Source organism: Hibiscus syriacus, unplaced genomic scaffold (assembly GCF_006381635.1).
Source record: "Hibiscus syriacus cultivar Baekdansim isolate YM2019G1 unplaced genomic scaffold, ASM638163v2 tig00111238_pilon, whole genome shotgun sequence".
NCBI classification, from domain to species: Eukaryota; Viridiplantae; Streptophyta; class Magnoliopsida; order Malvales; family Malvaceae; genus Hibiscus; species Hibiscus syriacus.
Genome location: NW_024063030.1, coordinates 169,225 through 299,088, shown reverse-complemented (window position 1 = coordinate 299,088; position 129,864 = coordinate 169,225). Strand labels below are relative to the sequence as shown.

Below are 129,864 nucleotides of genomic sequence, written 5' to 3'. Positions count from 1 at the left end.
GTCATGCAGGTTGCCTATTTTTTTTCATTTTATTTTGTTTTATTGAATGGAACAATTTCTATGTCTACTAAAAAAAGATATCGGTGATTGGAATATTATAAAGAATTTTCAAAATAAAAATTAAGTATGATTAATAATTATTTATACGCCTATATCACGCGGGTTAGAAAGTACACACACTTCCAATATATTTAAAGAGAATAAAAGGGTTTTATGATTACGGTGTTGAGGTGAATTTTGTTTTCTTAAAAAGAATGTTTGATTGAGTAAATCATACTCTTCACTCTGCTCGAAAATGAATGCGATTCCACACCAACCAATGGTATATTCCAAGAAACAAAGGAATTTTCTCAGTAAAAAAATATATGCATATTTTACTGTCAACATGGGGCACTTACACACTCATGTGCTTTCTGAATAACATGAATCTTTTTAACCCATTTCCCCACAAAAAATACTGAACTTTATGTAAAATATATATAATCAGAGATTAATTGAGGTTTAATAAAGTAATCAAATCACAACTATACTTTTGAATTGATTTGTATGTACGTATAATTTCGAATATTTCATTACATTTAAGATATTCTTATTAATATAATTATATTATATTTAAAATTATTAAATCATTCAATAAAAATATATCACGTTGTTATCATGATAATATTAAGGGTAAAGTATACGTATTACCATTTAATTATTCCTCTTTTTATTTTGAGCATCAATCTTTTGATTTTGTCTATAAGACTACTTAATCATTTAAATGATATCAATCAAGTCATATGCTGATGATATCTAACGGAATTGTTAACATGGTAGTTAATAAAATTAGTATAATTACATGTTTGATACTCAATACTTATACATTATATCAATTTGATCCTAATTTTAATTTAATTCAATAAATTAACCCTTCATTCAAGAGATAATACATGTCAATGTTAACTATCACATCACGTGGCTTGATTAACATCAACTGAATAGTTAAGTGACATGATTAATAAAATTAAACGATCGATAATCAAAATAAAAATATAATAGTTCAATGGTCATACATATAATTTATCCTATTTTTTTTATATTTTTTTTATATATTGGGAGACATTAACTGGGAAAAGTATTTCATATACCATTAAACTTTGTTCGTTGAGTTGTTTATACCATTGGACTTTTACTTTTGTCAATTAGAGCATCGAACTTTAATTTTACATTCAATTATGCTACTCAGCCGTTAAGTCACTAGCGAGACGATGAAATGACTTATGTTTATTGACGTGGCATGTCACACCAAAGCAACGTCATTTTCGTATGGCTATTTTGATGCCTAAAACGACTTTATTTTTGACATTGGACTTTACGAGTGTATTAATTTTGTCAATGAATTTTTATACAATTTACTTTTTTGGTATTGCACTTTTTGACCGCCATTGACAACCAATCCTCGCGCGTCATTGATCATAATTCAAAACAAAATTTGTACTAAAATCTTCGCATTTCACTTATCATTCTTCTCATATGAATAGTTGTCCACGAAATCTACTCAAAATCAATGAAATTAAACAAAAAAAACCATCATTTTTTATTTGTTTATAGACTTTCTCAGATTTACAGGATTTTGGAGTGTTTATTCGAAAATATAAATAGTGAAAAAACATTATTTCTTGAAGACAAACAACAAACCTCAAAATTAGTCTCATATTATGTTCATTGAAATATATCAGAGTATTAATACGTCAATCTTTTCAATGATTTTTCGTCATTTGAGTGAATTTTGTGAAAAACCAATCCTACGAGAAGAAGATGAGTGAAAATGAATGTTTTGGTTGCAATTTTGCCACGGAATATGTCCGATGACGGGCGACGCATGGCTGTCGGCAGCAACAAAAAAAATACAGTGCTAGAAAAGAAACTATTTGAAAGTTTAGTGGAAAATTTGATACACTCCTAAAGTTCAGTTATGAAACGATATCGTTTTAGGCATCAGAATAATCACACTAAAATGACGTTGTTTTTACATGACATGTCACGTCAGCAAACATTAACTATATCATCGTCAGTAAACATTGACGTGGCATGTCACACCAAAGCAACGCCATTTCCGTGTGGCTATTTTGATGCCTAAAACGACGTCATTTTTTACATTGAACTTTACGGATGTATCAATTTTGCCACTGAAATTTTATACAATTTACTTTTTTGGCATTGCACTTTTCGACAACCACTAACAACTAATCCTCACGCGTCATTGATCATGATTGCCAACAAAATCGGTACCAGAATGTTTACATTTCACTCATCATTCTTCTCATATGATTAGTTGTCCACTAAATCTATTCAAAATCAACGAAATTAAACAAAAAAAAATCCATCATTTTTTATATATATTTGGAGTATTTCTCAGATTTATAGGATTTGAAGTGTTTGTTTGAAAATTTGAATGGTGAAAAAATTATTTCGAGAAGACAAACAACACACCTTAAAATTATTCTCATCATATGTTCATTGAAAGAGATTAGAGTATTAATATGTCAATCTTTTCAATGATTTTTCGTCAATTTTGAGTGAATTTTGTGGAAAATCAATCATACGACGGGCGGTGCATGGCTATTGGCAACAACAAAAAAATACAGTTCTAAAAAAGAAACTATTTAAAAGTTAAGTGAAAAAATTGATACACCCCTAAAGTTGTCTGAAATGATGTCGTTTTAGGCATCAGAATAATCACACCAAAATGACGCTTTGACATGATATGTCACGTCAGCAAACATTAACTATATCATCGTCTTGTTAGTGACTTAACGATGAAGTGATATAATTGAATATAGAACTAAAATTAAGTGCTATGATTGACATAACTAACCGTTTGATGATATAAAAAAGTCAACGAGCAAAATTAAGTGGTACCTAACATAGTTTTCCCTTATTAATTTACGGGGGGAGTATAATGAACTCTTACTCTTATCCTATTTTTTCGAAATTGATTAAATTAAAGGGCTAGAATGGTAGGGTTTAGAGGTATATTTGCACGAGGAACCCACCTTGATTGTGGCATGAAAGGGTAATAATAATCATGTGTTATATTTCCAAGAGAATGTGAGGGCCATTGAATCCAATGGAGCCAAGGGTTTGGGTAAAGATTTTTGGTTTCCCGAGTAAATTTTTAGGGTAAATAAATAAATCAAATGCCTACTTTTGTTGGGGGAGTGGATGGTTATTAGCTCAACACAATGTTTGATTATAGCTTAGAATCATTTACCCCAGTTAATTACATTTACTATTTTTTTTACTCCAACTTCCGACCATGGTGATATTATAAGATTTTTATATTCTTCAATAAATTATTTTAAAAAAACTGACAACATTATACATTAACAAAATTAATAATGGCATTATACATTAATATTATCAATTTATTATATTATAATAATCCATACATTAACTCATGCTAAAAGAGTTAAAAAACCGACAACATTATACATTAACAAAATTATTAATATTTAATTTTACTCTTGATAGTATTTTATATTTTGCATCATTCAACTCGGCTTTAATTTTTATATATATTATAAATTTTTTCAACTTAATCAAATTATATCATTTAATTATTAATAAAATTTAATGTGTCATATAATTTCTTTACTCTCTTACCAATAACTAACCGATGAGTGATCGTAATATGATAAATTAATAAATGATTTAATAACTAATTAATTATAATATAATAAATTAATAATATTAGTGATTATAATATTTTTTTTTAACATTAATGGTGATAACAGAATCTACTTACATATAAATAAGGGATTATGTATGTAATTTTTTCTTTATTTTTTTATTTTAATAAGTTAATTAAAAGGTCAGAACCGACCAGGAGAAAAGAAAATCATTTTGGTATCTACAGTAATTTCAATTAAACTCCGTGCCAATTTCTAAAAATCAGCTGTTTCTGTACTTTATCAGAAGAGAAAGGAAAAAAAAATAAAACCTGAACACAGCGACATTAATTCACTAAAGAAGAAAAAGAGAAATCCCAGACTCTCTCTAAACAAATTATAGGTTTCTGTCAAATATTCTGTTGTTTTTTTTTCTTTTGACAGATGGGGAAGATTTTGGCCATCGTCAAGCTTGAAGCTTGTGGAATCATCTATGAACCAAAGCTATAAAGAAGCTTTATTCATTCTTTGCTTCGTTGTTTTCTAGTTTTTGTTAAAGATAAAATAAAATAAAAAACTGTTGATGGGGAGGGGTTTGAGGAGGATGATAGCAGGGAATTTGGATCCGGAAAGAAAAAGAAGCGGTGGTTTGAGAACGAAGCAGGCTGGTCGAGGCTCTTGCAGAGGAAGTTAGCTTTATTTCTTATGAATGTGGGAGTATTATTATTATAAAGATCGCTTTTTCAGTCGTTTTTGTTGGCTGCGTTGCCTATAATATCCGCATATTTTGAGAAGAAGGAAAAGGGATAAGAGCTAATGGGTGGTTTGTTGAAAGAAGCTTTGAAGTCAGTTTTTGGGGTGACTCACTGGTCTTATGCTGTTTTTTGGAAGATCGGCTGCCATAATACTAAGTAAGTTTTTCTTCTTTATTATCTTTGTTTCTACCTTTGCTTTATTTTTCATTTTTTCCCCCATGGATTGTAGAGAAAAATGAAGTTAAAAGGAAGAGAACGTTGGTGTTTTTCTATAAAGTTCCTGAAGTTTTACTAAATCTGATATATGCTTGGTATCATCATTTTAAGCTCTTTAAAGTTTAAACCGACTGAACTTTTTTAATGATTTTCTCAGCAACCAAACCGCTGAAAATCAACAAAGGCGAAAGTCTTGTCTTGGTTAGTAGTACTGCTTTGGTCTTGAGGTGCCGGACTTGTTTTTAGACATGTTGAAGTTTGATTGGTTCCTGTCATCTTGTAATCCATATAATCTGATGCTGTTTTTCTTTTCTGTTTTTGGAACTTCATGTTTTGTTTTTTTTTGTTTTGTCTTAAAGAATCTGAATGAAAAGTAGATTTGTATTTAAGTTTGACAAGGAACCCTTTCTGTCTTGGACCTGTCTACTGCTGAAAATTCCACTGATGAAAATTCCACTGATTCAGAATATTGCTTTCGTTTTTTTGATTCTATGGCTTTATTTTTACCTGTTTCAAATATAGCAAAAAATTCTATTTCTTTCAGTGCTTGTGTAGGATCTTCATCACTTTCCTTTTTTGTCACTGTCTGTTTGGCTGCGGAGAAAATCTAGAGAGAAAAGAACAATGCTAGAAACTTGGACAATTTGGTCCCCAATAGGATGAGATGTATCGGCATTTAATGAACTATAGGTGCATTTATTCTCATTTGTCGTCTCCTTTGATTATACCAAAACCACCGTGTGGGGTTCATGACTAAACTTTTGGCATCATTCCCCTATGGGTGTTGGCTTTTAGAGTACTAAAATGATGTATTTTACGCTTTGAAGGTTGCTGATCTGGGAGGAATGTTACTATGAATCTGCACTGTCTGGACTTCAGAACCCGGAACCGCCGTTTGTAGAGCCGGACAGAGGCTGTGGTTCGGGCAATCCCTCGCAGCCTGGTAGCCAACCATGGGACAAAGTTGGTTTGCTGATTAACAAAATGATGAATAATCGCATTGTGATCGTCGGCCAAGGGTATACTTCCTCCATTTTCCAATTTTCAATTTCCGGATTAATATCTGAGATACTTGTTACCGTTGTTTTTCAGGTTAGTTGGCCGAGCTGCGTTTACCGGAAATCATCAGTGGATTAATGCAAACAATTATGTCATAGATGCTCAACCTCCACAGGTATATTACAAATTTAGCATCTAGAACCACAATGGAGAGTTCTATCTTGTGATGAGTGCATGATTCTGCATGTACTAATATAAAGAATATCTAAGTTATATTGTATGCACCAAATGTTAAACTTGACATAACTTCTAGTTTTGTGGATGCTTTTCAGGTTCTAAATGAGGTGCATCTCCAATTTTCGGCAGGGATGCAGGTTCGATAACTCGTACTCTTGCTCATTATTTGGTTATTATCACTTTGCTTCTTCATTGGACTTTTATCAGCTGCAGACCGTTGCGGTTATTCCGGTTTTTCCTCATGGTGTTCTTCAGCTTGGATCTTCCACAACTGTAAGTAATCTATGTTTGATTTATTAAACTAAAATTCGTGTTAGTCGCGTTCGAGTTTAAGTATTTACCTGTTCCTCGTCCAGATTATGGAGAATATGGGATTTGTGAACGTTGTGAAGAGCTTAATTCTGTGTTTGGGGTCCATCCCTGGAGCTCTTCTCTCCAACAGTGGAACAAATGATTGTGTTGAGCATACTGGGATTCCCATTTCTTTAGAAAACTCTGTTTCAATGGATTCAGCAGGAATTTACAGGTCTACGAATTCCGTAATTTCGGTTGCTGAAGGCTGCAACCAACAAAGAAATTCATCTCAAGCTTCAGGGGCTACCGGTCAATCATCGTCCCTGACGAAACAGATTCAAGAAAACCCGACTTTGTGGACGAACCCTCAAGTTGCTTTTTGCAACTCACAGTCCGAGTTCAATTGTCTGCCTAGAATTGGTCAATCAGTTGTCAGTCATAGTGGCATAAAATCAATGGAGCAACTGGTTGTGCCAGATGCTGGTCTGCAAAATCATGTTATCAACAGCGATCGTACCGATAATGATTCGTTTCGAGCACCTATTGTTCCTTTGCTCCATGCCAATGGTGTCTTTCCTTTTGGTGAGAAACTCCCAGGTTCCATACGTGATTGCCTGAAGCATGAAAGTAAAAGTTTTAGTTCTAGATCATTGAATTCTACATACGAAGATGCACTAATCGAGCCACCCTCGGGGGATGACTTGTTTGATGTGTTGGGGGCAGATTTAAAGAGTAAACTACTCAATGCAAAGTGGAACGGTGTGGTTTCTGAGGAATCGGATTCGAAGATGCAAAATGTAGATAAGGATACTTCGGTGTTTAGGGATATGCAAAATCATTTTTCTGATACTTTTCCGGTGAATGAAGGAGTAACGGATCATCTTTTGGATGCTGTGGTCTCTAGTGCACAATCTTCTGCAAAGCAGATATCAGATGATGAATTGTCATGCAGAACAACATTGAGTATGTTTGGTAACTCCTCTGTTCCGAGTAGTTCCACCACCGTTGGCCGAGTTAATTTTTCGAATATAATACATGGGGAGTTACTCGGCAGCCTTCATAAGCCTTTGTCGAAAGAAGGAACTCTTCCACCTGGTTCTTTTATATCCGGCTGTAGCAAGGATGATGCCGGGATTTGTTCTCAAACTACTTCTGCTTATGGGTCTCAAATCAGTTCATTGGTTGAGTCGGGCCATACTTCAAAGCACGATAGCAGTCTCTCGACTGCATATTCAAAGAGGAACGATGAAATGACCAAACCGAATCGTAAAAGGCTAAAACCTGGAGAGAACCCTAGACCGAGGCCAAAAGATCGGCAGATGATCCAAGATCGAGTGAAGGAGTTGAGGGAAATTGTACCGAATGGAGCGAAAGTAATTCAGCTTTGAACTCTTTGAAGCACCTACATCATTCTTTGATATGCTTTCCTATATTGAATATTGTCATTAATGTCCACCCTTTAATGTGATTTAACAGTGTAGCATAGATGCTCTGCTAGAAAAAACCATCAAGCATATGCTTTTCCTGCAAAGTGTAACAAAGCATGCAGACAAGCTAAAACCAACAGGCGAGTCTAAGGTATGAATTTAATCTTTGCTCGTAATCGAGTTCCTCTATTATCTGACCCTCGAAGTAGTGAACGGATCAAGTTTCGATCGCTTATGAAAAAAATCGAAATATTGGCAAAACTTGTTCGAGAAGTTATCCAAAGCAGTATTTGAACCGACGTTGCTTTTGATGTTTTCTCGTGTTTGAGTTTGCAGATAAAGGAAAACCTCGATGGAGGGACGACATGGGCATTTGAGGTTGGGTCACAATCTATGATATGTCCTATTATAGTCGATGATCTGAATCCGCCTCGGCAGATGCTCGTGGAGGTAGGGAGTCTTGTACTTGTACAAGATGTACCTTTTCTTTCTCCACTGTGTGACCGTGTTTGCGTCCCATGGCAGATGCTTTGTGAAGAACGGGGTTTCTTTCTCGAAATAGCTGACATAATCCGAGGAATGGGATTGAGCATCTTGAAGGGAGTTATGGAAACTAGGAATGACAAGATATGGGCGCGTTTTGCAGTGGAGGTAAGATAAGGTCCTTGAACATTCTAATAGACTTTTGATGTGTAAGCTGTGTATTTAATATCGATAGTGCCAAGTACAGGCAAACAGGGATGTTACGAGGGTGGAGATATTCATGTCGCTTGTTCATCGTTTGGAGCAAACCATGAAGGGCAGCGCGTCGTCGGCCAACACTTTCGATACCAACAATGTGATGGTGAAGCAAACTTTTCACTAAGCTGCCTCTATGCCTGCAACTGGAAGTGCGGGTAGCTTACGGTGAACCGGCTCGCTACCCGGATTTTCGGGTTTAGATATGTTAAGAGCGAGCCCCTAGCTTTGCTTGCCATGACTAACATACATTTTGCGGAGTTTGGTGGTTCGGATCTGACCCTTTTAAAACATTTGGGATTCCTAATATGTGACGGTGCTGGAATGTTCACCTTATTCTAATCTTTTGTATTTGCTGAATAATCTGTTTTGTTTTATTTCTTTTTTGAGAAAAAATATTTTTAAAAGGATAAAAATCATCTAAAAGCCTAGCATGAATAAATGAGCATGTGAGTCAGTCCATCTACTTGCAAATTGCAATATTTTGCAAGGCAAATTGGACCACCCAACCCACGTTTACAGTATCATACAAAATCTTAACAACATGGCTCCCTGTGGGTTTTAGCCTTTCAGGGCTGTCATCACGTTCTCTTCAGTGGGATTCACTCGCTTTCTTTAGTTTGAACCTTAATCCCATCTTCTTACTATATTATATTCAATTAGGTATACGAGATTTTATGTTAGTAAATGAATTTACAAAAATTTAAAAGAGTCGAACCTATAAACTTTTAAAGAGCGAAAACATATTATCAATAGAAAATATAAATTAAATACTAAAATTATATAAAAATTTAAATTTTTTAAGAATGATTGTCCTCGACCGATCTCTCAATCCATCCATTATTATATAACCATTTCTAAAGAATCTTTTCAAATATACTTCAGAGGTTATAAGTATACTTATAAATATAAGTACATATAACCTATTTAAATAATTATATCCAAAACTAATCAATATAATATGTAATTAAATTGATAACTATATAATATACCCAAACCTTAATTATAAGAAATTTAAATAAGTAAATAAGCACGAATCCCCGTGATCTCAGTGGTAAAGAAATTGTTGATATTCCTTCGGGTCCCGGTTTGAGCACCGTTAATGTCAAGAGTACGAGTGATCAATGTCAAATGATTGAGAGTTATCTTTGAACAGGTATTACCTTGTAGTTACCTCAAATTTATTAAAATAAATAAAATAAATTCATAAACCCTAATAATTGTGACGTCTTTTCCCAGATAACCAATGATTAGTTTAGGGCAATAAATTTATTATCAAATTTAAAGTTTGGTACGTTGATTTTCTTGCTGATAAGTAGATTATATTTGTTTACACTTTAACAGCAAAGTTTTCCCCCAGTGGCAATGGTATCCAAGAGATTACTTCCCCACTTAGATCCTTTGCTTTTTGCCTTTTTCTCTTTTACTGTTATATTACCACCAATAATTCCATTTTTTTAAAATTAATTTTGATGTCTGTGACATATTCCACTGCCATATGATCTGTGGGACAAGGAAAAAGATTAGACCTAAACTGAAACTGATGCATTGAATTAACCAATTTTTTTACGGAATTAACCTCTTTTTTTTGGTGCATCGCTTTCGAATCTGTAATACATAACAAAATCTTACATGTTCGGAAAAGTGTTGCAAGTTACAATAGATTTACTTCAAGATAAGCCCTCAAACTTTGCCTAACAGTGTGATAAAAATGATTACATGGATCAAATCATAGTATTTGATTTACAAATTAAATATTGCGATTTAAACCAATAATTAGTTAGTATAATGAGATGAAATATTATATCTCTTAAACAAGGTTAGACGTTTAAATTTTGATGTTCGCAGACGAAGTAAATTGAATACGAAAGATCATCTATTTAAAATAATTAATCAATGTATAGAATATTAATAACTATTGAAATGACAATTACTTAATTAAGTTACCATCTTAAAATAAAGTTTAATTCAAGAAAAAATTTATGTTACGTATTGATTTTGTTTATATCAATGTGGATATCATTTATTTTTATCGTCGGTAATAATTTTATTTACATTGTTTTTAAAAATTATTTGATTAAACTTTTTTAATCTTTTTTATACAGATTTATTTTCATCATTTAATGATTAATTTGTTTAAATTTATTTTTATTTATCAGTAAAACTGACTATTATTATTGATTAAAAAATTTACGTATATAATTAGATTATTGTTTTCTTCATAAATATTGATGTTTATGCAATATACTGAAATAATATCCGTGGAACCATAAATAAGAACATGACAAACAATTCAGTTTCCATTAGTTCATATTTATATATTAAATAAATTAAATGATTATAAATATAAATTTTAATCTCAAATTTAAGAAATTTGAATTAAAAATATATTTTGATTTATTTATGCTCAGAGAACACTTGTCCAATGAGTTATTTAAACTGATATTAGTTCCGATTTTATTATAAATTTATAATTGATAGCAATACTTTTTGTGTTTTTGTTTTATTTATTAGTGAGCCCCAAATGAATGTTAATGAATTTCCATTTTTGGGATTAAAAAAAGGAAAGGAAGGGTGGTGGGGTCGGGACTCAAGATGTTTGCCTCGTTTTCCGTACCAGCATGTGCGCATGTTAGCGCTGGGCGGAGGGGGAATAATCCAGAGCAGCTGGACCATGGCACCAACACATCCTTCAACACAAATGAGGGATGGGAAAGCTGCATGGCGCTGAAACATTGCTCCTCCTCCTCCATCCATCCTTTTTATAAACAGAAGAGCTCACATTTTTTTTCTTATTTTATTTTTCATTTTAAAAGAATATGGTTTTACAACTCACTCTTATATGCTGCTGCTGAGGCATATAATTCAATAATCATTGCTTTGGATTGCTAAACTTGCTGGAGTCAACCTATTTTTCTCTCTTATTAAATACATCATTTATATATTGCGTTCAAAATGAATAATCTAAATACTGATTAACAATTATTAAATTATTAATTTTTTTTTGTTTAAATGGTGATATGTATAAAGTGGATGCAGGTAAATACTCTTATCATTTAGTTAATTTTTTTAGTAGTATAAGGTAATTATAAGATAATATTTATTTAATTTTTTTAATAATTAACAACGTACACATTCTATACGAACAGTTGGTCGAGTCAAGACCTTTAACTCTATAAAGATAACAACATTTTTCTTAATCACTGAAGTTACTTAATAAGTTTAATATCGTTCAATTAATTAATAGATCATTCATTATGAGATGACTATTCAGCTCAATTGGTAGAGCACAATGTTCTTAGCCTTGAAGTCGTGAGATCGAGTCCCACGGAGGACATTTCATAATTCGGATGTCTTCTACGGAAGCTACTCTCAATTTGATGTTGGGGACAACCTATTATCTTACCTCCCCTTACCCCATTACATATGATAACAAGGGACAATCATTTTTTTTTCATTATTCAATTATTATATATATATTTTAATATGATTGACAAAATGAAATTGATGGTCACACTTTGTTTGTCAATCTTATAAGGATGGGAATTAAGAAACAATGAGATATAAATCAAATAGCAATAATGGAATCAATGAAATTTAAGCACCGTTTTTTTAATAAATTCAATTCTGTATGTTTTTTTAATGCAAATAAGTGGTGTTTAATTCAGGAAATATAATTTTATTTTTAAATACAAAATGTTTGAAATTTAAAATTATATCACACGTTATATGAGAATATTACATTACTTATTTAATTTATTTAATATAAATATAAAATTATAATATTTGATTAAAAGAATATAAATTTTACTTAAAAATAAAATTTATTAAATTATGATAAAGATATAAAATTTAATGTTAAATTAATAATATTTACATATAAAGTTATAAAATTATTTTGGTCAAATCGTTTAAATTTTACAAAAAAATATATATTGACTAAACACGAATAATGTTGTTTACTTAATTAACCACCTCTCTCTCACTCTACAAAACTCGTAACTGGAAAAATAAAAATTGTTATCATCTGTTTCCTGCTATAGAGGTCAAGTGAAATAGCAAGCTTCAGAGAACTCGATTGCAATGAATAGTTGAGGAGCAGATCGTAGAAGAAGGTTTTGACGAAGGATGATTTTGGTTTCTTCACCTCGTTTCGATTGCTCTTTTTATTCGTTATTTTGATTAGAAAAAGGATAAAGTGAAGAGTTAAAAGCAGTGGAGTCCCGGATGGAGCATTACGAGATCATGGAACAGATCGGCCGTGGCGCTTTCGGCGCTGCCATTCTCGTTCGCCACAAAACCGAGAATAAGAAGTAATTTTATAATTCATCTTTTTTTTTTAATAATGCGTGCGTGTGTATGTTTGAATTTTTGGTATTTGTTTCTACATTTTCCAGGTATGTATTGAAGAAGATCAGATTGGCGCGGCAAACGGAGCGTTGCAGGACATCGGCACATCAAGAAGTTAGTTTAATTTGTTTATCTAATTTAATATGTAGTACTAGACAGATTAAGTTTTCCGATTTATATTTTTTCTTGAATCTTTCGGAATGTAGATGGCACTTATAGCGCGAGTTCATCATCCTTACATTGTTGAGTTTAAGGAAGCTTGGGTTGAGAAAGTACGATACGATCATACGATACTACTTTTTGTTGTTTTGTGTTGGTTTCTCGAATCAAAACCCACTTTTACTAATAGCTTGTTGAGTACTTGACTGCTTTTTTTTATTCAGGGTTGCTATGTTTGCATTGTTACTAGATACTGTGAAAGTGGAGATATGTGAGTTTTTAAACTTGTATGTTGAACTTTGGTTCAGACTTCAGAGCCTTTTGTTCTTTAATTTCTGCAATTTTTGAAATGTGTCAATATTCTTTTGTTTTTACTAACAGGGCTGAATTGATGAAAAAGTCAAATGGGATCTATTTCACCGAGGAGGTAATCTAATTGCCTTTGCTGATTTTACAAGTTAGTTTGTTCTTGAGTTATGCCTTGCAAGTTGACACCCATATTTGTAAACGTTGTGCAGAAACTCTGCAAGTGGTTTGCACAGCTTCTTCTGGCTGTTGAATATCTGCATTCCAATTTTGTTCTGCACCGTGACATAAAGGTTTTTTTTTTTAAATAAAATAAAATTGGAGTAGTCTTTATTGTATCTTAATGATTTATGGACTGAATTTGGCACTATCTCGTCAGTGTTCCAATATTTTTCTTACCAAAGATCAAGATGTCCGCCTTGGTAAGTTCGTCTTTTACCTTTTCTTATTGTTTTCTTACAAGTTCTCTCCCTCACATTTCATCCTCAACCTATATATTAAATATTCTACCTGATTGCATATTGATATCCTAAATTTCTGGTCTGAACTGGTTTAGGGGATTTCGGACTTGCCAAAACTCTGAAGGCAGATGATTTGGCTTCCTCGGTATGTAACCATGTAATGAAATACCTTTTTGATATGCTTTTTGTCTTTAATCTTTTTCAACCATCTCCAAAAACAGAAAAAGATTCTTGGGTTCTTTTTTTTTTTCTACGTTAAGCTTATGCTTCTAAACTCAAAATAAAGCTTTTGTTAATCTTTGTGTTCTGTTTGCTGATACCTCAAATTCCCTGTACACCTTATGGTAAAAGTCTTGCAATGAAGCACGGTACTTTATGAATCATAAAATGCTCCACTTGTTGAGGGATCTGACACAGAAGAAAATTAATATAAATTGTTAATATGATATTGTGTGCCACAGCTTGCAGTTAAGCTTGGTAATAATTTTAAATTTAGCTGCCGAGAACAAATTGTTATTAATAGTCAAGTAAAAAATTATAAACAGATCAGCCATGTTAACATAGATAATCACCTTTTTCTTCAAGGAAAGAATTGGGAGAGAATAAGAATTATTTGTTTGTTCTGGTATTGACGTCTCAGTTGCTAAGAAATTGAGAAAATAGACATGTATGCAACTTCCGTTACTAGTCAAAATAAGCATATATTAACGGTAGGGGAGACGTATTTTTGAAGGCATTGCATTATTAGTTAAACATACAAGAAGCTAAAAGTTTCAAAAGGATATGCCATACCGGTCATAAATGTCCAAAGAAAAAAGGGAGCAGGTAGTTGAAATTTGAATCATGAACCTCCAACGATGGGGATAATGTCAACAATCACTAGCCTACAACTATGTGTTCCCAAACCCTTTTATTGACGACCTACTATATTTGGACCATTTTCAGTGAAGACAATTTATATACCTTTGATATCTTTTTTTGTTTGTTTGTTTGTGTATTTATTCTTCCTTACATAAGAACGTGCTAATTATTTGTAGATTCATTGCAAGTTAATAGTTGTTTTATACGTGGCTCAGGTGGTTGGAACTCCCTATTACATGTGTCCTGAACTGTTTGCTGATATTCCATATGGTTTCAAGTCTGATATCTGGTCTCTGGGTATGTCTTTTCCTATATACATATTTGACATGGATAAGTCTTTTTCCCCCTGATAAACCGCTTCTTGTTGAACAGGGTGCTGTATGTATGAGATGGCTGCTCATCGCCCTGCTTTTAAAGCTTTTGTAAGAGTTCTCACATTTCTTTTGGTCGAATTTGTTTCTTGTATTCTGGAATGAACTTACAATAATCCGTCATTAGACCCAATCTTGACAAGTAGCGTGTATTTCATTTGATATTATATTAAAAACAAGTAAATTGTAAGATTTCTATGTTTCCCCCCCTTTTTTTATCTTCTTGTCACCATTACCAAATGTAGCAAGTCTGTTGTTTCAAAATGCTTATGTTTGTCTACTTGACTGGTTAAATTTAATGCCCTTTGAGAGGTTTCCTGCAACTGCTAATTTTATGCTTTCCACTAATCATGTATATTATACAATTTTGATTCAACTAACTTCTATCAAACTTCCTGTTCTAGGACATGGCGGGGTTGATAAGCAAGATAAATCGTTCCTCTATAGGCCCTTTGCCTTCTTGTTACTCTCCATCCTTGTAAGTATTATGTGCATTTTAGAGCTCACTGTTATTTATCCTTGTTTCCGTTCTTGGTTTTTCTTCTTCTTTTGCTTCTAACTATTTATTCATCTACTATGTATGGAAAAAATCAAGATATTTTAATGAAATTCTTACACATCTCGGAAAGTCATATTTTTTTACCCTTATAAAGCTCAAAGTAGTAACACTAAACATGATTAATGCTTTATCCTCTGGCAAGCAATCAACTTCAAAGTACATGATAGTTAATTTGTTTAACGTTACACATACAGGAAAACACTTATCAAGGGCATGCTAAGAAAGAATCCAGAGCATCGACCAAGTGTAAGAGTTTCTTTTGTCATATTTCTAAGAATTCTACACCTGCAAAACATAACGATTTGAGTTGTAATCTTGATTAGGCATCAGAACTTTTGAAGCACCCTTATTTGCAGCCATATGTTGATCAGTATCGTCCGTGCTTCAACAACACTTCAACAAATTGCTCCTTGAATACACATATTTCCCCTGGCCGAGAATCTCGAGGTAATAGGAAAAATATGGCTGAAAGTCAGAATAGTGACACAGATTCAATTTCTAATGACGAAGGAAGCACGGAGCAGGACCTGCCAAGTGAAGAAGAGAATGACCCCATTGTTTGCTCAAGCAAAGTTGATGAAAACGGAATAATGAAACCTCCTTTTGTGGAACACGGATCAAACGTTCTAACAAAACAGCCAAAAATCATCAAAAGTATAATGACGGCTTTGAAAGAAGGGAAACTAAGAGAAAATGGTTCCCCAATGAGAGGCAGCCGTACAAAAGCTGCTCGTGGATTGACTCAAAGAAGTAACGTAGAAGCATCGCCCAAAGTTCTCAAACCCCCTGCTCCCACTCTGGGTTCAAAGTCTAAGCCAGATACACCAACTTTGGCTTCAGCCAAATCACCATCTGATTCTGCAAAAAGGAAACCGGGATCACACCATTTGAACCACCAGGTATGACTGCCACTATGTGATTCTATTTTAATCTTATTCATTACCAATATCCTCTCTTATTTGCAAGATTCTTCTATCCAGTTACCTTTAATTGAATCCTCCCCAAAGGCCAAACCTCAACATGAGGGGATTCCTCATCCTTCACCTGGCAAACATGTTGCTGAAGATGTACTACCTTCCAAGCAAATACAAAGAACTCCTTCCAATGTTGCAAGACGATCATCTATTACTGGAAGAATGAAGCATGCTGAAAGTGACGTTTCAAATGTAGCAAGTAACGTACCAGAGTTAGGATCTCCCGAGATAAACCAGGAGCGTGAGATTGTTACTCGTGAACTGCCCAATGATTGCCTTAGAAATGCGTCTAGGATGGTAAAACCTGAGATAGCTCTAACGACAGGTACCAAGGAGGTGCAAACAGATAGCAGCAATTCTGCTTCATCTTCAGTCTCAATTAAACCATTTGAGATGTGTGATGATGCAACAACCGCTTTCATCGACATGACAGAACAGAAGCATGATCGTGAGAAAACCACCCACTCAAAGAGCTTGGAATCACATCTACCATACAGCTTACCTGCTCTGAAATCAGACACATCTGAGGTTCTTTTGAGAGAAAATCACGGGTATGGTCATAAATCAATCACGTGTTCAATTGAAGAGTCTGATCCAGCCAAGGATCTTCATTTTACTTCGGTTGATGCAAAAAGGAGTCTGAGTGCCTGTATGGACCTTCCAGGACTGGTTTCTGAAGAAACATTTGTTGATAAAGATGATTCCGCTGTAAGCTGGACATTTAGTAGGGAGGATGCTCCATTAGTCCATACAAGTAGCATAGATGATGCTCCTTCAAGCGAAATTAACTATATGGATGATATCCATACAAGTGATCCTAGTTGTAGGGATAACTTCCCAATAAGGAGGTCGAGTAGCAGTGGTGACGTCCCTATTAGAATGTTAAGCAGCTCGGATGGTGCCCCCATAAGAAGCTCTAGTGGCAGGGACGATGCCGTTATTAGCAGGACAAGTAGCAGGGATACCCCTATAAGTGAACCAACAACCGGTGAAGATTGCCCTGTACTCAGGCCTAGTATTAAGGATGAAGCATTGGCAAAAAGACCGAGTAGCAGAGTTGATATGATGCTCCATTCAAAGCTTTCTTCTGCATCTGGCAGTGATGATAAGTTCACTGTAACGGAACTTTGCTCGTCAGTTGCAGGAAATATGCCTTGCCTTGCCACACCAATTTTTTCTGGTCAGAACAATTCATTGCCAGACAAAAAAACAAATGACCCTAGTCGTACAATTGAAAAACCTGCAGTGACCTCTTATCCTCCTGTTTCTGATGACGTTATACATGTTATAAGGCATAGTAGCTTCCGTGTTGGCAGTGAGCAACCGGTGTTGGAAAACATGGAAATGGGTGTGGATGTTGGGAATTTCATAAATGTTGTGAGGGATGAATTGGACATGAGAAACATGACTAGTCCAATAAACCTTATGCCATCAAGTTGCTCTGAAGCTTTAAGTTCAAAATCAAACGCTTCGGATTATGGTGGTTCTAAGGAAACAGATGTTAGAAACTCCATTTCCTCATGTCCAAGATCTGATTCAGCACCGGAAAAAGAAACACTGGATGTGAAGTCTGATAGGCAAAGGGCAGAGGCACTTGAAGGACTTTTAGAATTGTCTGCAGAGTTATTGCAACAGAAGAGATTGGAAGAGCTTTCAGTTGTTTTGAAGCCTTTTGGGAAAGACTTGGTGTCCCCTAGGGAGACAGCTATTTGGTTAGCCAAGAGTATGAAAGGAATGATGCTTGAGGAAATGTCCACGGAATTCATGAATCCATTATTTCTGGGGTAAGCTTCTCCTTTTTTTGCCTTGTTTATTCACGTTGCTGTTCTAAGTGTTGGCTTCTTAATTAACCCATTCTTATGCCCTTTCACTCCCTTATGAATTTTCAAGAGAAGAACAAAGCAGATATTGTCTTTTCACTTCAGTTCTGTAATTCTTTCGGTGCATCTAGTTAATGTACATAGTGGACAAACGTTTTATGTATGGTTATGCTGTAGAAGGTGCAATTGTCATGATTTTTAGTGGTTGGTTGAATCCATATTGTTAGTAATTTGTAAATACGCTACCTCACATATAAAACAAAGGCAATGTATCAAGTGTTATCGCTACAAATTACACAAATCCAAAACTGCAAACACATCATTGATTGAAACCCCGTCCTAATATAATACACAATCGTTTCTTTTCAAATCACTTCATTGGTCGTGTAAACCATTCTTTCCCAGCTTCCGTTTTATAGGCAGCTCTAAAATCATGGTTCCAAGCTATGAGGCTAATGAAAGAAATAAGTGCCCAAACTATACCGTTATTAACATTAGGTTCCTAAATAATTTTCCCTTGAAGTCGGTGTCTAACGTTTTATCCGTTACAATTTTAAGTGCTTACGCTATAACGGCCGTTAAAAAACGGTTAATTGATATTTGTTGTCCTCATATTCTTTTAAAGATTTTTTTTAACTAGAAATATTATTCATTTAAAGAAGATTCATTTTTTCTAAATTACGCAAAAACCCAAAAAATCCCCATTCCAACCTCCATGTCAGCTGCCGTCGGTCATTACCAGCCACCTTCACCATTTTCAAACGGCCATCCACTCATAACTATGAAATATAAATCAATCTAGTCATTTAAAATAAAAAATGCAAATAATGGTAAAGGAGATAATAATAAAATTAAACATAAGTATTCCATTTATTTATTTGATCAATGGAAGTATATTATCTTATTTCTACAAGAAGAGAAGTTTGAAATTCAAACATCGAGGACTTCAACATTAACTTTTAATTTAATGCAAATCACTTTCTTAGTAGTTCCCTTCACATTTATTTTCCAAATCTTTCTATAAATATACAGAAGGAAGATGGCAAGCTTAAGTATTGCAGTTAGAAAAATATATATGTGCATAATAAATATAAAAGCTGTTAATTCAAAAATCACTTCATTAATTGAAACCCTGTGCTAATATATACGGGTAAATATGACTTTTGCCCATTAGTTTTGGCATTTATTTGTAATGTGACACCTAACTTTTTAGTATGATTAAGTATCTATTTTTTTATATTTCGATATTCGGTTTTTATTTTCTTACCCAATCAAGTATTTAGTATATATTTTTTTAAATATTACACGTGTTCGTATTTAAAAGTTCAATATTTTTCTTCTAAATTTGTAACACATACTTATTCCAAAAAAATTGTAACACATAATGTTTTGTTAATTAAATAATATTAAAATTATAAGTATGAACTAATTAGAATTGATACATGTAATAAAAATATTTGATACCTAATTGCAAAAAAAAAAAAAGAAGAACCTTAGATACTTAATTGCATAAAAATTACACCATTAAAAAAATAAATATCATATTACACATAAATACTATAATTAAAGAGTTAATTACACCAAACATCCTCAAACTATAAGTCTCATTCTAAGTTGGTCCCTAAATTTTGAACATTCAAACTATGAGTCTCATTCTAAATTAGTCTTCAAACTTTTGAACATTTCAAAATCATCCTCAAACTTTGACCCTCATTCTAAATTGGTCCCTAAACTTTTGAACAACCCCACAAATCATTCAAAAGTTTTGGGACCAATATAAAATGAAGCTCACGGTTTGGAGATGATTTTGAAATGTTTAAAAGTTTGGGGATTAATTTAGAATGAGAGCCATAATTTAGAGATGAAATTGAAATATTCAAAAGTTTAAGGACCAATTTAAAATAAAAGTTATAATTTGAGGATATATAATGTATTTAACTAAAAATTAAATACAAAAAAATATATTATATTTACCAAGACAAGTGCCCCCTTTTCCATAGCTTTAGTGGATCATAATTATCATAGGCAAATACGTTTACCATTTACAATGCTACACTTGGGACTTGGCCCCGGCCTTGGCTTTGGACCGCTACCTCTTTCTGCACAAACCAAACACCACTATATATAATACCTTTCATTAGTAATATTTTAAAATTAAATTAAATATAACCCTTTAGATAAATATATATATATATATATATAACTTTAAATCTTTTATTAAATGCATAATAATGGTAGTAAGAAATAAATGGAATTCTTATTCTTTTGGGTTATCAAAAAAAGTAATTTTTTTCTTGAAATTAAAAAAATAAAATATTTCAGTTTATAAATTATAATATTTAAACTATATATGACCTTCGATCGTACAATAATAGACAATCATACATACACTCGAACCAATGATTTCTTAAATATCATAATAACGACAATATCAATCAAACGAATATTATATCAACTAAAAAGTAAAATACTTGAATTATAGTAATAATAATAAATTATAATATATAATTCAAAAATAATATTATAAATAATATATTAAGCATTATTTAAGATATATTTTTAATCGGGACATGATCTAATTATATAGTGTGAAACTTTTAGGTTTTACATCTTTTTAGGATTGTTGGATGAGGGAAAATCAAATGTCGAGATTAACAGTAGAAAATGTGAAGATATACACTGGAAAAAAAATAAAGAATTAATATAAGCTTTTGATTTCCCCTCATTCAGCGATACTAAAAATGGTAAAACTAAAAGTTTTTCGCTAATTGTAAGTGGCATCTAACCCCTTTTTAAACATAGTTTTATTTTGTCTGATATTAAATCCTAAACAATCTATTTTTATAAATAAATAAAAATCGTTAACAAGACCAACAAAATACTAAAGAAATTGATCTTACTTAGGGCAACCAGTGGTCGAGCGGAGGCTGGAGTAGTGAAAATATGAAGACTGGAAAGCAAGAGAATGCTAACTATAAAAAACGCCATCGTTTTGGACAACATTTGTGTGATTGGAATTTTGTTTCCTTCACTCCCTTTGTGTAAACCATTCTCCCCCCCCCCCTTCCATTTTATAGGCACATTCCAAGCTCTCATAATATTATAATCTTGACCTTATCACCTTAATTTATTTCTTAATTAAAAGTGACTCAACTAACACCTTTTATTATTAATAATGTGAGATTAAAAAATTAGTGAAAGAGAAATCATATCATACGCTATTGACCAAAAAAGATATTGGAAGCAATCCTATCATCTTAAAATTTTAAATTATTATATAATTTAAATATTTTTTATTGATAATTTAATTCCGTATTCTTCAGCTTTAGTATAATTTCATGTAAATTTAAATTTTGATATAAAATTATGAATTCGTTATTAGATACAATCGCTTGTAAAATTATCACATGTATTAGTTTATTTTTTATCAGTCACCTTCTACTTTCTTCATAAAATACAATTTTGAAATAGAAATTCAACCTAACTTATCACCTTCTCGGTAGTTTCCTTCACAATTGATTTCCAAATTTTATTATTTATTAAATACTATCTCTTAAAAAAAAATAATGAACACACAAAAGGAAGAAGACCCACCGGTTTCCCTAACATCTACCATCAGTTTTCTTATTCACAAATCACAACTACCAAATAAAGAGAAAGAAGTTAAATATGGGTTTCTTAAAAACTTTGAGCTAAGGCCGAAGCTTTTGACAGAAAGCAAAACCCACCAAGACTCGATACAAATTGAGCAACCAAACACTGAGCTTGTAAGATTTTGTTAGGAAATTCTCATCATTCAGAACTGTAAACACATCAGCTAAGATGACGGCATTGCAGTGTGATTGTTCATCGTTCAAAATGGATTATATTTCATAATTAACCCTTCATTTCTTCAGAAAACAGACCGTGATAGAAGAGAGAAAAGGGGGGAAATTTTAATTTGGTCCAGCAATTTTTAATTTTTGAGGGAAGCCGGCACAGGATTAGTCCATGTATGTTTTATGAGAGTGTTCACTGCACCTAATGCAACGGCGCAATTACAGGGTCTCTTAGTATTGGGTTGTGTGATATGAGCATTTGACGCCACCGCCATTTTGGTATTAAACGATCCAATTCCGGTCCTGTGTAAAAACCCCTTAATTGTTTTTTACTTTTCTTCTTTATCATCATCGTGACATCATTTCAAATCCCACACAAGCCTGCCTTCTAGACGCTGTAAAGTACACCATAATTTTTGTTCTATGGGTCATAATTTCTATGCAGGCCGTTGCAATCTTTTAATAAGGAGAGAGTTGTATCCTGATAGTTATGCGGTGCGGTGTCTAAAAATCGGTTAATATACGGTGTAATCGGTTAAATAAGTGATCGGTTAAAATTTAGATTGGTTATGTTATATTATTTAACCGAAAATATTATAAAGTACAATAACATACTAGGTAACGCTTATATAATGTAATAGGTAGCGCTTATATTTACATATTTTATAAGTAAACCGGTATATTTATACCGATAGCATTAAAAATTTACCTATTACATTATATTATATTGAAAGTGTCCATACTTTTTATAAAAAGGATCGATACTTCTTTTAAAGTTATGTAATTTATGTTTCAATTTTTTTAATAGTGTTTCATGTTTTCCACCTACAATATTAATTTAATAATTTCATTTGCACAAAAAATTATTTGATTGTTTTGATATTTTATAAAATATTATTTAGAATTTTTAATTTAATAATAATATATATCGTAACGTAAAAAATAAATCATTAGACGCCTATAATTATTAAATTAATATATTAAAACTCACTCAAAAGATAACCTTAAATTAATGTTTTCCACAGTGAAAAAAGTATGGACACTTTTATAAAAAGGATAGATACTTTACAATATAACCACTACCTATTACATTATATAAACGATACATATTACATCATATTTTTACCTATTATATTGAAAGTGTCCATACTTTTTATAAAAATGATCGATACTTTTTTTAAAAGTTATATAATTTATGTTTCAATTTTTTTAATAGTGTTTCATGTTTTCCACCTACAATATTAATTTAATAATTTTATTTACACAAAAAATTATTTGATTGTTTTGATATTTTATAAAATAATATTTAGAATTTAAATTTAACAACATTAACCAAAGATAATAATAAATATGTAATATATATGTTTATTGTTTTTAATTTAATAATATGTAAGTTATGTAATAGGTAGCGCTTATATTTACCTATTTTATAAGTAAACCGGTATATTTATACCGGTTATATTACAAAATTGTCTATTACATTTTTCAGTCGACACTTTTTTAAATCGACACTTTGTTGTAGATATCATCGAAAATAATGCTATAGTCATGTGTTTCGATACATTTGCAAGCAGATGTAAAATACATTAGTATTGATATTTCAACAATCCTCAAATGTATATGTACACATAGAAGCAAATATGGAATAATTAATTAAAAAATATACACACAATATAATCACACCAAAATATAAATACACAAGAATGTTCAAATAATGTACCGACAAACAAAATTATTCCGATGAAAAAGGGTTATTTCTAACGAAATCCGGAACATTAGAGGCCTTCAACAAATTTTTCAAATATTCTCGTATGTTTCCGCCTTTTTCTGAGGACATACATAAATAATTTCAATTATCAAACTAATGAGGTGCAATTTTACTAACAATCAACTTCCTTCTTCTTCAACAGATGGGTGATGACACATCCATATGGTAGTGTAGTTGAAATTGTTGCTCCCTTTGTGACCATATATACAATTGTATTAAATATGAGTTTTGCAATGTTTGGAGCCGTTTTGGATTTATACTTTGCTATCGACCAATAATCGCTGTCTCGAAGCGTTGAATGTTTTCCCCCACTAGGCCGGATATACCATGTGAGCATTTTGTGAAACACTCTCGACTCTACATCGAGGTGAATTGGGCTATTTCTAGCAACTCGTTTAATTGTAGACCAATCTACACCATTTTCATCTGAATCCCCTGTATTCGCTACACCTAAACCATCCGCAATAGTTTCTGGAGATATATATATATCCTTCCCCATGACATGTGTATTAATTCCTATTATATTAGTCTTATTAGGCTCGTGCTGTAAGGAAGCATTGTTGTAGAAGACTCTAACTAGGTTGGGATAATATCTTGGTTCTACACCAAGGAATTCAAGCCAACCTCAAGATGTAAATATGGATTTAAAACTAAATGCATATTTATCATCAAACAAGAAACACAGGTCAATGACACGTTCTGGACGAATATTCCTTACTTTAAAACTCGTCTTCCATCTTTGTTTCTCCATATCGGATCTAAAGTTCAGAGTTTCGAAGGACCTGATTTCCTCAGAAGAATCGTTTGTTACAGAATGAGGTTGTGGTTGAGAAGAACTGGGTTGAGAAGAGCTTTGAGAAAGACCTCGCTTCTGACGCTGACGTTTTGGAGCCATTTTGGTTGGATGCTATTACAATGGAACACAAACACATTCAGGAAAAAAACTCCAATATAGAAATCAATCAAACCCATAAAATATCGATAAATTTACCTGAATATCTGATCGTCACTTATGATAACGGTAGAAGAAAGAGGAAGAGTTATCTTCTGCCTGCTTGCTTTTATGTTTAGGGTTTCTCGATTAAGAGTACTATATATAGTGAACGGTGGAAAAACACTTAATATTTAAATTAGTATCGACACAAACTAAAAAGTGTCGACACATTATTTAGACATATTCTCTCATAAAACCGGTATACTTGTACCGGTTAGATTGAAAAATTACATATTACATTATACTTTTGGGTTCGATGTTTTTGGGATCGACACTTTTTATATATGGATCGACACTTTATGGGTGCACACTGTTTTCCATTCATTCTTGACCAAAAATATCGACACCAACTAAAAAGTGTCGACACATTATTTAGACATATTCTCTCATAAAACAGGTATACTTGTACCGGTTAGATTGAAAAATTACATATTACACTATACTTTTGGGTTCGATGTTTTTGGGATCGACACTTTTTTATATATGGATCGACACTTTATGGTTGCACCCTGTTTTCCATTCATTCTGGACCAAAAATATCGACACAAACTAAAAAGTGTCGACACATTATTTAGACATATTCTCTCATAAAACCGGTATACTTGTACCGGTTAGATTGAAAAATTACATATTACATTATACTTTTGGGTTCGATGTTTTTGGGATCGACACTTTTTATATATGGATCGACACTTTATGGTTGCACCCTGTTTTCCATTCATTCTGGACCAAAAATATCGACACAAACTAAAAAGTGTCGACACATTATTTAGACATATTCTCTCATAAAACCGGTATACTTGTACCTGTTAGATTGAAAAATTACATATTACATTATACTTTTGGGTTCTATATTTTTGGGATCGACACTTTTTATATATGGATCGACACTTTATGGTTGCACCCTGTTTTCCATTCATTCTAGAACAAAAATATCGACACAAACTAAAATAGTGTCGACACATTATTTAGACATATTCTCTCATAAAACCGGTATACTTGTACCGGTTAGATTGAAAAATTACATATTACATTATACTTTTGGGTTCGATGTTTTTGGGATCGACACTTTTTATATATGGATCGACACTTTATGGTTGCACCCTGTTTTCCATTCATTCTGGAACAAAAATATCGACACAAACTAAAATAGTGTCGACACATTATTTAGACATATTCTCTCATAAAACCGGTATACTTGTACCGGTTAGATTGAAAAATTACATATTACATTATACTTTTGGGTTCGATGTTTTTGGGATCGACACTTTTTATATATGGATCGACACTTTATGGTTGCACCCTGTTTTCCATTCATTCTGGAACAAAAATATCGACACAAACTAAAATAGTGTCGACACATTATTTAGACATATTCTCTCATAAAACCGGTATAATTGTACCGGTTAGATTGAAAAATTACATATTACATTATACTTTTGGTTTTCGATGTTTTTAGGATCGACACTTTTTATATATGGATCGACACTTTATGGTTGCACCCTGTTGGCCATATTGTAAATTTGCATTTTACTTCAAAGTATCAACACGACCCTTAATGTGTATAAGAAACATATACAACAACATACTGCTAACTTTTCTCATCTCATTCATAATTATATTCACATACAAAAATATAAATCGTATACAAAATTATAAATCTTATACAAAATTAACCCTACATTTACATCATTGCATCCTTTTGTTATTCTTATGTAATATGGCAGCTTTTGTTATCTCCTGTCTTCGTTCATTTTGATTGTGGCTTACGAGATCGTTTAATATTCGCGATCGATCCCAGTCTCCAACAACCTATATTCAAATTGTCAGAACGTTAAGTATTGTCAACTACAGCATTCAATCTACGACTTTTAACAATTTTACCACAAACGAATTTTTCTATCCACTTACAAAATCACCAGTTGCCCCTGTAGAACCGATCGATTCCATCCACATCATCACATACATGCCGCAATCATGTCTGTTACAAAATTTGAAAACCACACATGTCAATTATGATGAATACTGCATAAATTAAGCTTTCTATTTGTGATAACATCTCATACCCATTCAATTGCTTATTCTTCTTATGCTCCACAAATTTGAAATTTTTCAAGGGATACTTTCCTAGAGATCCACAGGATTCAACCCAAATGCGTTTCTTATTATAAGAATCTAATATTTTAATCTGCATTAAAATAGAAGAAGTTATGCACCAAAAAAATTATGCATTATAATTTACATAATGTCCTTTCATACATACATACATACATACCAATCTCTTAGCATCCTTCACTCTCTGTTTAGCTGCTTCAGTTGTAAACATACTATCATATATTGTTGCAACACGATCTACCATATCCAACACCAACAGATACCAATGTGAATTATGGTAGTTTATTGTGATCATGATCTGCAACAAATTTCACACCCAATTTGACAAAATTCAACATTCTATATCCGAAAACATCATTTGCAATTGGTATGGTGTCTTACCTTCTCACAGTCGGTGAATTTCACATAGTTATCCAATATGAGACCCCAGAAGGTAGAAATACTCTCAACACTTTCTTTGTTGTTGGCATCAAACGCCTGTTACTGTAATTACGCAACAAACATTATTAATTTACCGTCTATAACACTACTTTTCAAGATTTATTAATTTAACTCACTGCTAAGAGGTATGGAAGGTAGCCAATCCTCCGGAGTGACTTTTGAGAATAGTAGCATATTGTCCAGGCGAGCAAATCGATAACCTAACAAAATTAATTACACAATCAGAACATATTCAATAAGTTTTAACATTTTCTACTTTCTACTTACCACACCGTCAACCCATTTCGTAGGCTTCAACGTTGTAACGACGTATACAGTAGCGAATTGATTTCCCATTGAGATTACAGAATATCTGTATGAATCATTAGGATTAATATGTTGTCATGAAATATTTAAATATCACTCACAAAACAATATATTTCACTTACTCCGATTCTAACTCGCTATTCCATAAATAATCACAAATTGCAGCTTCGATGTCATCAATTCCGCTTGGAATATCCGCTTTTTCAACCTACAATTTTGCATACAAATTTTTGTCACAACAACATAATAAAAATCAAATAAAGTTTTCTTTTATTCAACTTACCTTCTGCTTCTTCTTCTGGGGTGCAGGACATTCCGAATCCAAATCTGCTGCTATAACACTCTCCGGTGTATAAATGACATTGACTTCCTTCCTCCTCATTTCTTCCATCTCTTCTTCTTCCTCCTCCTTCTTTTCTTCTTCATATTTTTTCAGTTCATCGTATTTTTTTTCTACATAGCTCTTCATCTATTTTATTTCACCCTTCAATTGATCTCCTTCATCCAAGTATTTATCAACCACCTCCTTCACCCCCGTAAGTTCACTCCTCAATTCCACAACCTCCTTCACCACTCCCTCAAATTTTTCACCCGTCACCATCTTAATATCATCCCTTAACACCCCAACTTCTTTCACCACTTCACCCCTCAACACCTCTACTTCTTTCACCACTCCATCTATTTTTCCTTCCACTACCCCCTTATGCCTCTCAAGTGTATCTTCGACTCTCTCAAGTTTCTCTTCGACTCTTGATTGTCTTTGCATGATTTCAAATTGGATTTTTTTGATATCAGCTAATTCAGACATCAAAATGTCGAAGTTACTACGTTTTCCCTCACCATCGTCCCACTCACCGTCATCCCCCAATACAACCATCCCTCCTTTCTTCTCCTCTGCCTCCTCTACATCCTTGCCAATAACCTTCAAAGTTAAATTACAATATTAAGACATTGATTATATTCTTAATATTATTTAATTACATTTATTACCCTTTCTTGCTTCTTCGCTCTATCCAACTTCAACTTTACCATCACTCTAACCACCTCTTCCTTCCCCCATGCACGGATGCGTGCCACTCCGGTTCTTTCATAAGCCGGCACTGCCTCACAGCCCGACCAAAAATCGAACAGTGCAACATGCATTTATAATAAAATTTATATTTTTATATAAAAACACAAAAAAGTTCTTCAACTCATTTACCTCTAAGATTGCTATGCACCCTTTGAGGTATATCTGGCTGCCCTTTTTAAAGGTGATTATTGATTCAATCAATCTCGAATGGATATATTCAGCCCAATTGAATTCACCCTTCAAGCATTCATCACAAATGAGCTTCATATGTTCTTTGTTCGTTGACGTATTACCCGTTGGACAAAGAAAGATACCGACAAGGTATAATAGAACTCTGGCCTTCAGCTCATCCCCAACGTAAGATCCACTTTTTATTTCCTCTTCAATTTCAGCATATGTCACCTTATGCTTCAAACCATATTTGGAGGCAAGTGCTTTCCAGTCCTTACTCTTACAGACTTCTACAACACTTTTGCCTTCATTTTCTACCCCAAATACGGCTGCAGCACATGGGATCCCGAGAGGAAATGAAAAATCACCATATTTAGCAATACATTGCCTGACATCAAATTGCGCCATCAAGGATCGACACAATTCCCTCCGAATAGGTCGATCCCTTACTCCTACCAACGATCCAAAACCTATTTCTCCCAGCACATTCAACTGACCATTCTCCTTAAGGTGTTTAATTAATAAATTCACACTTTTAATGCTGCATCTTGTCGACACTTCCTACATTTTTTAACAATATATAATGTTATAGTTCTTATATATTTTGTATCAACGTATTTACAAGTTTAATGAATACCTTATTTTCATGTGCTTTCCTCCATTCTTTGTATTCTTTACTATCATTCCTTAACTGTGTGATGTAAGGTTCCTTTTCAGCATCACTCATTGAATTCCATTTGGACCTCACATCTTTTGTCACCTAATATAAAACATAAACGTTTCTTAATCAATACATTAACACTAAATACTACTCAATGTCAATTTCATTTTACATACCGAATCGCTCTGTGTGCCATCTTCCTTCATCCTTTTGCATTCGGCCAACTGTCAACATTTAAAATTTGTAATCAATTTAAAATTTATCGATACTTTAATCCAATTACCATTTCAACAATAATAACAAAAAGACATTGATACTTACTAGAAGTACATATATCCACCCTTGGGTTGCTTTCGAGTCTCGGCCTCAATTTCAAAGTCATCTGCTCCACCAACAATTTTCCAACCCATTGACTCCATTTTTCCTTCATATATCAGTTTACGCAAATCAAATTATTTTGTTACATACACTTTATTCAATATACAAATATAGATAACTACTCTTGTGGTAAAACGGTTTTCTTCAAAAGAATTTGAATGGCCACACCAAAATGTGTCGGCACATTTATACAACCTATAATATCATTTTCTACCTATAATATTTAATAAAAGTATCGACATTTATATTTTTCCTTGAATATCACTTTCTACCTGCAATCGTTCCCAAATGCTTCTTTACTCCAAAACCCCAAACAACACATAAAAACCCTATTACGATTACTGTAATAATAAAAAATTAGGGTTTAGACAACATACTTTTCGATTCGACTGCAGCAACAAACAAACAAACTTCGCTTTAGAAACGCCTTCTGAAATGCAGCAACAATTACGCTTCGATTTCAAAAACTCGTCCGTTCTATCTATTTTCAGAGGAGATTTAACTTATATTTTGATCGGATATGTTATTTATATTTAATCAATACAAATACAAAAGTGTCGATACTTTTATGTCAGGTGTCGATACTTTCGAAAGGATAATTACCTATTTCTTTGAAAGTGTCGATAATTTATTACACGTACTTACGAAAGTATCGACACTTTCAATATATCCGGTATCATTTTACCGGTTTTATCATTTTGATACCGGTTTTATCATATTTTTACATGTTATATCGTTGTGGATCGATATATTTTTTGAAAGTATCGACACATTATAAGCGCTAAAACTGATTCTCTTTTAAATTCACAAAGTGTCGATCCTTATATAAAGTATCGACACTTTCAATATATCCGGTAACGTTTTACCGGTTTTATCATTTTGTAACCGGTTTTATCATATTTTTACCTGGTATATCGTTTTGGATCGATACATTTTTTAAAAGTATCGACACTTTATAGGATTTAAAACTACTTCTCTTTTAAATTCACGAAGTGTCGATCCTTATATTAAAGTACCGACACTTTAATGTATCCGGTAGCGCTTTACCGGTTTTATCATTTCTATACCAGTTTTGTCATAGTTTTACCTGTTATATCGTTTTGGATCGACACATTTTTTATTTGGATCGACACGAACCGGTAGCACAATTTTTTAATATTTCTTCATGACTTAGACCTACTTTTATACGTATGGACACTTTTATAAAAATGATATATACTTTTTTTAAAGTTATGTAATTTATGTTTCAATTTTTTTTAATAGTGTTTCATGTTTTCCACCTACAATATTAATTTAATAATTTCATTTACACAAAAAATTATTTTATTTTTTGATATTTTATAAAATATTATTTAGAATTTAAATTTAACAATATTAACCAAATATAATAATAAATATGTTTTCCACAGTGAAATAAGTACGGACAGTTTTATAAAAATAATATATATATATATATATATATATATATATATATATTTTTAAAAGTTATGTAATTTATGTTTCAATTTTTTTTAATAGTGTTTCATGTTTTCCACTTACAATATTAATTTAATAATTTCATTTACACACAAAATTATTTGATTGTTTTGATATTTTATAAAATATTATTTAGAATTTAAATTTAACAATATTAACCAAAGATAATAATAAATATATTTTCACAGTGAAATAAGTATGGACACTTTTATAAAAAAGATAGATACTTTACAATATAACAGGTAAAAATATGACAAAACCATATTCATTATGACAAAACCGGTAAAATTTACTTGATATGTTAAAAGTATGGACACTTTTATAAAAAAGATAGATACTTACCGATAACCAAAATTTACCGGTTACCAAATTTTTTAATAGTTTTTCATATTTTCTACCTAAAACATTATTAGTTATCAACATAATAGGTATCGCTAAACCGAATTTATTAAATACATTTTAATGTATCCGATACTATTGTATATTAACCGTATATTAACCCGCCTTTCCTGAGACAATCCCGTTGTATCCCTACCAAATTATGAGCAACCTTTCTATCATTTAATAATTAATATATTAAATAAATGGGAATCAGGAATATTAAAAATAATGAATCCAACCCAACCCGGATTATGACCAACCTTTCTATCATTTAATGATTTCAACATCAAAGAGCCTTTATTTAAAAAAGAGAACAACATACACTAATTAGCTATCATGTATCCTACACTCTCAGCGGTATTAAGATAAATAAAGAAGTCAAAACTATAAAAATTTTACCCACCCCTAATTTTCTTCCCCAATTTTCCCAAGAAACAAACATTTCTTCTTTCACCGGCTGAATTCCAAGAAGGCCAAAAATTGAAGGAGAAAAAAGAACACGTTTAACGATGAATATGGAACATTTACTATATACATAACTGTGGCTTCAACCCTATTCTCTCATTCCTCAGATCATATTCCACGTAATAATTCTGCATCTGAAAACTCCCCAACACTACAGCTGGTCCACTATGCCCCACTTCGGCCTTTCCTCCACCGACACCGCCGTCTGTCACCACTGTCAAACACGCCACCCCATCTCCAACCACTGCGAAATAATTCTCCAGTGGCAGCGCCATCTCGGCGCCGCCTTTAAAATGGAACCTCAGTTCAGGAAATTCCACTTGTTTCTCCCCGGAGCTAACATTAAAACAAGGTCTCAACCCCGTGAAGACCTCAACATCACGAGCTCGACTGTAATTCTTAACCTGTTTCACGAATTCTGTGGCTACGGGCACGAATATCTCACGAGCCATGAAAGTGAAAGTCGAGCCGGAATCCACGATGGTGCCGCCATCACCACCTTTTCCAGGCGAAAGAAGCTTGTAAGGAACCTTAACGCGGCGGCCACCTACTGTTTTCTTCCTTAAACCAACGTAGTAATAAACTCGGAAAGCTTCTTTGCCTTTGACAACGGGGTTTTTGAGAAACGGCGTGTAGATTAAACCATTCGTTTTCCGATCAAAATCGGAGGTACTATCAAGTATCAAAGTGCTGCTACTAGGAGAGTCATCGAAACGGCGAGAGATGAGACAGTAAGAGAATTTATTTAGCTTAAGTTGAGAAGGTAAAGAAGGCAGGCCCCGGCCGAACCCGGCAATGCCGGCGGGTTGTCGGGAAGAGAAAACGGAGCATCCGACTAGGAAATTGGAGACACTTCTGTCACCAATATTTAGGGTTTCCGATAATGCAATCCCCGCCGTGGTTCCTGAGCCGTAGATGATGAAGTAAGGGGGACAAACTTGAGTGCATTTTTGGGGTTGTTTTGGCATTCATCGCATTGGGTCTTGTTGGTGTGGTGGACCCATGAACATTTTGGGTTCCGGCAGCCGACAAGCCCGGAAGATGAAGATAATTTAGGGATAAAAGATGGGATGGTAGTGTTTCTGAAGGAAGACGACGAAAAGGAACACTTTTTGCACACATAGCGATGGGTACAGGGGAACCAAACGAAGTCACTGCCGGTGTCCATGACGAAAGGGAGGATTTGAGGTGGAGTGCCGAAGCTGAGAGAAATGGAGTAGGCTCCATAGCTGTGGGAAAAGAGTGGGGTTGTGCAGCTATTGCCGGAGGCGGTGGATTTGGGGTTTTTAAGGCGATGAGCTCTTGCTAAAGAGGATGAGACAAGGTGGCTGAGGATCTGGTACGGATCTCCAGATGGGTCATTGGCATCAAACTGTGCCACTTTGAGTGGTAAATTCAGAGCAGAGGCGAAGATAAGGGAAATACAGAGCAAGAGAGATAAGAAACGGAGAACGCGAGGATGAGAAGGCATGGATTGCACCTTTCTTCTTGGGGAACCAAAAAAAGAGATTCTTTTATTGGAGGGAGAGATGAGATCTCTTTAATAAATACACAATATATATATATTATATACAAGTGAACAAAGTTTTGATGGCTGGCGTTAGGTTTGGGTGTTAAATTTGGCTCAACTGTGTGCGTGAGTTTGATGAGAGAAAACTGTGGAAGAACAGTGAATTGAATATCATGGGTGCATGTGCTGCGGCAAGTGAAGGGATATTGAAAGTTCAGAATAATCTTGTGACTTCCGAGAGAGAGGAATGTGACGCTGGCTTTAATCACTCCCTGTCTCTGTATAATACTACTATATTTTATATGCAACAAAAGCACGTGGTTATAGAACAAAATCCAGACTGGGGAAAGTGATATTTGTCACTTGATTAAACATGAGACGAGCTGATTATACGGATTATGCCTAAAATACATGTTCTTTTCAATTTTATATTAATACCAAATATTAAAATATAAAATACTTTATTACAATGGTAAAATATATAAACACTATGCAAACTAATTATATTTGTTATCCACATTCACCCAACAAGGCAATCTAAAAGCTTAAACTACTCGAAAATTAAAACAAAATCATTTTTAACTAAAAATTTAAGATCGCACCAACCCGATAATGCCCATCAAGTCAAATTTTGAGTTTCAGAACTCGCAGTTTTCTTGAATTTGTTTTCAAATATGTAATATACAACAACAAAAGAAAGAAGTCTTCTGATTTTAGTCCCCCCAATGTAATTGTAAATCCACCTTTAGGGAGAGAGAACTTACCCAGTCATTGTTGTTTAGTCTTCTTGTGCGCCAGAAAACGTTCTCTCGCTGCAGCAACTGCATCTTCACCTCTTTTATCTCTTTTATGATGGTCATACTTGGGTTGATCAACTGATATTTGTTTCTCTGAGACGCTCTCTTGCACTGCAGTATCTAGAAGTGTATCGTTGGTGATATTTGACCAAGAATCGGGATTCATGGTTTTCTAGACAACTTGTTTTTTCCTGACTATGGTCAGTTGTCTCAAGAGCGTTTGAGTTGGGAAATGATTGAAGGTTGTTGGATACATTTATCTCTTTCTCATCTTTCTTCTCAGGCTTCCTTGGCCTGACTTCATTCGCCCCAAATGCAACATTTTTTTACCAAGGTATTAAGTTAAAATCAAAGCGATTTCTTGGAAACCTTTAAAACAACAAAATGACCACCAATCAAGTAAGTTAAAGCATCAGAAATCAAAGAGTTATACTAAAGCAAGTAAGCAACCAGTATTAGACACAATTAGAATGAATCTCACAACAATCAATGATGCCAAAAGAACAAACACTTTTATCTATTTATACACAGACATAGGTCAAATGTAAATAATGTAGTCACGGCTTTGATTTCTTGCACATTGAGTCGACTCTGAAAGCTGTGGACCCTTATCATCCCTTAAAAATGTAACTTTCAACCAGTAGATGCACATGACAACATTTTTCCTTGTGAAACTTAAGAAAGACATACCCTTCAAGCTAATGTTGCTTACATTTATGCTTGTTCTATATTAAGAAAGGGAAGAATATGTCTAAGAAAGTATAGCCATTCATTCTTTAATCATAAAATAAGTGTTTTCAACTTTCAGTTCACTGTCATTATAAAATATGACAGAATAAAAAAGAAAATCATAATGGAAAAAGGACCATCTTCTCATGGATTTTTTATCCTAGATTATGGTTGGCTTAAATATACATTTGGTACATGAACTGAACACCTTCTCTCAAGTCGGTGAAGGTGCATTTAAACCATTATGATTCAACTTTGAGATATAATGTATTTTTTAATAGTTTGGAGTGATTACAAGGTAGTATATGTTTAGAATTTTTTTAATCATTGACAACGCATACGCACCCTACAGACGCAACTGCTCGAACCCAAGACCTCTAGGGAGAACAACACTCCCTTTAACCACTAAGGCCACTTGATGGGTTCAACTTTGAGATATGTTTTTAACTCAAAGAAGTGTCTAAACCAATTCAATGGTCCTAGTAAAGGAAGCAATATGAATGAATATGAGGCTTCAAGGTTATAAATGACAGTGAACCTAAACCTCCTCCAATAGATATATTCATAGATAATTCACTTTCAAATCAAAACCTGAACTAGTATTGGCTTATAAGAGGTAAAAAGTGAAGATTGGAACAGTTCAATTGGAGTAGAATCAAGATAAACCAGTTACATTTGCAATATATGAATAAAATTTACACATGCACCAAGGCAAACAGAACAACATCTAAAGCACAGAAAGTACTATAAAAGGTTTCAGATTTTAATATGCACTATTGCACTGAAAGGGAAAAAAGAAATGTGAGGATGGACTGATGTAAAAGCTGGCATGAGAGTTTATCTTATTTTAAGTCAGTCTCATAGATGAATAGTGAAAAGACATGAATAGGAATTCTGTCAGAAATACAATGGATGGAATGCAGGACATGATAGAAAGAAGGGAGAATAGAGCAAATTATTCCCCTTACTCAATTTACTTAAGAAATTAGACAGGAAAGGGGGGAAATGAAAGAGGGACAATAAACACGGTAGGGGAAGTATCACATTGCTATATGTATTAAAAAAATGTAGACCTGTAACAAACCTGCATTCACCTTTGTTGATCATAAAGAAATGAATAAAGAAACTGAACCATGAATTCCAGCAAATATCAAAATGCTCACTCACTTTGCCTGGGATGCTTATAAGAGGAAAATGAGGTTGAAACCATTTTATCATTTCAGCAATTATTTATCTTATCGATTGGTGTAAAAAATTGATTATCTGGTTTAACTCCTTATAGATCACCGGAAACTAAAATGAAAATAAGACCAAAAAAACAGTATTGGAACTTCAGTTATATCGAAACAGACCAAATTTGATGTTTCCCTTTAATTTTGGGTTAGTAACAATAATCATATTGCTTGTAGCGTATAACTCAAACGTAAGGATCCTCAAGGTATTTTTGCATGAGAATAATCCTGTTTCTTTTGGATCTTTGAAATTAAACCAATAAGCCAAAAAAATCATATCATATTGCTTGTACATATGCAAGCATGGATGAGCAGAGAGCAGATGCAATGGGGTATTCACATATCACATAGTTGGAGCACGGGAAAACTAGTTCAAAAAAATATTCCCATTACAAGTAAAAACACCGAAAACAACTTATTAATGCAATATACATTAACCAACATATCTAGAACTACTATATATGTGTGCGTGTAAAATTACTCAAACCAAACTCTGAACAAAGAAGTGACAAGTAACATTAGATGAAGTTGAAGAAAAGGCTCAACTTACATCATAAGCGGTCCTTTTCCATTCATTTTGCCTGCTCAGCAAGTTATTTCTTGTAGGCACTGGTCACAAACATATCCTTGTCTACATGAAGGTGATCCTCTTTACTTCTCTCTTTCACAAGCTTCCTCTCTCCTGCTCCCACCGACTTTGCTCTGCTTTCTTAATTAAATTATGAAAATATTTTGGCTGCAAGAATAACCAGCATTCTCATATGTGATTAATCCTACATTATATTTGAGTAATTATTTGTATCAATTTATGTCTTTTATTTGGTATAAAGATTTATATAAAAATGTCAAATAAATAAACGGAATCATTAAGGTTATTACAATCAAATAATCATATAAACTAGAAGAAAATGTCAAATATGTTAAATTTGCAATTTAACTTTCGTAGATTTTTTTTTATTCAATGATAGAAGAAGGATATTTTTGGAAGAAATTTTTTTTAAGGGCATTTTAGTCCAAAACGTCTGGAATGTAACAATACCTAAGGGAAGGGAGAATCACATTCCCGGTAATAAGCCCCCAAAATACCACTGTTGGGAATAAAAGATTACCAGGGGTTGGGAATAAAGGATTACCAGGGGTTGGGAATGTTGCAATCCAAACGAGGGAATGACATTCCATTCCACCCGATAATCCAAGATTACCTGAACCAAACGCCCCCTTAAGGGTTTAAAATGATTAGATAAAGAATTAACGTTTCTGAATATGTCCAGATAATAGTTTAACCTTTCAAAATGGTCGATTTAAAGTCTAATGTTTCAAATATGCTCAAATAATCACTCGAGTAAATCTACTAATGTGATCTTAATATGCTTTTAGTGAAATATGGCACGACATTAAAATTAATTAATTAAAATGTATATTAAAAAATGAAAATGTTGTTGCTAAGAACGTTACATCATTTTTTGAACAAATTTGATCATATTGTGTTATTTTTTTTTTCATTTTCAATGTTAACTCTTATTTGAATATATATATAAAAATTACACGTAATTATCAAAATACATACATAAACTAATTATTAGAAAATCATACGAGAGAATAAAGTCTAATAAAAAACTCGAAAAAAAATAATTTTAGCTACTAAATTACCTAAACTTATTCAAACAATTAGCAAGCGAAAATAAAAATAAAAGAACAATAGAGAGATCAAAAGCTAACCTTCAAAGCTTATTCTGGAAAGATGAGACAATTTTAGTTTGATGGCCGAGAAGTATATTTGACGGTATATGTGTATTTACTGTATTTATTTTATACTTTACATCGTATCCGTATTTAAACACGTAATGTATTATATTACTTAATATTTTAATTACTTTTATATCCTATATATCTTAAAAAATCATATAATTCATATACGGACTAAAATAAAACTAAGATTCACTTTCAGTAGGATTATAGAAAAGTATAATTAATTCTATCAAAATAAACGTATAAATTTATGTTAGGATTGAAACTTAAAAAAAGTGTATTAAATATTTAAAGAATACGATATTATAATTTTTTAAATGATATAAAATTAGATAATAAATAGAAAATACAAAAGATATTTTGAAATTTCCCATCCCTCTCAATATCTAATATAAGGAGAGAAACAAAGCAAAAGAAAAGGGAAATGCTGATATATTTTTTTCAGTTCCTTAACTTTCTGGCGTTGTGTCGGTTAAAAAATTGAAGCAAGACGGTGGTGTTGCATTTGGGACACTTGGGATCCACTTCCGATACCATAACATACATGAGGCAGCGAGGACATCCCATTACCATCATCGACTTTCCTTCAGGAGTATTTGGGTTTCGCATGGTCGAATCGGAGAGCGATTCTGACGTCACGCACGAGCTTCCCGGCGACATTTCCGATGTGTCAGGCGACACGATAACTTGCGGCCCTGGATTTGGAGGTGATAACTTGAGCTTCAGTTCCACCTTTGGACTTGGACTCATATGTATTTAACACCTGCTTTGATGAAATGATAATATACAAAAACAGAGTATCAATTGGAGAATTAATGGACGAAACAGTCGGCTATAAAACAAGAAATAAATACAAATTCCACATACAACAAATTGGAAAAGAAGAAGTTTCTAAGACTAAGGAACAAAGGTTTATTCCATTATATACGCAATGATTATCGGGGGGGAAAGTATGATGAATACCACTCACAAATATTAATTAATACATAATGAAAACAACATTAATATTTTCAAAATCTATGTAATAATCTATTTCTAAAATAAATAAAAAAGTATTATTATTAAAATTCAATTTCTGACTTAAAATCTATGTAATATACATATATATTTGATTTTTTTCACTAGGTAAAATTAAATTGTTCCGTGAAACATCAAAAATATTGATTTTATTCATAAAAATGCTCCATAAATGTGTAAATCCACTAAATAATATATATATATATATATTTGAAAATTTTAAAATATTATTCATAATATTTAAAAAAAATAAAAAATAAAGTTTATTTATTCGATAACAATTTAATGTGATGAAACTAATTGAACTCAAAGCTTTTGACCGCTTGATCCTCAATATATATCACGTACCACTGTAAAAGAACCCTGCTATTACCCTAAGAAACGTGCTTACCATTTATTCTTTGAAGGTTTTCTCTCTCTTTATTCTTTTAATCTTCAAATGTCTGCCACAGCTTCATATTTTCATGTTAATTATATTTATTTTCTTTAATTTCTGTTTATTTTCAAATTATACACCCTTTCCGATAATTTTTGTTCCATACTAGTCAAACACATAATTTTAGGAGATAAATTTGATCGTATGTTATATTATATAAAATGAGAGAAATACTAAAATTATCTCTAAAAAATAATTAATAGATTTGATAGATTTATTTTAAAATGTATAAAAAAATATAATAAATAAGAATAAAAAATAAATATAAATCTTATATATTTTTAATTTTTCTTAACAAAATAATTTTACAAATTAAAATGGACAAATTTAGTGGCACTAAGTATATGTATATTATTTGTGGGCCTGTGGCAAGTCTTTCTCCCAATCCGAACGTCGAAAAATCAACGTGCTTTTAATTCGTTCTTCCCTAGGGGAGAATATGCACCTATAAAATTTGACCAGCTTCAAACATTCAAGTATTTCAATTAATTATAATTAATATAGATGGGTTATTAATTCTCAATTTATTTAAATAACCCAAAACATTAAATGTTCTATAATTTATTTTTCGTGTGCTTTGACTGCACATTTTCTTAGAAAATAATTAATAGACATGTAAAAGATGATTTGTTTGAGATAAGTTGCTATCTTCATGATACATAGCTATCCATCCACGGGCTATCCAGTCTAACAATGTCTCTGTGTTTCAAAGTCTCCCCATTTGAATAAGAAGCAATATTAAACCCACCAAAAAAGCTTATATATATATATTAAAATTCCATGTGAATGTATTAAATTTTAGCCAACAAAGTCACAACCATTACCATCATGCATCAAGACAAATGAAGCCCTTTCTAAGTTTATCATCAAAAATTTTGACACCGATATCAATCCGGTCATCGTACTTGTTTTTATCAACTTCATTGCCTACAAATCATTAAAATGATAAGTTTATCATTATCTAGTTAAAACAAACAAACTCGACTCGCATGTTCGACTTCAAGAAAAACGATAATCACCGCATAAATGCACAGATAGCCAAGTTTGGTACACTAAGAGAGAAGTGTTCTTGCCTTCATCACTTTCAGCCTAGAAAGAACCTAGAGTAGTAACTTGTTTTACTAGACCTAATTAAATAACCGTAAAATCATATTTCTCTTCCGATTCGTACTCCAGTGAAGAGCCAACAGAGAATTGAGAGAGTAATAAGTTCAGTACTAGACTGTTATATTAAACACATCACATGCATGAATTCAAAATTTCGGCTTAAAGCCCTAAACAGAAGCAACTAAATCATGGCAGGGGTGCAACTCAGATACATGGAGTTTGTGTTCATACCCTGATGCATACAGGACCATAAGACCACACAATAGACAGAAGAGAACTCAAAATTCATTAAACATTGATGGTATATACAACACAAAGATTAGTTAGTGTCACGCCAGCTGAATCAAAGTGCAGCCACGTTGCAATCACAATGGATTTTATGATGGACAATCCATCTTGTGCAAAGCTTAACTACTTCCTTTTGAAAGAGGTGGATACGTAAAGAAGGGTTTTAAAAAAAAGCCATATAACTTATGATGAATAGATATTCAACTTGCAATTACATGGTAAACAAGCATTTACCAACTTCAACATACTCATATGTTATGAGACACCACAGCCTAGTCCTCTAAGATTTGCTGCCTTTCGAGCTCAAAAACATGTTCAGTTAAACGGTTTATAGTGTCATTTGTCTTGTTATTTCCCTTGCATTGCGATAGTTGCTGCTGAAGATTCCGCACAAGTTCCTTAAGTCTCTGAATGTTTATCTCTTGTGATAAGATAATCTGCAATTAGTGAAAGTTCTCAATTAGAAGTTACTCAAAGTTAAATAGCTGGCAGAAGATGTGTCATACCAAAAACACACAACTTCATTATGATTTGCTTCTTTCCCTGTGGCATATCAAAAATGAAATAGCAGTGCACCTTGTAGGATAATGTGAAGATGTGGGACTACAACACCATAATTAGTTTCCAAATGAAATTAAGACTATCCAACAAGAAGCAATAACTTTGTCGTAAACAGAAACGGAATAAGCTCAATAGGCATAATTTTCTCTGAAACGCAAAAGCTCTTTATGAGAACTGTTTGGAGTTTTGAAGATAGGACAAGAGTACACTACCATTAGGTTAATCGCTAATGATAAAAGGTTATCTCGAGGGAAAGATGCAAATATCACTATATCAGCAGGAAATCAAGAACTATCAGCAAAATTTCCAATAACCTATTTATTGTAATAGCTGCAAAAGACCCTTAACATGGAATGAGAGTTATCATTAAGGATATAATAGAACAAATGATCTAGAACATAAACAAAAACAAGTTTTTCAGAGATGAATCAACATCGTGTATACTGATAACCACACCATGTTTTAAACAAAATAAATATTGAATATAAAGATTAAACTCAAACAAAACACAATCGGATATGTTATAGAAAAGCAATTGCTAAATAAGGTTGTAAAAACTTCTAATTTTGCGTGAACTAACTTCCTAGACTAGAATAAACCAACAACAGCAAGCAGATAAGAAAACAAATAAAGAAATAAATGATAGTACTATACTTATAATATACCAACAAAAAGAGGAGTGCGTTCGGATGCAACTTCATTATTCAATTGTTTTATATGAACAACAGATCAAGTTCAAAATTTCACTAACAAATCGGAAAAAATGAAAGAACTTGTTACCTTTTCTTTCACAGCTTCTTCCCTCCTCGAAATTTGTTGCTGCTTTGGAATAACGCTAGAGGGCATGTCAAGATCGGCAAATTGTTGTCTCCACTCAAACTGGGAGGTCATTATGAGTATAAGCAATAGGAAAACAAGTAACATGGGTCTTGAAATCGCCATGTAACTCTCTTATAAAACCTGTAATTTTTTTCAAATATCACATTAGGAATTCATTAAAATCGTATCATAAACATTCCCATTAATATGTCAAACAATCTTACATCTCGGTAATCTTATTCCATGATCTTAAATTCGGTGATGTATGCATGTGATATGCAATTAATTAAGTTCATTAAAGTACAAATAAAAAGAACCGAAATTGAGATGAATATTCATATAGAAAACGCAGTAATTTCATATAAACTAAACCCTAACACCCAAATATACCTCAAAAGTAACTCTTAACGGTCAATTTCAGCTCAAAAACCTTAACTTTCTGCTTGGGTGCCGAGAAATTTAAGGAAAAATGAAGAAAAAGAAGAAATCCCGCTTCTAATTTTTCCATCATCCATATCACCTAAGGGGAGTGAAATTATCATTTATAAGAAGCCTAAATTAGCGCTAAAAAACCTTCTCAGTAAAAGACAATTCGTTTTTCCTGAATTTCCCTAACAACGGGAAGAGAAACCTAATTCTACTATCGACAACGAAAATAGGCGATGAATTGATAAAAAAAAGTCAGAAAAGAACTTACAAATTAAAGTTGATAAGAAACCCCAAAATCCATGGTGGATGGATGAAAACGTACTCGATTTCTGCCGTGGGAGTTTAAAGTGCCTTGTGAAGAAGAGATTCTTTAGTTTGGATTCTTTTTTAGTTTGATTTTCCTTTTCCCTGACAGAATAATAAAAAATCTCTGTTGATGGCACAAAATTAAAGTTTCATTAAGAAAGTTTCCCCTTTTTTTCCGTGTTACACACTATAACATTCTTAAATATTTAAATATAATCAAATATATTTAACATTGGAAAAACATTATTTTTTAACATTTCATAATTGTATTTAAATATAATTAAATTCATAGTTCTTAAATATTATGATATTAATGATGTCGATTGAATTAATGATCAATCAGTCTAAGAAACAAACTATTAAACCAGTTTAAAAATTAGACTGGGATCATATTTTTAAATAATATTACATAAATCATTATAATTTGGTTCGAATCATTTTATTTATTTTAGTACTTTAAAATATGATTTATTTTAAATATATAAAATGCTTTGTGCTGGGTACATAACCAGATTTCTATGGACCCATCATTACATAATTTTATTAACTAATAGTAACATACAATCAGATAAAAAAAATTAGTTGACACTTATTCTTATATGTAATGGAATAAGAAGATGTAAGGTTAAGAACTTTGTATTCTACCAACTGAACTGTACGATCATTTCTAATATACAATCAGATGATCATCAGTATTTCGTTACTTCAATGTACAATTGCACATTAGTATACCGGTCTATGTATAGACGTAACTGTCTGCTGTTTATGGATCTGACTTGACCCGACAAAGTCAATTTGATTTTACTTATTTCAAGAAAAAAAATTACTCCTATCTATTTAGAAAGCTGTTCCTCTGTACTCTAAAAATATGTGCCAAATATAAATATTTTTAAAAAAATAAAATTTCATATAACATAGATTATATAAATGTGTCAAAGTAGCATGCATCTGGAGTTTTTCACAGGCTTGGAGCCACCCAAAAATGTAAGAACTAAAGCTAGCAAAGTGAGGAAAACAAAAGTTGCATAAAAAAGCCGGAGATTGGCGGTCGACCGCGAAAACAAAGATAGCAGCCATTTCGGTGAGTCCCCGGACTTCGGAGAACTTAGTTTCTCGATTGAGATCTCTCCAACATCACGTTCCGACTCCGTTGATGCCTTGGCAACCAGAAACTCATCTGCTTTAGGCCTCCTCAATTTGATTCTCCGGTTTGCTGTGCCCTGGAAATGAGGTTCACGGGGTTCATCCTCTTGCTTCTGCTGCTGACTTCTCCTGTGATAGGCATTGGAAGTGCTCGCAATCGTAGGCAAGACATCCGGTCTAGCTGACAATGGTGTTTCATCAAGCTTGATTATGTCATCTTTCAGTATATCAGCAAAGCAATCTTCTTCGGCGTCGGAATCCTGGAATTTTAAGCAAGAATGCCGGGTTTTTCAGCAAGCAAAAGTATAGATTCAGTTCAATTACACGAATAATATGTGATACCGGGATAGGTTCTCATGTACAAACCTTCTGAGGTGTGGAAGATTCTGTCGGTCCAACCTCGTTGGAATGTTTTTGCTCGGATTCAGATGCAGAATCGAATTGCTCAATAGAATGAGAATCAAAACTACCAGCGCCTTTCTTCAAATAGGCTTTGTCCAGTTCGGAAGTGCCAGTCTGATCAGTAGCACAGTTGCTGTCATGCATAATCGGTGGAGTCCGAGGAGCTCGGTTTGATGTGTTATTCAGACGAAACTCGCTATTCTTCCTAAGGCGGCAAACAACTAGTGAATCCTACAAATTCAGAAAGCAAATGGCACATGAATAATTCCAGTCAAAATATCCTCCCATAAAAAACAGCAGAATAGCAATCGAAATAACCCCAGAGGCCGGAACTAACCGGACGAATAAGCCTACAACTATCCATCAGAAAAAATCAGCAGGAAAACATTTCGGAATCATTTAGACAAATCTTGAGCTCAAATCAGTGAACAACATCTACTGATACGGCTCGACTACAAACGTGAACCTGCAATATATCTCCCCAATACGAGCCAGGGAAACCATAGTCTTCGGATTAATTACCTTTTCTTGTTAGTCGATTACCCAACTAGTCCACTTGCACATAGTTTCCACTTTGAGAAACAACTAGAAAATTTCTCTATATTCTATAGTACTCGTATTCAAATCCCGACACGTTTACACAGGTACAATCTTTTGAATATATGCTACTTTGTAGTCAGATTTTGATATAAATCACCTGGGACATTCCGTCCATGCAGTATTCGTGCATGATCCATTCCGTTCTTTCCCCTTTAGGTGCACGACCGATGTGGAACACTAGAGTCCTCTTTGTACCGATCAAATTAGAACCTGACTTGACATTACGCTCTTTCCCTGTGGCTTTCCAGTAACCCTGTTCAGTTGCACGTCTACTTTGTGAACCATTTGGGTACTTTTTCCCACGAGCGCAGAAGAAGAACCACTCGGTATCCGACTTTATGACAGATTTTTCTGGGAAATCAGTGACAATAACCATAGAAAGAAAACATTTGTGAATCAATAATAGAAGTCTACCGGAACGTAAACAACGATCAGCGGCATCGAAAGGACAATCCAGATGCTAATAGCGAAATTACACAAGACAATTGAATTGTGGATGTTAGCATCTTAGAAATCCAAATAAGTAATCCAATGAAGACATTTTACCTAAGATCAAGTAATCCAGGCAAAAAGTAGAATAGATCCTACACTTAACAGCTGCTAGGCTTCTTTGCAATTAACATACCTCTACTTCCACTTGCAAATTAAGGTTCCATTCTTCCTGCTACATCAATTTTATTTGCAATTAACATCCCCATCATTATCAACATACAAACTCCACCCCATTTTAATAACAAAACAATTGAAAGAGACAAAGAACAGCACATATAGAGAGAGTTAAAGGTTGGAAAGTAAAGAAGAAGCAAACCTGGTAAGTCCCAAGGCTCATATCTACAAATTTCAACATCGGGAATGACCTCTACACATTTCTCAAACCCTTCAAGCTTCTTTTTCAAGTAATAAGAAATCAATTCAACATCAGTTGGGGAAAATCTAAACCCAGGAAACATGGAAGAAGCTTCTATAGACATCTGGGTTTCTCTTGAAACTCCTTCACCTGCCATCACCACCCCAAGTTCTCCTTATTTCCCTTTGTTTTTCTTGTTTTGTTGTTATGTTAAAGACATTAATAAAGTCGTCTTCTTTTTTCTAAGGCTAGAAAGTCCTGTTCAGTACAGTAGGATCCTTTTTGGTTTTGGGGTTTCCTTTTTGCTCTTGGTTAACTTTCGGTTCAGGGGAAATGAAAGGTAAGTTATGCTTTGCCTTTGGGGTTTAGGGTTTAATGAGATGTCTGACTGTATCAATAACTTGGGGGTGAAGTGATTGACAGTTGGTACGGACCGCGGTCATCACATGGCGTCCCACGTGGTTTTTGAATTTCTCTCTATGCATTCATGCAACATAATTTTTATTTTGTATAATTAATTTTATGTAATTTATTTATATGTCAATTTAAATTAAATATTATAAAATTTCGTTATAAAAAGAATCTAATTTGAATTAAACATAAGATAGAAATAGTTGTAAATAAACTAAAAAATATTTTACTCACGTAATAAAATTGTATAAATAATGTTATGTTGAGAACTTAATACTAGCAAATAAAGCACTTTATTGGGCCCAATTAGTTATCAGATTAGGCAACCGAAGAAAGGATCCAGTGTTGTACTTGTTGGACGTAGATTCTTTTTACTATTTGCCCTGTCACACAAACCTTAACAATTAAGTAGTAACTTTATTTATTTCTTATTAATGTAAATTGATTATAAATTAGCATCTATTTTAAAGATCTTTAAACTATTTGACAATAAACGTTTAAATATCTATATAGACGTTGTGCATGAACTCATCTCCTCTAAATATAACAATTATCCCTTAACATCGAGATCGCTTGATTCATGCGTAATAATTTTAGTTAAACGAATTGAGTTATAATCATTTATATTATTTTTTATAAAAATATCATTTAAATATTAGCTCACACAAATATAAACATTTTTTTCGAATTTTATTGATATCTTTTATATTTTTTAAAAGTTTTTCTTTTAAAAAATATTATTTTAAAAATCGTAAAAAATATTAAATTCATGTTTTGGATAAAGTTCATAAATCAAGAAATCAATCTTTTTTTATAACGTATCACGTTGTCGATGCAATAGGAGTTTAAGCTCAAGCGATAGTTTTATGATAGATTCATAATATAAACAATTAAAACATACTTTTTTAAAGTTGAGTAATCAAAATAAAAATAAAAAATAAAATAGATAAATAATATAACTTATCTAAAATCATAATTTGATAATAAAAAATTAAAGATATTCAGATTTTAAATTTAAAATTATTAAAAAAAATTCTTAAGATAGCATTAATCGATTAAAATTAGAAATTGAATTACTTCACAAATTGTGTGCTAGATTATAAACGCAATTCAACGGGTATAAACTCACATGGATGATGCTGAATTACTACGTATTTATATGTAACGCCAAGTAACATGTTGGAAATAATACGACAACATTCTTTCAATTCCCTTTTTAAAAGATTTGTTGGAGTTTTATATAGTGGTTGCTCTTAATCCTGTCTCAGACATCAATTTATTTTTATCTAAATAGATCCACGTAAAGTCTTAATCCAAAACTTTCAGTAAGATTGTTTTAGAAAGGTTCTGAGAAAACGGCAATTGGTGCGAGAGTAAACTAGAACAATATCTGCAAGCAGAAATCCGAGGGCGCCTTGGTCTGAAAAATTTAAAAGAGTGGAACTGAGCATGTATGATCAAACTCATAAAGAATATCCTTACAAATGAGGGGTCTTTATGGGTAGCATGGGTAAATACTTATGTTCTAAAGGGCAAGGACTTTTGGCAAATGGAAGCAGGTTCAACAATGAGCTGGGGCATCAACAAATTACTTAAGTTACGAACTGAAGCCCATCCAATCCTTCAAAATGGAACACCATCGATAAGGTTAATTTGTTAAGAGATTCGAACGAAGGGGGATAAAGTTCCTTGGCAATCTCTAATTTGGTTCCCACAGAACATTCCTAAGCACAATATGATAGCTTGGAAGGCAATGATCGATAGGTTGCCTACTCGAGATCGCCTTCAACGCATAGGCATTGTTTCTAATGGAAGATGCATTTTCTGTAATGAGACTTTGGAAACCCGAAACCACCTGTTCTTCGACTGCAAGACTGCCTCTCATTTACGAGAGCAGATTTTTCACCTTAATGGAATTCACAAGACTATCTTATCTTGGGAGAATATGATTACTTGGGTAAGCAAAACTTGGAAAGGTAAATCACTACTAGTCACTATTCTCAAACTTGCTTGGAACGCCACCATCTACGTTTTGTGGGAGGAACGCAATCGAAGAATCTTCAAAGGATGCTCTCAAAGCATGGAAGAAATACTTAGCACCATCAAAGATCTTGTACGTATTAAACTTAGGGGTAAAAATATTAATAGGCTTGATGATGTAAACTCCAATCTTTGTATTGCATGGGGTATTGACTAAATACCGATCGTTCATTTTGTTTTAGCCTGTATTTTCTTTCTGTTTCCTGAGATCGGTGATTTTTTGTAGCAAACATTGCTCTTGGATAATAAAAATTATACTTATCCAAAAAAAAAGATTGTCCGTAAAATGTTATCCAAAGCATTAAAAAAAAACTGGGCGGCAAAGTGTGAGACATTTTCGCAACTCTGGGCGCTTTTCTCCTCCTATCTTTCGCAATTTGTTTGGTTTTGGAAACAGTCATTGGTGAACCAGTGGTGGTGAAATTCAGCACTCGGGATTGCTAAAGAAGGTGACTTTGTTGAAGCATCAATCCATGCATGTAGTAACGGGTTTGGTCGAGCTTGCTTTTGTTGGCACCAAAATCGCACGCTTGAATCTGTATTTTTGGATCAAAGATATCATGAAGACGATGAACAACCTCGTTTTCTAATCTCAATGACCTATTTAGAAATATCTTTTGAGGATGTATAAACGTAGGTTGATAACATAAAATTTTTGAACGGGATGAACACAAATAAAATTTCAGGATGAAAATCACGAATAAAATATAATTTTTTTAATATTAAGATGAACAAATGTCTACCTAAGTATATGTGAATCCCCCACCGCCTAATTTTGCATGCCCTTTTTACCTTTGCCCTCCCAGCCTACCTCTCCCTCCCCATTTTGTTGTGGTCGCCGTGACATTGTAAGTTCATACGTAAAATTATATTTGTCTGACAAGAATTTCGCTTCAAAGTCCGAAACTTGATGACCCAATGCCCAACTCTTAGAAGTATTTACAAGCAAAATATACTAGGAATAGCGGTAAAGGATGTCTTGGTAATTAATTCATAATGAGTACTATATATGGATAAAAAATTAGTATATATTTACCCATATATTAAATAAAATAATTGATAATTTCTCATCATTGTTAATTTTAATACATTATATAGATGTATAATTTTACTCTATCTTCAAAAGAATATCTGTAAGACGCTTTTTAATATACATTTTTAAAATTGCTTAAGTAAAATTAACTTATTGAACCAACGTGCTCATCTTAATGGGACGACGAATATGAAAAAATCACATAGAAAATGAAATTAAATTGTGCTCTAATCTTTTAATACAATGGAGGATGCAAGTAAAACAAAATTCAACCATAAAAATAGGTTGAAAAGAGACTAATAAGTCGAGATTACCCGTTGAGATAATATTTTACATAACAAAGAGAGGGAAATAAAAACAGAAAATATAATTTAAAAAGAAATTACAATGAAGGACTAGAATTTAAAGTAATCCTCCGTCCTTCCTTTGAACCCATTTTGTCCAAAAGTAAGAGTGATGAACAATCCCAAGTGCCATAATACCAACCACAAACTGCTCATTTTATCCAAAAAAAAATAACAAACAAAATTCAATAAGTTTGAAAATTCATATATTTGATAAATTAACAATGAATATAATATAAATTTATTCATGTATTTATTTGTATTAAAAAATCGCATTGTTTACCAAAACTGAGAAGTAAGAGCAGGAGGTGTGGGGAAGTGAGCGAGCTCAGTTCCAATGCTTTCAAAGAAAAGGCCAGTCAAGCTCTTCCCATCGATTGCCGGTATGCTCGACGGAGCTGGCCACCCGATCAGCCCAAATCCTATTACGTTCAAGTCCCTACGTAGCCAGTCTCTCTCAAAGCTTCCCACAAATTAACACATATATTAATCACACTGTTCACCACTAATATATTTAATACAAACTTAACTTACCAAGTAAACTTGCCCCCTGAAGCACCGGCTAGCCTCAAAGGGTTCCTAGCAGTCACCCCGGATTTCAAAAACCCTAATTTTATACATCCACCAAATGACTATTTACTCTAAAAATTCCTAATTCTATAACAAAATATAGTATTATTTAGCAAGTGGAAAAACATTGTGCGTTTTATTCCCCAAGGGATAGTGGGTACGTACGTACCTGAAGAGAGGGGAGTTCACTTTGGTGGGGATGACAGCGAGGTGGCGGTGCCGCCGAAGCTGACGACGGTTGATGGGCTTGCAAATGTGGCTGCCATTTTTGGTGTATAGTTGATGGCCGGTGACAGATTTGGCAGCTAAGCTTGTGTGCTTGAAATGAGAGGCGCAGATTTTTTTTTATTTATGGAATACCCAAAATTGCGTCGATGAGTTCTTGCTCAATAGTTTGTGACACGTGGAAATTCCGTGAATAAATTGGACCTTACCTTTGCTTTGTTGGCTGACAGTGCTACCAATAAAAGGAGAAATTATTATATAAATTATTTCATCATATCATATGTGGTTTTAATTAATAAAATTCATCCATTTGAAAATAACTATTAATTATTGTGTAAAATAATGTTGAAGATTCACTTTGATAGAAAAAAAAAAATTCATTGATTGCGATCTTGTATGATATTGTAAGTCGAATCCATCCAACAAGTTTTTTAGTAAATGGATTCCGCTACGATATTTCTCTCATTTTCCCTTTTTGCGAATTAGTGTATTTATTAGATTTGAAAATTTTAGTCAGGCTTTTGTCATATATGCTATAAAATTAAAACTATAATTATTTGAATTCAGTCGCTAAATCATTTTTTTTTATAAAATCTAATGAATTTAAATTTCAAATATATATATATCTGGCATAAAAACAACTTCAAATAATTTATATCAACAAATAACTGTATAAATATTTTATAAAATATTTTTTGACAGAAGAGATCTACCTTTATTAGCATAAACCAAGTGAAATGTATATACTTTCATAAGTTTTTTATTAATATTTTAATAATCAAACTATTAAACTTATTAATATAATTACATTTATTTTTTATGTAAAATTTTTAATCATTTTGATATTTATATTATTCGATACATTGACATGTGTAATTTTATCTATCATCGAGTCAAATTATAATATACTATTAAAAATATATATAAATATTAGTTTTAACATTTTATGAAAATAAATCAATATCTAATTTACTATTGCTGTATATATTATTAATTCGTTAAATATTAATTTATATATATTATTTAGTTTCTTTTAATATTTATTTAAACATCACCATGTGGTTAATTACAAGGACTAGATAATAGTATTTATTATCCAAGTGGCAAATTATGGCCTCACCATTTTAAGTAGAGTTAATTGTATTATTCATTCTCAAATTATGCCCTCACCAGCTACGAGAAAAATTTTGCTAAAATCAGCCCAATAAGTAGGGGATCCGCGCGTGACATATATGTTTGGTATTTGATATATCATATTTATGTCAGATTTAGATATATTCAATATATTTTGAAGGTTATATTTTGATACTTTTGTGTGTGCGTGTGTGTGTTGAGTAAATATTTAAGGTGTACTTTTTTTTAACTATATATGTGTTTAAATTCTAATCAACAAACACTGATGGAGTCTAGGTTGGTTGGCGGGATTGAACAAGTTTAAGCATTCAATATACTCCTATTTGTGGCTGGAGAGTGGTTTGGTTATTAGCTCCATTATACTTTGATTTGTTACTTGCAATTTAGCTGTAGGTAAGAAAGTCTCCATCTCTCTGTCACACTTTTATCAGCCATTGTGATCCCCAGCTATCGAGCAATTTTGAAGTTTCCTTCCTTCGACGAGACATTGGAATCCCTGCGACCATAAGCAATTAATATGAGAAGCAACCCATGATGGGTACATTCCCACCCGCCCAACACCTATGATGGGTAAAATTTTTCAAATTTACACCCGCCCACGTGGGTACATTCCCAAATCCATCCCCCATCCACCACCCAATTAGAGATGTACCCGCCTGACAACAACCTTAAGTTATACTTAAGCAGCAAACATAAAACAAACACGTCCATTAAGAAACATAATAAAATAAACCAAGGATTATCTGAGTTAAGTGTTGACATAGATCTTAAAGTACATAAAATATCATAAGAAAAGGCATAATTAAAGTCTAGAAACATAAATGACAAACACATAATATATTTTTTCTTTGGCATACATAAATGACAAACCCTAAAATTATACCTAAATTCATAATGATCCAAAATTTAATGGGTATTTAGTGGGCGGGTGGATGTGGGGCAGGCGGATGCGGGGCGGGTAAGGTCTCAAACCCATCACCCGCCCACTACCCGCGACGGGTACCACTTTCTAAATCCACACTCGCCCACTACCCACTAAAATTATATCTATCCCCACTCCAATTGGAACGGGTATGGTGCAGAATCCACGAAATTGTATCCGTTTGTCATCTCTAGTGATTAAGCAGTAAAGTTGATGATCTAGAGATGGTATTGGATTGAGATTAGGATGGTATATGGATTCAAGTTAAGGTTTACATATAAGTAGCTTTTGTAGTATTTAAAAATTACGTGAATTTTTTATTTGAATTATAGATTAAATGATTTTTTTAATATATATATATATATATAATTAAACAAGTCACTGAAATTACTTTAAATGCTGAAAATTTTCCTTCATAATTTATAGATAAGAGTTCATTTAATATTTGATTTTTCAAATAAGAGTTCTCTTGATCGTGATTTTTATATGATGACTCATTTGATTCATGATTTTTAAAGTGGTTTATTAATTCAGATTGACTCCATCATGTTTCAATTAAAATGATCTATTATATAAAAAAAATTTAAAATTATTTTTAAAAAAATTAGTATATTATTTAAAATTTAATTTTTATTAATTCTTATATCTAGTAAATAATACTACTTAATTCACATTTTAAAAATAATGATACAATAATTTAAAAAAATAAAATAAAATTTCATACACAACTATGAATTCGAATAATTTAAAAAGTTCAAATATATAGGTATCAAAATCAAATATATAAAAATAAAAAAAATTCGGATAACATAGGAAGCTTAGCCTTTACATTTTTTCTAAAAAAGTTCAAAATGGGATGCCCAAAAAATGCTTAAGAAACAGTGAAAAGCCATGAATATATAGTATGCTAGTATTAAACAAGAAACAACTCTTAAACACACATAATACATTACAGCAAAGAACTATATAAACATACTACTAATTAGTCTTTATCCCAAGCACTTAACGTTATTAATCACTCTATTATACAAAGAGTAACCTCCAAGAACCCACCAACATCAAGGGATACCGATGATGGGGAAGAAAGGAACATAATAGCTCGATGGAGCAAGTCCCCACTCCGGCGGTAGTGGCAGATCAATGGTCTTCGACGAACCGAGTCCACATGATTTAGCATCAACGGTAGCCAAAGAGCAGGAAGTTGAGAAAGCAAGTGGAGTGGAAGTGGTGTAAGAGTTCACGCGATGGCTCACCTTCTTCGCAACCTTCGACACCAGATTCTTGTTCTTACCGTACAGCCGGTTCGGTCCACCGATGATCTTGGCGAGGCAGTCGACAGATGGTGGTGGATTGCTCTCTGAGATGTCTAATGGAAGCTCCACTCTGAAAGCACCGTTTTCTTCGGCGGTTGCGGTGGCTAGTTTCTTCACTTTATCACACTTCACTGCAACTTTGATGCCTGCAATTTTTTTTTTAAATATATATTATACATGAATTAATTTAAGCATATATGTTAAAACACAGGGTAAACTACCCATTTATTACTTAGTTTCTGTTTTGGTCATCCAAACATTATTTTTTTAAATCATATTTAACGTTTGTTTTAGTACTATTTTGGTCTATTGATGTGATATTTTTTTAAATTTTGTAATACTTACATGGCATTAACTTATGGTGACACATAAGTATCATCATTGATTTTTTAACAGGAGTGACCAAAACAAAAGCAAAACATGCCATTACGTATGATTTTAAAAAGAAAAATAATAATTATATGATCAAAACAGAAACTAAGTAATAGATAAGTGACCAAAAAAGCAGTTTACTCAACAAAAATTAGAGGGACATAACCTGAGAAGTCATAATAATGTTTGCAGTCGAGGCAAGAGATTTTGGAATCGAGAACATGGGAAGATGAGAGTTGAAGCCTAGCAAGAGCCCATACGCAGACGAGTGCTGCAGTGATTACTACACGAAGTTCCATCAAGAAAGGGAACCAAGTTTGAGGATGAAGAAGAATGATGGAAGAAAGTAGTATAATTTGGTGCCTATAAATGCAAAGGGTTAGGGATCAGCCGAGACCATATTTAATGTAGGAAGAGTGGGTTGTTGGTGTTAATTTACTGCAGTAACGAACCAACACGAGAACCTCCTTATCTTCTTTTCTTTGGGTTACACCATGCTATCTTGTATTTATTTATTTATTTTAAATAAAATTATGTTTTCGTTAAATAAAAATACAAGTTACAATAAATATGATATAATCTCAGTATAGAAATTCAAATGGCATGAAATAAAATAAAATCAAAATCTTTCCTTAAATACATATTTCATCTTCTATAAAAAAACTTAACAATTATTAATAATCTTCACATCTCCATTTAGCCTAGACACAATATTCGAATAGTTCTAAATGTATCTCCATTTTTAAGATGTAATATTATTTTTATGTTTTAAACATATAATGAAACTAAAAACTCCAATTAAAAGATAAAATTTAATTATTAAAATGGGGATGTTAAAATTAACATTAATTGGCATTTTTAGCGATAATGATATGTGTTCAAACACATAACTTTTTTGAAAATAGATATGATTCTGAAACTAAAAATTACTAACCTTTACATGGAAGAAACTTAAGGTGCATTTGGTTCACGGAATGTAAGATTATCAGTGGGAATAAAAGATTATCAGGGAATAGGATTATTGAGAATGTTGTATTTTGTGTTTGGTTGGTTTAGCAGGAATGTAAGATTACCGTGTTCGGTTAAAATAATAAAATATTATTGGAATAAAATTTATATAATTTTTTTACAAAATTGAAAATATAAAAAGGTTTAATGAAAGAGTAAACTTTTATTTTAACCACTTAACTTCATATAAAATTTTAATTATATATATAGTTTTTTTTAAATCTAAAATAATTTAAGAATAAATTTGTAATTTAACATTCATAGAATTTTTATTATTCAATGACAGAATAATGATATTTTTGAAAAAATATATATAAAGGTATTTTAGTCCATAAAGCCGATAATCCAACAATACTTAAGGAAAGAGAGATAATGACATTCTCGGTAATATACTCTAAAAAATCCACTATTGATAATATAAGATTACCGAAAATAACATTCCCGACCAACCAAACGGAGAATGTAAATTTTATTCCAATGAAAATCTCATATTCCCCCAATCATACACACCGGTAATAGGAGAACCCTTTGTGACAAGGTAAAGGTTAGAGTAAATATTGTAGGGTAGGTGTCCCAGAGGTCGATGAAACTCCCTGATTCCAATAAATACTATTTATTTGGATTACAGTTTCTCTTTGTTGAACTGCTGGATTCTGTTGGACCCATTACCCCTTCTCTGTAATTTGCCGCTTCTTTGGTTTTGAAGCGCTAAATAGGGTAAGTTACAACATTAGTCATTAATATATTGTCTCTTTCCTAATTTACTCATTAAACTATTTTTATTGACAAAAGTATCACTAACGTTATTTTTTCCTATTTTAATCATCCAACCATTAAAATAAATAACGATGACATTGATATGATATATTTTTTAAAATTTTCACGTTTCTCTTCCCCTCTTGCATAGAGTTCTAACGCCCAACTATTGAGCTAGGCTAGAAATTTGTTATATTTTTTTTATCAAAATTTATATTTAAGTCAAAATATTATTTATTTAACAAATTAAATATAATTAATGCCATGTTCAATTCTTCTCCCCAACACTCAAACAACGTGAATTTTCTTTGATTTTATTTTTTAATAAGATGTTGTCATATGTCACCAACGTATTAATCAAATAAAATCAAAAAATATTTTAGGCGGTGTCATGTGCCACCATCATTTTAGTCAAATAAAAATACTAAAAGAATAACACATGGGTTGCTGATGAAGAGAGAGAAAATGACACAATTGTTTTTTTTTTAAATTCATAGCAACATTTCCATTAGTTTTTTTTCACGGACAACGATTAAAATAGAATAAAATATAATGTTAATAACGTTTCCATCAAAAAAAATTTGGTGACTTAATAGAAAAGAGATAATAAATTAGTGAGTAATGATGTAATTTACCCTTAAAATATTGGTATATGTTAATATTTTCAATTACCCTATAATTTTAGTTTAGATTAATTCTGGCATACGCATCATTATTTATTCCCCTTAAAGTGTACTTGTATGAAACTTTCAAGTTCTAACTACCAAGTACTGGAGTATTTCAATTTTAGTATTGGTTGAAATTACTGCCAATAAAGCACCATGCAGTTTTCTCAGTAAACCTTATTTCCCATATCTTAATAATAATAAAAAAGTTGACGGGTTTTTAATAATAAAATAATACGTATAATAATAATTTTTTTAAAATTACTATATAATATATAAATTATAATATATAACTTTAACGAAATGCCCAGAAAGTAAAATGGTTGCTGAAGATGAAACGGGACGTTGGGCCAAACATGCACTTGCGAGTGTGGATGAGGATAAACAAGAAGAATATGTGTGTGGCCACTAACTTTTTTGTAAAGGGAAAAACGATGGTTTCTGCTGGAAACAAGTGGCTGATTTATGGAACTTATAAATTTGCAAAGCTACCCTATTCTTTCATTTGCTACAGTTGGAAACCGGCTTCAACATGAGATTCCCACCAACCGTCTTCTTATTCCCGCTCTCCCTTCATCTTCTTCCTCTAAATCCCATGGTTGTAGCAGGTACTGGTTTTTTTAGTTTTCTCATATATGGTTTTTCCTGTTGCTGAATGTTTCACAGGCAAGGCTGCTGTTCTTAGTTACAGGCTTATTAATTTCACCACGGCTTCATTTTTTTTTCTGTAGATCTCAATCACGAAAAACTAAATGATAAAGCAGCCATGGAGGCAAACTCATTCTCAATCTCAATTGAGTCAGGAGGTAAGCACGAGATTCAAGTTGTAAAAAAGCGCGGTGGTGGCGCAGCTGCTGGCGCCCGCGGTGGAGGAGTAGGGGACGCAGCTTCCGGTACCGCCAACGGAGGAGGTGATGGTGGTGGGGATAATGGCAGTGGATCAGGAGGACAGATTCCGGTTTATACAGCCGGTGCCATGAACAATAACCGTGTCCTCCGTCGCAATGGGTCTAACAGTGGCACCCTTAAATGGGTATCAAATTGCGGTCCGAAAATGTGATAGCGATCGGAATATTACGATAGTGCTGCTGTCTGAAACCGATTTTTATGATTTTTACGGTGGGTCACAAATTTACATTAATCTCAAAATTTTACACCCATAATTTAACGGTAAACAATTGATTGCACCGATAACGAAACACAACAACTATTATTCCAACTGTGATTTTAATTTCCAACTGTAACTTTTTTTTATTTCAAAAAAATAAAAGGTCGGAAGAGGACAAGGGAAGTTGAGAGTGAAAACATAATTTTTTTGTTACAGACAATGAAATCAAGGGGAGAAAGAGAAGGGGATGTTTTATTTTTTAAATAATTTTTAAAATATAATTTTAAATAATATATTAATTTCATATCTCTCCCACTTTTAAAATTTAGAAATTAATTTTTAGTTTAAAATGTAAACTTTAATTTTTATTTAATTTAGTCTTAATTTCAGTAATCTAAATTTCAGTAATTTAAATTTTATATTTTATTTTAATTATATTTAATTTAATCATTTTAAAGTAAGTTGTGCGATATTTTAAAAAATTAAGACCATGATACTCATAATGACCGTAATAAATTTGTTATATATGTAACCGTGATAAACGTTACATGATAAAAAAATGACCGCGAATGTTATTTAAAATTCTGTCCTTAACCGTGTTGGCTCAAGTTGCTTGGCTTTAATATTCTTTACTTCTATTCCTCTGTTCATTGTATAAAAATTCGATGATTGCTTGTCTCTGGTATAATATTAAAATTTATTCTTAATATTTTTTGAATGAATGAATTAATATTTATAGTTAATCTCACATATTTATATTTGTTTTTCTAAAACAATATCAACCGCATCAATATCTTTTTACTTAATGAATTATTTAATAAGATAAAGATATATGTTATTATTTTATTAATATAAAATAAAAATATATATGAAAAAATATTTAAATTAGAGATTTCTAAAATAAAATAATTTTTGTTAAATAAGAAAAAAAGATAATATAATCCAATTTAAAACATATTTTGAATCCATGACCTTCATAATTAAAGATAATATTGTTTTCTTTTTGAAATTTTAAATTCAAACAGTTATATCTATCAGATATACATATGATCATTAATTAAAATAATTATAAACAAATATTATTTTATATATTATAAACTATTTAAAAAAATTCATACGAAATAGTAAAAAAGAAAAAAAACCAAATGCTACACAAATCTTGGAATCTTAAAAGCATAGATTAGTGTGGAACTCTCCACAGAATCAAAATTCAAAATCCGTTTGCTCCAATCAAACGGGCCGAAAGCTTCCTTCCGTATGAACCAATCTAAAACGTGGCCCATTTCCTACAAACCCTATGCCTATACAATAACACTCAACCAGCAGGCAGCAACCACGTCTTTCCATTCTCCACAACAATTTCTTTACTCTTTTACTCTGTAACTGCTTCAGCTGCTCGGTAAGAAATTTCTCGACGCATTTTTCATTTCTAGCTGATCCCATTCAATTTATGGGAATTTGCTTTCGATCCAAAGTTATTTGCACATGTTTTCCATTTAATCTCACAAGTTGTTTAACACTTGGTTTTGTTAGTCTTTATTGGTCTACTTTAGGATTCGGTGAAATGAATGGGAAACTGGAGATGAGATATGAAATGGAAAATATATTTCGTTTTTTTTGTTATCATTTTGTGTTTTAGTTTAAGACTGTTGTAGATGATGCATTTTTTGGTTTTTTAGGACATTTTTGACTTTGAACCCTATATGGTTTATCACTTAGGTGCTTTAAGCCCAAGGGTTTTCTTTGTTTTAGAAAATGATATTGACGCTTTCAATTACATAATGCTAATACTTAATACCCTCATTTGAAGCTGGAGAGCTGATGTTGATACTAGATACCATAGTTTGATGCTGGTGTAATTTTCATGTTTTTAGAATTGGGGTTACGTTGTTTTCCTTTGATTATTTCCATCTTTGCTTTTGAGAGAAATTGACCATGTTTGATTGTGGTAACATGTGATTGTTGGTTCTATATGTTGGGTTACCTGATTGATTGTTTCTTGTATGCTGGTTGTAGGTATTATAGTCAACTACACTTAGTATGGCAATGGCAACCAGAATGACCTTTAGATCTATATCTCGTAGGTTCTCGAGTGGGTCTGGGAAGATACTCAGCGAGGAGGAAAAAGCTGCAGAAAATGTTTACATCAAAGTATGCATCCTTTTCAAGTTGTTTTCGTCGATTATCATTTGCATGTTATTTTGGTGGTGTGAGCGTAAGGTTCAGATGTGTTAACATTCTGATTGTCATTTCTGTTTAAAGGTTAAACTAACTTTGTTTCCTGCATATTTGTTTTTCTGCTTAAAGTTTCTAGCATTTTGTTCACTTGGGATTATCAATAAGTTAGTATTTCCCATAATCCTTCTCTAGGAAAAGGGTATACTGTAAAGATCGGTGGGGTGACTGATAGAAACTGGGTCATACATTTTTGTCCGAGCAGTGACAAGGAATATCTAAGGATTTTGACAGTCACTGACACCCTAATATTTTGCCGTATGACTTTTTACATTATTTTTATATGTTGTGACTTGTTAGTGGACTAACAAAAAGATGCATTATTGCAGAAAATTGAGCAAGAGAAATTGGAGAAACTTGCACGCAAGGTATGCTATCATTGATATGTTATATATATCCTGACCTAAATTCATTGCTGTGGATTAGATGCTTAGGAGGGTTCTTACTGTTTTTTTCCTTTTATCTTTCGATGCTTATTCGATAAACTTTTTAAGCCTACAAAATATTTTACAACAACTGATATACATGTACAAACACTTACCACCATGCATTGCTCACGAATTGCATTGTGCATCATTTTATTCCCATGGCGAACTCTGTTTAAAGTAAAATGCTGGTGGCATTTCCTCTTATGTCAAAAAAGTATATTAGTTGCCATTGTGCTAAAGATTGGAGTTCTTTGGTTTTGCTATTTTTGTGCTAGGTTATAATGAGTAATAAGGTCATGTAATAGTTTAAAGCTTGAAGTGTTTATTAGTTGTCATTTTCCTTTTTCAATCGTGATAACATGTCATGTGCAAAAATCAAAATTCAAGTTATTTTTTGTAACAAATAAGTGACCAAGTATTCAACTAATTGTTGAAATATTCAGGGACCCAAACCAGAGGAGAAGCCAGATGCAGGTTCAGGGGGTAGCGTGACTGAAGCTAAGCCTATTAGCTCTACCTCAACAACAGGGGCATCTACCGAGAAAGTATCAACTGATAAGTATCGAAACTATGGGGTTCTCGCAGGTGTTGTGACCTTTGCTGGTGGTCTGGGATGGTATCTCATGTCTAAGGAAAAGAAGCAAGAAGTCCATGACTGAGGTTGAATGCATCAGATTTTGAAAGTGGAACATGCCGTGAACACTTTACCCCATGCGCTGTCATGCGGAGTAGTTGATAAATAAACCAAACTTTTATAAGCATCTTATGTTGTTTTATTAACTACTTACATACTACAGTTCCAGGCTGTGGGTTTTCTAAATGGATTTTTAATGAATTTGAGGAATTAATTGCTCTTTCTGCATCCATTTTCACACTTAGCTTGTTGCCATCTTTGTTGTGATACAATGATCGAAACATTCTTAGGAGCTAGAAAATGATGTTAAGCTAAGATAAAATGATTAGACTGTTCATGGTCAATACTTTCGATAAATTACATGATAAACTAGTTTCTCTATGGAATGGGTTGTTCATGGACCATGGTTCTGTTTTTTTATTTATAGCATAATGTCAACTGGTATTTTGAATTTATGTTCGGAAAACAGTTTCTTAGAAGGTACCAGTGGAGGTGACAAAATGAGTAGGAATCCGAAAAGGATTATCTTGGAGCTGCTCAGTTGCTATCTCTTAATACCTAGTGCCCTTTTTACTTAAATCTTCTGCAGGGAAGGGAAAACAAGTGAAGGCACCATATCATTGTTCAACGTGAAGAGAAAGTTTTCAGATGGATCACCCCACATTCCTGAGGTGCAGTTACCGTCTACTGATGGCATCTAAATTCAACCTGATTTTATTGTATGAATACATAAATTTACACCAAGTTTTAAATCAAAACAATTATGATCCCAGGACTTAAAATTTTTTTTATCATCACAATCAAAGCCTCTTTAAATTTCGGTTCAATGGTATATGAGATTTTCAAATTTTTTAAAAAAAATTAATATGATTTTAAATTTTTTTTACACTTAACATGACTCTTAGACTGAAAAAAATAATTTAATTTTTTAACAAACATAATCAAATATTGACCGTTATAATATTGACGTGACGATTTACGATACTGATATGATAGTATACGACGATATTTAAATTATAAATTATAAAAAAAAATAGTTAGAACAAACCACTATCGCCCATCTATTTTATCGTTGGACCTCACTATCAATTATCCTTTTCTCCGGTCATTATAAATCAACAAAGGAGGTGGCGCAAACGTACAACGAACGGAACGATGGTATTTGCACGAACTACAAATAAAAAGTGTCGTGGACTAGGCCTTACGATTATTAAAGTGAGAGGAGGAGACTTCATTGGTGCATCAACGATGTATGGAGTTTAAAAGGATTTTGTGAGAATTTTTAAGATGTTTTTTAGAAATTAAAATTTTTAAGAAAATAATTAAATTTCATGTTACGTGTCTACTAATAATTGAATGATAATTTTTTAATAGACATTAAGGATTTAACTTTAAAATAATAATAAAATAAATAAACACAGATTTTAACAACAATAAAATTTTAAATAACTAAATAAAAAATCATAATTGAAACACCTTTTTTTAATTAATCCCTACTTAAATACCTAATACCTCATAGCACAGAATTCTTAAAGAAAAAGAAAGAAAAAAAATCCGCCACGTCATTATAAAATCCTACGTGGTATATTTTAAGTTTCTTATTGGCTATCTAACACGAATATACACGCAAGCGCAGTACTCATTCACACTCTCCCTAGCTTAGCCTAAACCAGCGAAACGATCACATCAATTTCCGACAAATACCCAAAAAACAGAAAGACTATGGCGGTTCGTGCGACGGTGTCAAGATTCCCGACCGACTCCGACTCCCAAGAAGCTTCCGGCGTTCCATGGGGATTAACCGTTACACCGTTCGCCTCCAAAGATGAGAACAATCAAGCACCGGCCTATGGATCGGACGGCCAACTTTTACCTCGATGCGAGAATTGCTACGCTTATTTCAACACCTATTGTGAACTCGACCAATGGGCCTGGAATTGTTCTCTTTGCGGCACACTCAACGGCCTCTCTGCTGAAGCCATCGCCAGATACTCTCGTCCTCAGTCGTGTGCCGAAATGATGTCGTCCTTTATTGATCTTGAGTTGCCTTGTAAGTGTAATTTGGTTACTGAGAAAAATGAGGGATACTGACATTTTTCTTTTTCGTGTTTCTATTTAGTGGAAAGATCGGAGGACGAAATGTTGCACGCTCGTCCGGTGTATGTTGCCGCTGTTGATTTGTCGTGTGAGATCCTCGTTTACTTTGTTAGATTTTAATTTTGGTGTTATTAATTTATTTTTTTTGGGTACATGGCAATTATATTTATTCGAATTTCAGTTAGATTTATAATTGATATTGATTCCTAGGGTAAAAATGGGTCATTTAGTTGAGAATCTAGTTTCTTTTTCGTCATACAAATTTTGGATGAACCGAGTTTCATGATATTGACAACTATATTCTTAAGACCAATTTAGGACTTGAAAGTAGGAGAATTCATATTCTAGACACTTTACATGTGGAATCCATTCATGTACGGTAGTAAATATGAATATGAGAATACTGAGTAGTTATTGACATTTGACAGTTAAGTAAGATTGCACTTTGCTTATATGTTTTTATTTTGCATTTGTTGTGTGTGAAAAATACGAATGTTTATATTGCTCCAAGAAGGATGTTCAGAAGAAAAGAAAAAGGTATTGAGTTAATAACATACCTGGTCTCTAGCTCAGGTCTTCCCTTAATGTTTTGGCAGATGTTCTTATTTATGTTCTCGATTCTATATTTTAACCTATATATGCTTATAATACTTTCTCTTTTTTTGTGTTTATAGCTTCAGAAGAATTTTTGGAGCTTACTAAAAGTGCATTGCAGGCAACATTGGAAGGTTCTTTTTTGCTGGATAAAATGATTCATTGATTCTTTTTCTTCTTTTCCCCCTTTCAAAGGTTGACCCTTTTCCTTCATTTTCATTTATATTGCAGCTCTTGCACCTGGGTCTCTTTTTGGCCTAGCTACTTTCAGCCACAAAATAGGGTTATATGATGTTCAAGGACCGATACCTGTTGTAAAAAATGTTTTTGTCCCTCAGGAGACAGAGGGTACCTTACCAATTGAACTTGAAGATGTCATGCCCTTGTTACAATTTTTGGCTCCAGTATGTATTTGTACATTCTTGTTTCCTTCGTTTTTATCCTCAGCTGCTGCCTCTCATGGTTCATGCTACGTGTTTTGATTTTCTGAGTGTGATATTTAGGGAATGAAGTGGTTGTTTTGTGAGAATAGAATTGGGGAGGGGGTGAGTAGATATATCAGTTTGTATCTGAAAAAACCTTTGTTGTTTGAGTCTTTCACCTATGATATTGTGGTGTCTCCACATTTATATAAATCAAATAATGTAATTTCGTAATTGTTGCATACTGATATTGTAAAATCAATAACCTATTCAGGTTGAAACTTGTAAGGATCGTATCACATCTGCACTTGAAACTCTCAGGCCAACTACTTCATGGGAGAGAACCCCAGGGTCAGGTCAAGTGTTGGATGGTGTGTTGATGGGTGGCCGTGGTTTTGGGGTCGCAATGGAAGCATTATGCAATTACCTTGGATCAGAATATGGAAACACTTTTGCATTAGGTGTGAGAGAAACCATAGAGTTTTTCTGATTTTTCAAATGTCTTTATTCTCATCATATATGTCAATAATTTGCTACATTCTGTTATCTTCTCTGAACTCAACTGCAGCTAGAGTTTTTGCCTTTCTCTCTGGTCCTCCTGATTATGGACCTGGGCAGCTAGATACAAGAAGGTATGGTGAGCAATATGCTAGTAAGGGAGAAGATGCAGACCGTGCTTTGCTTCCTGAGCAGACACCATTCTACAAAGATCTGGTAGATTTCTTAACTTTTTTTATCTCATCTTTTGTTGCGTGGATTGGAAAATTTAGCATTGACATATTTTACAGGCTGCTGTGGCTGTTCAAGCAGGTGTATGTGTGGACATTTTTGCTGTTACAAATGAGTATACAGATTTGGCATCTCTCAAATTTCTTAGCATAGAAAGTGGTGGCTCTTTGTTCTTATATTCAAATACAGATGATTCAACACTTCCTCAGGACATGTTAGTACTATGATCTCCTCTAATTCTTTCATGGGGTTTTATCGGACTAAAATGATATTGTATTGGTTAATGGCATAACAAAGTGATATTATAACAATTATTTGCTATATTTTCTTTTAGGCTAGATACACTTCTAGTTTATTTCCTTTTTTAAAAAATAACAGTATGTGTTTATTCGAACACTTGATATCTACTTGACTTGCGTTAATGATATGGATACTCCATTTCAGTTTGTTATTGATGTTGCTTTGCAGGTACCGAATGCTAAGTCGACCATATGCTTTTAATTGTGTACTAAGATTGAGGACATCTACGGAATTCAAACCTGGCCATTCTGTAAGTTTTCCCCTTCTTTCAAGTTTTCTTATATTACCCAACAGTTCTTGCTTTCTCACTTCTTTTAATCCCTCCTTTTGCAGTATGGTCACTTCTTCCCAGATCCTCAATATGAAAATGTTCAGCACATTATTTGTTGTGATTCTTTTGCAACATATGCTTATGATTTTGATTTTTCCAATAATGTTGGATTTTCCAGGTATAAATTACTCATTCCAGTTTCTTTCTTTGAGTGAAACAAAACAAATATTCTACGGCTGTTGATTGTTGAAATTTGATGGACATGCATTCTGTAATCTGTATATCTTGCAGTAAATTGCAGGGACTTCATCTGGCATAGAATCTTATAGCTTAGTATTCTACTTTGCGTTTTCAAAATTCAATAAAATATATTCATTATGCTTGGTTAGGAATCTTTCTCAAGTCTCTCTTCTTCTTATCATGTGAGAAAATCTGAAGCTGAGCTTGCAGATTTATATTTTGTTCTTTTCATTATATTAATTCTTGCCTGAACCAGATGAGCTTACCTAAATGCTTGAAATATACTCTCTTTGAGTAGTATCTGGTTTTGCTACCTTTTTTTGTTGATAACAATTTGTGGAGCAGTACCATTGTAATATTATATCTTTTTTAATCTCCTCCTTTTTCCTTTGCAGACATTCTTCTGAATTACCTATGGTGCAAATTGCATTCCAGTACACTGTTGTCGTGCCCCCTGAGGATCTCTCTAGTTCAGGAGTGGTTTCTTCTAGTAGGTATATTGGACATTCTATTCTTACATTGTTCTTGCCAGACTACAATTGAATTGTGAACTGTTTCATTCTTGATGGCTTGACTATAGGCTCATCTGCACGTCAATGAGATTAGTTTATTATCATTCATGTCAAACTCCTTTTGATTTGAGTTCCAAGTTATTAAGCATAATCAATTGACAATTTTCTTTCTGTAGCTATTTTTGGGCTTAGCTTAATAAGTTCTCATCATTTATGCAGAGGCAAGCATTCACTTAAGCGGCGACTTAGAATACGAACTTTGCAGTATGGCACAGCTCAAAATCTTAATGAACTTTATGACAGTGTTGATCCTGAAGCAGTGCTATCTTTACTTGTTCACAAGGTTTGCCTTCTCTCTTTTCATGTCTTCTAGATGTGTGCTTATGCATTTTATTTTTTGAGTATCGTCTCTAATATTTTATATATATATATATATATATAATTTAATTCTAAAGGTTATATTAGCCTCTTTGGAGCGAGGAGTTAGAGAGGGAAGGATCTTGCTTCACGATTGGCTAGTTATCCTCACAACTCAATACAATGAAGCTTTTAATCTTATCCAATACAAGAATGGAAGTAGTTCAATCGCTGCTCAGATTGATGTTACCTTCTCGCATTGCCCACAACTGCAACTTTTACCTCGCTTGGTTTTTGCCTTGCTTCGAAATCCCCTTATGCGTTTCCACGAAGAAGGTGTTCACCCTGATTACCGGATTTATATGCAATGTCTTTTCAGGTACATGTTGCTTAAATGATTGGATCTGGGTTATATTCTTATGTCACACTCTTAAATAATCAAGAGATTCAATGAACCATACGCACACCCTGGTGGCTGTTGAATCTTTCAAAGGCACAGGCCTTTGAGTCTTTAAATTTACTTAATTAGTGGAAGATTGATTCGTGAAGCTATCTCTAATATCAGTAACTATAAACTGCTATCTCTAATATCAGTAACTATAAACTTATCCTAGCAGCTTATTTTGGAAGTTTAGCTGGAGTCATGTTTTTAATTTTTTTTTGTCCTCATTAATGGATGTTTGATTATCGTTTAAGACTCCTATGGCTTTTACCTTGATAGATGATAACTATAACTCTGAAATGTTTCTCCCATATATATGATGCAGTGCATTGGAACCAAGTTCTCTTTACCGTGCCATCTACCCAATGCTAACATCATATTCAACGCCAGATACACAAGCCTATCCTCGGCACTCATTGAGTCGTACTGCTCTGATCACCAGTGGAAGTCCGATATTTTTCCTTGATGCATTTACCACTCTAATCGTCTTTTATTCGTCTACAGCAGACCCTAACCTTCCTTTTCCTCCACCCCATGACTGTAAGCTGTTTGATCATTTGTCAGTGGTTTCTCTCTTAGAAGTTGATTCTTAAGAATCGAACTGGAAGTTTATTAGCTGTGATTTCTTCTGAGGTAAATCATTCTTATCAGGTTTGCTGCGATCTACTATCAACAAACTGAAACAAGATCGCTGTATTACTCCCAAACTTGTGTTTATCCGGGGAGGGCATGATGATGCCACGGTGTTTGAGAACTATCTTATCGAGGAGCAGGATGTCGACGGAAGTGGCATAACCAGTGTCATGGGCTTTGTATCTTTCCTCGAAGATATCACCCAAAGTGTGTTGGAGTACTTGAAATAGAAGATTTTGTACCATTTCTGTAATTTGAACCCAGGGCAAAGTAGAAATATACGTTTTGCTAGAGGCAGATGAACCAGCAGACAAGAAATGGCTAAATCCCGAAATGGACTGCCTGCATTTTTGTAGTTCAGCTCTGTTTGGTTAAAGACGGTCGGGGTGTCTCTTACACCATTTCCGAAATGAGGGGTTGTTGTCATTGCTTATGTTAACCGGACTTGAAATGAGTGTTCTATACGGGGTATGGAAGAAGATGAATGGTGTCACGCATTTATTAGATAGACTTGATAATGTAAACAATATGAAATATTAGAAATATACTTTTATTAAGAAAATTAGACAAAATAAAAATAAATTGACACTTATTTGTAATTAAACCTTAGATAAATTATAGATATATAAAAATATTGGAAATTAAATAAAAATAATATGCCTTTAGTTATGTTTCAGATTAAGCCCATTGAACAAGGGATGCTCATGCGTCTAAGCTATTTTTAAAGTTGAAACTCGCCGCAAGTGATGTTTGGATAACACCCTAGTGCTAATAGCATTTCTGACCGTGCTGCACCTCAACTTTCTAACTGGTGTTTCTTGCTCTAGTGAAAAATCTTAGTTTAAACACGACACTCTTTCTAATTCTATTGTTGCCTATGGTTTTGTTTATTCGTTTTTATCTATAAAAGTTGTAAACTAGTAATAATGAATTCATTCCATCAGTACGACCGTGCATCCAATTAAATTGGCAGTTCACACCGTAAAGCTTAGATCCTTGCTCTCTCAACTATCGAAGGGTTCTTTCCCACCATCTATAACTCTGGTATCTTCCACCCAAGCCCATTTATTGAAATGTTCCTATTTTTCACTGCTACTCGAGAGAAATGATATATATACATATACATATACATATTTTCATCGTGGGTTGATCTTGTTCGCTCTTTTCTTTTAATTCATAGCTGATTGTATTGTTGAGCTCCAATGGGGTTGTCAAAATTTTAAACTATATTTTTGAAGAAGAGGTGGAGTATGAAGAAGTGGAGGTAGAACAAGAGGAAGAAATAGAAGAGGAGGTGGAAGAAGAAGAAGATCAGGATGTTGAAAATGCTAAGGGGGCTGATGTTTCTGAGACTAAATCTGAAGATGGGGATGGGGATGGAAATAGGAAGCATGCTGAGCTTCTTGCTCGCCCTCCTCATGGTTCTGAAGTTTATATAGGAGGCATTCCACATGGTGTTTCTCAGGAGGATTTGAAAGGCTTTTGTGAATCTGTTGGAGAAGTTACTGGGGTGTGCTTTTATGATGTTTGTGAGGAATATTTTCTTTTCTACTTGAGACAAAGACTTACATCACACTCTATGATGACAGGTTCGGATTATGAAAGGTAAAGATTCAAGTGAAAACAAGGGCTTTGCATTTGTGACCTTTAGAAGCGTAGAATCGGCCTGTAAAGCCATTGATGAGCTAAATAATCCTGAGTTTAAGGTGCGAGTCTTCTTATGCTTCATTTATATGTTAACATTGCCCAAGCTAATAAGTATCGCATCTTAACCTGAAAGGACTTACAGAATTTTAGCTGTGATGCATATGGACACTAAATTTAGAGACGAGTAACAATCACAAGTGTACAACGCATCCCCATTTTCTCTTTATTTCTAACAACAGCGTTCTTAGGTTTGATATTTTCAAATATGTTTCTTTGGTTGCTGAATCTCTCTACCTCAGGGTAGAAAAATAAAATGTTCTACATCCCAATCAAAGAATCAATTGTTTATTGGTAATCTTCCTAGAAGCTGGAGAGAGGAACACCTAAGGAAGGTCTTGTTAGAGGCTGGGCCCGGAGTTACTGGTTTGGCATTGGTGAAGGTTAGTTTAATGAACTAGTGCTTTCCTACTGTAGTCTCTAGTATTGGAGACTACTGTTTACTGTTGATTTGAAAGGGCTGTTTATAGGTAATGTTGTGTAATAACAGCGAAATTTTAAAATAATATTTAATTGAAATTTGAGATTTTAATTGTAAAAATTTGTAAATTTTGGGGATTAAATTAATTTTTTTATAAAATTTATAGTTTATTTTAGAGTTAAAGAAAATTCAGGGACTAAACCCTGAATTAACCCAAGAAAAATTGGTAAGTTTGGTTGATTCAACTTCCAACATCGATTCAGACGCCATCCGACCTCCGATCATTGTTTTGAAAACACCATCATGTTCATCATCGAGCGAGGAACAAATCCCTTAAGTTAATTGAAGTGAAACGCTGCCAAACGCCGTTAATTTCAAGTCAAAGCCTCAACGTTTTTTTAGCATAACCGCCTAGAAAATCCTAAATTCATTGCCGGTCGTTACTCCGTTTTTGACACCTCCCGCACCATCGTGTTCCTTGTGTCGTTCCGAGTCCACCAGTGTCCTCCTTGTCTTCGGCGGCGGCGGCGCGTGTGGAGGTGAAACAGTCAAAGTTTCCGATTTGTTGAAATCGAGCTCTCCGCCATTCAAAAATTTGAACCGAGCTTTGTAAGTATCTCGAAATCGCTCAAAATAATTTTTAGGAATTTTTCCGTGAAATTTACGCAGCTGGAAGAGCCCTCACGCGCCCCCACTGCGCGTGGGGAAGATTAAAATGACCAGTTTGACCGGTTTTTCAAAGGGTTTGAAAGGTTTTGACCCGACCGTTGACCGGGTGTTATTTTAGTAATTAATTCAAAATGGATACTATTTCAGTAATTAATTTGAAATGGGTGATATTTTAGTAATTAATTCGAAATGGTGTTATTTTAGTAATTAATTCAAAATATGTGCTATTTTAGTAATTAATTCGAAAAGGTGCTATTCTTGTAATTATTTTAAAAATGGTGCTATTTCTATAAAATGGTCGATAATTTGTTGACCTCCTTTGTCCAAAATTTTGACCGGCTATTAAACGGTCGTTAATCTTTTCCGAGTATACCTATCATGACAGTTTTCGACGTCCCGAATCCGTTTTTGGGGTCTATTTCACCAAATTCAAATCCGAAAGTCTCCAAATCGTCCGTCAAACCCGTTGACTTTGATTTTGACCAAGAATTTGAATTTTCGGAATGTCATATTTTATGTATTTCGACGTTCTAAATCTGATTTCGAAGTCCGTTTTACCAAATTCTGACCTAAAACCCCGAATCGAGCATGTGAAACCAAAAAGGCTTAGTATTTTAATATTTTGATTATTTATTTGAGATATGGTTAAGGAATTGATTAAGTAAGATATTTTATGAAGGTACTCGTGTTTCACTTGAGCGAGGATCAGTCAGGTCCGGTGTTGTCCGTTCGTCAGATCAGTCTGAATCGCTTAATACAAAAATTACCCGTAGGTTTCCGTATATTATTTAAATAAAGATTAAGATTATTTATATTAGGATTCCAATATGGATTTTTTTCCCGATTCGTAGGATCTAGCGCTGCAGCAGAACGTGGTCGACAGACCCAGTAATAGGCTTCCCTATCTGATTTCTCATACTGTTACAGGTGTGTTTTTTGAAGGTGTTATTTTAAAGTGTTAAAATATCGGTCTGAATACCGTTTGTTTGATATATGATTTATGGCACACTTATGATATGATCTCTGGTTACGGTATATTTTTATACCTGATTTCTGAATATGGCTTATCTGATATATAATTTACTGTACGTTAATGATTCGATTTTATTTGTTTTCTGTAATTCTGAATATGATTTCTAAGCATGAAACATTTCATGTTTTAAAGTATTAATCATTGCTTTCACTCAATGCATTCATGTTTAGTAATATCATTGGGGGGTATATGTTGGAGGAAGAATATATGCAGGCTCCTCAGCTGTGTGCTCAGGGCCTTACTGTTGTGCCGGGATTGTATGGTTATGGGAAACCTACACATTTGTTGTGATCGGATGGGGGTGGTGTTCAAATTTCTTTAACGACATGCTTGCATAAATCAATTTTACTGAAATATTTTTATCAGTATGTTTTTATATACATTGTACGGAGCACACTGGGCTTTTTAGCTCATTCTGTAGTTTTACACTTTTTAATATAAGAACAGAGTGTAAGCTAGCAGATTTGGCATCAGGGAAGATCAATTACTTATTTTGTACGAACGTATATCTCTATATATTTTTCAGTTGTGTTTGGTGACATGTATTTGCTATCGTTTTGGATATATATGTATTATTAATATTTTGTTCTATATTACATCTAATGTATTATAAGTTGTTTTAAATATAAAAAAAATCTCTGAATGGGATATGTGACTACTTAGGTTTGGGTCTAACTTACAGACCGGGTTTGGGGGGTTACATTTGGTGGTATCAGAGCTTTCAATTTTAAACACTCATACTGTATATGAGTCCTAAACTTTGGATTTAAAAAGAAAAAAAACGTGTCACCTTATGTTATGATTTAAAGTTTTTTTTTGAGATCCTTGATGTTAATCTGACATATATTTCAAATTCTTTCTGTAGAGCCTTATAGATCCAAAGATGAGTGCTGCTAAAGGTCGTAGAACAGTACGTGGACGTGGTCGAGGGCGAGTTGCTCGACCTTCTGTTACGATCGACGACCCGATGTCTCCACGTGATCCTCCTGTTCCACAAGTAGATCCGACCCTTTCTCATGATGATCAGTTTACTCCTGTGAGAGACCCTCCTGTTGCTGAAGATGAGGATACTTATATGAACGAAGATGCCATTAATAGAGCTATCATTCGCATGTTTCAGAGAGCTGCTAGAGCCCCTAGTAACATGATTGCAATGGAGATTTCAAATTCTTTGGTCGCTGCTGGTGTAATTCCATTCGAGGGTATTACTGGTGGACCTCCGACAGACGCTGAGTATTAGCTGGAGGACACAGAGAGGATTATGGATGAGATGGACCTCATACCTTAGCAGAAGTTGAATGGGGCCCTAACTATGTTGAAGAAAGAGAACTTCAGATGGTGGCAATCAATTTCTGGTAGTATTTCGAGAAACCAGTTAACATGGGATCTTTTTAAGACGCGTTTCTGGAGTTGTTATATTGGAGAGAGATACCTGCAGGAGCGACGTCAGGAGTTTCAGAATTTGGAGCAGGGTAACATGTCTGTTATGGATTACGAGGTTGAGTTTATCCGATTGAGCCGTTATGCTCCTGGACTTGTTGAGACAGACACAGATAAATGCTTGAGGTTCGAGAATGGACTCTGGCATGAAATCAGGAGCCGAGTTGCTACTCACCGGGAGAAGAATTTCGATGTCTTGGTTGAGATAGCCAATACTGCTGAGGAAATAGATTGACTGTGTATAGAGCACAAGAGAGATAGTGATCGAGCTCAAACCCGATTCAGGAGACCTTCTGGTTCTAATTATTCATCTGCACACCCGAGCAAGAGAGGCAGGGGTGAATCTTTCCAGAGAGGTGGTGTAAGTGTCAGGCCTGTGGCATCTGGTTCTTTAGCTGTTCAGTCTTCTAGACCTGTTGATTCTGGGTCGCAGTCATGTAATTATTGTGGGAAACCTCATCTTAGGGAATACAGGATAAAATTGGGTACCTATTTTAAATATGGTTCTGGTGACCATTTTGTAAATGATTGTACATGGTCAGGTCCTACAGTTCAAACACCAACTCGTACTCCTGTTAGTTCTCATAGTACAATTCAGACTCCAGTAAGGGGTCGTACTCAGAAGAGAGCACCTGGATCCGCTAGTAGAGGCCGAACATCTCAGAGTAGGGGTCCAGTCAGATCTGAGGCCAGACAGCCTGTATTGGTTTACATTGCCAGACTTCGACAGGATCGCGATTGGCCTAATGTGACTGCAGGTACTGTTACTATTCATTCAGTTCCCTACTTTGCATTGTTCGATAGTGGTTCCACTAATTCCTATGTATCGTATTCCGTTTCTGAGGGTCTAAATATTCCTATTGAGAATACTGAGCATTCGGTGATAGTTCAAAGTCCCTTAGGCAAGTCCATAGTGTTGGATCGTATTTTTAGAGAATGTCCTATAGAGATCAATGGGGAGATTTTTCTGGCCGACCTGATGGAGTTACCCTTTGAAGAGTTTGATTTGATTCTCGGCGTAGATTGGTTGGACAAACATCGAGTAAATATTGATTTTGAGACCAAGAGAGTTGTTCTGAAAACCCCAGATAATCGAAAGATTGTAATGATCGGAGAACGCCGTGGATTTCTGACGAATGTTGTGTCTGCTTTGGTAGCTGATAAGATGATCAGGAAGGGTTCTAAGGCGTTTATTGCTTATATTTTGGATACTAGGAGTTCTCAATCTGATATTGAATGTATCTGGATTGTCAATGAATTTCCTGATATTTTCCCCATAAGTTACCTGGATTACCTCCGGATAGAAAAGTCGAGTTTGAGATTGAAGTCTATTATGGTTCCACTCCGATTTCAATGGCTCCTTATCATATAACCCCAAAGGAGCTTAAGGAACTGAAAGTCCAACTCCAGAAGTTGTTGGACAGGGGATTTATCCGACCCAATGTATCACCGTAGGGAGCCCCAATTCTCTTTGTCAAGAAGAAAGATGGGACATTAAGACTCTGTATTGATTATAGGAAACTGAACAAGCTCACGGTTAAAAACAAATATCATCTGCCCAAGATCGATGATTTATTTGACCAATTTCGAGGGGCTTCTATCTTTTCAAAGATAGACTTGAGATCTGGTTATTACCAACTTAAAGTGAAATATTCTGATATCCCGAAGACATATTTCCGTACTCTGTATGGGTACTATGAGTTTTTAGTGATGTCATTCGGGTTAAAAAATGCCCCTGTTGCTTTTATGGATCTGATGCATCGGGCGTTTTGACCTTATTTGGACCAGTTTGTAGTTGTGTTCATTGATGACATACTGGTGTATTCTAGAAGTGAAGCAGAACATGAGAAACATTTAAGAATTGTTCTACAAACTCTAAGGGAGAATAAGCTATACGCTAAGTTGAGCAAGTGTGAGTTCTGGCTCAACAAAGTGACTTTTCTTGGACATATCGTCTCTGCTGATGGCATTCAGGTGGATCAGAGCAAAGTGGAGGCTATTCTGAAATGGAAGCAACCCAGGAACGTCTCTGAGATCCGTAGTTTCTTGGGCTTAGCTGGTTACTATTGTCGTTTCGTTGAGGGGTTCTCCCTTATTGCAGCTCATCTGACAAAACTATTGAGGAAAAATGTTCCATTTGTCTGGTCTGAGGACCAACAAGCTAGCTTTGAGAAATTGAAGACTGTTCTAACTCAAGCCCCAGTGTTGATTCAGCCTGAATTTGGGAAAGATTTTTCTGTCTACATTGATGCTTCTCATTCTGGATTAGGATGTGTTTTGATGCAAGGTGGGAAGGTTGTCGCTTATGCGTCACGTCAGTTAAAGTCGTATGAGCGTAACTATCCTACTCACGATCTGGAGTTAGCTGCTGTTGTTTTTGCTTTAAAGATCTGGAGACACTACCTCTACGGAGAAAAGTATTATATCTATACTGATCATAAGAGTTTGAAGTATCTGCTTACTCAGAAAGAATTGAATTTGAGACAGCGTCGCTGGTTGGAGCTTCTAAAGGACTATGATTTTGAGATAGAATATCATCCAGGAAAGGCTAATGTAGTGGCCGATGCCTTGAGTCGTAAGTCGATATCAGATTTAAGAGCCTTATTCACCAACTTGAGTTTATTTGATGATAATAGTCTGTTAGCAGAGTTGAAGATTAAACCTACTTTTGCTGAGGAGATTAAGGCCAAACAGCTCTTTGATAGCTCATTGTTTCCCATTATTGAACAAGTTAAGCAGGGATCGAGTTCGGAGTATACTGTGGATAAGGATGGTATTTTGTGTTTTCATGGTCGTTACTGCGTCCCTAAAGATGATGAGTTGAGACGAGTTATTATTCAGGAGGCTCATAGTAGTCCTTATGATATGCACCCTGACGGGGACAAAATGTACAATAATCTCAATGAGCGCTACTTTTGGACTGGTATGAAAAAGAATATTTCAGATTTTGTGGCGAGGTGTTTGACTTGTCAGCAAGTTAAGGCAGAACACCAGAATCCATCTGGATTGTTACAGTCAATTAAGATTTCTGAGTGGAAATGGGAGCGCATTACGATGGACTTCGTTACTGGTCTTCCTCTGACTCCTTCCAAAAATGATTCTATTTGGGTAATTATTGATCTACTGACCAAGTCAGCGCACTTTATCCCTATTCGGGTTAATTAATCTCTGGACAAACTGGCTAGATTGTATATTTCTGGGATCGTTAGACTTCATGGTGTTCCGTTGTCTATCATATCTGATAGAGATCCGAGGTTCACTTCCAGGTTCTGGAAGGCTTTGCACGAGGCTCTTGGTACTCGTTTGAATTTCAGTACAAATTTTCATCCTCAGACTGATGGATAGTCTAAACGAGTTATTCAAGTGTTGGAGGATATGTTTCGGAGTTGTGTGATTAATTTTCGTGGTAGTTGGGAAGATTTCTTGCCGTTAACTGAGTTTACTTACAATAATAGTTACCAGGCAAGTATTCGTATGGCACCGTATGAGGCTCTGTATGGACGTAGATGTCGTGCTCCTATTTGTTGGACAGAGTTGCATGATAGAAAAACTTTGGGTCTAGACTTGGTTTGAGATACTGAAGATACTGTCAAACTGATCCGTGATCGCTTAGGAGATGCATTTGATAGGCAAAAATCCTATTTGTTGGACAGAGTTGCATGATAGAAAAACTTTGGGTCCAAACTTGGTTTGAGAGATTGAAGATATTGTCAAACTGATCCGTGATCGCTTAGGAGATGCATTTGATAGGCAGAAATCATACGCAGATAAGCGACGTAAGGATATCGAGTTTGAGGTTGGAGATCAAGTTTTTCTCAAGGTATCTTCATGGAATAAGGTATTGATATTTGGACGTAAAGGTAAACTGAGTCCGCGATTTATTGGGCCGTATCTTATTCTGAAGAAAGTCGGACCTGTTGCTTATCAGCTTGAGTTGCCTCCTCAGCTCAGTCGTATTCATGATGTTTTTCATGTGTCTATGTTGAGGCTATACCGTCCAGATCCAGATCACACCATTCAAGTTGATGAGGTAGAGCTGAGACCTGATTTGTCATATGAGGAGGAGCCTGTTCAGGTTTTAGAGAGAGATAAGTGAGTTCTTCGAAATAGGCGTATTCTAATGGTCAAAGTTCAGTAGAGTAATCGTAGCCCCTCAGAAGCTACATGGGAGATATTGGAGTCAATGGAGGTTCAATTTCCCCATATATTTTCATAAGGTAAATTTCGAGGACGAAATTTCTTGTAGATGGGGATAATTGTAACAACTCAGAAATTTCAAAATAATATTTAATTGAAATTTGAGGTTTTAATTGTGAAAATTTGTGAATTTTGGGGACTAAATTAGAAGTTTTTAAAACTTGTAGCTTATTTTAGAGTTAAAGAAAATTCAGGAACTAAACCCTGAATTTACCCAAGAAAAGTTGGTAAGTTTGGTTGATATATACGTGCAATTGGTTTCTGAAAATCAGAAACCAATTGCTCTCAAAGTTCCCTCCCCCAACCTCAACTTCCAACCTCGATTCCGACGCCATCCGACCTCCGATCGTTGTTTTGAAAACACCATCGTGTTCATCATCGAGCGAGGAACAAATCCCTTAAGTTAATTGAAGTGAAACGATGCCAAACGCCGTGAATTTCAAGTCAAAGCCTCGACATTTTTTTTAGCAAACCGCCTAAAAAATCCTAAATTCATTGCCGATCGTTGCTCCGTTTTTTACACCTCCCGCACCATCGTGTTCCTTGTGTCGTTCCGAGTCCACCGGTGTCCTCCTTGTCTTCGGCGGCTGCATCGCGTGTGGAGGTGAAGTAGTCAAAGTTTCCGATTTGTTGAAATCGAGCTCTCTGCCGTTTAAAATTTTGAACTGAGCTTTGTAAGTATCTCGAAATCGCTCAAAATAATTTTTAGGAATTTTTTCGTGAATTTTACGCTGCTTGAAGAGCCCCCACGCGCCGCCACTGCGCGTGGGGAAGATTAAAATGATCGGTTTGACCGATTTTTCAAAGGGTTTGACCGATTTTGACCTGACCCATTGACTCGACCCGACCGTTGATCGGGTGCTATTTTAGTAATTAATTTGAAATGAGTGCTATTTCAGTAATTAATTTGAAATGGGTGTTATTTTAGTAATTAATTCAAAATGGTGCTATTTTAGTAATTAATTCAAAATAGGTGCTACTTTAGTAATTAATTCAAAAATGTGTTATTTTGTAATTATTTTAAAAAGTGTGTTATTTCTGTAAAATGGTCGATAATTTGTTGACCTCTTTTAACCAGAATTTTGACCGGCTTTGATCGGCTATTAAACGACCGTTAATCTTTTCCGAATATACCTATCCTGGTAGTTTTTGATGTCCCGAATCTGTTTTTGGGGTCTATTTCACCAAATTCAAATCCGAAAGTCTCCAAATCGTCAGTCAAACCCGTTGACTTTGATTTTGACCAAGAATTCGAATTTTCGGAAGGTCATGTTTTATGTATTTTGACGTCCTGAATCTGATTCCGAAGTCCGTTTTACCAAATTTTGACCCTAAACCCCGAATCGAGCATGTGAAACCAAAAAGGCTTAGTATTTTAGTATTTTGATTATTTATTTGAGATATGGTTAAGGAATTGATTAAGTAAGATATTTTATGAAGGTACTCGTGTTTCACCTGAGCGAGGACCAGTCAGGTCCGGTGTTGTCCGTTCGTCAGATCAATCCGAACCGCGTAATACAAGAATTACCTGTAGGTTTCTGTATATTATTTAAATAAAGATTAAGATTATTTATATTAGGATTCCAATATGGATTTTTTTTTCCGATTCGTAGAATCTAGCGCTACAGCATAGCGTGATTGACAGACCCAGTAATATGCTTCCCTATCTGATTTCTCATACTGTTACAGGTGTGTTTCTTGAAGGTGTTATTTTAATGTGTTAAAATATCGATCTAAATACCGTTTGTTTGATATATGATTTATGGCACACTTATGATATGATCTCTGGTTATGATATATTTTTATACCTGATTTCTGAATATGGCTTATCTGATATATAATTTACTGTACGTTAATGATTCGATTTTATTTGTTTTCTATAATTCTGAATATGATTTCTAAGCATGAAACATTTCATGTTTTAAAGTATTAATCATTGTTTTCACTAGATGCATTCATGTTTAGTAATATCATTGGGGGTATATGTTGGAGGAAGAATATATGCAGGCTCCTCAGCTGTGTGCTCAGGGCCTTACTGTTGTGCCGGGTTGTATGGTTATGGGAAACCTACACATTTGTTGTGATCAGATGGGGGTAGTGTTCATATTTCTTTAACGACATGCTTGCATAAATCGATTTTACTGAAATATTTTTATCAGTATGTTTTTATATACACTGTACGGAACACATTGGGCTTTTTAGCTCATTCTGTAGTTTTACCCTTTTCAGATAACAACAGACTGTAAGCTAGCAGATTTGGCATCAGGTAAGATCAACTACTTATTTTGTACGAACGTATATCTGTATATGTTTTTCAGTTGTGTTTGGTGACATGTATTTGCTATCGTTTTGGATATATCTGTATTATTAATATTTTGTTCTATATTACATCTAATGTATTATAAGTTGTTTTAAATATTAAAAAAAATCTTTAAATGAGATATTTGACCATTTAGGTTTGGGTCTAACTTAGAGACCGGGTTTGAGGGGTTACATGTTGTCTGGTGTATCCATTATGTGTTTACAGGATATGAAGAGCTTAAGTAATATAGCAACAGGAGCTTTGCCTTTGTGGAGTACTATAACAATGCATGACCCTGGTATTCAAGGCAAAAGATGATGAATCAAGAATTCAGGATTGGTGATAATGCTCCAACTGTGAGCTGGGCTGATCCCAAAACTGCTGATTCGTCTGCTGCTTCCCAGGTATCATTAAGTTGCTCTCTTTACCTTCCTGGCTTCCTGTAATTTTCTTTTTGCAGTTAATATGTTCATGCACTTCTCACTGGGGACGTTTTCCCTCCATATCCCACTCTTTTAAGGTGAAGCTGATTTGCATGCATTTTAATGTGTATCATCATGTGCATTGATAACTTAGATTCATCTCATATGAAGCAATAACCTTACCTAGTGATTCTTCCTAACTGAGGGCCATTGATGTGTCTTTCAGTGTAATTTGAAAAGAAGTGTGTATGTTAGGGAGGCATGGGGAAAATCGTCGAAGTAATTTTCTCTATCTCGTATCTGTTGTTAGGGGATGGGCATTGGCACAACAGGTTAGGTTGCTTCATTTTGACCTTGGAGGTCATGGGTTCAAGTAATAGAAACAACTACTTTGCAAGTGTGTGTAAGCTGTGTACATCTCTCCCTTTCCAAATAGATTATGCAGGACTCTCTCGCACTGGGCCATCCCTTATCTTTGATAGTTCTGATAACTGTTAAATTTCTTACCCCTGTTTTCGTGGATTTGTTACATGGACTACTTTTTTTCTAAGCCAAATATCTCCTCGTAGGTAAATCAGTTTTCCTTTCTGGTGGTCATCACATTAATCGCAATTTATTTTGTGGTGTCTTCCTAACCATGTTTTAGAATTGTTAATTTGGAGTTAACCTGTCTTATGCAGGTGAAGGCACTTTATGTAAAGAATTTGCCAAAGGATGTCAAGCAAGATCAGTTAAAGAAGCTATTTGAACATCATGGAAAGATAAGAAAGCAGTTCTACCTCCAGTTAAACCTGGACAAGAGAAATAGAATTGCTTTTGTTCATTTTGCAGAGAGATCTTGTGCTATGAAAGCTTTGAATAGCTCAGAAAAATATGAATTGGGTGGTAATTACTGAATTCTTATCCTTCTAGCATTTTTGTTTACTAATATCTAATTCTGAATGTCATTATTGTGTTTTTCAGGCCAAGTTATGGAATGTTCTCTTGCAAAGCTCTAACAGATCAAAAGAGTCCTCACTGGGGGTCAAGTTCTCAGACATCAGGTTTTCTTCCTGATTATCCGTCCCGCATTGGCTACGGTCTCGTTGGGGGTGCATATGGTGCTCTAGGTCCAGGATATGGTGTTCCGGGCCTTACACAGGTGAGATCTCTGCATGTTCAATGCATGTTTGATTGCTTCTGTATCTTCATTATTTTTTCTCAATACCCCACAGGTGATTATTAGTCTTCGTTTTCAACCTCTGCATTTGACTTGTGCATGTCAATGATTTCCTTGCCAAATATTAAATCTTTCTATGTGGTTTAGCATTGTGTGTTTTTGTCGGTGAGCTTCTATCTAAACCCAATATTTACCGAGTTTGGCTTTAGAAGAACCATCCTTAAGGTTTCAGTGAAGTAGGTTATTTGGAGATATATTGGACGTGGTCCTGTATTTGGCTTTTATAATTAAAAGTTCCATGTTTTTGTAAGTATTGGTCTGTTTTTAGTTTGGCTTTGCTTTTGGATACGAGGTTTTTCTTTTTCCTCGAAAGAGAAAGTACATTTAAAATTATAGTTTTCTTGGTTCTCCTGGCATAGAAAATATTCAGAGAACTGTATCGTTTCCGATAGGACTGCGATGAGTGCTTGAAGAATCAGACAAATAGCTAGCTTGACCTTTTACCACAAATTCCCACATGCTGAATGTCTAATTTTGATCGGTGGATATAGTTTAAGATATAATGAACTGTGTTTTGAGGCTTGTGGTGCCAGTCAAGATGTAATATAATGCTCTTAGTCTCCTCATTATCCTTTTGTTTACTTGTTTTATGAGTTATCGAGATTTAATCTGATATAAAATTTATGTCATCTACAGCCATTAATCTATGGGTTGGGAGGGCACCAACTACAACTGCATGTCAATGATGCCAATGCTTCTGCCCGATGGCCGAATCGGATATGTCCTGTAAGTTCGGTATTTTATTTTCTATTCAATATTTTGAACTTTTAAATGCCATTATTTTCTTTAAGGTTCTGTTTAGCTGATGCAAGTAAAATTAATCACTCTGTCTCATCTAAATGTCAAAATATGATTCATCAAAATCAGTAGACAGAAAAAGAAAAACTTTATTTTATTTTTCCTGGTTCTTTATTATCTTTGTTTTCCTGTAAATTTCATGATGGATGATATTATTGTTCTTCAGTGACATTATGTTATTTTGATCTTATAATAGGACATGCCTAATGAATTAAAACCATCTATCATCAATTAACGCAGGCAGCAACCGGAAGCACAACCTTGAAGCCCACCTCTACATCAGAGAATGGCAGTTCAAACAGGGAAGAGCACGGAAACGATATCGGGTGTTATCACCCCTATTGATTGTTTTTATTAGGTTATTTTTATGGTAGATGGAGAGTTTATTTACTCCTTCCCCTGCAGTGATCAGCAACTGTTACAAACCAAACTGGGACTAAAATGAGTGCACATGAAACAGATCTACTTCATTTGACGATGCTGTCATGTCCATACCTTTTTAATGATTAAAGCACGAACATTTTAGCCTTTATTATTCTGTTTTTGCTTTCTTTTTCTTGCTTTGAGAATTGGGTTTTGATTTCCCATCTGCTGGTTGAGAAAAAAACAAGAGTTCAAATCCAACCATAATATCCATTAAAATCATCTAAGGTTCATAAATTAAAAAAAAAAACAGAGGGAAGTTATAATCCATCTCAAAAGGAAATGAAAAATATAAAGAACCATATGAGATAAACACTTGATGGGGATCACAATTCCCAGTTTAACAACAGTATTATTATTATTGCTACGCACTTTCATGATTATCTTCTTCTTCTCCCTCTTCTTCTTGCTCCTCTTCTTTATCATTATCCTGTTTCTTTTGCTTGGTTTTGGTTCCGTTTTCGGCAGATGAATCCTCTATTTTTCTCTTCTTTTTGGCCTCATTTCCCTCGACTGCTCCACCCTTTTTCCCAGCATTTTTCTTTTTGAATTCTGCAACAAATCAATTAATCCCACCCACCCATCAAACGTTTTCCATTGTTCATTTACCCTAAATCAAAAAGGGAAAAAAGAGTGGGTATTCAGACATTTCCACAGAAGCTAAACTAACCAGCAAGAGAAGCCCTAAGGGGTTTAACGAATTCCGAGAATTCAATTTCTTCAATTGCTTTAAACACATCCTCCGCATTCATTGTTTGCCTCTTCGATTCCTTGCATATATCATTTGCCCTGATTCACCAACAACTTTTAACAATAATGATAAACCCTAAATAAATCAGCAAAGCAAGCATTTGGGGATTTTGTTTTGTTCGACTTACGTGGCGGAAAGGTAATGGATGAAGATGCGAGCGCTTTCAGTGAAAGCGAGTAGGGCATCTTTGTGAACGTTAAAATCGTAATCCGGTGAACACTACGATAGCTTCTCCTTCACCACCCGTCGCACGATCGCCTTCGGCAGCTCTTCCCCCTCCGGCACCACCTTCTCCATTTCCCTCTCTTTTCCCCCCAGAAAAGTGTTTAGGGGACGAGCAAAGCCGGTGACAAAAACAGAGAGAGGGTTTTGTTTCCCGCCATTGGCTTCAAGGCTTTTGTTTGTTTATGGATCCAGCCCACTTGACTCTGGCCCCGTCGGGTTAGCCCTCTTAGTACTTTGTTTACTTCTGTACTTTTATCTCTATCAAGTTATTTACTTAAAAAACCTTATCAAAAATATTATTTTTAATTATCGACTGTTTAATTTAGATTGATTTTTACAAAGGTTTATGTGGGAACGATCTTCCCAACCTAGTTTGTTCCATTTGCAAATGTCAGAATTTAAATCTATGACATTATTTACGGAATCTAGTGTCTCATCTCACTAGACCAACTGATTATTAATAAACTCTTATCAAATTATTAAATCTTATTGTATTTATAATGTGGTTGAAAATATTTTATTTAAAATATTATATATTTAATAATTAATTATATTTATAATTTTTTATATAAATTCTATCAAATTCATGTTTGATTTTTCAATTGTTTTATGTATAATATAAATCCATTTTTCAAATCCAACTTATTACTTATAATTTAGGTTATAATTAATAAATATATTATTATTATTTTACTCATATTTTTTTTTATTTTTTTGGTTAGATTACCCAAAATTCATTTCAAGAAAATAAATAATTATTATTCGTAAGCATTTGATTCTGCTTTAATTGGCTCAAGTATTTGGGATTCCACCCATACCCTTCATGCCTCGACAAAATTAATTAATATAGTATTTATAATAATAATAATAATAATTTATCAAATGTAACAATCAGCTTATATAAGATTTGTTCACAAAAATGAATTTGGTAATTTAGGAATACTTTTTATTGCCAAAATTTAATATTTATATGGTACGATTTTGTATTGATTGTTGATTGTAATTGTACACACATAATAAAAAGATAATATTTAATCTGAATTTATTTATATAATACAAAAGAAGTTAAAATATATATATAATGAACATAAAAATAACAATACTAAATTAAGGGAAAACAATAAAGGTCTTAATATGCTATAGTAACAGTACAAAACAATCTATTTCAGTATACAGATCAATATTTCCAACCACTATATAGAGAACAGCACGAAAACCAGCTGAAGCCTTTTTTTTTTTAATATCGACCATTTTTATTAAGTATTTTTTGGTTAAAGAATCTATATATGTATAATCTAAATCCAACCATCAACTGTTAGTGATTTTAAGTTTTTACTGTCTTGGCTACTACCATGTCACCTTTAAACCAGGGCCTCCTCCACCTCCCATAAACAATTCCTCAGTGATTTTCTCATACCTACTGACAAAAGTGAACCAACCAAACCATCAATCAATCATGTTATAACGAAAAGCAAATATATGATGTATAAAAAAATCACATCAAATACATGTCTGTTGGCTCAAATAATTCAGTTATTGTTTTCATCATGTTTTCCTTTCATTTCAATTAGGATGCAGACTGATGTTATTTCAGTATCCTAAAATTAACATGCTTGCAAAGTCTAACATTGAGATCATATGTATGAAACCTGTTTGATGTTCACACTTTCATGAAAATAAGATGCACTATCAATGTTGTTACCAGGCTAAGACCTATTTTACTTGGACTCGGGTGGTACGGATACCGCTATATATAAGCTTTTTTTATGTATTTTGGGAATGATGGAAGGATCATATTCAACACCTATGTCTAAAATACATTGAATACGAATTTTAGACACCAATATTTCAAGAAAGATGAAGAATCCGAACAAGATAGATGCATTAATACTTCAGGTAAGAGATTGTCCAACCAAACCAACAAGGATCAAAAGTTGATGCTGTTGCCAGGTTGGTTGGTAGGTTGAATGGTCAAATAAGTTGTTCTATCTGTCAACCTCATCGATTGGCTATGCTGATGCAAGGTTTTCATAATTGAGAAGGCATGATCCATTAGGTTGAAAGTCACCACTGCTAAAACAAATTTATCTTCAAACATCTAGTTGATATTTCTTTTTCTTACCTAACAAAGCAGTACAGTACTCTAAAAGTACATTAATTATGTGATTTGTTATGTTTCATAATTGAGAAGGCATGATCCATTAGGTTGAAAGTCACCACTGCTAAAAGAAATTTATCTTCAAACATCTAGTTGATATTTCTTTATCTTACCTAACAAAGCAGTACAGTACTGTAAAAATACATTAATTATGTGATTTGTAATGTTTCATATGAGAAAATGAGAAGATATTTAAGCAGCTTACGTGAACCCTAATCTGAACGAAAAGACCCAAAATTTTGTTTCATGTATTAGCCTAAATCTATTGATTGAAAATGCCATGGATTTATAGACACTGGGTACTGATGATCCAAACAAAAGCTGATGCCATGAATTCTCTTCTGGGGGAAGAAAGTAAGGACAAACAGACAATGAACATATCATCTTTAGAGATAGAGCTCAACCGCCTCAAGATTAAGTTTTTGGACGTATTTTAGGCGAGAAAATGATGGAAAATAAAATAAAACAAAACAAAAAGGGATGGTGTTAGTAGTGGCTGGCTGCCATTAGAGAAATCCTAGTGGCCCTCTGTCTTCTATTCTTGACGGAAGCCAATTTGGACTATTGTACAGCTGAAGACAGAAAAATTTCGACACAATGATTTCACATGCATTATATAAAACTTTGCAAGCTGAAATAAGAAAGATGGAGACCCATTACCATAATTAATATGGACAATATGTGTGTGTGCATGTTGGCAATCGGAGGTTTTCACACCGGACCAGACAGTGGGTTCATATGTGGTGTTGACACCACCCAGTACCATGTGGTTGAAACCTTACAAGAAAATGGTTCCAAATTCTTTTATCTTTTAACACAAAAAATCCTGAAATCCAAATACTTCAACTACCTGGAACCTCGATCGAGTGTTAAGTTGGCTCAAAGGATTCGAAAAGAGGGTCAACAACATGAAAAATGTAAAATGTGCCAGCTCATTTTAACCCCCCTCCCCCCCCCATATGAGGCTGTTGGAAGTCATGCATGAAAGAAACATGATTTGGCAGAGATCAACAAGTAAGAGGCTTAGACTCTCTGCTGCAGTGCATAATGCATTACCATCCATACATGTTCACATGCAAATCGATCGTCTGTGCTCATAACCTAACATGCATGGTGCACATGGATCACATTGCTACCTAAAGAAATAGGGATTAACAGCTTTGATAGCTTATTAATTGATGCATGCTGCAACAGTTAAAAAGGCATTGAATATCTCACCTGAAACTTCCTCTTCTCTGGAATTTGAATCATCTCCAGCAATACTGTTTTTCCTTTGGGATACCTATCTAACTAACCAAATTGACGTATTTTCAAGAGAAGATTAAGCATGCCATAGCCAAGATCAGAAGACAGCAGAATAAGAATCCCTGCCAAAAGGCTCAGAGTTAAAGAGAATTAATGGTGATGTCGCTATTTAAGTAACTTGACTATCGACAAATTAAGGAGTGATTTTCTTACATTAGTTGTGCTACCGGATGAATATATCAACTCCGGGAGATAACTCTGAACTCCGATGTTATAAACCGGCGTACCATCCGGATAGAAGAGACCGTAGTTCCTCTCGGATGCTGGACCAGGCTTTAGATTCTCATTGAAAAGAGCAAAAACAAATATGTCAATCGGGACATTTGGTTTTGCCGGTGTACCTTGTCTCTGTTCTATCCTTTTCAACAGATTGCCATTATACAATCCTGCGTTCTCCGGTGTAGCCCCTACTTCATTTTCATCCCCTTTGGAAGGCCAGCCTGTCTCGGAAACCCGGACTTCAATATCCGTATGTCCCAGTGCTTTTATTGCCGAATAAACAGCGTCAACTTGAGCATACAACATATTATCATATTTCAAATTGGTAAAAGGATCCATTGTCCCTTGATTAGGTTGGAAAAGCACATAGTCTAATGGCACCTCATTCAGGTTATCCTTGTATGCGAAATACGGATACGCATTGATCAAGACTGGCGACTTGACCTGAGCATGGAAGTTCAAGATACCATGTAAATATTCCCCGAGATCTTGCCTAAAAGCCCCAGCCGACGGAGGGAATGACACGCTTAAGATATCGAGCGAATGTGCGGTAGTAACAGATACTTGTTTATCGAGGCCAAGATCGACAAGGGTATTATAAACTGTTTGCATTGCTGGGAGGAGGTTAGACCACTGCTGATGATCATTGTATTTGAAGACCTCATTCCCCACAGTGATGCAAGTGATCCTGGTCCGAGAAAGGTAGGGTTGAACTCGCTGTTGAACCCAGTTTTGAGCTTTGATTGGATCGGTCATGTTTTGAAGGTACTCGTTCCCTAATCCAATAATGAAATCGACATTTGTGTTGGAGAAAGCAACAAGAACATTGGGATCTGCATCATAGAGTTTAACTCTGCTGATATTGAGGGATCTGAGGAGGTATGAGACTCGGGTTGGAGATGGAAGATTGTTTGCTATTTGGCCATAGTTGATTCCAACTCCAAGCCCAAGGACTTGCACTGATGAATCTGGAAACCACAGAATAAATGTGAATCCAAAGGGTGCCTAATTTTTTTTAAAAAAAAAAAATCAGAAAGAAACAGAAGAGACGGGCAAGATTAAAAAAAAAGAGTGAAGATGCCAGAAATTAACTTTCCAAATTAATAAGAAAATTCCATCCAACCCATGCATTGTAGCAGAAATAAATCATAATTGAATGCTGAACATTGATCACCCATAAATGATAATATCTTATTCAAAAACAAATAGCAATTGCTCAAATAATAATTGAAGAAACAGCAATATATGATTTATTTTGCAAGGAAATTTTAAAAAGAATTAAGATTTTGAAATGCCATGATTATGAAACTTAACAGAAACTCTGCTTTCATTCATCTAGAAATGAAAATGAAAAAGACCATCAACTCAAATACTAGAAGTCAAAAGAAAAAAAGATAGATTCCTGGATTATATAGTAAATAAAAGCTCCCATTTCTGTTGAAGCATATGAAGAATGAAAATGAGACAAGAATTGGGAGTTGAGAACGAAGAATATGAACCTGCGAAAGTGAGAAGAACCAGAAGCGAGGTAAAGAGAAGAGAAGAAGAGGCAGCCATAAATGATCTAATCTTGGATTAAACAAGAATCTTAGCCAACACTTTCAGCAACGGCTTGTCATCCGCTACCAAAACGCTGTCTCTCTCTTTCTCTCTGCCTCTCGTTATAAATGCAGAACTCTCTCTCTCTGCTTGCTCTGTTTCGCCAACGAATATATTTTTTATACAAATTAATTTAAGATAAAAAAATCGATCCAAAACAATGAGATTGTTTAATAAAATATTTATAATTTAAAAAATATAAATATATAAATATTAATATTTTAAAATATAAATAAAATAATTATTTAATTTAAATTTACTAAATCTTCAACGACGGACTAGTTCTAGTTATTTATAAAATTGAATATTATTTATAAGGGTAAACTACCAAGAACGACACTTATTTGGTTTTCTTCTTATTTTGATAATCGAATTTTAAAAATTAACACTTCGATCATTTACAGTATCAATTTATTATAATTTAATAACTAAATCGTTAACTATTATTATTTTTAATGACGTGACATGTTAAAAATAATAAATTTCTATTTTGAATCTTAAATTTGAGATAAGAAATTTGATTTTATCCTGATTTTTTTGTTTCATTCATTGTTCACACTTTTCAAAGAAATCCTAAAAATTTATTAATCTCATAATTCAACCATTCTTCTGCTGTTGATCATCGCTCACCATCATCGTTGACCATCGTCAACAAAAATTATTGGACCCATAATTTTTTATACCTTTGTTTGACCTCTTAAACTCAAATTTGATGTATGTTTCATAAAAAAAAATACCATGAACTCCACAAATCTTGCTCAAAATCTTTTGGTTTCTCTCACTAATCTCTCCAAATCCATCATCGGATCACATCGATTTCAAACTATGTTGATCCACTTCTCGAGACACTTTAGTTCATGTCGGTGATGGTTGATAATGGTGGTGAGTAGTGGCCGACGATGGGAGCTTTGATTAAAATTTGAGATTAAAAGAGTTTTTAAGATTTTTTTAAAGAAGAATGCGAAAACATATATGAAATAAAAAAGTCCAAACTTAAATTGTTATATAAATAAAATTTAAGGGTTAAATGAAAAAGTAATTATTTTTTACGTGCCACATTATCAAAATAACTGAAGGTAATAAAATAGATCCATTTATAACAAATCGATAATGCAAATAATCGAAAGATTATTTTTCAAATTTAGATGATGATAATAAAGAAAATAAAATAAAAATGGCATCATTATAGTTTATCCTAAATTTAAAATACATTTTATAATTCAACTAAATTTATCCGAAATGGAATAAATTTGATATAACACAACCATATGATATATCTGAATTCAAAAGTCAAAAGGTATGAATCAAACTAATAATATTGAAATGTTGCGTTTACGTGTAAAACTTAATTGCAAGAGGGTTATTACAAATGCAATGCGACCTTTATACATTCTTTGGAAACTCAATAATTTTCATTTAGTATATAAGATCTGTAATATCAATAGCTCGTGCTCATGCTAATGATTAAATACTTTTTTTTCTAAAGGAGTTTTAATAGTTTTGTATATTTATCATTGACGGATTTTGATAAATTAATTTACTAAAAATTTATAATTTTATAGGTTTAAACAAATTAAAATATTGAAGGGTTTAATCTAAATTTATAAAAAAATAAGATCTAATTAAAAATTTTAAAAATTGAATTTTAACATAATTTTTAAAAAAATAAATAGAAAAGGACTTGAATAAAAAAATTAAACTTCAACGAGAATAAAAATGATTTTTTTATTATTTTCTGAATTTATAAATATAGAGGTTATAATTCTATGTATCGATAGGAAGAAAGAAATTCACAAAAAGATTGTAAAATATTTATGTGATATTTAACTATATTTAGAAAAGTTAAAGAAAAATATAGAATAACATTATAGTTTTGTTTATAAAATATTCGTTTATTACTTATATATAAAAAAATCGTAAATATAATTTTAATCCTAATAAAATTATTATAAAATATATCGAAGTTCATATATATCAAATTTTAACTTTATGGTAATTCGAAAAAAAAACAGAAAATAAAATAACTTTAATCATAATATATGTGAAGAAAATCCACATATGTCGAACTTCCCGGCTCAGTTCAGCCTACCCTTAGCCTTTTAAAAATAATTTCAAGATGAAATATTACTTTACTGACGCGAATCTCAAGTAAAGCTCACGCGTTAATCAGCGCCACCCTCGCTTTCATTGAGCTGGTCGGCTGACACCTCAGCAGCCACACGTGTCCAGTTTATCTCAGTTGGTAGAACACAAGGTTCTTAATCTTGAGATCGTGGAATCGAGTCACACGGAGGGCATTTCATAATTCGGAGATCTCTTACGAAAGCTGCTCTCAATCTGGTGTTTGGAGTAACCTACTATCTTACCTCCCCTTACCCCATATATATGAGAAAAAGGAACATCTAAAAATTCTCTTCCAAAAATACCATTCTTTTTAATTTTCTCCACGTTATGTACCCAATAGATTCGCGTTTTACACTATCGAAGAATTAATTATTATTGAATATACAATATTTTTTTTCATAAAAATAAAATTATTTTAATGGTTAAAAATATTATTATTTTTAAAAATACTAAATTTGAGTATTTCGTTTATAATGATATTTAATCATTTATTATTAAATAAATAATTTTTTTAAATAAATATTACTTTTTAATCACTCTATACTCTACACTAATAATAATAGTAAGAAGATTGATTTCCGGTTAAAGCGATCATTTTCAGTGAGATTGTGGTCAATGATTCAACATCCTTTTGCTTTTTTCTTCTGAATAAAGTTTGAGCCAAAACTCTCGCCCCAGGTGAATATTCTTTTTCTTTTTGCAAGTTCAGAATGGAGCCAAGCCATCTTCAACCTTGATCATCCACAATTATGAGTTAATTTCAATTTTAAGAGATATTTAAACTTCTGGACTGAATGTATTCCATTTGTTTTGATTTTAAATAAATGCATTCAATTAAAAAAAAACAGCTCCTGTTATTAGAGACTATTGGCAGTTCCATAGGACAGGGCTCCATCTTCAACCATGGCAATCCACAATTATGATTGAAATTCTAAGCTGATATAACATAATTCAGCAAAACAAAATGGAAAACATTTTATAAAGGGCATGGATATCTACCCTCATTGGCAGCAAATGTAGATGAGAGTTCACAGGCAGCAACTTGAGACCCTACTCATTTCAGCCCACAAATTACCTAGTAGAGCTCATTTTCCTTGTGAGTGTGAATCTCGCAGTCTGAGGTTGGGTACGAAACACAAGTTAGCACATAACCATCCTCAATTTGTTTTTCGTCCAGGAAAGAACCGTCGGATTGATCCACGGAACCTGAAACAATCTTCCCGACACACGTGCAGCAAGCTCCAGCTCTGCAAGAATATGGCAATTCAACTCCTGCCTCCTCAGCTGCATCCAAAATGTACTGATCATCGGCGGCTTCAAACTCGTTCTCACCGTCTGGTCCTACAAGCTTAATCTTGTACACTGCCATTGAGGCTCTGTATCTGGAGGAACATTTGAAGCCAAATGATTTAGAGATGCTATTAAAAGATCCAAGAGATGTTGGGGCTTTGACAATGGCAGCTGTAGATCGATTGCGAATTGCAGCTTTGACAATGCAAGGGGAGGTAAGACTCAAAGATGCCATCTTTACTCCTGAGTCAAAGTAATATTTGTGAGATATTTAAATTTCACTGATGATTATATATAATAAATAAATAAATCAGACATCGCAGTCATCCAGGATGACCATGCTCCAATAATACTGAAAAGGTGGCAACAAACGAAGCTTTTGACAATAATTAGCAAAAAACAGAAGGGGACCAGTGAGCTAATGTTGAGACTGTTGATTCTGGGATGGTAAGATGCCATAATATCAGTTTCAAGGTACCAAATAACTATAATCATTCTAAGATTCTCTCTGCATATAAAAAGATATTTATCAGTTCATGGAGAAGATTGTATGACATACAAGTTTATCTATGGCTAGCTGTAAAAATTCTTGATATAATAAGATTGAACTTGTATCCTGCTAATACTCTAAATGGAAAAAGGAATCATATCATCCATTTCAGTATTAACAAGACAATTAATGTCCGGAGCAGTATGAGAAAAGACTAGCTAAGGGCTCCCTGCTCTTCAGTCGAGGCTCCATACTTCAAACAAATTAGCAAAATATTCTCAAGAAAAGAACATATTGGACATGAAAGGTTTACGGTGTACCTTCATAATAAGACCAAAACCGAACCAATAATACTTAATCCCACATGTAAGGGCACAATACTACAAGAACCAAGACAGAAATATTTATGAAGGGCAGAATCTCATCCATCACAATCATCTTTACAAGTTCTGATATTTTCAAATAATTATTTATCAACTCCAATCTTGTCCTTTTTGGTTTCCCTTTCAATCTTGTATGCAATGCACTAATGACCACATTTGAAATAAACAGAAATGTACAGAAAGCAAACCAAAGTAGAGTTGTTATTACAAGCTTGGTCTACTTATATAATTTATAAACCCAATTTTGTTTTCATATGCCTCCATTTGAGCAGCATAGACGTCGATATCAAGGACCACGTTGTAAGAGTTGTCAATAGGCACAAAGGCAAGAATTTAACATGTCAGACAAAATAAACTAGGAAAGCATCCAAGATGCACTAATGACTTAACCCACAGAAATGATTTTTCTCAGGTGTCTAAAAAAATCAACTTTTATTCTCTTTGAGTTTCAAGATTCAAACTTTTTCAAATCATTTCAGATCAAGAATTGAAAATTTTTCATTGTAGCCAATAAAAGGAAAAGCAATTTCATACTTCTATCACATTTCAATGGCAAAATGAAAAAAAGAAAAGACGATTCAACCAGAAAACCCAAAATTAGAAGAGGCGAAATAAGAAGAAAAAAGCAAAGACCCGGATATTATAAAAAAGTAATCAGATCATAAAAGAGATCACAAACAAAAGATCATAGATGTAGAGATAGAGATGCACATGGAAATATTAAGAAAAGAGAAAGAAAAAAAAAGAGAGAAAGGGAGCTTACAGAAGGAGCACGGGGAGCGGAGAAAATGAGGGGATCAAAGTGTTTTGAGTCTTACCTAATAGTCGTGATTGTTTTCTAATGACCTGTTTATTTTATATATTGAGAAAGTTGGTTCAGGTTCAAGTCGACGGCTTTGGCTTTTGGTATCTATGGGGGGTTTTGGCCTTTGGCATTTTTTGGTAGGCAAAGGCATTAATCAGCTAAAAATGGCCGAAACCAGCCTAAAAGCCTAGCCCATAGGCTTTTGGCATTTGTTGGCAGGCAAAGGCAAATGCAACCATTTGATGTTTTGTATAGCCAAAACAAATCGGAATTATGGGTTCCATTAATGGAATATATAGTCATAATCTTATATTAACTCCTGTAAAGTTGGTTATTATTTGTACTTTTTATATATCTAAACGCGTTTAAACCATTTCATGTTTTCCTATATAGTGACAAGTTATGTACACTAAGCATCTTACCCGATGTAATTACCAATCAGTAGACCCACCAATTAGTTGATAAGCTATGCTTATAAAAGGCAATTATCTATGGATTATATTAAAAAAAACAACAAATAAAGATATCATGTATGAAAGAAATTTGTGCACCAAATGTTTAGAGTATCAGTTTCCAACAAAGGTTTTACTTTCACGCATTCTAATAATTCCATTGTCACAACATTTTTTGGGGGAGTAAACCCAAAGGAGGACTAAGTCCTAAAATATAAAGAACAGACATGTGAGCCCTTGATTGTTGTTCCACTCTTCTGTAACATTGGCTTCTCTGTATATATGTTTGACGTGCATCGACCATTGTCTCTGGTAAAGTTCACAAATGCTTCTCACAAGGCCAAGATTCCTTGAATCCAAGATTCCTTGAATCCTAAGAGACAATGTTCAACATATTCGTCACAGTTAGAGTTGTCACACCCGGAATTATGTTTTTATAATGTCATACTTCTTCCGGATCTCTCCCATAAATAATTCATTTGATAGTTGAAATTTCCAGAATAAGAGACATTCTAAAGATACTCTCGTCGACCATAGTCTCTAAGGTTTCACTTCATACGGTTAGTTATCTTCTCTTAACATTTTAAAACGATCATGTGATTTATTAGAGTCAAATTAATTGTCAAACAATCATATATATCCAACCTGACAATCTACACATATTAATCATGACTTTAGGTCTAACACCAATATTAAAAATATACGTCCAAATTAAAAAAAAGATAACTATATAATCATCATAATCCAAATGTTACCATAAACAAGAACATGTATTCCGAACCATCGTGGACCCATCAAAGGAATCTAGCCTAGGCAAAATAGTAAAATAGTATTATGACTAGGCTGCATAGTTGCAAACTAAATTATCATGTTAAGTACATAAGCGTATAACATTATTTATGATCCATCGAAGAATACAATCCTCATCACATTTTTCATCTCAATTTATAAAATTTGATACACAATCATCATTTTCCTCGTCTAAAACAAAATCTTTCAAAGATTAAAATCCACTCCTTAAATCATCTTGTTTATACGATTGTTTGAATCCAATTATTCATAATCTTATTTATCTTTTAAGTAAAAAAAACAGTTAACCTTGACATTGATCATGTCACATATTTAAACTCTTCCCTTGTAATGTTGATTTTAAAAATGTTAATATTAGAATATGATTTTTTTTCATATATGGATTGCTCCTGAATATATTGATTTTAAGAATTTAAACATCATGATATATATATGAATATATACCAACCATATATATGAATAATCATCAAGAACAATGAGAAATTATTTTTTGACCTTTCTTATCTTATCATTTATGATTCTTACTAATAAACATACATACAGAAACCTATATCTTTTTTCCATGTCAATTTAAACTCCTCAATTAAAAATTTTGAAATCATCATATATGCTTAAATATTTTAGCTGTATCCAGATAAACATTATGTAATCAAATGCGGTAGAATTGCCATATTATGGTAAGTATATAAACTTTTGGACCATATGGTATAATCTTTTTTCCATATCATTTTATACACTTGGATTAGAAATTCCAAATCTATCACATATGTTCTAATATTTTCGTTATATCCAGTAAAATTATGTAATCAAATGTTGTAGAATTGTCATATTATGGCAAGTATATAAGCGTTTGGACCATATGGTATGCCAATCTGGACCACTAAAAACATACCATATTTGTCTCAAATGACAGAAATAAAGTTGCCTACTAAACAGACCATGGCTTATTAATGGTTGTTTCGGGTGAAAATGCAGTGTTTTATGAATTTATTCATGTATATCCTGATATCTAAATTTTTAAAATTAGAAGGAAAGAATTCAAAAATAGAAGATGTATTAATACAAAGATCAACTTCCTTTTGTACCTACAAGATGGATACGATCATGAATAAAACTGGTATAGAATAGCCCCATAAATGTGAAGTGTTGCTAGTCGTCTGGTATCAAATTTCCAATCCTTAATGGCCTTTTTTCTCTTATCATACTGCTACTAATACCTAAAGTCAGTACCAAGCTGATTCAAGGCATGTACTATTCAATCCAAGATACTGCCCTGCTCCTAGCAATGACATCAGTGATTTACCAGAAATATTTACCACTTAAAGCTCTTATATGTCTTGGATGAACTACAGACGCAGTGCATTCTATCAGCAAAATAAATTCTAAAGTAATCGAGCATTTATCTGTAAAATACAAGGAAATTCAGATGTACCCGAATTAAACCAGAACAATAAAAGATCGAAAATAAAGAAATTCATCAAGCATTCACAACGTGAAGTATCTTGTATTGCAGAATCAAGAACCAGGAATACAAGAGCAGTTATCAAAATACTTCTTGTTTTAAAGCACCTGCTAAAATTAAGGTGAGGAAGGAAATTGCACTTACATCAGTAAAATCAGAAGAAAGGCATGGACAGCCCATGGTTAGCCAACCGATCTCGTTCCTAATGACACAACCGTCTAGCAAGGCTCCACAGATCGCCCCTTTGCACGACCGACCGTTTAACTACCCCGTCAAGAAAAAGTGCCCAACACAAAAATGAGTCATTTTCATACTAAAAAACTAAACACCCCAAGCCCAAACAAATAACACGGGGAATCAAACGAAGATTAAAGTGAACGTCTAACGAAAAGAAAAAGAAAAAACGGATGGAGAATCACAAACAACCTGATCACGCAACAAACAAATCAGGTGCCTCACTTGTGTTCTTTTGAAAGAAGGCCATCTCTTTCCTATGAACCTTTATGAACTTGGATCCGTCTTTAATTCTTCAATTAGGACATCAAAATTACAGCCATCAGAAGCGTTTTCTAGTTCTTGTTCTTTTCCCGCGTAGTTTCCAAAGTGAAACATTCATTGTTTACCAGATCTTGATTAAATGTATTTGATACTGAACTTAAAGGTTATAACAAAATTTTTGAAAGATAAATTGGTCCGTTGTTAAGTTTATTTAACTCTTAAACAGCAAAACTTCATTTTGCGGCAAAATCCTAGCCAGAATGATTCAACAGCCACAACTTGCAAGAATCAGCAGCCATATATGCCCATCAAGGCTTTCAAGTGCAAGCCATTTGTCAATGGATATTTTCCGTTTGAATCAAGAAAATATTAAAAGGATGATAATTTAACATGAATGGAAAAATAGTTGATAGGCAAATCAACACTTCAAATGTCTCAAATTCTTAACATTTCTAGGGATACCAACAACAAAATAAAACATTAAGTTTAACATTCCGAGTATAACAAAAAAACACTGATTAATTTAATCCCACTACTTTCACTCCGTACATAGCAGAAGCAACTCAAAAGATTCTGTTTGAAGGGCCCATGGAGCTCTTCAGGTAGAGGCACCTCACCTGCAATCAACATAGAGTTCAAATTCAATCAGCAACACAATCAAAATAATGCTGAAATCCCATTTATACACTATATATAAGATGACAAAGCAAGCAACCTGAACATAAACCAAAGATAAGAAAACTCACATTCTGCCAGTTTTTCTTCAATAAAGAAACAAGGAAATTGACACTCATTTGCACATTTTGGAATATCTGCTTCTCATCCATAGCTACATTTCCAACCGCAACACCCATGCAAAGAACCTTTTTCAGCTGGAACTTAACCATTGCCTTGGTCTCATTCACCTTGGACTCTAGGGATTCCTGGTGAGTGACAAGGGTTGGGAATTTCCCTGTATTTTCGCAAAAAACCAGCAATGTAAGGTCAGAATTTGTATGATGACAGATGCACAGGTAAAACTTAGGACTTCCTGCAAATGCCATACGAGTGCAATACAAATATTACTGAAAACATGTCAATTACAACACTCCTTTACATTACTTGCCTGCTTTGTTGAGACCGGGACCCAAAAGACGAGGAATTTGCTTGATGACAGATTCAGAAGCCAAAAAGGCATGATACTTCTTGGCAAGCTTCTTCACTAGTTTCTTATTCTTGTTTAGTTTCTTCAATGCTTCTACATCCATATAATCCAAACCAATCTTCTCAGCCTGAATTACAAATTAAACCATTTAAAACAAAAGTACATTGCAAAAATAACCCTTCAAATATTACAGGTATATTCTAATCATAAAACACAGCTAACACCTGATTCCAGAGGAAAAAAATCTTCGAAGAAATATAAACAAACAAAATTTCACCAAAGAAAGCTAAAAAATAACCTCTTCAACGTGTTGAGCATCGCCAAGCATGCAAATCTTCATCTTAGGTCGTGGAATGTGTGGCAGCTTCACAGATCCACTGAAACGCTTGTCCTTTTGGGGATCATAGTTTTTCAGACCAATCTGGAGTTCAATAGTCTCAGTAAACTTGCGTTGTTTCTCCTTGGACTGAGCTACAATTGCTGAAATAGCTTCTCGAAGGGCATCACTCTGAAGCTTACTGTAAATAAGAAAACCGAAATCCTAAAAAAAAGCCATAAACAACTAGATAACAAAATATTCAAAAACTGGTACAACAAAAGATTAATGCAGACAACACAAACAACTCACAATCTCAAAATGAAGACCTCAAAACAGTACATAGATCAAGCAAATGCTTTGAACTAAACTACCAAATTCAGGAAGGGCGGTAACTCCCCTAACAAATAATGTGATCCAAAATTTACAACTTAGAATTTAGCCTAAGATCAAATTTTCAGATAAAATTGTCACAAAACCAATCTAATCAAAGAGAAAATATTGAGCGTCCAATGAGTAAAAACTAAGTACAAGTAATAACAACGCCATTTCCAAATATTTCACAGATGAAAGCACCCAACAGATGAACATATTATCCCGTAAAACAAAAAGATGGATCAAACTCTTCTAACTCGAGTCCAGTAAATCAATAATCGGTAGAAAAATTAAAATGTCCTTATCTCTGAATCAGTAACGAATCCTTCACAGATAAAAAAAACATCATGATTATCCTATAAAGAAAAAAATGCAAAAGCTTCTAATCCGGGTCCAGCATATATAAATAAACATTAGCAAAATTAAAATTACCTCATATCTGAATCTCAGTTCTTTCCACGAACAGAACTATGAAATTTTACCTGCAAAATAACGTTACCAAGTTATTGAAATGTTAGATCCACAAGGGACTGGTAGTTACAATAAGCTAAGGTTTAGCGAAAAAGTGGAGTGAATAGCTATTGCCTACCAGAGAAGATACACCCTAGCCGATCCTGGCTTTTGGGGATATGCATATTGGAGTAATAAAAATGATAACTAGCCCAAATTCATTAGTGCTGAGGCTTGGTTTCCATGAGTTCGAACCCGGCTCAGATTAGTAATAGATTGTTTCAGCCCAAACACGTATTTTTATGATTGTTTTTTTTAACGAGTAACATGGAGGTTCCTTGGTCATGGTCATGACCATGACTCGTGAATTAAATATTTTATTGGTTTAATGTACTGTAATTAAAGTTAACTTTAGGTATATAAATAATTTTTCGTTAAAAATAGGTATTTAACGTTTCTGACGTTGTACTTTTAAGCGTTTGGACCGTTAACACTATTAAATACGGCCATTAAGTGACACGTGTTAGGCATATTTAAAAAAAAAAGTAAATAAAATTTTTAGTTTTTTTATAAGTTTAATATGTGTCACTTAATGATCAAATTTAACAACAAATACCTAAAAGTGTAATGTCGAAAATGTTAAACACCTATTTTTTTTTTAAAAAAATTCTTTAGACACTTAAAATTAACTTTAAGTTTAATTTGGACACTTAATTTTACATTAATCCTATTTTATTTCACTTCAAATTTTTTATTCATCTCCTTCATTTCACCAAGTCAATCATTTTTTTATTCATCTCCTTCATTTCACCAAGTCAATCATTTATTAAAGTAAGATTAGTTAATCTCACTATTTTACGAAAATAACATTATTTAATATATTTTTATTACATTTTATTTACAGACACGTAAAATTTATCTTTAATATCTTATTCAATTAAAAAATCATCTATTGTATCAAAAAATATAAGCAAATATCTATTCAAAAACTCTCAATTAATTGATAACGAATGCTCATACCTCTCTCAATGCTCGAACCTGAAACTTCTAAAGAGAATAACAAATCTCTTAACCAATGAAAACTGATGTTTCTTGGTTCGTGCCCTATTATTAATAGTCAAAAAATACCCACCATCTATTACATGTCCTGCTTAAGTACAAGATATTAAAATAAAGTGGGAAATTGCTTACCACCTGTAATTTACTAAGAATAATTACCATAATTTAATGTGATAAAACCAGATTTTCTCTTTTATATTTGGCAAACCAACCTTGGTGCTCTACGATTTTCTTAGATATCTTTGTTGATTCCTCAATAAATAGGGCCTGCAACATTAGTTGCAGACAGTGTGGCCCTTAACCTCCTTTTATTTTCCTCCTGCACATACTATCATCTTTATAAATCTATGTATATGTGTATATATACACATATCAGTGCCATTTTCAGCTCTTTAGCTTCTGCAAGAATATGTTCATGTAAGTCTAATTAATCATATTAAATGATATTTGTTTATCTGAATTTAACCATTGAGACAATTTCAGATTATTAACCTTCTGTCTCTATGTTGTAGGTATTTGCAAATGAAATCTGCCTGAAGTTATCTGATTAAAAGAAAAGGCTTTCTTGATAAGAAGGGAAAATAATGGGTGATAATTCATTAGATTGGGCTGATATACTTGTTGGGTCATCAGATTCTGATGAAATGATGTCTCTGTTAATTAATGATTTCAAAGCTAAAAACCCAGAAGGTGAACAGCTACATGAAAGCAGCAGATCCCTACTGCAACCTGCAACAATGGTACCATACCAGCAGAACAATCATAGTGTTATAAGAGATGTTGAAACTGGATCTTCTTCTTTCCTAAATGATCAGAATATTCAGAATAGGATGATGAGCATTGGAGGGTGTTTAGTGACTCAAATGCATATTTTGCCTGCACATGCACCATCAGGGAGTGATCTTCAACGCTCATGAGAGTTGCTTGTAATGCATGATTTACCTTTTAACATTAAAGGAAGAAACAGAATGCAAGAAGCCATCGGAGAGGCTCAGCAAAGGAAGAAACTGAATAAGATCAGAAATAATTTCAGCAGCAAAATCTCGAGCAAAGACTCAGATATACATACATACATACATACATATAGATGGTAGAACCGATCACGAACTGCATCGGCGTTTCGGAATTCGAATTCCAGCATCTGCAATTCCTTTATTTTCTTGTTTCTTAACGCTAAATCTCGAGCCAAGACTGCAATAGCACTAACTAAAAATTATTGCATCATTTCTTTCCTTATATGCCCCAGCTAACCAAGTGACAATGAATCAAGAACATAGTAGAATCAAACCTGGAGCAAAAGGGAGCATTTGAGAAATGAGAATGCACATTTGAAGAAATTACTTTCCCTGGTGAGAGACCTAATATTTCACTCTTCAAACGATTTTAAAAAGTTTTTCACTTATCCAACAATTCTGAAAAGAAAATATAACCCGTCAATTCCTTTTCGGTAAGATGCTTAATACCTGCGTGGAAAACGTTTGAGAATTGTATTAATTTCTTCTACTAGATGTACAGGAAAGAGAAGAGATTGAAGAGAAAAGGCAAAACAGTGCTTAGAAATTCCAAGACTGCATATATAGAGGTTTAAGCTCATCAAGATCAATGGTAGTGAGAGCGACGAACAAAAAGGGATGGTAAGGTTCATTTTAAGGCCAATAGAACCATCATCATACATCCAATATAAGAAAATCCAAGTGCATATGTACTGAAAGAAACTTTGTCTGCCTTCGGTAGACCAGTTCAACGACATAAAGAAAATAGATCAAACTGATGCAAGTTTTTTGAGAAGCTGATGTTTGGTATTTATATATCTATATTGCCTGCATAAAACATGGCTTCAATTATATATCCTAGAAGCTACTGTAATCATGATTCTTCTTGATTCTTGAGAAAACTATATTAGGAGCTAGAGATGTCAGAGATTTTCTTCTTTATCAGTATCTCAATCGAAACTCATATACATGCATGCATGCGTACATGTATAAATAAGCAGGATTTACAAGGTAGAGAGACAAGTATGGCTCACTCAATAATTAGATCTCAGCATTAATGGATTGATAGAGTGCAAATGTTGAAAACTGCATAAATATTTTATCAGATCTACTTTATATTTGTACCTAATAACAGTAACAGTGGCTAGTTCTTGAGATTTACAGATTTAATGAACCGAAACAGATAAAAGTTGTTGCCACAATAATATTAAAAAAATCAACGGGAAATATAATTATTCAACACATACTTCTGATCCTCATCGATCGTTGCGAACTACGTCTTCTTCCCTCAGCTATAAGTGCTTTAAGAGCTGAAGCAAGTCCACTGGGAGCTAACAATGAATCAAACGAAGAATAATCCATCCAGTCTGTGAGCAAATCTTCTTTACCCCATTTATCCGGTATGGAAATACCTGCAACCTCTTCTCTGTGTCTTTTAAGCCTTTCACGTCCCGGATACTTCTCGTTGCCATCACTGCAATGCACCCTAGGAACCAAAGCTGATCCTTGTAAAACACCCCCATTTACTGCAACTATAGGACTTTTCATCTTCATGTCCTAAACCATGTATATTGTCGGAGTTGATGGACAAAGTCGAAACACGACAGACGACAACGGGTTTCGACGGATTATGATTCTGGGAGCTGGAACTAATACTATACATGTTGATGTAGTTGTAGTTGCACCTTGATGAAGATGATGGTGATGGTGTGCAAATAGGAGAGATTTTTGAAAGGGTTATATATAAGGGGCTGGCTTAGGGTGCAGAGAAATATGGGTGTGGGGGAATTGAAGTGCACGTCACCAAATGACGGGTTTCTATGGTTTTCAAAATGCAAACGTCTCATTAAAGCTTAGAGTCTTACAATTGTGTGGCTTTGAGAGAGTTTGAGAGAAGATTTATTCTTGTGATTTAAGGCTTAGAGAAGGGTGAAAGGTGGTGGACAATGAATAATAATAATAATAATGCATAGGGTCCTCCAATGGGGTTGGTGTATTGGATTTTTTACAATACTTTTTTTAGGTGGAAAACCGTCTTTCACAAAATATATGTTTGAGCTTTGTCGTTGGGGATGTATTTTCTTCTACATTTGACCTCTCAAATTTCTTTATTCATTTCCATATATATTTGTGGGCATATGAAGATACCAGTTTTTATTTGTTTGATGCCTTGGTCCTTTTACCTTTATATTAATTTGTAGGGTAAATTACAAGTTTATATTTTTATTTCAATTTTGTTCAATTTTATCACCAAAATGAAATCCATCAAATTAGTATTTTGTCTAAAATATAAGTCAAATTGAAAATTAATTATTTTTAATATATGTCAATTGGGATAACAAGAATTAACACTTCAATAATTAAATTGTAACAAACCAATAATATAAGTAATCACAATAAAATTAACCTTACAGTTTACCCTAGTTTTTATAGTGAGTTGAGTTGGATTTTTCTGAATCTTTTTACCCAATTGTCTACATTGCTCTTATAAAATATTCAATTGGGCTAACTTGAGTTCGTAAAATCCTACCATTATTTCAATCTTCACACATGCTCAACACTGCAAGTAAAAAAAGAAAAATAAACTTTAAACAGAATAAAAGAATGCCAAACAAACGAAATCTGAATAAATTTCCAAGTTTTATCAAGTTCACGGGAAGAAAGGCTTCTGCATATACGGGACATGCTTGCTTTCCATTAAAGGGAATGAAGTTTTAATTCTTTCGTCAACATAAAGAAGGTAATCTGAGGATAATATACAAAAATGTTTTCCTACGACTGCAAACTTCTTACCTTTGGGAAAAAGAAGGAAAATTGCATCAAAACATAACTCTGATTTTCTCTCATGCCAAACATGAAATTTTTGTTCATACCACATTCTTTCCATGTCTTCCCTTCTTACTTGATTTTTAATAATATGATTAGAGAGATTAGGGGTCTGAGGTGACGGCAGAAAGACAGCCATTACCATGAACATGAAGAGGCAGTCATTCACTCTTAACAGCTTGGTAAATGTATTGAACGAACATCAGGGAAGAACGGAAGCCTACTGTGCCAAGCATCAAGAAAAATGCATAGCACACGCAGGCATTGTAGCTGATAACGAATGAAAATTGCAATAAGCCACTCATGCTTGACCGCACGTAGAAATAGATACAATAAGCAAACATAAAAATAGAGGTTGACCCCCCACACAACACAGATCTGCATCAAGCAAAAACATCCCAAGTGTTCAAAATGTCATGGCAATGCAGGGAGAATTAGGGAAAACAAAGCATTACTTAGAACAATAAACGGCATTATTTGTTATTCATAAAACCCTCTTATCTTTTGGATCCTAGGCTCTAAATCAATACAACAAAAACCAAAAATGCTGTTATTTATTTATTTATTCTTTTTTTTTTTGCAAGGGTAGTGGTTGTAATTGAAGAAAAACATTTAGAAGTATTTGATCCAGTTTTAAACACTTATCAGTTCTACTTGGACTCGGATTCAAGTATCAGACATGGGTATCAAAAGGGATATGTTCAATTTTTTCCAAGGTTTCCATGAGTAGGAGGGTCCTCAGAAAATCATATTATCAGACTCATGTTAGAGTATGTCTCAGACACGGGTATTTCAGGAAAGCATGAAGAGTCAGAGTGACATAGGTCCTAAGTTTGTGAAGGTAGGCAGCAATAAAAAATTTCACATCAAAATCCTGACCTGTGAGATTTCATATTACCAAGAAGGTTCCTACATATATAAAGTAAAGAAGCCTAAATACCAACCATACATGCCCATGGTTCAGTGTGTATATTCATGAGCATTAACATCCGTGTATATAAAATTGCAAGGGAACATACCTCCACCACCATTGATGATCTTCCACAGATAGCTGAATATACCTCAAACCAACACTTAATATTGCAGTGAGCAGGATGAGGATGATGAACATGATAAACAAAATGCTGGGAAGAGTGAATATCCGGTATCCCCACAAGCTCGCATATAAATGTTGTAACTCGAAGACAATAGCACTAAAAGGTAAGAAACCCCCAAGAAACATCTGACAAGGAGTTTTCCAGTACCATGCCAATGGAGGAATCTCCCTTGGGTATCTTTTCGTGGCACAAGGTGACTGAAATTAAGACCTAAAGTGGTATCCAATCACCCCACCCAACACAAGCAATGGAATGGTGAGAAAAGTGTATATGAGAATGATAACCATGATAGTGCTGAAAGGGAGTGCGGCTGTTACCCCATAAGATACAGAAACCACATTAAGGATGGAACCTATCACAAACAAGGGACCAGCATACATGATTCCAGCCAGGAGGACACTCCTTTCCTGAAAATTGACTCTCTTTTATTTATCAAATAAGCAAAAAGGTTCCTTCAGTGTGTGCAAAATTAAATTAAATTAAAAACATTACCCAACCAGTTTCAGCAAACTGACAGTGGAAGGAAGCCGTAGTGTAACCAGCAACTACAGATGTCAGAGAATATAAGATGACAAGCGCAGTGCAAAGCGTTCCGCGATTGTACGGATAGAGGATACCAAGACATACCAACACAAATAAGCAGAAGACTCTGAAAGGAAATGCAACAGTGTTAAGAAGAAATCTTAAACTTTCATATTGAGAGTAACCATAGCATAAAACCACGAAAATCAAGAAAAGGAGAGTTTTTGAATCTAATTAGATTTGAAAACTACATCCTACAATGGCAATTCTTTTGCAGTATCATAAATATGTAATACTGACTCAATAGTGAAGGCGTCCAATATGAAAGCATAAATAAGTTGTTGAAACAGAAGGCAACTGGAAAGAGAATGCAAAAGAGGAAAAAGAAGAATATGAAGGTGAACAAGGTTTAGTTTAATTATGCCATTAGCCAGCAAAAGGCAGTTGATTCCCATGCATGTATCAATTATCATATCAATCATGTCATTAGCCAACTGCCAACCCCACGAAGTGGAGAAGACTTTGTTTATTATTCTTGTTGTACTTATCAGATGTTGAGTAGTAATTAATAAATATGAACAAGATATCAAACAGATAGGAGAAAAATAGTGAGTAGCTTACAAGGTTAACAGTTGAGTACCCATGCCCATGACAGCACAAAACAAGGACTTATGTTGAGGATATCTAAATACATCACCGTGAATATATTTCCAACCAACCTCCCGGTCTTCTTCTCCGTCATCTCCAGTTGAAAACCTGCTATTCATGCATTGAACCTTAGCCTCAAAGCATAAAAAAGAAATACCATAGGTTTAAAACAAGTTGACAGTGTCAACAAACATAAGGCAAATTACGTTCTCAAGTCATTCTTCAAACGCCGCATGAAAAGCAAGTTAAGTAATCCTATCAATAGCATAATAGTGACAAATGAGTTGATGAACGAAAACCAATGAATTTTCTGGTGGATTGGGAGGGATGAAGCCTTTGAATATCTATCCATTCTGGTATCAAAGGCAGCTGACGTTGTATTCCAGGTGACTGAATAAGTGAACTCAACATCGATCACATCTTTTGTAATATCAACAACCCAATTTGGATCACCAATTGCATGTACTTCAATAACATGGTTTCCATTATAAAGCATGTCAAACTGTACATGTTTGAACAGAAAATACTTGGGTGACTTGTCCTCAAGTGTCCAACTGTTATCTTCAATTTTCCCAACAAACCCCCAAAATAGCAGATCATCATAGTACATCTGAAAGTAAAAATCATTCATGACAGCATCTCTAAATTTTGCAATATTATCTCCTTCAAGCTTTTTGTGACAATGTCTCTGCAACTTTGTTCTCCCGGAAGTTCAACTTATATATTGCACTAGTCAAACGATCACCACTCAGAACTTCCCCAAGGGACTCCTTTGGTATTATAGGATCAGCCACAAAGTGCGAACTTACTAGTACAACTCCAAATTCCACAAGCCCAAAAATTGGGAGAAATGAAACCTCGGTGCTACTGTTTAACTTTTGGCAAAGCACAAAACAGTAAAAGAAAACAGAAGAGACAGAGGTGGAAGCGGAGGCATAGAAAAAGAACATTGAAGTGATAAAATTGTAAGCTCCAAAATGTAACTATACGATCCCAGAGCCAAGAATCTAGAGAGACTTGGTTTAAAAGCTTCATCCCCGGTAAATGCAGGATAATTTTATTTTAAGCAATTTTCAATGTTAAAACTGTAAAATTTAACTGAATGTTAACAAATACTAATTTCACATTACTCAAAGTTTACACATACAAAAGTAGTTATGAAAATTTTCAATATGCATGATATCAAACTTAAGAAGAAGTATTCTGATGATTGTTGCTAACCTCGACGGCAGAATGGCAATTCATAGTATTGGTAAGTCTCACTGCAATAAAATAACAGTTTGGGGGTAAAACATAAGAGCAGAAGGACACAGTAGCCAGAAAGGAAATGGAAATTGGCAGTTCAAGTAAAAGTGACCATGAACTTATGCTAAGAACAAAAAGGTAACCTCGAACCATAATCATTCATCTCTCTCCCAGGGCAGCGTGCTCTAAGGAGTCACTCTAGTATAAGTTCTAGTTCTACCCCAGGAAAAATTATAAGATAACCAATCTAATGACAATGCGGCTAAGTGCATAAAAGTTCAACGTTCTCGAAATACTAGTAAACTTTCAATTATCGGTCTTGTTTTCTTCAAAATGGTCATGTATTAGTTATTTATGTAACCCCAGACCAATGCGGGTTCCCCGATCCGATCCGGAGTGTCACATTTGGGCCACCGGAGCGACCCACCGTAAAAATAGCAGAAATTTTAAAACTTTTATCGAAACGTGTAACTTATAAAATCATTTTCCACTATTTAAAAATAAAACAGATTTACAAATTCGTATATAAATAAAAATACAATTACATGCCCCTTAATCACATGTACCATACTCTGCAACAACGCCGGAAGAACTCCCTTACTGAAGTCGATAGATGCACTGGTACAATTCTTTTAACCTGAAAATGTGAGTAATAGAGTGAGCTTTGAAAAGCTCAGAAATACAGAACTACCAGATGATGCTAAAGAACGTGCAGATACAAATAAACATATTTTTCCTTATCGATTCAGACATTTACAGATCTTTATACTGAGCAGAGATTCTACGGATATTTCAGGTAGTAACAAATAGTATTCATTCCAGATGGAAATATTTCGGATGTCTAGGTTCAGGAGATCATAATAGGTTTTCTAGTGTATTCCCAAAAACCATGTAACTTTTCAGATCTTTTTAAAACATATATATATATATATACCCACATCCCAACACAACATAATGCCAACACAACATAATGTGTAGGTTCCCCAGAACCATACACCCAACCCAACACAACATATAAGGCCCTGAGCACAAGCCGAACCTGCGGAACTTCTTCCTTCAACAATACCCCCATTTAAAACATTCTCCGTCGGTAAACGGAGATATCAAAAATCAAAACATAATTCAGATCAGATATCATAACAGAATCCAAGTTAGGAATCAGAACAGATTTCAGATCAGATGTCAAAACAGAATTCAAATCAGAAATCAGATAAAATATTCATATAAGTAGGGAGCACACTAGAGTTTCCATATATTATTTAGAGATACAGGATAATCTTATCGGGCAGAGAAACGCAAATCTTCAGTTTACCAATAGAATGCCGGAAATTAGAATCACTATTAGAAGAGTTTGTTAACTGACAAAATCATCGGTTATTCAGGATATGATTCATCGGGATCATCTTATTCGTACACTTTTCTGAAGCTCTACGAAATTTGAAGGTATTCAGAATCTTTACAATCTATAACGATTAATCCGATTATCGAACAACACCAGATGAATAGCTTCTAGAACCAATACTTACCAACTTGTCAATTCATTAACCTTTCAGGGTATTTACTCTTTAATACCAAATATTCTTATCCACAAATCATCATCTGAGTCATCACTGAATATATCTTAAGGAGACAAGCAAATATTCTAATGAATAGATCTTAAGGAGACAAGCAAATATTCTAATGGTCTTTATTTTATTTCCATGTTTAAACTATACCATGAAATGCTGACGTACTTGATTTGTGGTTCATAATCCATAGGGATGATACATCACATAAGTTCATCCGAGTTTCCAAACTTATTCCAATCTCTTACTTAATCCTCAGTCATTGAGGTTACTTAGTTCATTTAACATTCAAGTCCAATCCAGTTACTTCGGGATTTTCCAGAATAATTTAAACGTTCCTGAATTTCATATACATGTTGTACTTCCATTCCATTCAATTTGGTATTCGTGGTTGATTTGTTGAACAAACGTCCAATTCCTAGTACTGAATACGATCTAGATCTAAGCTGAACTGAATACTTCCAAAATTTGTCATCGAGCCAAACTTGAGAAGACAAACACATGTTCCAGTAATATCTATGTCATTCAGGTATTGACATAGCTTTAGGGTTGATCTACTCACTTAAATTATTTTCTATTACTTTTAAAGGTAGTCCAATACCTATTCTACTTGGATTCCTTAATTAATCCAGACATTTACTTAGGCCATAAGGTATTTTGGTAATTTGATGTTCAGTTTTATTCCATTCATTTCAGAGTTCGAGGATATTCAATCATTCCTGAGCTTGGTGATATTCTTGGGTCATTTCCATTACAGGGGTATTTTGGTCATTTTACAGATCTACAGTATTTCAATCTTTTTCCTTCATCCGGTCTTATTATTTAATTCTAATTTATCATCTATTCCAGTCCGTTCGAACAATTCTGATAAAAGAGCACCCTCCGATAAATTGTTCTTCAGGTATTTACTCATAACTCATATATTTTCGGGTCAAGTGCATTCTCGAATTTTACAAACGCAATATGAATTTTTCTTTACAAAGACAGAATATTAATAATTAAATTTGTACTTAATCGAGTTAAGTACAAATCCTCAAAGTACTTTCTCCTTCAGGGTCAACTCTGACTATTTTACCTCTCAAGGGCATTTTCGTAATTTCTTAACTAGATAATTTCGATATTATCTCTTAACGAAAATAATATAATTTAGAGATCCTATGATTAAATGCTTTCTTGAACACTCTCTCTTGAACGGTTCTCTTAACAGACTTCTAATATCCTTCACAAACTCTCCTAGGATTAAAATCGGTTATCCATAATTTCCAAATAAAACTAACATTTCTTATGCACATCAATATTTTTATCAGATCAATATGTCTTTAAAATCCTCTTACCTAACTTCCATATTCAAATCTTGTCTTTTTATAACATAAGGGTATTTTCATAATTTTACCCTACCGGAGTATTCTCATAATTTCTCATCCAAGTACCTTTAACATTTAACCTTTGATGAAATAAATTATAAGTTGCAGATACATGGCTGATTTCTTTATCACCAATCACAAACTTGTAATTTAATCTAGCAATTCCTCAATCTCTTATATTAGTCATTCGATCCGTAATCAGTTACAGAATTTCTACCACATTCATATCGAGTGTATAAATTATTTAACTCCACCAAAGTGACCAACATTATCTTATTCATGCATTTACCAATATCAACATGTTCCATAAAGCATAAAGAGGTAGTAAAGTATTACTTCGATTTCCGTGCAATACTGATCGACCATAAAAATTCCATTCGAACGCCTTTGATCTTCAATTCAACTTCCAATAATTCCTCAGATACATATCAACATAAATTATATCAGAAACGGAGCTTAATTGCGATAAACGGATCGAATCGGGTGATAAATCAGTTAAAAACAGCTTATCGGGTTCGAATTTGGCGAAACCGACTTCGGATTCGGATTCAGGACGTCGAAAGCATAAAGTATGACTTTTCGAAAATTTGGAATTTTCGGTCAAAATCAAAGTCAACGGGTTTGACCGATAATATAGAGGCCTTCGGATCCGAATTTCGGAAAACGGATTGCAGAAACGAATTTGGAACGTCGAAAACTATCAAGATAGGTATACTCGATCGAAGTCAAAGGTCGTTTAATGCCCGGTCAAAGCTGGTCAAAGTTTTGGTTAACTGTAGTCAACGTCAGTCAACGGTGGTCAACAGTAAACGGCTCGGTCTAGGCGGCTCGGCTCAGCTCAAACGGCTTGGCTCAAACGACTCGGCTCAAACGGCTCCTCAGGCTTCTAGACGAAGCCCATTCTCAGGTGGTGGCGCGTGCGGCGCGTGAACAGTAACCCAGTGTCAGAAAATTCCCGAAAAAATTCCTAAAAAATATTTTAAGCGATTTTGAGGCACTTACAGAGATCGGTTCACAATTTGGAACGGCGGAGAGCTCGATTCCGAAACGTCAGAAACTTTGACCGATTCACCTCCTCACACGCCGCCGTCGACGGAGACCAAGGATGACACCGACAGACTCGAAACGATGCAAGGAACGCGATGGTGCGGGAGGTGTCGTAAACGGATGACCCGATCATCGTGAATCGATGAAAAACCAACTAAAATCGAGTTATTACCGACGATACTTTCGACTGAAATTAACAACGAATGACAATGATTCACGACGAAAGGTTTGAGGGGTTTTGTTCCTCGGTTGACAACGAACACGATGGTGGTTTCGATTCGTCGATCGGAGGTCAGACTGCGAGTAGATCGGAGTTGAAAAAGGGGTTGAGGGGAAGAGGAAAACTGAAATTTTCCAGAAAAATATGCGTCTGATGGGGGTTTATAATATCTCAAAAAGAAAAATGGGTAAACCATGAGTTTAGCCACTAAATTTTTTGCACTTTATAACACGGTCTTCCAACTTTGAAATTTTGCAATTTAATCCTCATTTTCTTCCAAAATACCAATTAAATTTACCACATTATAATTTCTTAAATTTGCCCCTAAATTGGGGTGTTACAATTCTCCCATCCTTTAAAGAATTTCGTCCTCGAAATTTATTCATGTCACTTAATTACAGAAATGAAGCTTCCATCATTTATTTCATATCTTTCACGTAGCTCTTACAGAAATACAAATCCTCCTCTAATCCTTAATCAGTTGAGTATACATTCTTATTAGAACTTTTCCTCAATCTAAGTAAATAATCAAACCAACTTTATCCTTGTGAAAATCATCCGGTTACGTGAATAGGCTCATAGAGCAACAACATATCTCAATTTCATTTCTAGAGTCGGGTCAGCATTTCTCAGACAATTAACTCTCACATAGCTCGTGAGGTACTTTACAGAATTTAAACAAGCGTTACTGGTATTCCTTTATAAAACGATAGAGTCCTAATGGATAAAACTTAGGTTTACTCATTACAGATAGGGACTTGACCTTAGAGTTCTGACTCAGAGAGGTACGATTACAGTCTAGGGGCATGTATTGATCAGACATATTTTGACATTCGACCGGCCGGTCTATCTTGAAAATCTTGACTCAAACCATAGCTCTGATACCACTAAATGAAACCCCCCAGACCAATGTGGGTTCCCCGATCCGATCCGGGGTGTCATATTTGGGCCACCGGAGCGACCCACCGTAAAAATAGCAGAAATTTTAAAACTTTTATTGAAACGTGTAACTTATAAAATCATTTGCCACTATTTAAAAATAAAACAGATTTACAAACTCGTATAAAAAACAATTACATGCCCCTAATCACATGTACCATACTCTGTAACAACGCCGGAAGAACTCCCTTACTGAAGTCGATAGATGCACTGGTACAATTCTTTTAACCTGAAAATGTGAGTAATAGAGTGAGCTTTGGAAAGCTCAGTAATACATAACTACCAGATGATGCTGAAGAACGTGCAGATACAAATAAACAAATTTTTCCTTATCGATTCAGACATTTACATATCTTTATACTGAGCAGAGATTCTACGGATATTTCAGGTAGTAACAAATAGTATTCATTCCAGATGGAAATATTTCGGATGTAGGTGGAGATCATAATAGGTTTTCCAGTGTATTCCCAAAACCATGTAACTTTTCAGATCTTTTAAAACATATATATATATATACCCCCATCCCAATACAACATAATGTGTAGGTTCCCCAGAACCATACACCCAACCCAACACAACATATAAGGCCCTGAGCACAAAGCCGAGGAACCTGCGGAACTTCTTCCTTCAACAATACCCCTCATTTAAAACATTTCTCCGTCGGTAAACAGAGATATAAAAAATCAAACATAATTCAGATCAGATATCATAAAATCCAAGTTAGGAATCAGAACAATTCAGATCAGATGTCAAAACAGAATTCAAATCAGAAATCAGATAAAATATTCATATAAGTAGGGAACACACTAGAGTTTCCAGATATTATTTAGAGATACAAGATAATCTTATCGGGCAGAGAAAGCAAATCTTTAGTTTACCAGAATGCCGGAAATTAAATCACAATTAGAAGAGTTTGTTAACTGACAAAATCATCGGTATTCAGGATGATTCATCGGGATCTTATTCGTACACTTTTCTGAAGCTCTACGAAATTTGAAGGTATTCAGAATCTTTACAATCTATAACGTTAATCCGATTATCGAACAACACCAATGAATAGCTTCCAGAACCAATACTTACCAACTTGTCAATTCATTAACCTTTCAGGGTATTTACTCTTTAATACCAATATTCTTATCCACAAATCATCATCTGAGTCATCACTGAAAATCTTAAGGAGACAAGCAAATATTGATACATCACATAAGTTCATCCGAGTTTCCAAACTTATTTCATCTCTTACTTAATCCTCAGTCATTGAGGTTACTTAGTTCATTTAACATTCAAGTCCAATCCAGTTACTTCGGGATTTTCCAGAATAATTTAAACGTTCCTGAATTTCAGATACATGTTGTACTTCCATTCCATTCAATTTGGTCTTCGTGGTTGATTTGTCGAACAAACGTCCAATTCCTAGTACTGAATACGATCTAGATCTAAGCTGAACTGAATACTTCCAAAATTTGTCATCGAGCCAAACTTGAGAAGACGAACACATGTTCCAGTAATATATATGTCATTCAGGTATTGACATAGCTTTAGGGTTGATCTACTCACTTAAATTATTTTTCATTACCTTTAAAGGTAGTCCAATACCTATGCTTACTTGGATTCCTTAATTAATCCAAGACATTTACTTAATTTAGGCCATAAGGGTATTTGGTAATTTGATGTTCAGTTTTTATTCCATTCATTTCAGAGCTCGAGGATATTCAGGTAGTCCAATACCTATGCTTACTTGGATTCCTTAATTAATCCAAGACATTTACTTAATTTAGGCCATAAGGTATTTGGTAATTTGATGTTCAGTTTTATTCCATTCATTTCAGAGCTCGAGGATATTCAATCATTCCTGAGCTTGGTGATATTCTTGGGTCATTTCCATTACAGGGGTATTTTGATCATTTTATAGATCTACGGTATTTCAATCTTTTTCCTTCATCCGGTCTTATTATTTAATTCTAATTTATCATCTATTCCAGTCCGTTCGAACAATTCTGATAAAAGAGCACCCTCCGATAAATTGTTCTTCAGGTATTTACTCATAACTCAGATATTTTCGGGTCAAGTGCCTTCTCGAATTTTACAAACGCAATATTATGAATTTTTCTTTACAAAGACAGAATATTAATAATTAAATTTGTACTTAATCGAGTTAAGTACAAATCCTCAAAGTACTTTCTCCTTCAGGGTCAACTCTGACTATTTTACCTCTCAAGGGCATTTTCGTAATTTTTTAACCAGATAATTTCGATATTATCTCTTAACGAAAATAATATAATTTAGAGATCCTATGATTAAATGCTTTCTTGAACACTCTCTGATCTTAAAACGGTTCTCTTAACAGACTTCTAATATCCTTCACAAACTCTCCTACGATTAAAATCGGTTATCCATAATTTCCAAATAAAACTAACATTTCTTATGGACATCAATATGTCTGTAAAATCCTCTTACCTAACTTTCATATTCAAATCTTGTCTTTTTATAACATAAGGGTATTTTCATAATTTTACCCTACCGGAGTATTCTCATAATTTCTCATCCAAGTACCTTTAACATTTAACCTTTGATGAAATAAATTATAAGTTGCAGATATATGGCTGATTTCTTTATCACCAATCACAAACTTGTAATTTAATCTAGCAATTCCTCAATCTCTTATATTAGTCATTCGATCCGTAATCAGTTACAGAATTCTACCACATTCATATCGAGTGTATAAATTATTAACTCCACCAAAGTGACCAACATTATCTTATTCATGCATTTACCAATATCAACATGTTCCATAAAGCATAAAGAGGTAGTAAAGTATTACCTCGATTTCCGTGTAATACTGATCGACCATAAAAATTCCATTCGAACACCTTTGATCTTCAATTCAACTTCCAAGAATATCGAGGCCTTCGGGTCTGAATTTCGGAAAACGGATTGCAGAAATGGATTTGGAACGTCGAAAACTATCAAGATAGGTATACTCAGTCGAAGTCAAAGGTCGTTTAATGCTCGGTCAAAGCTGGTCAAAGTTTTGGTTAACTGTAGTCAACATCAGTCAACGGTGGTCAACAGTAAACGGCTCGGTCTTGGCGGCTCGGCTCGGCTCAGCTCAAACGGCTCGGCTCAGCTCAAACGGCTCGGCTCAGCTCAAATTATTTTAAGCGATTTTGAGGCACTTACAAATATCGGTTCACAATTTGGAACGGCGGAGAGCTCGATTCCAAAACGTCGGAAACTTTGACCGCTTCACCTCCTCACGCGCCGCCGTCTACGGAGACCAAGGATGACACCGACAGACTCGGAACGATGCAAAGAACGCGATGGTACGGGAGGTGTCGTAAACGGATGACCCGATCATCGTGAATCGATGAAAAACCAACTAAAATCGAGTTATTACCGACGATACTTTCGACTGAAATTAACGACGAACGACAATGATTCACGACGAAAGGTTTGAGGGGTTTTGTTCCTCGGTTGACAACGAACACGATGGTGGTTTCGGTTCGTCGATCGGAGGTCGAACTGCGAGTAGATCGGAGTTGAAAAAGGGGTTGAGGGGAGGAAAACTGAAATTTTCCAGAAAAATATGCGTCTGATGGGGTTTATAATATCTCAAAAAGAAAAATGGGTAAACCATAAGTTTAGTCATTGAATTTTCTGTACTTTATAACACGGTCTTCCAACTTTGAAATTTTGTAATTTAATCCTCATTTTCTTCCAAAATACCAATTAAATTTACCACATTATAATTTCTTAAAATTTAACCCCTAAATTAGGGTGTTACAATTTAACCATTAAATCCCTAAAATCCCTTAAAGGGATTTGAATTGATATCTCAATAACCAAAACACCAAGAAGACTCGAGCTTTTCAGTATTGACCAGCAACTAACATAAATAACAGGGTCGTTGCCTCATTATAGTTTAGATCTTATCCTTCAACATCGTGGTACAAGGGAACTACCACTCTTTCATAACCTAGAATTCTTTTACAGGCAGTTGACTTAACAAAATGAAAATCAAACGCTGAGTCTTCAAAGTACATTGATTACCACATAAGTTTAAACAATGCCCAATTCTTAGAAATAAGTAACAAACTAAATTCCCAAGAAAAAATTGAAGCTTAAATAAAGATTGTTCATTGTTCTGGGTACCTGGGATTGTTGAGGGGACCAACTTTGTTGACAAATAAAGGGACGTGATCTCCTACATTGTAGCGGTGATTGTCTGGTGACGGTGCAATTGACCTTAGATTTGGTAACAGCAGTAATATAATTATTAGTCTGCGTTTAAAAGCTTCCATTTTACTCATTTCTTCCCAAAACCGGAGACTTCAGAGTCAGAGCCGGGAATGGCACGGAAGCTGTTGAACTGAAAAATTCCGATTCGTTCTTTATTGCTAATTTAAATGCATCGTTTACTTGTTTTCTTTTTCTAAGAATTGATATATAAATTGGTGGTATCCAAAGTTGATAATTTTTTAATTAAATTTTATCATTAAATATTTAATATTGTTATCAACAATAAATTGATTTAATTAGATAGAACATTAGATTCCTTAAACAAGGTCATGGATTTAAATCTTGATATTTGGAAATGAAGCAAATTAGATTAAAAATATCTTCCTTACCTCTGTAATATCATATTCGAATTAATTGATTAATAGATTAAATATTAACGATTATAAAAGAAAATTAAAATTATTATATTCTCAATACCTCGTATCAATGGCATTCTCTCGACATTGACAAAGGAATCTTTCATTCCATATTCAGAACTTATAACAACATTTACATCACGATTAACCTTAATTTCAAGTACACATGCCTTAATATTTTCAATTTTTTAGTTATAATTTAAAAAATGTTAAATAATTAAATTAATGTTTTAGTTATAATTTAGGATAAAATTAGATATATATATATATATATATATATATATATATATATATAGCCTCAGTGGCAGCATTGGGGTCTCCCACATTACAAATTCCAGGTGTCAGCAGGAAGATAAGGCGCTGCCAAGTAGTACAAGTAAAAAACATTGAATCTGAAAAGGACTAGATATATGCTGTAATACTTTAGTAAATGCATGTAATGGAGAGAGTGAGAAAAAAGCCAAAAAGTACTTGTTGAATCATATACAGTTTAGATTACCACCCGTCGAAGGTCTAGGCTGCGAGAGATACATTTAGACACGTGGCGTTGAGCTCCTTTGCATGACAACAGATGTTTTGTTCCTGGGAAGACAGAACCGCTTAGAGACTTGAAAGAATTCCATCAATTTCAATGCATCGTTTATATAGTACAAGATTGTTGGTGTTAGAAAATAGTGCCCTATTAAGGCTTTTTATGTTTTGTACGAAAATCCATACTAAAACTCTAGTTTCTTTCACAGAAATTGTATTGACGATAAACGAGGAGGAAAATCATGAAGGTTTTGTACCAGATTTGTTACTATTTTTTTTGGTTTCATAATGATAGTTCTAATGGCATACATAGGCTTTAACTTTTGTTTCTTTTAATGTGTGAAGCTTCATGAAACAAGGTCTCATGCTCATGGACATGGAACTGGTGATGAAGAGAAGATCATTGTGACAAGAAAGCAAAAGGCAGAGCAGATGGAAAGTAATGAAGGAAAAGAATCTCCGAAGAAACCCAAGGTTGAGGTTGGTAATGATCAGTACGAGGAAAAAGCTACATCTAATGTAGCTAACGAGTTTGAAGAGTTCTGTAAAGCTATCAAAGAGCACTTATCTATTGCGCAAATGAGGGAAATTCTTGAAGCCAATGGCCAGGGTTCATCTGGATCTGATGCTTCAGTTGCCATCAAATGGTTAGTCTATTTTCATGCGAATAATTCATTAATGAAATCACCCAGAGCTTTAAAATCTTCTTCTTTTTTGCTGTTGGCAGCCTTGATATGTTGTTCTATGGACCACTGGAGAAATGCCAAATCTGCAATGGTGATTTGGAGTTTGATGGCAACCGTTATTCTTGCAAGGGAACTTATAGCGAGTGGTCTTCTTGTGTATACAAAACAAGAACTCCCGCAAGGAAAGCAAGAACCACCCAAACTGCCTGATTCTGCCCTGAATTCTCCTGTTGCCGATGTAACTTTCGCTTATTAATCTCATTGATTTTATTTCAGTAAAGTTCACTAAGCTCTACCATTTTCTTCTTCCTATAGTTGCTGAAGAAGTTTGAGGATCCAAGGATCCGGCCTCACCGGTATGTAGAAGTCACTGACAAACCTTTCTTAGGAATGATGATTTCCCTGGTGGGCCGACTTAGTCGCACACATGTATGTGAAAATGTTTCAGTTTAGATATTGCTGAACCTTTAAATCTTTGTTCTTTGACTGAAAAGGGCTGAAACCCTTCACGTTGCAACTCTTCTAATGCAGCAATTCTGGAAATCCAAGATAGAGAAACATGGGGGGAAAGTCTCCAACTCAGTCATTGGTAATTGTTTTCACCATTGCAAAGTGTCCTACTTTATGATGCCTATATGTTCTCTTGTTTATTGTTTTGATAAAACTCTGGGGGCAGGTATAACTTGCTTGGTTGCTCCTCCCTCCGAACGGGAGCGCGGTGGCTCATCGAAACTGATAGAAGCAATGTGAGTATATGCGTGGGGAACTTTGTGCCATTGAAAAGGTTTTAGGGTTTGAAAGTCTTAGATGAATGACAATGGATGGAAAATTTCAGGGAAAGAGGGGTACGAGTTGTGAGTGAAACTTGGTTACTCGACAGCATCGAGAAACAAGAAGCACAGCCATTAGAAGCTTATGACATAGTTACAGATCTTTCCATGGACGGCAAAGGAATTCCATGGGATAAACAAGTTCCTGATGAATCAGCACTTGAATCATTTTCAGCAGAAGTATGCTATTTCACCTCATAGAAATTGGAGTATTTTTTTTTAAAAGAACAAGATGGTTGGTCTCAATTCTGTGATTTAATTGCTTGCAGCTCAAGCTATATGGGAAAAGAGGAGTCTACAAGGATAGCAGATTGCAAGAGCAAGGTGGTCAAATTTTTGAGAAAGATGGTATATTATACAACTGTGCCTTTTCACTCTGCGACCAAGGACGATCCATTAATGAGTAATGCAGCGAGTTCTTTTATTGATTCTATATTGATACTACAGTTAACTCTATTGCAGTTACTGATTTCCAAGCTTCATTTGTATAGGTATTGTATTATGCAACTTATCAAGGTACCAGACGGTAATCTCCACTTGTACTACAAGAAAGGGAGAGCAGGTGATGATCCAAATGCTCAGGAGAAGCTCGACGAATGGAAAGATGTTGACGGTGCTGTGAAGGAGTTTGTTAAACTCTTTGAGGAGGTAACAGGAAATGAGTTTGAGCCATGGGAAAGGGAGAAGAAGTTTCAGAAGAAGCCATTGAAATTTTATCCTATAGACATGGTAAAAATCACTTCTTTCTCTGGTTCTGACCATATCATTGAATTTTTTTATTTTCACATTATATTTATTCTAATCAGTTTCATTGTATCCACAAGGATGATGGAGTGGACGTGAGATGTGGAGGACTCGGCCTTCGGCAGCTAGGTGTTGCGGCAGCACATTGTAAACTTGAACCAATGGTTGCAAACTTCGTAAAGGCTCTTTGCAGTCAGGAGATTTACAAGTATGTTTCTTTCAAACATGGCCTTTATCCCATTCTCTTTTCGGATGTCGGATTTACCAGTCGTTTTCTTCACTGGACAGGTATGCAATGATGGAGATGGATTTAGATGCCCCTGATTTACCACTGGGGATTCTCTCTAACGTTCATTTGAAAAAATGTAAGAACCCATTTCCTCAGCCTTCTAGTTAACTTTTTCCTCTTTTGTCCATTTCCATATCTATAATATCATGAATTTAACCAGGTGAAGAGGTTCTACTAGAGTTTGTAGAAAAAGTGAAATCAATGAAAGAATCTGGACCTAAAGCAGAGTCGGTTTGGTCAGACTTTAGCCAAACATGGTTCACCCTGATGCATTCCACCAGGCCCTTCATCTTCAGGGATTATCAAGAACTTGCTGATCATGTAAAAAACCTGGATGCACAACATAAATACACACCCTTTTTAACTCCTGCTTTTCTTACTGCTGAACCATGGCTTGAATTTTCTAGTGTGCAGCATCATTTGAGTGTGTTCGAGACATTGTTGTGGCCTCCCATGTTATTGGACACATGGGAGATGATACCCTTGATGATCCATTGTCTGATAGATATAAGAGAATAAGATGCTCAATTTCTCCACTGGATAAAGATTCAGATGACTACAAGATGATACTCAATTACGTGGAAAAAACTTATGAACCTGTCAAAGTTGCAGGCATTGTAAGCCGCACCCCCAGGATTTGCATATTTTAGCGCAGCTTTTATTCTTCATTGACTAGCTAACAAAGCATTATATACTTGGGGAATTTTGGGCAGGAATATGGGATTTCAGTGGAGAACATCTTCAGTGTGGAAACGAAGGGAGGCCCCTCTTTTGATGAAAAGCTACCAAACAAAAGACTCCTGTGGTGTGGTAAGGCCGGCCTTGAATCGTCTAATAATCATCCATCTATCTCATCTTACTGCAAGTGTGATTTTGAGTGATCATTCTTGTATTTGATGTATTCTTCCAGGTACTCGGAGCTCAAACCTGTTAAGGCATTTGCATAAAGGTTTCCTGCCAGCTAGCTGCTCTCTACCAGTTCCAGGATACATGGTAAAAACGAACATCCATCTATAGTTTTTCAATTCATTAATGTCTAAATGCTATTCATATGATTGAACGTCCACGTTCTTTTTTACAGTTCGGGAAGGGCATTGTTTGTTCTGATGCTGCTGCAGAGGCTGCCAGGTATGGCTTCACTGCTGTAGACCGGCCCGAGGGCTTCTTGGTTCTCGCTGTGTTTTCACAAGGAGAGGAAATTGTCGAGCTCAAGGATCCACCTGAGGTATAACTCCCAGACTATGTTTTCAGATTTTACATCATTATATCACCACCTTAATCCTTAATCCTCTCATGAAATATTATTCCATCACTGAACTGAACAACACAGGATACAAAGCAATTTGAAGAGAAGAAAGCATGTGTTAAGGGATTGGGGAGAAAGAAACCAGACGAATCAGAGTTCATTGACTGGAAAGATGATATCAAAGTCCCCTGTGGTCATTTGATTCCTTCAGAACACAAGAACAGCCCTCTGGAATATAATGAGTACACAGTCTATGATCCCAAACAGGCAAGTCTCAAGAAATTCTTTCATCAGTAAATCATTCAGAACTCTGCTAAAATTATGTTCGTCATATTTTTCGACAACAGGTGAGCATGAAGTTCTTGGTGGGAGTGAAGTTTGAAGAAAAAGGTGCAGTGATTGACACTGAGGATTAGAGGGGAAGGGGAAAACAAGGGGTGTAGGGTTGTTCTTTTTGTATAGTTTATCACAACTTTTGGAATATGGGATGTTGACGGCTTTTGTTGTGTATATGATCACCTCGAACATCTCTGATCATGAGAAGCAGATAAAGGATCTTTGTAGAATTTCCCTATTTATCTGGATCTGCTTTCGTTTTGACGATATTTTGATTGGATCAAGTTGGGAGTATGGTTTAACTATGGTTTCCAGATATTCTGCCTAACCAGGGAAGGTCAAGTTTTTGCCTAAAAACAAGAATAATAAAATATTGCTTACATTCGAATTTAAACCGTTTCTGTACATTCTATGACATTTCCTTACAAATAAACTTGGACCCGACCAAATGTAACAAATGTGGGCCTTTAAAAACCTGGAATGGATTTAGTTCTATACAGCAGAATAAAGAGGGATGATAAGTCTTTTCCAAGCGAAGTCTCCTTAAAGTTCCTTGTTAAGGCCTAGTAAATCACGCTACGAATAAACTATTACTGTTTTTGCGTTGCCTTTTGCAAATCGTTAGTTATATTTAACAAACAGAACATGATCAGAAGGAAGGCATGCGAAGAAACTTACATTGAACATGAAAAACATATATGTACAATTGAAATCTAGAAGCTGTATAGATTAAGCGATTCCAGGAGAAAATTTTCTATATGCATACATGATTAGTTATGTTGCTCTCAATTGAATTCGAACATGACAATAGCATAAAGAGCTTTCAAAATGCCGCGAATCAATTTCAAAAAATGAAAAATCTCACAACTTTCTTCATATTCTAAGTTCCAATTTTACACTTGAAAATGACCCTAAACTACCTTCGATAGTTAGGGACATGATATGAAACAGAGATCTTCAGCAGTAGTGTTTCCTTTTGACAGTCTTAGTGGAAACTAGCTGATACAACACGAATACAACAATGTAACCTGGACGGACCAAAAGAGCGAAGTACAAGATAGATGGGTCAAAGGAGGGAACCTGTGCATGTCCAAAACAAATAGTACTGCCATCAGATCCTTTACCTGATCATGACAGAATGCATATCCCGACAAAAATCATCGATAGATCAGCACATGAGGGAACCTGAACTTATCTGAAATGAACGGTATTGCATGCGGATTCTTAACCAGATCGTGATAGAACGCATACTCCGCTTCATAGTCATGCAACCGTAGCTCGGACTTCTGATTAGTATGATAGTGATGCTTGGCAGAAGTTGATTTGCCAAAGCCAAATACACTAACTTCGTCACAAATTCCCAATGCTAGCATAACAGCTTGCATTCCAGAGGAATAATGGAACATAGAACCATCATGAGTAGACCCCCATTGTTCCAATGCCTTCCCTGAAACCTCCACGAATCGTTTGGCCGAATAATACTTCACTATCCTAGCACATAAGATATCGAAACGTGGATCTGTAATCAATAAAGGTGCCTTGTGAGACGAATTGCAGACCAAATAGTCCATGAAATGAACCTGTTGGCAAATGTACATAATCATAGGAACATCCCCTCCATAGGGATGGCAAAAACAACCTTCCTTCCTAGCACAAAGGTGCAGTATATTGCTATTTACAAAGGAAATACTTGTTTTTGATCCCACATTCTTTTCGAACTTCTCGATTATAGCATTATTCAATCTAATCACAACCTCGTGGCTATCAATCAATGCCCCATAATCACTTTTCAATAATATCCCACTATTCCCCACAACAGCACAAGATTTATATTTTTTATCAGAGCTCATTAAACCATGGTAGATATCCATGGGGACCTTCACTAATCTAACCAAATCCATCATGATATCAGGTTGAAACATCTTTTTTCTTGCCCAAAGCTGTAAAATCCTCCTAAAATCTAACCAATGCCGATAAAATTTGGGGGACCTGAGCATTACCGATAATCCATTAGAGACTTTAGAATTTCTGGAATTGACATCAGGACGACCGAACCTCCTCGAAGTTGCAAAGTTCCTATGCTGTCCTAGACTAGCAAAGTCCTTTTCCAACAGCTGCTTCGTTTCAAGCTTGAATTTTTCTTCACCTAAATCAACAGACGCAAACTTAAGCAAAGTGGAGTTAAAAATTTGGATTGGTGGTCGTTGGATTAGGGTCCTGCTTGACTCCATCGGAGCTGAAACAGTGAAGACACCGCGGCGGTCACCGGCAATCCGACAGCCTAAGGTTGCAGTCAACGCAACAAGCATTAGAATACTTAACCAGGGTCTGAATGACCTCTTCATGGGAACAATTACATTGGTGGGACGGTATATGGGGTTTATTAGTTGTGGCCAGAACAGGAAAAAAGTGCGGATCTTGAATAAATTTTTATCAGATTCAGACCTACCTTCAGGTTCGGTAGGTTTTGGCATCCCAAATAGAGAATAGGGGTTCAAAACACAAAGTAGAAAAAGAAACAAAGCTTTCCCGTGAAAGGACAAATAATTTCCTATTTTGAAGAAAACCCAGAAACGGGAAATATCAGAACAAAGAGGAACGTAAATTGCAGGTGAAAGCCAAAAATGGAAGAGTGCACTGATAACTTGAAAATTAAAAAGTCTTTTAATACAATATAATTCTCTTCTTAAACAATTCTACAACTAAGGCAGACGCCACAAAAAGCAAAGCAATTTGAGTAATAAAGAAGGGAAGGTTTAAGAAATTGCAAACCCTAGAATATAGGCTTTGATGGAATAAGAAAGCAAAGATTAGGTGACGGGAAACCTTCTGTGGCTCTTCTCAGCCCATTCTGAATGCATATTTGCAGGACAAGACAAGTTGGGTTCTGTGTGTGGGGCCGTGTGGCTGTTCTGTGGTAGGCTACTACTAACTGGACTGAACCTATATTTGATAGGTCAAAAATCAGTTAAATCATATTGATTTTAATATTTTATATCCACATAAAAATATATTTATTAAAATATATTTAATAAATAACATGTAATGATAAATGATTTATAGTTAAATTCATTAATATATATTTAATTTTTAATATCAGTTTTTATTTAAATATTAGTAATAAATAAAATAAAAATATTTTTAAAATGATATATAACATATATTTTAATAATTTTAACTAAATTAATATTCGGTCAATCAATGATATTATATATAATAAAGATTTAAAATATAACAATATAGATACAAGTAGATAAATTAGATTTTGTTATGTTTATTGAACCAAAACATTTATATAAATAAATATATTTATAAAATTTAACTTAAAAATGTGTATATGTAAAAAGATAAAAAATTTAAATATAAATCTAGAATCAATTTTATTTAATTATTATATGAAAGTATATATATTCTCATAATATTAATGAAATTTAATGAAAAATAAATTATATAATTATATTCTTATTTATTTTAGATATTTAAATTATTTTTATCAAAATAAATATTTAATGTTTAGGTGTCGAATTTATTATGGCAATCGAAAAATATTATTTAACCTATGTCGCATTGTATCTTTTAAAACCTTTATTTTTTAAAAAATAAATATTATTAATTTTCAAAAATAATCTCAAACTTCTCGGCGATTTTATCGAAATATCACTCTGACTGAAAATAATTATTTGTCAGGCACTGTTTTGATAAATTTTATCGATCTAGTACCTTTTCTGACAAGGCACGGATCGTCATCCGCATCTTTGCAGGGTTTCGTCCAAGCTGACTCTACATCATGAAAGGTAGGGATCGCAATCCTCGCCTTAGCATTTTAAAACTTAAAAAAATAAAACTATAGGGATTAATACCGTAATTTAATATATATTAGTTCCATGAGTTGAAGAGTTTAATTGGTTAACTTATAGTCATATTGAAAAGTTTAGGTTATGTTTTTTTTACAATGTGGAATAAAAGCTAAAAGATGTATTTCTTGATATGTATTTACATTATCTTTAGTTAGAAATATTAAGAATATAAAATAAAATTTACGTTAAAAAAATATAGTTAATATATTTTTTTATTAAGTATTGATGGATAAATTTTCACACATATCTTTCACACATTCATGTTATTATTATTGATCGTCGCAAAGAAAACTTTTACAAGCTTTATAAATTCACCTGATTCTTCATTAGCATGAGATCCGGGGGAGACTTTAATATCAACCTACAAGGACAAATTCAACAAAGCAGAACAGCCTTCAACAAACGCCAGCTGCACAAGCATGCTATCTTGAAAATTGTTTGTTAGATCTTACGTTATCACATGCTGTAGTCAATAAACTTATTCAAAGTACAAGACACATTTGACTGAATTCAGCGATAGGAACATTATATTTGCCAACAGCTCTCAAACATCAGTCAAAATGACTGCCCTGATATTTTAAAACTATATAATGATGCAACACAATGGAACATAAATGTTTCCATAAATACCAACCTTCATTAAATAAATCATTGCTCATAAGCAAAACAAATACAGTAATGGGTTCTTCTCGACGTAAATCATAAACTTGATTTTTACAACCAATTACAACGAAGTAGAGCAGAACCTTTAAGAGGTTGAAGAAACCGGGCTTCATTCTTGGTACTTGCATTTGCAACTGTATCCACCGATGGAGGCATATAGATTCTAGCTTTCTTGAGAATTTCAGCAACAACCCAATGCTCACGCTTGCTCAATGGCCTAGAAGGATCTAATTTAACCTAGAAAAGCACATATTGAAGTATTGCGAATATTACTATGACAGTGAAGTTTAAGACATTCAAACATAGAACCAGAAAATGGAAGACATACCCTGTCACCAATGTCACAAACTTAAATAATAAAAATATATTAGCATAAAGAGAAAATTAATAAGAATTAATTGTCTAAAAACTAAAATAGCCATAGTTGTAATCAACTCATGAACAATTATTCATGATCTTCCTAAAATATGCCAGTACAATCGCATTTGAACATGATACAACAAATAAAAAACTCATAAGCTTGTAAAAGTTTTCTTTGCAACAATCCATCAATAATAATAACATGAATGTGTAAAATATACGTGTGAAAGATATGTCCATCAATACTTAATAAATAAAAATTAATAATAATATATGAACTATCCTTTTTTTTACGTAAATTTTGCTTTATATTCTTAATATTTCTAACTAAAGATAATGTAAATACATATAAATATATCAATCAAGAAATACACATTTTAGCTTTATATCACATATTGTCAAGAAACATAACTTAAATATTACAATATGCCTATATAAGCTAACCCCATTAAACTCTTCAACTCATGGAACTAATATGTATTAAATTATAATGTTAGCCCCTATAGTTTTATTTTTTAATTTTTAAAATGCTAAAGTGCGGATGGTGATCCGCGCCTGTCCTTACGTGACACCAGCTCGAATAAGTCGTGTATGACCATCCGCGCCTTTCATGATATGGAGTCAACTCGGACGAAATCCCGCAAAGACATGGATAACGATTCGCTTCTTGTCAAAAAGGTATTAAAACAGTAAAATTTAACAAAACGATACCTAACAGATAATTATTTCCTGTCAAGATGATTTTTCAGTAAAATCACCAAACTTCTCTCTAATATAGAAAAACATTCAAAACTCTAAAAAAATCATTAATTCTAATTCCTATTGTTTTACTATTTTCTACAATCTCTTACCACCGAATCCACTATTTATCCCTTACTACTCATCCACGGACTGATTAACCATTGCCTCAAAGTCCTAAATTCACAAATTCTTAAATCCCTAAAATCTTAAATACTAAAATCTATAATCTCTATTTCTTCCTCCTTCAACGTTAATTTTTAACGCATTTTACTTTTATGATTAATTTTATTTTTATTATTTTCAGTATCATAATTAATATTTTAACAATTAGTTATTAAAGAAAATCAAAATATATAATATTGCTGACATTGTAAAAAATTAATATTCAAAATGAAACTAAAACCATAATTAAATGACCCAAAGCATAGATTACCATTTTATTTACGGTGTATTTTAACTATCATATGAAAATAAATTTTGACTTATTAATCTCTTATTCCTTTCTGAATCAGTGAAAATATTAATCAAAATCCAAGTAACTAACATCGACAAATATAATATATATATATATATATATATATATATATATATATATATATATATATGATTTTTTTTATTTTTTTTAATTTATATGAGGAACGATTAAAAAAAGTACCATTTATATACGGAACGATAACCACCACAATCTAAAACACTTTCTACTAGTTGGCCGGGATCCAATGATCAATCTAAATTTCAGCAGTTCATCGACGACCCAAATTCTGAAGTTTTGACAGACAGAATTACAAAGAGACCCCTCCCCTTTTCTTTTTCTTCAATAATTTCTCATTTATATTTTTTGAAGCTTCTCACCCATAATAAGAGGATTAGCTTTGGCGATTTGTTGTTTCCCCATCCCTTTGAAATCAAAAGTACACGCATGTTGTTCAGGGTACCTATGGATCCCGCAAAAAACCATCCCACACTTGCACTTGAACCCCGTGGGCCCCACGCGTTTCTTGCAACTCAAGCATCTGTTTTGTCTCACCTGGACCTCCTCCTCCACCACCGCCGCTTTCTCCGGTCCCGCCGATGGTCCCTCCTTCGCCGCTGCTAAGGAAACCGGCAACGTAGATTCTACCGATGATGAAGGTGGCAACGAAGACGACGACGAAGGCACGAATGTTTGATTAAAAGCTTGTTTGGCAGAGGAAGATTGTTGTTCTTTGAGCTGAAGATCGCGATAACATTTAGAGCAGAGATTTTGAGTCGCTGGGCTTCCAAAGAAACCGCAGTTGTTTGCACATAATTGCGGTGCTTGACATCTGTGTTCTTCCGCCATATCCTTTTCAATCTCCTATGTACCAAAAAAACATTTAACAAAAGGAAATCAAACAAAAAGCCATAGATCCGGGGGAAAAATGAACAGAAAATCACCTGAGACGAGAGTTTCAGAGCAAAATACAAAACCGAAATCTTCTTATAATCAGAGGGAAAGGAGAAAGAAAAAGTAAACGAGGAAAGGAAAGGGAAGGGAAAGGAATCGCCCTTTTTTGTTGGAGAGGAAAAGAAAGAATGGAAGGGGAGGGATTTGGCCGAAGATTCCACACGCTTTCTTTTTCCTTTTCTCGGGGCTTCTTTATTTTGGATCCATTAAATAAAATAAATATTAGGTGTTAAAATTAAATAAACGGTGTGAATCCAATTTTACCATAAAAAACATATATTGAAACAGCCACAATTTCGGATGGCCATTGGCTCCTGAGAGAGTATATAAATATAATAAACTACTTCGCCGTTAAGCTACGTTAATTCTGCCCTTTGTTTTGTTTTATAAAATTCTTTTAATAATTATTATCATTATGCTTGATTGAGAGTTAAGTCGGGACCGAAATGGGGACGGGCAAATCGAAACATAATAACGTAACGTTGCCCTGGAAATGGGT

General features: G+C 34.0%; 15 protein-coding genes, 1 long non-coding RNA gene and 5 pseudogenes across 19 annotated transcripts; 8 read left to right on the top strand and 13 right to left on the bottom strand.

Moving 5' to 3' along the window:
- Positions 1-3,997: 3,997 nt before the first annotated feature.
- On the top strand, positions 3,998-18,148 carry LOC120157177 (serine/threonine-protein kinase Nek5-like). The gene is made up of 21 exons (XM_039168409.1): positions 3,998-4,564; positions 5,452-5,643; positions 5,717-5,798; positions 5,956-5,997; positions 6,074-6,133; positions 6,217-6,667; positions 12,536-12,632; positions 12,717-12,783; positions 12,876-12,941; positions 13,053-13,099; positions 13,210-13,255; positions 13,347-13,427; positions 13,514-13,556; positions 13,691-13,740; positions 14,672-14,753; positions 14,829-14,878; positions 15,232-15,305; positions 15,581-15,632; positions 15,710-16,285; positions 16,367-17,645; positions 17,706-18,148. Exons 1-21 carry the CDS (start codon positions 4,470-4,472, stop codon positions 18,146-18,148), a joined length of 3,975 nt encoding a protein of 1,324 aa, XP_039024340.1. The 5' UTR covers positions 3,998-4,469.
- A 13,989-nt stretch (positions 18,149-32,137) lies between these two features.
- LOC120156984 lies at positions 32,138-33,733 on the bottom strand (annotated as a pseudogene).
- A 7,393-nt stretch (positions 33,734-41,126) lies between these two features.
- Positions 41,127-43,319, bottom strand: LOC120156970. Of its 2 annotated transcripts, XM_039168233.1 has the most exons (4): positions 43,169-43,305; positions 42,862-42,991; positions 42,433-42,612; positions 41,127-41,528 (listed from the first exon to the last, which is right to left on the bottom strand). In XM_039168233.1, exons 3-4 carry the CDS (start codon positions 42,592-42,594, stop codon positions 41,364-41,366), a joined length of 327 nt encoding a protein of 108 aa, XP_039024164.1. In that variant the 5' UTR covers positions 42,595-42,612; positions 42,862-42,991; positions 43,169-43,305; the 3' UTR covers positions 41,127-41,363. The 2 variants fall into 2 exon arrangements, with proteins under 2 accessions (XP_039024164.1, XP_039024165.1); XM_039168234.1 differs by lacking the exon at positions 42,862-42,991 and having other exon boundaries at positions 43,169-43,319.
- An 819-nt stretch (positions 43,320-44,138) lies between these two features.
- LOC120156969 (NAC domain-containing protein 89-like) lies at positions 44,139-46,392 on the bottom strand. Its single transcript, XM_039168232.1, has 4 exons — positions 46,160-46,392; positions 45,449-45,702; positions 44,716-44,982; positions 44,139-44,609 (listed from the first exon to the last, which is right to left on the bottom strand). The coding sequence occupies exons 1-4, from the start codon at positions 46,353-46,355 to the stop codon at positions 44,139-44,141; spliced, it is 1,188 nt and encodes a 395-aa protein (XP_039024163.1). The 5' UTR covers positions 46,356-46,392.
- A 3,630-nt stretch (positions 46,393-50,022) lies between these two features.
- LOC120156989 lies at positions 50,023-50,937 on the bottom strand (annotated as a pseudogene).
- Positions 50,938-53,806: 2,869 nt separating this feature from the next.
- LOC120156861 lies at positions 53,807-54,879 on the bottom strand. The gene is made up of 2 exons (XM_039168129.1): positions 54,729-54,879; positions 53,807-54,336 (listed from the first exon to the last, which is right to left on the bottom strand). The coding sequence occupies exons 1-2, from the start codon at positions 54,859-54,861 to the stop codon at positions 53,936-53,938; spliced, it is 534 nt and encodes a 177-aa protein (XP_039024060.1). The 5' UTR covers positions 54,862-54,879; the 3' UTR covers positions 53,807-53,935.
- LOC120156864 lies at positions 54,427-61,624 on the top strand. Its single transcript, XR_005519094.1, has 3 exons — positions 54,427-54,437; positions 54,679-54,682; positions 61,522-61,624. It is a non-coding gene; the product is annotated as an uncharacterized LOC120156864 (long non-coding RNA).
- On the top strand, positions 57,747-58,777 carry LOC120156863 (OTU domain-containing protein 5-A-like). The gene is made up of 3 exons (XM_039168132.1): positions 57,747-57,865; positions 57,908-58,015; positions 58,681-58,777. Exons 1-3 carry the CDS (start codon positions 57,758-57,760, stop codon positions 58,720-58,722), a joined length of 258 nt encoding a protein of 85 aa, XP_039024063.1. The 5' UTR covers positions 57,747-57,757; the 3' UTR covers positions 58,723-58,777.
- Positions 59,370-61,495, top strand: LOC120156862 (uncharacterized protein At2g27730, mitochondrial-like). The gene is made up of 4 exons (XM_039168131.1): positions 59,370-59,498; positions 60,116-60,250; positions 60,664-60,702; positions 61,206-61,495. The coding sequence occupies exons 2-4, from the start codon at positions 60,140-60,142 to the stop codon at positions 61,419-61,421; spliced, it is 366 nt and encodes a 121-aa protein (XP_039024062.1). The 5' UTR covers positions 59,370-59,498; positions 60,116-60,139; the 3' UTR covers positions 61,422-61,495.
- Positions 61,625-63,118: 1,494 nt separating the features above from the next.
- LOC120156847 (protein transport protein SEC24-like) lies at positions 63,119-68,223 on the top strand. The gene is made up of 14 exons (XM_039168102.1): positions 63,119-63,446; positions 63,516-63,581; positions 64,168-64,221; positions 64,319-64,491; positions 64,784-64,970; positions 65,078-65,223; positions 65,298-65,452; positions 65,707-65,788; positions 65,872-65,987; positions 66,445-66,543; positions 66,781-66,904; positions 67,017-67,297; positions 67,686-67,900; positions 68,012-68,223. Exons 1-14 carry the CDS (start codon positions 63,119-63,121, stop codon positions 68,221-68,223), a joined length of 2,238 nt encoding a protein of 745 aa, XP_039024033.1.
- Positions 68,224-68,443: 220 nt separating this feature from the next.
- LOC120157175 (heterogeneous nuclear ribonucleoprotein Q-like) lies at positions 68,444-70,113 on the top strand. Its single transcript, XM_039168408.1, has 4 exons — positions 68,444-68,512; positions 69,174-69,503; positions 69,583-69,699; positions 69,940-70,113. Exons 1-4 carry the CDS (start codon positions 68,444-68,446, stop codon positions 70,096-70,098), a joined length of 675 nt encoding a protein of 224 aa, XP_039024339.1. The 3' UTR covers positions 70,099-70,113.
- A 9,902-nt stretch (positions 70,114-80,015) lies between these two features.
- Positions 80,016-82,126, top strand: LOC120156884 (heterogeneous nuclear ribonucleoprotein Q-like). The gene is made up of 4 exons (XM_039168151.1): positions 80,016-80,163; positions 80,862-81,066; positions 81,145-81,322; positions 82,037-82,126. The coding sequence occupies exons 1-3, from the start codon at positions 80,074-80,076 to the stop codon at positions 81,177-81,179; spliced, it is 330 nt and encodes a 109-aa protein (XP_039024082.1). The 5' UTR covers positions 80,016-80,073; the 3' UTR covers positions 81,180-81,322; positions 82,037-82,126.
- An 859-nt stretch (positions 82,127-82,985) lies between these two features.
- On the bottom strand, positions 82,986-83,697 carry LOC120157174 (annotated as a pseudogene).
- A 3,519-nt stretch (positions 83,698-87,216) lies between these two features.
- Positions 87,217-88,960, bottom strand: LOC120157173 (glucan endo-1,3-beta-glucosidase 14-like; the record flags this gene model as incomplete). Its single annotated transcript, XM_039168407.1, has 2 exons — positions 88,779-88,960; positions 87,217-88,247 (listed from the first exon to the last, which is right to left on the bottom strand). Coding segments are annotated over exons 1-2 (1,089 nt in total), but the record flags the coding sequence as incomplete, so codon positions are not given.
- A 2,992-nt stretch (positions 88,961-91,952) lies between these two features.
- On the bottom strand, positions 91,953-94,035 carry LOC120156950 (ferredoxin-like). The gene is made up of 2 exons (XM_039168216.1): positions 93,929-94,035; positions 91,953-92,535 (listed from the first exon to the last, which is right to left on the bottom strand). The coding sequence occupies exon 2, from the start codon at positions 92,525-92,527 to the stop codon at positions 92,078-92,080; it is 450 nt and encodes a 149-aa protein (XP_039024147.1). The 5' UTR covers positions 92,528-92,535; positions 93,929-94,035; the 3' UTR covers positions 91,953-92,077.
- A 3,569-nt stretch (positions 94,036-97,604) lies between these two features.
- On the bottom strand, positions 97,605-99,635 carry LOC120156936 (60S ribosomal protein L10a-like). 3 transcript variants are annotated; one of them, XM_039168202.1, is made up of 6 exons: positions 99,617-99,635; positions 99,460-99,509; positions 98,635-98,854; positions 98,298-98,463; positions 97,939-98,144; positions 97,605-97,809 (listed from the first exon to the last, which is right to left on the bottom strand). In XM_039168202.1, exons 2-6 carry the CDS (start codon positions 99,462-99,464, stop codon positions 97,756-97,758), a joined length of 651 nt encoding a protein of 216 aa, XP_039024133.1. In that variant the 5' UTR covers positions 99,465-99,509; positions 99,617-99,635; the 3' UTR covers positions 97,605-97,755. The 3 variants fall into 3 exon arrangements, with proteins under 3 accessions (XP_039024133.1, XP_039024134.1, XP_039024132.1); XM_039168203.1 differs by lacking the exon at positions 99,617-99,635 and adding an exon at positions 99,596-99,614; XM_039168201.1 differs by lacking the exon at positions 99,617-99,635 and having other exon boundaries at positions 99,460-99,601.
- A 2,274-nt stretch (positions 99,636-101,909) lies between these two features.
- LOC120156867 (protein BIC2-like) lies at positions 101,910-103,424 on the bottom strand. The gene is made up of 2 exons (XM_039168134.1): positions 102,776-103,424; positions 101,910-101,999 (listed from the first exon to the last, which is right to left on the bottom strand). The coding sequence occupies exons 1-2, from the start codon at positions 103,080-103,082 to the stop codon at positions 101,932-101,934; spliced, it is 375 nt and encodes a 124-aa protein (XP_039024065.1). The 5' UTR covers positions 103,083-103,424; the 3' UTR covers positions 101,910-101,931.
- A 965-nt stretch (positions 103,425-104,389) lies between these two features.
- On the bottom strand, positions 104,390-107,252 carry LOC120157172 (annotated as a pseudogene).
- Positions 107,253-118,091: 10,839 nt separating this feature from the next.
- LOC120157076 lies at positions 118,092-122,469 on the top strand (annotated as a pseudogene).
- Positions 122,470-123,274: 805 nt separating this feature from the next.
- LOC120157073 (beta-1,6-galactosyltransferase GALT29A-like) lies at positions 123,275-125,194 on the bottom strand. Its single transcript, XM_039168334.1, has one exon. It carries the CDS (start codon positions 124,790-124,792, stop codon positions 123,476-123,478), a length of 1,317 nt encoding a protein of 438 aa, XP_039024265.1. The 5' UTR covers positions 124,793-125,194; the 3' UTR covers positions 123,275-123,475.
- Positions 125,195-128,739: 3,545 nt separating this feature from the next.
- Positions 128,740-129,650, bottom strand: LOC120157075 (zinc finger A20 and AN1 domain-containing stress-associated protein 3-like). The gene is made up of 2 exons (XM_039168335.1): positions 129,356-129,650; positions 128,740-129,275 (listed from the first exon to the last, which is right to left on the bottom strand). The coding sequence occupies exon 2, from the start codon at positions 129,258-129,260 to the stop codon at positions 128,769-128,771; it is 492 nt and encodes a 163-aa protein (XP_039024266.1). The 5' UTR covers positions 129,261-129,275; positions 129,356-129,650; the 3' UTR covers positions 128,740-128,768.
- Positions 129,651-129,864: the final 214 nt, after the last annotated feature.

Excerpts from the sequence above, each read along its gene's own strand:
- LOC120157177 (XM_039168409.1), top strand. The coding sequence starts at position 4,470 with ATGGGTGGTTTGTTGAAAGAAGCTTTGAAGTCAGTTTTTGGGGTGACT. Across the intron at positions 12,784-12,875 it reads GGACATCGGCACATCAAGAA|ATGGCACTTATAGCGCGAGT; the intron begins GTTAGTTTAATT and ends TTCGGAATGTAG. Across the intron at positions 15,306-15,580 it reads TCTTGTTACTCTCCATCCTT|GAAAACACTTATCAAGGGCA; the intron begins GTAAGTATTATG and ends TTACACATACAG.
- LOC120156970 (XM_039168234.1), bottom strand. The coding sequence starts at position 42,594 with ATGGCGATTTCAAGACCCATGTTACTTGTTTTCCTATTGCTTATACTC. Across the intron at positions 41,529-42,432 it reads AAGAAGCTGTGAAAGAAAAG|ATTATCTTATCACAAGAGAT; the intron begins GTAACAAGTTCT and ends CACTAATTGCAG.
- LOC120156969 (XM_039168232.1), bottom strand. The coding sequence starts at position 46,355 with ATGGCAGGTGAAGGAGTTTCAAGAGAAACCCAGATGTCTATAGAAGCT. Across the intron at positions 45,703-46,159 it reads TGAGCCTTGGGACTTACCAG|AAAAATCTGTCATAAAGTCG; the intron begins GTTTGCTTCTTC and ends CTGATTTCCCAG. Across the intron at positions 44,610-44,715 it reads AATCTTCCACACCTCAGAAG|GATTCCGACGCCGAAGAAGA; the intron begins GTTTGTACATGA and ends TTAAAATTCCAG.
- LOC120156861 (XM_039168129.1), bottom strand. The coding sequence starts at position 54,861 with ATGGAACTTCGTGTAGTAATCACTGCAGCACTCGTCTGCGTATGGGCT. Across the intron at positions 54,337-54,728 it reads ACATTATTATGACTTCTCAG|GCATCAAAGTTGCAGTGAAG; the intron begins GTTATGTCCCTC and ends AAAAAATTGCAG.
- LOC120156863 (XM_039168132.1), top strand. The coding sequence starts at position 57,758 with ATGGAGGCAAACTCATTCTCAATCTCAATTGAGTCAGGAGGTAAGCAC. Across the intron at positions 57,866-57,907 it reads CTGGCGCCCGCGGTGGAGGA|GGTGGTGGGGATAATGGCAG; the intron begins GTAGGGGACGCA and ends GGAGGAGGTGAT. Across the intron at positions 58,016-58,680 it reads ATGGGTCTAACAGTGGCACC|ATTCTGTCCTTAACCGTGTT; the intron begins CTTAAATGGGTA and ends ATGTTATTTAAA.
- LOC120156862 (XM_039168131.1), top strand. The coding sequence starts at position 60,140 with ATGGCAATGGCAACCAGAATGACCTTTAGATCTATATCTCGTAGGTTC. Across the intron at positions 60,251-60,663 it reads CAGAAAATGTTTACATCAAA|AAAATTGAGCAAGAGAAATT; the intron begins GTATGCATCCTT and ends GCATTATTGCAG. Across the intron at positions 60,703-61,205 it reads TGGAGAAACTTGCACGCAAG|GGACCCAAACCAGAGGAGAA; the intron begins GTATGCTATCAT and ends TGAAATATTCAG.
- LOC120156847 (XM_039168102.1), top strand. The coding sequence starts at position 63,119 with ATGGCGGTTCGTGCGACGGTGTCAAGATTCCCGACCGACTCCGACTCC. Across the intron at positions 63,447-63,515 it reads TATTGATCTTGAGTTGCCTT|TGGAAAGATCGGAGGACGAA; the intron begins GTAAGTGTAATT and ends GTTTCTATTTAG. Across the intron at positions 67,298-67,685 it reads TATATGCAATGTCTTTTCAG|TGCATTGGAACCAAGTTCTC; the intron begins GTACATGTTGCT and ends TATATGATGCAG.
- LOC120157175 (XM_039168408.1), top strand. The coding sequence starts at position 68,444 with ATGAGTGTTCTATACGGGGTATGGAAGAAGATGAATGGTGTCACGCAT. Across the intron at positions 69,504-69,582 it reads CTGTTGGAGAAGTTACTGGG|GTTCGGATTATGAAAGGTAA; the intron begins GTGTGCTTTTAT and ends CTATGATGACAG. Across the intron at positions 69,700-69,939 it reads TAAATAATCCTGAGTTTAAG|GGTAGAAAAATAAAATGTTC; the intron begins GTGCGAGTCTTC and ends TCTCTACCTCAG.
- LOC120156884 (XM_039168151.1), top strand. The coding sequence starts at position 80,074 with ATGATGAATCAAGAATTCAGGATTGGTGATAATGCTCCAACTGTGAGC. Across the intron at positions 80,164-80,861 it reads ATTCGTCTGCTGCTTCCCAG|GTGAAGGCACTTTATGTAAA; the intron begins GTATCATTAAGT and ends TGTCTTATGCAG. Across the intron at positions 81,067-81,144 it reads AGAAAAATATGAATTGGGTG|GCCAAGTTATGGAATGTTCT; the intron begins GTAATTACTGAA and ends TGTGTTTTTCAG.
- LOC120156950 (XM_039168216.1), bottom strand. The coding sequence starts at position 92,527 with ATGGCATCTTTGAGTCTTACCTCCCCTTGCATTGTCAAAGCTGCAATT.
- LOC120156936 (XM_039168202.1), bottom strand. Across the intron at positions 98,464-98,634 it reads ATGCTCAACACGTTGAAGAG|GCTGAGAAGATTGGTTTGGA; the intron begins GTTATTTTTTAG and ends TTTGTAATTCAG. Across the intron at positions 98,145-98,297 it reads TCCCGGTCTCAACAAAGCAG|GGAAATTCCCAACCCTTGTC; the intron begins GCAAGTAATGTA and ends GCGAAAATACAG.
- LOC120156867 (XM_039168134.1), bottom strand. The coding sequence starts at position 103,082 with ATGAAGATGAAAAGTCCTATAGTTGCAGTAAATGGGGGTGTTTTACAA. Across the intron at positions 102,000-102,775 it reads ACGATCGATGAGGATCAGAA|GTATTAAGCATCTTACCGAA; the intron begins GTATGTGTTGAA and ends TTTTCCACGCAG.
- LOC120157073 (XM_039168334.1), bottom strand. The coding sequence starts at position 124,792 with ATGCCAAAACCTACCGAACCTGAAGGTAGGTCTGAATCTGATAAAAAT.
- LOC120157075 (XM_039168335.1), bottom strand. The coding sequence starts at position 129,260 with ATGGCGGAAGAACACAGATGTCAAGCACCGCAATTATGTGCAAACAAC.